Source organism: Microcaecilia unicolor, chromosome 1 (assembly GCF_901765095.1).
Source record: "Microcaecilia unicolor chromosome 1, aMicUni1.1, whole genome shotgun sequence".
NCBI lineage: Eukaryota > Metazoa > Chordata > Amphibia > Gymnophiona > Siphonopidae > Microcaecilia > Microcaecilia unicolor.
This window is the reverse complement of record NC_044031.1, coordinates 755,279,034-755,423,212: the sequence shown is the minus strand read 5'-3', so window position 1 is coordinate 755,423,212 and position 144,179 is coordinate 755,279,034. Positions and strand designations below refer to the sequence as shown.

Genomic DNA, 144,179 nt, shown 5'->3' with positions numbered 1-144,179 from the left:
GGCAGGGCTTTGAAATGACGCGGCCGCTGGGACGGAGGTTAATTAAAAAAGATTTAAACCATCCAAGGTGGCAAAAAGGAAAAGGGGGATGTTGGGAGGAGAAGAGGGCGGGCAGGTGGCCATAAATGGGAAGGGGATGGGGGCGAAGGAGAATTGCTGGACAGGGTCAGGGTGGGAGAAGAGAGAAAGGAGATGGTAGGGGTGGGGGGGGGGGCGCCAACTGATAGTCTGCAGGGGGGCGCCAGAGACCCTAGGACCGGGCCTGCTCATAAATATTGTGTTAGTGGAGCCATGAAGACCATAGTTACTTTTTTATTCCAATTGCTTAATCTGATTTTCAAAGGAGGATTGCCCACAGCCTCAGATTACGTTTCAGATTTATTAATTCCTTATATACCTGCACACTCTCTACACTCAGCAAAACAGGCGTTGCTTTCCCTACCCCCCCCACCATCTGCGCTCTGGTCGTCATTCCACACGTGAACTGTCCTCTGTTACTCTGGCCCACATCTTTGGAACTCATTCCCTCCGGAAATAAGAATAGAATTATGCTACCCTAAATTTAAATAGTCTGCCAAAACCTGGTTATTTAAACAAAAACCTGTAGAGCCATCTTTGTTACTCCCATCCTACCACTGCCACTGCTTGCTCTCCAATTCATACTCTCTTCTTTCCCCTTCCTGTCCCTTTTCCCTCTTACCCTTCATTTTAATTTTGTAAACCACCTAGTAGCACATACACTGTGCGATCAGTGATATAGCAAATAAATAAATAACAGTTGCATTGGAGACCCAGGATTGACTCCAGTTATAATGAAGTGTACTTCTAGCCTTATCCTACTCTGTATTGCTCACTAGAAGCTGTAGCCCCATCCCCGGAGACTTATCAGCCTCATTGGGATTACTTCTCTCTATAGGCTACTATATATTCGTCCCAGAGTTGTATTCTCTTTTCCGGAACCTTATCAGCTTCCTTGCACCTACTGCTACTCTATTTTCCACTCTGTATATATTCCCGGAGTTGGTACTCTCCTCTCCGGAACCTGTAAGCCACATTGAGCCTACTGCTATGCGGGAAAATGTGGGATACAAATGTAATAAATAAATAAATATTCCCTGTAGACAGCAATAATAGAAACAGGAGAACATGGAGAAAACAGAAGGAAGCGTGATAATGATCTAGAAGAGTGACAGTATGAGGCTCGGGGGTGGGGGTGGGGGGGGGGGTTGACTCATAAACAACATCTAAAAATATTTCTTCATGGAAAGGGTGCTAGATGTGTGGAGCGGACTCCCAGAGGAGAAGATGGAGACAAAATAGAGATAATGGAGAACATAATGCCCTCCCGCGGGAGGTGGTGGAAATGAAAACGGTAACGGAATTCAAACATGCGTGGGATAAGCATAAAGGAATCCTGTGCCGAAGGAATGGATCCTCAGGAGCTTAGCCGAGATTGGATGGCAGAGCCAGTGGCGGGAGGCGGGGATGGTGCTGGGCAGACTTACACGGTCTGTGCCAGAGCCAGTGGTTGGGAGGCGGGGCTGGTGGTTGGGAGGCGGGGATAGAGCTGGGCAGACTTATACGGTCTGTGCCAGAGCCAGTGGTGGGAGGCGGGGCTGGTGGTTGGGAGGCGGGGATAGAGCTGGGCAGACTTATACGGTTTGTGCCAGAGCCAGTGGTGGGAGGCGGGGCTGGTGGTTGGGAGGCGGGGATAGAGCTGGGCAGACTTATACGGTTTGTGCCAGAGCCAGTGGTTGGGAGGCGGGGCTGGTGGTTGGGAGGCGGGGCTGGTGGTTGGGAGGCGGGGATAGTGCTGGGCAGACTTATACGGTCTGTGCCAGAGCCAGTGGTTGGGAGGCGGGGCTGGTGGTTGGGAGGCGGGGATAGAGCTGGGCAGACTTATACGGTCTGTGCCAGAGCCAGTGGTTGGGAGGCGGGGCTGGTGGTTGGGAGGCGGGGATGGTGCTGGGCAGACTTATACAGTCTGTGCCAGAGCCGGTGGTGGGAGGCGGGGCTGGTGGTTGGGAGGCGGGGATAGAGCTGGGCAGACTTATACAGTCTGTGCCAGAGCCGGTGGTGGGAGGCGGGGCTGGTGGTTGGGAGGCGGGGATAGAGCTGGGCAGACTTATACGGTCTGTGCCAGAGCCAGTGGTTGGGAGGCGGGGCTGGTGGTTGGGAGGCGGGGATGGTGCTGGGCAGACTTATACAGTCTGTGCCAGAGCCGGTGGTGGGAGGCGGGGCTGGTGGTTGGGAGGCGGGGATAGAGCTGGGCAGACTTACACGGTCTGTGCCAGAGCCAGTGGTTGGGAGGCGGTGCTGGTGGTTGGGAGGCGGGGATAGTGCTGGGCAGACTTATACAGTCTGTGCCAGAGCCAGTGGTTGGGAGGCGGGGCTGGTGGTTGGGAGGCGGGGATAGAGCTGGGCAGACTTATACGGTCTGTGCCAGAGCCAGTGGTGGGAGGCGGGGCTGGTGGTTGGGAGGCGGGGATAGAGCTGGGCAGACTTATACGGTTTGTGCCAGAGCCAGTGGTGGGAGGCGGGGCTGGTGGTTGGGAGGCGGGGATAGAGCTGGGCAGACTTATACGGTCTGTGCCAGAGCCAGTGGTTGGGAGGCGGGGCTGGTGGTTGGGAGGCGGGGATAGTGCTGGGCAGACTTATACGGTCTGTGCCAGAGCCAGTGGTTGGGAGGCGGGGCTGGTGGTTGGGAGGCGGGGATAGAGCTGGGCAGACTTATACGGTCTGTGCCAGAGCCAGTGGTTGGGAGGCGGGGCTGGTGGTTGGGAGGCGGGGATGGTGCTGGGCAGACTTATACAGTCTGTGCCAGAGCCGGTGGTGGGAGGCGGGGCTGGTGGTTGGGAGGCTGGGATAGAGCTGGGCAGACTTATACAGTCTGTGCCAGAGCCGGTGGTGGGAGGCGGGGCTGGTGGTTGGGAGGCGGGGATAGAGCTGGGCAGACTTATACGGTCTGTGCCAGAGCCAGTGGTTGGGAGGCGGGGCTGGTGGTTGGGAGGCGGGGATGGTGCTGGGCAGACTTATACAGTCTGTGCCAGAGCCGGTGGTGGGAGGCGGGGCTGGTGGTTGGGAGGCGGGGATAGAGCTGGGCAGACTTACACGGTCTGTGCCAGAGCCAGTGGTTGGGAGGCGGGGCTGGTGGTTGGGAGGCGGGGATAGTGCTGGGCAGACTTATACGGTCTGTGCCAGAGCCAGTGGTTGGGAGGCGGGGCTGGTGGTTGGGAGGCGGGGATAGAGCTGGGCAGACTTATACGGTCTGTGCCAGAGCCAGTGGTTGGGAGGCGGGGCTGGTGGTTGGGAGGCGGGGATGGTGCTGGGCAGACTTATACAGTCTGTGCCAGAGCCGGTGGTGGGAGGCGGGGCTGGTGGTTGGGAGGCGGGGATAGAGCTGGGCAGACTTATACAGTCTGTGCCAGAGCCGGTGGTGGGAGGCGGGGCTGGTGGTTGGGAGGCGGGGATAGTGCTGGGCAGACTTATACGGTTTGTGCCAGTGCCGGTGGTTGGGAGGCGGGGCTGGTGGTTGGGAGGCGGGGATAGTGCTGGGCAGAGTTAGACGGTCTGTGCCCTGAAGAGCACAGGTACAAATCAAAGTAGGGTATACACAAAAAGTAGCACATATGAGTTATCTTGTTGGGCAGACTGGATGGACCGTGCAGGTCTTTTTCTGCCGTCATCTACTATGTTACTATGTAAAAGCCTGGGATAAGCATAGAGGATGGTAATGGAGCATTACTGTAACCTGCAGGGTATAGCAATTACAACCCATAAGAGCAGGGACATGACTGCACTGTACTTGAAGGAAAGAATTGGGGAAGTTGTTACAACTGTAAACAGCAGCCACTGGGGTAACCTACATGGAGCGGTGGTTACAGCCCTTAGCATCATAGTACAACAGCATTGGGTTTCCAATGGGAAGTTGGGGGGACCTGCATGGAGGGACCAAGATTAAATCCCAAACTTCAATGAATATGGGATGTGGGGCAGATTTTTCCACAAAAGCCTCACTAGTCTTGATGGCTGAGGGACAACTTTTTTTTTTTTTAATCTTTTAATTTATTACATTCACAATAACCATCATAAATGTACAGAAATGGAAATTTCGAAAAAAAAAAAAAAGCAATAAATTTTACCCCCACATATAAGATTTTGAAATAATTGACCTCAAACATGGGGATCCAAGAAAGAAAATAACTAAAAAAAGAAAAATCACATGAATAGAACTAACTATTCTTTCAGAGGGAGGAGGGTCAATCAGAAGTTACAGCCGGTAGCTGTTGAAGAGGCTTCTTCATTTGTTCTCTTAATTCCAAAAATTCTTGTAATTTCTTGGGTTCAAGAAAAAGGTAATTATTTGAATCTAAAGAAATAAAACATTTGCAGGGGAAACGGACCGAAAAGGTCCCACCAAGGGCTACCACTCTCGGTTTAAAAGCCAAGAGCTCACGGTGCCTGGCTTGTGTTTCCCTTGAAATGTCAGGAAAAATTTTTTATCCTAGAACCCAAGAAATTATCTGACATATGGCGAAAATACAATTTCAAAATATTGTTCCTGTCTAAGTCAAAAGCGAAAGTCACTATAAGAGTGGCCCTCTCTGCTATCTCTGACTTCTCCAAAATATCAGTCAGATTCATATCCACATTTTCAGTCATAGAAGTCTTTTTAGAAATATAAATCACTTTTGATACCAACGGGTGGTTATCAGCAGGAATTTGACTTCAGCTGCAGATATATATGGTGTTTTTGGAAAATTAATCAATTGTAAGTTATTTTTTTTCATTTGGTTCTCCAAAAATTCCAATTTTTTTGAGGAAACAAAATTATCCTTGATTACTAAATTTACTGATTTTTTCAGAGAAACCATATCTGTGTTTAATGTTTCAAAGTTTTCCCCCTGGGCTTCCACCTTCGTAGACAGGCTTTGATAAAGATTTTTAAGCTCACTTGTTTGTTCCTGGAAAGTTTTAGACATCTGAAGAAGTGAGTTGTTCACGCTCTGCAAAGCCTCCCATAAGGCATCCATTGTAACGATTGTAGGCTTCACCAACCTCAACTCCTCGACGGAAACCGCTCCAGGAGTCTTCGGGGAGGGGAGCTCACTCTCCAAGCCGATAGTTGATATTTCAACCGGAGTCGATGTTACACCGAGCCCTCCCTGCATTCCGCGGATTCTTTGACCCACTTCCGGCGAATCTCGCGGTGTCAGCAACGGCGAAACATGATCGTTTCCGGGTCTTGGAGGGGTGGTGCCGGCAGGAGGACTGAGCGTTACTCCTTCTCCGCTAGTATCCGGCGAAAACGCCTTGCTGTTCCCCGAAGTAGCTGCTGATGTCGCCGACGTTGTGACCCCGTAATGTTCCAAGGTAGGCTGGGACGTGGTGGGATTTCCAGCAGTGCTCAGGGAGGGATAAGCAACTGTTTTTCCTTTCCTCTTGCCCATATTCCACGGACAGCGCACCAATAGTCACAGGAAACTTGGAGACAGCACGAGCCAAACTAACGTGTGTCCTCCCTCATCACCATCTTGGATCCCCCTGCTAAGGGACAACTTATACAACTTGGTAATAAGTCATAGAAGGGTACTTGGGTGTTGGCTTAATTATTGATTTTGTAACGATCAAAGTTGAAGATGGCCAAGCCTGAAATGATCTACCAAGGTGGCGAAGGTCATCATTCTAAAGTCCTAATGACTCACTGATGAGGTTAACACAGCAACACAGTAGATGATGGCAGATAAAGACCCGCATAGTCCATTCAATCTGCCCGACAAGGTGGCCAGAGTGGCACCTGCCATTCTGTATAGGTTACACTCTTTCATGATCAGTGCGAGCATCACAAACCAGGCAGTTGGCAAGTCACCACTTATCAACCCCATATAGCCAGTTATATTTGATGCAGCCTCGGTAGGGTAGTTTTATAATTTTGGCTGCAGTATAGCCACATTCATTGTCAACACTTGATTAAACCCAGCCCAACAATGTTGCTGACAGCATTTTACTCGGTATCAAACTTATAAATGATGTAGAAACTCCATTCTCACCTGGTCCTTCTGCAGACATTTTAATTGCTTAGGAGGGGCTAAAATGAGCAGCCTCCTGGACATCTCCTGGCTGAAGGAAACTCATACAGCTAAGACTTGTGCTGGTTAAATCCCTGGTTATCCCTATCCGTTGGCTGTGTTTTCTCTGGGCATCTTTTCCTTCTTTCCTTGTCTATCATTGTCACTGCATTTCTATCTTTCCTAAAAAAAAAAAAAAAGGAAAAAAAAAGGAAAAAAAAACCCTCTTGGCTCTGAAAATAGTGTGATCTGACTTTCATTCTGCTCTGCTGTTTCATTCTACTCTTCCTATAGTGTGCTCTGTTTAATCTGCTCTGCCTGTTGTGATTTGATTGTTGTTGTTTCTAATTGGTTTATTGGTATCTGTAAATCTGAAAAGGAGATTTCAGATTTCAAAACTGCTAGCAAGTATTAGAACTTTTTTCCTTTCCTGGAGATAGATTTTAAAACAAACAGATTCCACAGGTTTTAAACTTTAAGCCCCCCCTCCACCCTGCCCCTCAACCCACCCACCCCAAGACTGACACTTCCTAAATAAATTTCCTAACTATTCTACTTATTGCAAATTAACTCCACCCAAATTACAACTGCCTCTGGTGGCCTATGTAGGGCTGAGGACTAAGTAAAGTTAATCTTACACAGTATTAACCCCATACCTGTTCATTCCCATTCCAACAAACAGGATGACTTTTATTCTCTGTAATAATTGTGGTGTTTCAGTTTCTAGGCCAATTATCTGGAGACTTAAGGCTTGTCCTGTCTGTCATCAGCTTGCAGGTTTAAAACAGGAGCTCAGTAAGGTAAAACAGGAATTAGATGCACTTAAAGCAGCTTCTAAGACTACACAAAACCATGCAGCACAGAATCAAGCCAAATTCACACCACTGCCTCCAAGGATAAAACCACCTAGGAATAGATGGTTCACAGTAGGCTCAGGAAGACTTCGCTATGTGCACCAGAGGCATCCGCCCTCACAAGTGTTGCCCCTACAGAATTCTTTTGCTCCATTACAGCATGGTGATGATCCTGAAAATAGAACTGAGGCAGAAGAGAAAGAAATGAAGTTGGAACAAAAGGATATGAAGGTACCCAAAGAGAAAAGACAACCCCAAATCACAAATGTTGAAGCATATACCAGGAAATGTACATGGAAAGCAATGGCCACAAATGCTCGCAGTCTAAGCAATAAAGTTCATGACCTTCAAGCCCTGATGTTGGAGGCAGACTTAGACATTGTTGCAATTACGGAGACGTGGCTAAATGGTTCGCATGAATGGGATGCAAACATACCGGGCTATAATCTGTTTAGGAAGGATAGAGAGAGTCGTAAAGGTGGAGGAGTAGCTCTATATGTGAGAAATGATATCACGGCGACCAAAATGACAGGGACCTGGGGAAAGGAAGAAGCGATATGGATCACCTTAAAAAGAGAGGATAGAACCTCTATACACGTGGGTGTTGTCTACAGACCTCCGAAACAATTGGAGGAACTAGATAAAGACCTGATCACAGATATTCAAAAGTTGGGAAACAAGAGAGAGGTGCTGTTGCTGGGAGATTTCAATCTGCCGGATGTAGATTGGAAGGTTCCGTCTGCGGAATCGGAAAGAAGTAGAGAGATTGTGGATGCTTTACAAAGCGGTTTGCTCAGACAAATGGTGACGGAACCCACGAGGGAGGGAGCGATGCTGGATCTGGTGCTCACAAATGGGGATAGTGTGTCAAATATCCGAGTGGGTGCCCATCTGGGCAGCAGTGACCATCAAACGGTTTGGTTTGATATTACAGCTAAAGTGGAGAGCGGCCACTCAAAACTCAAAGTTCTGGATTTCAAGCGTGCTGACTTTAGTAAAATGGGGGAATACCTGAGGAAGGAGATGATGGGCTGGGAGGAAATACAAGAAGTGGAAGGACAGTGGTCCAGGCTGAAAGAAGCTATAAATAAGGCCACAAACCTTTATGTAAGGAAAGTAAATAAAAGCAAGAGAAAATGGAAACTGATATGGTTCTCCAAGCAAGTGGCTGAGAAAATAAAGGCTAAAGAGTTGGCGTTCCAGAAATACACAAAAACTAAAGAAAAGGAACACGAGGAGGAATACAGGATGAAACTGAAAGAAGCCAAGAGAGAGATACGTCTGGCGAAAGCGCAAGCGGAAGAACAAATGGCTAGAAATGTAAGGAGGGGTGACAAAAATTTCTTCAGGTATATAAGTGAAAGGAGAATGACTAAAAAGGGAATTGTGAGACTAAAAGATACTGCGAACCGCTATGTAGATAGTGATGAAGAAAAAGCAAATTTGCTAAATAGATACTTTTGTTCTGTTTTCACAGAAGAAAATCCTGGAGAAGGACCGCGATGGACTGCAAAAAGTATAAATGAGATTGAAGTGGATAGAGCACCGTTCACGGAAGAGAGTGTGTATGAACAGCTTGAAAAGCTAAAGGTGGATAAAGCCATGGGACCGGATGGGATCCACCCCAGGATATTGAGGGAGCTCAGAGAGGTTCTGGCGGGTCCTCTTAAAGATTTGTTTAACATATCCTTGCAGACGGGAGAGGTTCCGAAGGATTGGAGAACGGCGGAGGTGGTCCCTCTTCACAAGAGTGGTGATAGGAAAGAAGCTGGAAACTACAGGTCGGTAAGTCTCACTTCGATTATTGGAAAAATAATGGAAGCGATGCTGAAGGAAAGAATAGTGAATTTCCTGGAAGCCAATAAGTTGCAAGATCCGAGACAACATGGTTTTACCAAAGGGAAATCGTGGTAAACGAATCTCATTGAGTTCTTTGATTGGGTGACAGGAGAATTTAATCAAGGACGAGCTATGGACGTAATCTACTTAGATTTCAGCAAAGCTTTTGACACAGTTCCCCACAGGAGGCTCTTAAATAAACTGGAAGGGCTGAAGATAGGACCCGAAGTGGTGAACTGGATTAGGAACTGGTTGACGGACAGAAGCCAGAGGGTGGTGGTGAATGGAATTTGCTCGGAGGAGGGAAAGGTGAGTAGTGGTGTGCCTCAGGGATCGGTGCTGGGACCGATTCTGTTCAATATATTTGTGAGTGACATTGCCGAAGGGTTAGAAGGTAAAGTTTGCCTATTTGCGGATGATACTAAGATCTGCAACAGAGTGGACACCCGGGAGGGAGTGGAAAACATGAAAATGGATCTGAGGAAGCTAGAAGAATGGTCTAAGTTTTGGCAATTAAAATTCAATGCGAAGAAATGCAAAGTGATGCACTTAGGGAATAGAAACCCTCAGGAGATGTATATGTTAGGCGGGGAGAGTCTGTTAGGTACGGACGGGGAGAGGGATCTTGGGGTGATAGTATCTGAGGATCTGAAGGCGACGAAACAGTGTGACAAGGTGGTGGCCGTAGCTAGAAGGTTGTTAGGCTGTATAGAGAGAGGTGTGACCAGCAGAAGAAAGGAGGTGTTGATGCTCCTGTATAAGTTGTTGGTGAGGCCCCACCTAGAGTATTGTGTTCAGTTTTGGAGGCCGTACCTTGCGAAGGATGTAAAAAGAATTGAAGCGGTGCAAAGAAAAGCTACGAGAATGGTAAGGGATTTGCGTTACAAGACGTATGAGGAGAGACTTGATGACCTGAACATGTATACTCTGGAAGAAAGGAGAAACAGGGGTGATATGATACAGACATTCAAATATTTGAAAAGTATTAATCCGCAAACGAACCTTTTCCGGAGGTGCGAAGGCAGTAGAACGAGAGGACATGAAATGAGATTGAAGGGGGGCAGACTCAAGAAAAATGTCAGGAAGTATTTTTTCACGGAGAGAGTAGTGGATGCTTGGAATGCCCTCCCGCGGGAGGTGGTGGAAATGAAAACGGTAACAGAATTCAAACACGCGTGGGATAAACATAAAGGAATCCTATTCAGAAGGAATGGATCCTAAGTAGCTTAGCCAAGATTGGGTGGCAGAGCCAGCCGGTGGTGGGAGGCGAGGATAGTACTGGGCAGACTTATACGGTCTGTGCCAGAGCCAGTGGTGGGAGGCAGGGCTGGTGGTTGGGAGGCGGGGATAGTGCTGGACAGACTTATACGGTCTGTGCCCTGAAGAGGACAGGTACAAATCAAAGTAGGGTATACACAAAAAGTAGCACATATGAGTTTGTCTTGTTGGGCAGACTGGATGGACCGTGCAGGTCTTTTTCTGCCGTAATTTACTATGTTACTATGTTAAATGGGAGTAACTAGTGAGGTAATTAAATTCGCAGATGACACAAAGTTATTCAGGGTCGTCAAGTCGCAGGAGGAGTGTGAAAGATTACAGGAGGACCTCACAAGACTGGGGGATTAGGCGTGCAAGTGGCAGATGAAGTTCAATGTTGACAAGTGCAAAGTGATGCATGTGGGTAAGAGGAACCCGAATTACAGCTATGTCATGCAAGGTTCCGCGTTAGGAGTCACAGACCTAGAAAGGGATCTGGGAGTTACCGTGGATAAGACGTTTAAAACTTCTGCTCAGTGTGCTGCGGCGGTTAAGAAAGCGCACAGAATGTTGAGTATTATTAGGAAAGGGATGGAAAACAAACACAAGGACGTTATAATGCCATTGTATCGCTCCATGGTGCAACCGCACCTAGAATATTGTGTCCAATTCTGGTTGCCGCATCTGAAAAAAGATGTAAAAGAATTGGAGAAGGTGCAGAGAAGGGCGACGAAAATGATAAGAGGGATGGAACGACTTCCCTATGAGGAAAGGCTAAGACGGTTAGGGCTCTTCAGCTTGGAGAAAAGGCGGCTGAGGGGTGATATGATAGAAGTCTACAAAATAATGAGTGGAATAGAGCGGACAGATGTGAAGCGTTTGTTTACACTTTCAAACAACAATAGAACCAGGGGACACAAGATGAAGCTAGAATATGGTAGATTTAAAACAAATAGGAGAAAGCTTTTCTTTACTCAGCGTGTAATTGGACTCTGGAACTCGTTACCAGAGACTGTAATGACAGCAGCTGGCCTTACGGAGTTTAAGGGGGGTTTGGACAGATTCCTGAAGGAAAAGTCCATTGAACATTATTAAATATATATATATATATTTTTTTTTTTTTGGGGGGGGGGGGTTGCCGGGTTCTTGAAGCCTGGATTGGCCGCTGTCTGAGATAGGTTGCTGGGCTTGATGGACCCTTGGTCTTTTCCCAGTATGGTGGTGCTTATGATGTCTTGCCCTCTTCCTCTAAGGTACAGTTATAGCATAAATTTCTGGGGAATTTATAAACAGAAATAGACAATGAGTCAAAATAATGTGGAAAGGAGGAAGAGTGCCAGAACAAGGTCATCAGAGGCAAGAGGAAGCAGGGAGGTTTGCATACACCCACTTCCTGATAATCATTTGACCTTTCAGAGAGGAAAGAAGATTAATCAATGCATGTCTGAAATTTTTATGCAACAGCTGTTCAATGCAGATTTCCTGCCCCCCTCCCCTCCCAAATTACCACCTCTGAAACTGGCAAGATGTTGTCCTCCAGTCTATTCCCGCACCATACTGGTCTGCACTGCATCCAGGACATGGTGGCATCAGGGGATGGGCAGGGGACTGCAGAAAAAAAAATAATAAGTCATTTAATATTCTGTGCTTTGTGTAGAAACATAGAAACATGATGGCAGATAAAGGCCAAATGGCCCCTCCAGTCTGCCCATCCTCCGTAACCACTAACTCTTCCTTTTCCTAAAGGATCCTATCTGCTTGTCCCACGCTTTCTTAAATTCTGACGCAGTCCTCGTCACCACTAACTCCACCAGGAAGCCATTCCAAGCTTCCACCATCCTTTCTGTGAACAAATACTTTCTTAGATTCCCCCTAAGCCTATTCCCTCGTAACATTTTGTATAATAGACCACAAGCAGTCATGGCATGTAGTAATACTCATCTTTCATCAATAGCAAATTATACACCTAAGTAATTCTTTCTAATATTACGGACTTCTTTGAGTGTGACCGATACAGAGCAGGTCTGATGAGCAGCAATGTATGTATTTAGACAGTTGACAAGGAAGACTGAATCAAGCACACAGGTGGGATCACATCATTCAACGGTGCTGGGTACAGAACAACTCTTCCAGAGCTCAGAACTTTAGTGCAAAACAATTGTGCTCATTGGCAACAATTAGAATTTACGGGTGCATCTTCCTAGTTGGGATTCTATACAGATGCATGCACAAACTTTTCAGGATGGATCTGAAAAGAGGGCGTGGCCAAGGGAGGGACACAGCACTCCTAGAATTTGCATGCAGTGTCATAGAATATGGTAGATCTGTGCCTAATTTAGGCACATGGATATACATCAGGTTTCGGCTGGTGTAAATCCTTATGCCCAAAATTGGGTGCAAATCCTGCTTGTAAGTGTACCTCACAGCATAGGCGCCGACTCTGTGGGTGCTCGAGCACCCCCAATATGTCACCCACCGGAAGTTCGTTCCCTCCCTTCCGCCTCCCTTCGAGTTCTAGGCCCCCTCTTTCCGAATTTTAAAAGTCATCTATTTTACCTCGTCGGGGTTAGGGCGGCAGCAGCGGTAAAAAGCATGCAGGCTCGGCTCAGTGCTTAGTTCAGTTTTCCCTTCTCTCTCTCTCAGCTCTGGCCCCGCCCTTGCAGAAGCAGGAAATAAGGGCGGGACCAGAGCTGAGAGAGAGAGAAGGGAAAACAACTAAGCACCGAGCCGAGCCTGCATGCTTTTTACCACTGCTGCCGCCCTAACTCCGACGACGTAAGATAGATGACTTTTAAAATTCAGAGGGAGGGGGCCTGGAACTCGAAGGGAAGGCGGGAGGGGGACCCTGGAACTCAGAGGGTGGGGGACCCTGGAACTTGGAGGGAGGGGGGCCTGGAATTCAGAGGGAGGTGGAGGAGGGACGGGGGGAGGGGGAAGGGGAGGGGGAATGCACCACCTGTAAAAAAAAGAAAAAATTCAGCATCCCCAATCATTTTGAAAAGTTGGCTCCTATGCCTCAGAGTACCGTTTATAGAATAGCGTTTAGTGCTCATTTGTTTCAGTGCCCGAATTTGGGCGCCTTTTACAGAATCTAATCCTGTATGTGCATGCTCAAGGACCAACAGTTTCACATATGTCAAAATTCAGTCTCTTTATGCTTGGATATGAACTATAAAGTCTAACCATCTCCATGATTTAATAAAATCCAGCTATACTATTACTTATCATTTCTATAGTGCTACTAGACATATGCAGCGCTTAAGAGACTGTCCCTGCTTGACAAAGCTTACAATCTATTCAGGACAGACAAGCAGGACAAATAAGGGATAAGAACAAAGAGTAGCAAGATTCCGGAACCCCAAAGAGAAGAAAGATTCCATGCAGAATCCCAAAGAGTAGCAAGATTCCGGAACCCCAAAGAGAAGAAAGATTCCATGCAGAATCCCAAAGAGTAGCAAGATTCTGGAACCCCAAAGACTACTACTATTACTACTTATTTCTATAACGCCACTAGATGTACGCAATGCTGTAAGAGACAGTCCCTGCTCGATAAAGCTTACAATCTAATCAGGACAGACAAACAGGACAAATAAGGGATAAAGACAAAGAGTAGCAAGATTCCAGAATCCCAAAGACTACTACTACTTATCATTTCTATAGCGCTACTAGACGTACGCAGCGGTGTATACCAAACATGTAAGAGACAGTCCCAGCTCAACAGAGCTTACAATCTAATCAAGACAGAAACAGGACAAATAAGGGATAAGGGAATCATTTATGATGGGAATCATAAAACAGATATAGATATTGAACAAGTGAATAGGGATTAGGAGTTAAAAGCAGCCTCAAAAAGTTGGGCTTTTAGCCTAGATTTGAAGATGGTCAGAGATGGAGCTTGACATACTGACTCAGGAAGTCTACTACTACTTATGACATCTATAGCGCTACAAGGCATACGCAGCACTGTACACCATACATGAAAAGACAGTCCATGCTCAAAGAGCTCCCAATCTAAATAGGACAGGCAAACGAGGTGGTGATAAAAGGGTACAGGGCAAGTGAGTAGTGGTTAGGAGTCAAAAGCAGCGTTAAAGAGGTGGGCTTTTAGCCTGGATTTCAAAACGGCCAAAGACGGGGCTAGACGTACAGGCTCGGGAAGTCTATTCCAGGCGTGAGGTGCAGCGAGACGAAAGGAACGGAGTCTGGAGTTTGCAGTGGAGGAGAAGGGGGACAGACAAGAAAGATTTACCTGGTAAATGGAACTCCAGTGGAGAAGTGTAGGAAGAGATAAGAGTGGAGAGATATCACACTCTTCAGCAATCTTGAAAGCAGCAGTGTGGAAAGCCAAAAAGCACATATGTTTCTAATACTCACCCTGCAAGGAAACTTGATTGATGGACCATATTGAAAAGAAAGTATTTAGGGTTACCATATGGCTCCAGAAAAAGGAGGACAGATTGAGCCAGTCTGGGTTTTACTTCCATTGCTTTCAGTGGAAGCAAAACCCAGACTGGATCAATGTGCCCTCCTTTTTCTGGAGCCATATGGTAACCCTATGAATCAGGGGGCTACGCTGTCCACAAGAACAGCTGCTAACTAGCTCTAACTGCATGCAAGTCTTCACACTGGATCTCTCTGTACAAGTTCAGGAGCAGTTAGCATCCACACTAGCAGAAGCTGATGCATGAGAACATAAGAGTAGCCATACTGGGTCAGGCCAATGGTCCATCTAGCCCAGTATCCTGTTTCCAACAGTGGCCAAGCCAGGTCACAAGTACCTGGCAGAAACCTAAATCGTGGCAACACTCCACACTACAAATCCCAGGGCAAGCAGTTGCTTCCCATATCTGTCTCAATAGCAGACTATGGACTTTTCCTCCAGGAACTTGTCCAAACCTTTTTTTTAAACCCAGATAAGCTAACTGCTGCTACCACATCCTCTGGCAAAGAGTTCCAGAGCTTAACTATTGGTTGAGTGAAAAAATATTTCCTCCTATTTGTTATAAAAGTATTTCCATGTAACTTCCTTGAATGTTCCCTAGTGTTTGTACTTTTGGAATGAGTAAAAAATTAATTTACTTCTACTTGTTCTACACCACTCAGGATTTAATAGACCTCAATCAAATCTCCCTTCATCCATCTCTTTTCCAAGCTGAAGAGCCCTAACCTCTTTAGCCTTTCCTCATGCGGGAGGAGTTCCATCCCCTTTATCTTGCCTGAGAGCTGGGCAGCACTTTTGGGGCTTTGAGTTCCATGTGAGCCGATGCGGAAGATGGCTCAGCTACCCGTGGGCACAGCAGCGAGCGAGTGCAACACTGCCAATGGTAGCGTGGTCGGCACAGATGGAGCCCACGGGAGCTGAGCCTGGGAGAGCATGGTTGCAGTGCCGCGGTGAACAGAGAGAGCAGTGCACATTGAGTGCCGCTGTGGAGGCTGGTTCTGGTCAGGAGATTGTGGCGACACAGTGGAGAAGATAACAGTTGAAGCAGAAGCAGACAACAAGCCCGCATGACATCCGCAGGGTGATCGCAGGCAGGCAGCGAGCCCACAACCCCACAGCAAGATCCGGATTAGACCAGTGGTGGTCTGTCAGCAATGCCTCTTGTGCGGATCGCCATGGACGTAGTTCTGGGTGAGACGGGAGTAACCAGGCCTGCCAGCTGCTGATCTTCAACACCTCAGAGATGGGCGGCTCTGCTTCCAGAGCCAGCGAAGCGTTGTTGACCTCTGGAGGCAGAAAGGCTCTCCACAAGCCACCCGAGGACAAAGTCTATTAAATTTGCTGAAGTCCTGGCTCCTCTCCCCTGGGATCGTTTGGGAGGAATGCAGAGTGCCGTAATGTCCTCCCCATTTGGCAGCCCCTGGCCCGAACAGGCCATGAATCTCTGGATCAGATGTTCAACTCCCACTCCCTGAGAGGTCTGGGAGGTGCTACCTGCTGCTTTTAAGACCCTTCCCTTTCTGCATCTGAACCAAAAGCAGTCTGCATATCTCCTCTCTGGGACAAGGCCACTGTAGTAACTGGAGGATTCTTGTTGCATCAGAGCGCAAGACGTCTAGAACACGTCGGATCCTTTGCCTGCCATACTCCACCTTCAGATCCAAATCGGAAGTAGACACAATGCACACCATAAAACTCCTTCTAGGACTATTCATCCTAACTCTAACTATGACAACAGGAGCTCTAACACAAGATGACTACAACATTATACCTATACTATGCAACCTAAACCACCCAACCAGAGACACCACCTTCCATCAAACAAAGGAGAGTTTCATGTATGAATCAAAACACAGCAGATGTGAAAGAAAAGGACCAAACCAACCCAACAAGCCAAACAAGCAGCAATTAGTGAAAATTCTCAAAATGTCAACAACAGGAGAAAACTACTTACCAGTTCCAGTGGGATACATAAACGCTAGATCATCAGTAAACAAAACGGAAACTATAAAGGACTGGAAAATGGAGGAAGACTTTGGACTAGTTTTCCTCAACGAAACATGGATCCACAATAAAGCAGATCGTATAATCTCGGACCTCTGCCCTCCAGGCTATAAAATTCTACACTGGACCAGAAAGGGGTAAAAGGGAGGGGGCATCACATTAATTTACAGATCCTTCTTCACAACAGAAACCATTGCTGAATCCATTCTCGGTGTTACAATCGACCGGAACCTATCACTAGAGAACCAAGCAAAATCTACAATAAAGAAAATGTTTCACTCAATGTGGAAACAAACGAGTGAAACCATTCTTCCCGAGGGAAACATTCCGCAACCTGATACAATCAATGGTACTAAGCCAGGCAGACTACTGCAACGGAATTTATGCGGGATGCAAAGAACAAATCATAAAGAAACTTCAGACCGCTCAAAACACAGCAGCCAGACTTATATTTGGAAAAAAGCATTTTGACAACACCAAACCCCTCCGAGAAACACTGCACTGGCTCCCAATCAAAGAACGTATTGCTTTCAAAATCTGCACCATGGTTCATAAAATTATTTACGGAGAAGCCCTGGGATACATGACAGACCTCATAGACCTACCAACCAGAAACACAACAGGCTCAGCACAAACATACCTAAACCTCTACTACCCAAGCTGCAAAGGCTTCAAATACAAATCAACGTATGTATCCAGCTTTTCCTATCTAAACGCACAACTATGGAACGCACTGCCAAAAGCAGTAAAAACTACATTTGACCACTTAAACTTCCAGAAAGCACTAAAGACAGATCTGTTCAAAAAGGCATACCCCACCGACCCAACATAAAGACTGAATACCTGCAACACAACGAAACCAAAGCACGTAATGGACATACTTAACTCTTCCTCTCTAAGATCCCCAATGTGTATATCATACACGAACCTTATTCTACCATAATATCAACTTGTATTTGTTTATACCGGAACTGGCGAATGCCGATACGGTACCATGTAAGCCACATTGAGCCTGCAAATAGTGTGGGATACAAATGTAACAAATAAATAAATAACACCACAACTTGAAATTGCCTCAATCAGAATAAAGGACAAATCTCTGCTTAACCACCTATGTTGCACCATATTCTATAGACCCCCAGGAAACTGGGGAGCAGCCCAGACAAACCTTATGGATTTTATCTCAAACACATGTGCAGTAAACCCAAACGAGATATTAATAGGAGACATTAACCTACATCTAGAAGATCAATATACAGACTCCACAAGAGAATACAACAAATTTATTCAAATATGGGAATTCCACTACAAAGAAAATGTTACGTAAGTACATAAGACCATAAGTATTGCCATACTGGGAAAGACCAAAGGTCCATTGAGCCCAGCATCCTGTTTCCAACAGACTGTGACCAATCCAGGTCACAGATACCTGTCAAGATCCCAAAAATGTACAACCATTTTATACTGCTTATCCCAGAAATAGTGAATTTTCCCCAAGTCCATTTAATAACGGTCTATGGACTTTTCCTTTAGGAAGCCGTCCAAACCTTTTTTAAACTCCACTAAGCTAACCGCCTTTACCACATTCTCTGGCAATGAATTCCAGAGTTTAATTACACATTGAGTGAAGAAAAATTTTGTCCAATTATTTTTAAATTTACTACATTGTAGCTTCATCGCATGCCCCCTAGTCCTAGTATTTTTGGAAAGCGTGAACAGACACTTCACATCTACCAGTTCAACTCCACTCGTTATTTTATAGACCTCTATCATATCTCCCCTCAGTCGCCTTTTCTCCAAGCTGAAGAGCCCTAGCTGCTTTAGCCTTTCCTCATAGGGAAGTCGTCCCATCCCCTTTATCATTTTTGTCTTTTTTGAGATGTGGCGACCAGAATTGTCCACAATATTCGAGGTGCGGTCGCACCATGGAGCAATACAAAGGCATTATAACATCCTCATTTTTGTTTTCCATTCCTTTCCTAATAATACCTAACATTCTATTTGCTTTCTTAGCCATAGCAGCACACTGAACAGAAGGTTTCAACGTATCATTAACAACGACACCTACATCCCTTTCTTGGTCCATCACTCCTAACGTGGAACCTTGCATGACATAGCTATAATTCGGGTTCCTCTTTCCCACAGGCATCACTTTGCACTTGCTCACATTAAACGTCATCTGCCATTTAGACGCCCAGTCTCCCAGTCTCGTAAGGTCCTCTTGTAATTGTTCACAATCCTCCCGCGATTTAACGACTTTGAATAACTGTGTCATCAGCAAATTTAATTACCTCACTAGTTACTCCCATCTCTAGGTCATTTATAAATATGTTAAAAAGCAGCGGTCCCAGCACAGAGCCCTGGGGAACCCCACTAACTACCCTTCTCCATTGAGAATCCTGACCACTTAACCCTACTGTCTGTTTTCTATCTTTTAACCAGTTTTTAATCCACAATAGAATGCTACCTCCTATTCCCATGACTTTCCAATTTCTGAAAATCCAGATACACAATATGAACCGGCTCCCCTTTCCACACAATGTGGAAACTTAAATGTATAACACAATACTTTCCAAGAGATGTATTCCGCAACATGATCCAAACCATGGTTGCTCTTCTGCCCAGCTGAGCGGCTGCTTTTCCTCTCGGAGTTCATGCTGGGTTTTGAAACCGAGCGTGCCCTGAGAGGAAAAGCATCAGCAGGGGCAGGCAATCGACAAAAGAGCAGCGCTGGAGGAAGACGTCTTCTGCTGGCAGGGCCTTGGGATCTTGGCCAGCCAACAAGGTATTTCGGCAGCGATCTGGGGGGGTGGCGGCGATCTGGGGGGGGGGACAGCGGCGACGATTGTGGAGGGTGGGCAGCGGCGGCCCTGCCCTGGGCCCAGTACAGTCTTTTGGCAGCCCTGGCAAGGTCTGCTTTAGGATAGGGCAGGCAGGACCATCACCTGACGCATCGTGCAACAAAACGAGTGCCACCGGGAGTCCTGAGCATGCACAAAAATCAGGCATGCCAAATCACACCCTGCCAACCCAATCGGCCTCCTCTATCCTGACTTTGCACAATCCGCAAGTGCTGCAGAGCTCCTAAGCAACCGAACCTGCCCCATCTGACTAGAGAAGAGCATGATCAGTGGGACCACCCCCTCTTCTAGGGGGAGTGCAGCCAGAAGGGGTCACCCCCTACACAGGGTGCCATCTACCACAGAGCTGGCATGCATATGGTTTCCTCCCCCAACCCAACCACATTGACAGGCATGCCTCTTTTTCCTGCACGCTGTGGCATCACACGTACCTTTAGCCAAATCATTTTACCTGAATTGAAATTTACCCTCATTATAATGGTGTACAACTAAGTTCGTCACATGCCATCACTTTTCTATTCAGAGGGCAGGCTGAGGAGAGGAAAATGTTATCTATAGCTTGAGTGACTGTAGAACATGTTGGCATTACGTCATCAAATATCTCCATCGATTTGAAGTGTTTTATTGAACGGCATAGTGCGTTGAAATCAGTTCATCTTTGCAGATAAAGGATGTGGACACATTGCTAATTGCAAAAGCACGATGGGACTTAAAAAACAACCCGTGTCAACTCCATGGAGTAAAAGCAGAGTTGACATCAGTTAACTGGGCAATTAGTGCGCTGGTTGTGAAGTTAATTCTGTGACAGGAGCTGTCAGGAGTTTCTTAGCGATTAATTTCTGTCAAATATGTAGGTCAGTATCTGGCCGCCTTCCATTTCTTCATTCTGTGGTCAACAGCTTAAAAACAGCTCGGGGAAATAATGCATTTAAAGACCAGTGTGTTATATAACTGAGAAGACAGTGGAACAAAATTAGTTCTCAATGAGGACTATTATTAAAGGAGCATAAATAAGAGGAAAGTCTCCTCTCTGGTCACCGGATGTGACTCTGAAACTGAGCCTAAGATTCAGTGAAACAAGAGGAGAGAGAGCTCAGATTCACCAAAATCAAGTAAAGTGCTTACAGTCACAGGAATCAACTGTTACAGCAACCTCTCAAGGGAGTGCCTTAGCAAAAAAATGTTGCCTTCCTGGTATGTACCAGTGGCGTAGCGATGGGTGGGCCAGGGCCCACCCTATTTGGACTCTGGCCCACCCAAAATTGTGCACTCTTGCTATGGCTTGCAGAGGTCCTCAAACCCCATCAGCTGAAGATTTCCTCCTTCTCAGGCAGCACTTGTCTCGAGCTGAAACCAACACCAGCCCCTCTTCACATGCTTAGTTTTCACGCATGCACAGCCTGCTGGCAGTGGCATCAGCTCAAGGAAAGTGCTGCTGGCTTGTTTGGAAGAGTGCTGACTGTCTGAGCAGGAGGAAATCTTCAGCTGGCGGGGGGGGGGGGGGGGGGGGGGGTTGTAGATCCCCTCCTGCTCAGGTGTTTAATATTGTAGGCTTGCAGGTGGAGGGAGGGATGAACAGCAAAGTAGAGGGGGGCTAGGGACAGGGGGGAGGGCATGAATTCTATGCCCACCCACCTTGGACTCAGGCCCACCCAAAATTGACTGTCTGGCTACGCCCCTGTGTCAGCCTGATCTAAGGAGCCTAGCAGACCAACTCGGAATGAGCCACAGTCCCAGGCAGCAAGTCAGAAAGTTGGAGGCGAGAATTATTATATAAGATATGTTTCCTGTATAATCTTTGTACACAGCTTTGAACTTTCTGTGTCTGGGATAGACATATAAACAACTAGAACTCATCCCTTCCTTCTTGTTTGCTTTCTTTCCAGCCCATAGCTGAGCAATATCCTCGCCAGCTGCTAATATGCAGTCTCTCACCAGTTACTAACATGCCAATAGGCAACCCTGGTGATACCCTCCAACTCTCCTCCGCTCTGAAGTGACAGCCAAGCTACTCATGGCTACCAGTCAGGCCCCCAGACATCACCGTAGCCATTATGATGTCAACTTCAGAACTCGGGAGGTGGGGGGGGGGGGGAGGGGGAGAACCATGCCTCACAGCTGATCCATATCCACAGGAGGGTTGCTGGACATGGGTTGCTGGCGGGGGGGGGGGGCATGGGAGAGAGGAGGGTCGCTGGACATGGTTGGCTGGAGGGGGGGCAGGGGGAGAGGAGGGTCACTGGACATGGGTGGATGCAGGGGGGCAGGGGGTCATTGGACATGCGTGGCTGGAGGAGGTGCAGGGGAGAGAGGAGGGTCGCTGGACATGGTTGGCTGGAGGGGGGGCAGGGGAGAGAGGAGGGTCACTGGACATGGGTGGCTGCAGGGGGGGCAGGGGGTCATTGGACATGCGTGGCTGGAGGAGGTGCAGGGGAGAGAGGAGGGTCGCTGGACATGGTTGGCTGGAGGGGGGGCAGGGGAGAGAGGAGGGTCACTGGACATGGGTGGCTGCAGGGGGGGCAGGGGGTCATTGGACATGGGTGGCTGGAGGAGGTGCAGGGGAGAGAGGAGGGTCGCTGGACATGGGTGGCTGCAGGGGGGGCAGGGGAGAGAGGAGGTTCGCTGGACATGGGTGGCTGCAGTGGGCACAGGGGGAGAGGAGGGTCGCTGGACATGGGTGGATGCAGGGGGGGCAGGGGGTCATTGGACATGGGTGGCTGGAGGAGGTGCAGGGGAGAGAGGAGGGTCGCTGGACATGGTTGGCTGGAGGGGGGGCAGGGGAGAGAGGAGGGTCACTGGACATGGGTGGCTGCAGGGGGGGCAGGGGGTCATTGGACATGGGTGGCTGGAGGAGGTGCAGGGGAGAGAGGAGGGTCGCTGGACATGGGTGGCTGCAGGGGGGGCAGGGGAGAGAGGAGGTTGGTTGGACATGGGTGGCTGCAGTGGGTGCAGGGGAGAGAGGAGGGTCGCTGGACATGGGTGGCTGCAGGGGGGGCAGGGGAGAGAGGAGGTTGGTTGGACATGGGTGGCTGCAGTGGGCGCAGGGGGAGAGGAGGGTCGCTGGACATGGGTGGATGCAGGGGAGCCGAGGAAAACCTTGCTAGCCCCCGTTTCATTTGTGTCAGAAACAGGCCTGTTTTACTAGTGATATCATAAAAGCAAATTTAAGAAAACAACTATTTTAATAAATAAATAAAACACACTTTTAGTGATAGGCTTGCCAGCTGGCACCTTGTTCCATAGGACAGAATGCCAATTGGCAACTCTTGATCTAGGAAACTGAACTAGCCAAACACATTCCTGAATGAAGTGAACAAAAGATTCACCTGGAAAAAGGTATTTGCAGCAGATCATGCACTGGAAGAGCACAAATCAATAAAGAAAAGATCAGAAGTAAGCTGAAAACTTCCCTCAGGCAATGCAAAGACGGTCTACAGGACCATGTGAGGCAGGCAGTGCAGTCCTGACAAATAAAGAAATTCACTTAGTAAAGATGCCTCCTGAAAGGTCAGCCATAAGTGATTTCTATTAAATGTTATCCCCATCATCATTTCCTTAACCTACACCATAATTTGATTTCATTCGATTGGACTCAAAGCAGGTTTTTTCCCCTCATAAACATTGTTGATCTGCTTTGTACTCTGTAAAGCGGCTGGATACATTCCTTAGAGCAACAGCCTGACGAGGCCATATTGCCAAAAAATACTTCATCTCTTGCCTACCAGTGCCACCAAAAATATACTAGAAAGCTGCACTCGGGTTTAGCTTGGAATGAAAAGGACTCTAATTATTATTTGGGTTTAAAACCATCAGGTTGTCCGCTTACATAGTACAGGCAGGAATGAGTTACCCTTGGCCTTTGGGCTGGCCTGGTAGAAAGCCTCAGACCCCTGGTGGAGGGTGGGCAATAAATCATCACCCAGCTTTCAGGGTAAGCCAAAGTCGCTATCACCTCTCGTCTTGATTATTGTAACCTGCTTCTCACCGGCCTCCCTCTTAGCCATCTCTCTCCTCTCCAATCAGTCCAAAACTCTGCTGCGTGACTCATTTTCCGCCAAAGTTGCTATGCTCACATTAGCCCTCTCCTTAAGTCACTTCACTGGCTCCCTATCCGTTTCCATATTCAGTTCAATGTTCTCTTATTGACCTTTAAGTGTATTCACTCTGCCGCTCCCCAGTACCACTCCACTCTCGTCTCTCCCTACACCCCAATCGGGTACTCCATTCTGTAGATAAATCTCTCTTATCCGTCCCCTTCTCCTCTACTGCTAATTCTAGACTCCGTTCCTTTTGTCTTGCTGCACTTCACACCTGGAATAGACTTCCTGAGCCTGTGCGTCTAGCCCCATCTTTGGCCGTTTTCAAGTCCAAACTTAAAGCCCACCTCTTTACCACTGCTTTTGACTCCTAACCACTACTCACTTGCCCTGTCCTTTTTCCTTACTTATCCCCTTACCCTTAATTGTTCTGTCTGTCTTATCTAGATTGTAAGCTCTTTGAGCAGGGACTGTCTTTTGTGTATGGTGTACAGCACTGCGTATGCCTTGTAGCGCTATAGAAATGATACATAGTAGTAGTAGTAAGCAAAAAAGGAAGGCCTCTGAGAGGAGTCCTTGTGTCTTTTCGTGGTCTCTTTTCTGCCATTCAGCAGAAAGGAGTCCCAAGGCTTGTCAAGGAAGGGCCCTCAGCACCACCCAGCTCTCCTGACAAAAGAAGAGGAGATATCCCTGCACCAGAGGAGGGTGTAAATCCCAGATCCCTGCCCAGAAGCAGCCTGAGGTTTGACTAGGAAAGTGAGCTTCAGAGCCTGTGGTGGAATACCCCACAGGGGGATGGGGCAGGGAACTATGGGTCTGCTCGGAGGAGATTCCAGAAGAAGAGAAATGGGTTCAAGGGAAGAGTGGCCATTCTTCCGGAGGTTAAGAGGAGAAGCTACCCTGAGACAAAAAAAAAATATTAAATGAAGCTTGAATGGAAAGAAGTACTTAACTGTACTCTCCTGCTATAACTCTTGCGTTAAGCATTGCACGGCAGTCACTACTGTTTCACAACGTCCCAAATTTTCAAAGCTTTCAAACCCTGACAAGGGGCCCTTCTTGTTTCGCCGAAGCTGCATCAGGAGGAGAGAAACATCTCAACATACTTAAAATCAGTTAAGTGCTACGTTCCATTCAAGCTCCTAGTCCTAGTACAGTTGCATCGTAGGCATGATTTTTGCAGGATTTAAGCAAATCTTTTACAAAGATAAAAGGCCTCGATGATACAATATTATTCACACTTCTGAGTCACATGCTGATGTCAGTCCCTTCTTGGTTTTCTGACCGAGACATATATAATAATGTAGAGGAGTTAACAGCCTTGTAAATCTATCTCATGCATATTCATTGTGGGTATCATCAGGGCCAGTCTTAGCAAGTGCGGGGCCCTGTGCAGACCAATTTGAAGGGGGCCCATCCTAGCCCCGCCCCCACCCTAGCTCCAGGGCTGGCCACCCCTCCCTCCGAGCTCCAGGACCATCCCCCTCCCTCCAAGCTCCAGGGCTCCTCCCTCCCAGCTCCAGGGCTCCTCCCTCCCAGCTCCAAGGCCCACCTCCCTCCCACTCTCCCAGCTCCAAGGCCCCCTCCCTCCCAGCTCCAGGGCCCGGCCCCCCCTCAGAGCTCCAGGGCTCCTCCCTCCTTCCCAGCTCCAAGGCCCCCCCCTTCCTCCCAGCTCCAAGGCCTCCCTCCCAGCTTCAAGGCTCCCCTCCTTCCGAGGCCTCCCTCCCAGCTCCAGTCCCCCTCCCTCTGAATTTTAAAAGTTACTTCGTTGGGTTACAGGCAGCGGCAGGAGTGAAAAGTGTGCGAGCTGCTCAGCACTTCAGGAGCCTTCCCTTCCCTCTCTCAGCTCTGGTCCCGCCCTCATGGAAACAGGAAATGAGGGTGGGACCAGAGCTGAGAGAGGTAAAGGAAGGCTCCTGAAGCGCCGAGCAGCTCGCACGCTTTTCACTCCTGCCGCTGCCTGTAACCCGACGAGGTAACTTTTAAAATTCAGAGGTAGGGGGACTTGAACTCAGGCGGTCGGGGGCAGGGCGGAGGCGCATCGCGGGGGGGGGGGCCCTTGAGCGTGAGGCCCTATGCGGTCGCCTCTGTCACCTCGCCCTAAGACCGGCCCTGGGTATCGTGAAACCCTGACTGGCTAGGTCTGTCCCATGGATTGAGCCAGGGGAAGTGGGGGGGGGGGGGGGGGTGGGGGAGAGGAAAGAAGTTTGAACTACAGATACTCTGATGAGTATCTAAACAACACTGGATGGAGCACCGCCAGTGAGCAACGAATACCATCACCCCATGACCTGCTCGGCCAGAGGAGCAGAAAAGAGGGCATCCTGAACAAGGGCTGTGGTGATGACAGGAACACCAAGTCCAACCTTAAATGGGAATTCAGCAGTTTGGGGACATATATTTATTTGTGGGCTGGCACTTGGCCCATGAGATACCACAGAACCATCCATCATCACATGGGGCATCCCCATTCCCACTGGTAAAAAGCTAGATGCGAGGAAACCGGACATAGTGGTACAAGAGAAAAAACCCAGAAAGACATTAATTATAGAGGTGTCAGTCACGCGCTATATAACTCTGTGAATTGCATGGAGAAAGAATAAGATCCTGAAATATAAAGAAATGCAGTCTGGCACCGATAAAATGTGATAGAAAGATACAGAAATAGATCTCATTGTTTTGGGTGCCCAACACGCCTGAACAGGACATCTGATGTACTCCAGACGGAAGTTCTCTGTGGCATGATGGAACTTCTATAGTGAGCTTTAGCAGTAATAAAGTAACATAGTAAATGACGGCAGGTAAATACCTGAACGGTCCATTCAGTCTACCCAACAAGATATAAAGTATTACATAAAATTGGAGACCCTGGCTTAGGAGTGAGGCTCATTACTGTTACGGTGGATTGGAGGGCGTCCGATGTAACGCCGATTTTTTTAAAAGGTTCCAGAGGTGAACTGGGAAATTATAGACCGGTGAGCCTGACGTCGGTGCCGGGCAAAATGGTACAGAACAAAATTACAGAGCATATTCAAAAGTGTGGATTAATGAGACAAAGCCAACATGGATTTAATGAAGGGAAATCTTGCATCACCAATCTACTACATTTATTTGAAGGGGTGAACAAACATGTGGATAAAGGTGAGCCGGGCGATATTGTGTATCTGAATTTTCAAAAGGCATTTGACAAAGTACCTCATGAAAGACTCCACAGGAAACTGGAGAGTCATGAGATAGGAGGTAGTGTCCTATTGTGGATTGAAAACTGGTTAAAAGATAGAAAACAGAGTAGGGTTAAATGGTCAGTATTCTCAATGGAGAAGGGATAGATAGTGGGGTTCCCCAGGAGTCTGTGCTGGAACCGCTGCTTTTTAACATATTTATAAATGATCTAGAGATGGGAGTAACTAGTGAGGTAATTAAATTTGCAGACGACACAAAGTTATTCAAAGTTGTTAAATCGCAAGAGGATTGTGAAAAATTACAAGAGGACCTTACGAGACTGGGCGTATAATAATTTCCCTTCCACTGCATTAGTGCTATCTCCGCATTTTCTTTGATAGCACTGCAAAGTTCTCACATATAATATCTGACTATGCAATAGCTGAAATAATTTTCCTCTGGCACATATTCAGAAGGATTGTTCTGCCCTTTGCTACACCACCCAGTAGCTATTTCAGTCTTAAAGCGTCTTCTTCCTGCTGAAGTGTCACCTATCTACAGGCTTATTCCAGTTCAGCTACCAAAATAGGCATCTAATTCGGGATGTGGGGAGAGTTTACCAGTCTAAGAACTGAAGAGCTGCTCTGATCAGCATCGGGGTTGTTGTTACATGCTGTTGAGTTAGTGTTAATTCAAGCCCCCCCCCCCCCCCCTATTGATAGCTGTCCCGAACTTGTGTTTGGTCTTCGGTCAAGTGGTTAACTGTTGATAAAGGAGTATCTATAGCCAGTATTATATCAGTCCAAGGCATTGCGGTGCCCCCTATGAATTGGTTTCCCTTTTATTCTGTTGGATACAAATAGTAACACAGCAGCGTAATAGACAGCAACACAAAGACTGTCCATTCTGGTTAGTTATTCCTCTCCACACTGCAGGGATATATCCCAGGTACCAACCAGAGAGTGATCACCTATAGGATGGTCCAGGGCTGCTGAGAAGGGGGAGGGGGGCAGGAAGGAGTGAGGTTCTTCAGGCCCGGGCTCCAAGGGGGGTCCGGTGCTGGGGTCTCTCTCTCTCTCCTATGTGTCGGGACCTGGGTCATTGCGTTAATGTGATAACCCAGGTCCCGGCACACAGGAGCTGAAGAGTGACAGACACCGGAAGGTAAGGGGGTAGGGGGCGAGAAAGGCCCAAGTGGGGCAGGGAGCAGTGGTGGCCTGAGTGGGGCAGGGGGCAGTGGGGGGCGGGGACGGCCAGGTTGGGTCTTGTTTTCATTAAAGTTGACATTTGGATCAACTCTTACTATGCTTGTCCTTCCTTGGATCATTTCTGCTGTTTGGTTGTCTATTCTACTTCTGCAGTAGACTGTCCAGTGGTGTAGCAAGGGCGGGGCGATGGGGGCAGTCTGCCCCGGTTGCACGCCGCTGGGGGGGGGGGGGGGGGTGTCAGCTCTGCTGGTTCTCTGCTCCCTCTGCCCCGGAACAGGTTATTTCCGAGGGGCTCTTTGATACACCGAGGGGGGGTGTCATGCTGCACCTGGGGGGGGTGTGCAGCGGCGAACCACCCCAGGTGGCAGCCGCCCTCGCTACGCCACTGAGACTGTCTCCTGTTTGTTTCTGCCTAAATTTCAGCACCGTTTATAGAATTTACCCTAACAGATTGCAGACACCTGATCCTCTGCACCGGTCTGTCCCCTTATTCCACGATACTTTGAGCAGGAGAAGTTGAATATAGTTTTTGGTGAGAGGCCTCACCAATTTGCTACATTTCTTTGAAGGTGTGAATATTCATTTGTATAAAGCAGAACTGATTGATGTAGTCTACCTCGATTTTCTGAAAGCTTATGATTAAGTCTTTCATGAGAGACTCCTGAGAAAATGAACAAGTCATGAAATATAGGAGGCAGTGTTCTGTTGCGGGCTGGGAACTGGTTTAAAAGATTTTTAAAAATCCAGGCAAATAGTGGAGTAACACAGGGATCTGTACTGAGACCAGAGCTTTGTAACCTGTTTGTAAATGATCTGGAAATGGGAACAATGAATGAAGCGATTCAATTTGTAGATGACACAAAACTATTCAAGGTTGTTAAATCACATGCAGATCGTGAGAAATTGCAGATGAGAAACTGAAGGAGGACTTTAGGAAATTGGAAGAGCAGGCATCCAAATTTAATATGGAAAAATGCAAAATGATGCACTCACACTGGGAACAAAAATCCAAATCCTAGTTACTTGATGCTAGATTCCACATTAGGAGTCACCACCCATGAAAAAGATCAAAGTGCCTTCATGGACAATACATTGAAATCTGCTCAGTGTGCAGTCCTGGCCAAAAAAGCAATCAGAACTTTAGGAATTATTAGGAAAAGAATAGAAAATAAGACAAAAAAAAAACATTATAATGCCTCTGTATTGCTCCGTGGTGCCACCTTACCTTGACTATTGTGTGCAGTCCTGGACGCTGTATCTAGAAAGATATAGCAGAATTAGAAAAGGTTCAAAGAAGGGCAACCAAAATGATAAAGGAGATGGAACTTTTCTCATATGAAGAAAGGCTAAAGAGGTTAGGTTGGAAAAGAGAGGAGGAAATGATAGAAGTCTACAAAATCCTGAGTAGGGTAGAACAGGCGCAGAAACAAAAGGGGTTCGAAGTTTCCACAAAAATTCAACAAAAGAAAAAAGTGGAAAAACACAACTTCAAGAGATCAATCCGAGACAAGGGGTGAGATGCTCCAGGAAAGCTTTATTAGGACTCTACACGGTCCATGTTTCGCTTTTAAAAAAGCCTTCATCAGGGGTCGATCAGTGGATGCACAAAATATATACTGATTGACAATGGAGCACATGAAATGTTGTCTCCAATCTAAATAGCGCTGTAATAATAATGTCCCAAAAGAAAGCAAAAATCACAGAAAGGCCATATAATCCGGGCATATATTGAGAGCCTGAATAAAATAAAGTGTACTGCCTCATACCAACAGGGTCCTAATAAAGCTTTCCTGGAGCATCTCACCCCTTGTCTCGGATTGATCTCTTGAAGTTGTGTTTTTCCACTTTTTTCTTTTGTTTTTTTTTAGGGTAGAACAGGTACATAACCACATAAGCACCGCCATACTGGGAGAAGACCAAGGGTCCATGTAGCCCAGCATCCTGTCTCCGACAGTGGTCAATCCAGGTCTCAAGAACCTGGCAAAAACCCAAAAACAAAACAAAAATTTTAATTAATAATGTTCAATGGACCTCTCCTTCAGGAATCTGTCCAAACCCCCTTTAAACTCAGCAATGCCAACTGCTGTCACTACGTTTTCCGGCAACGAGTTCCAGAGTCTAACTACACGCTGAGTACAGAAAAGCTTTCTCCTGTTTGTTTTAAATTCTAGCTTCATCTTATGTCCCCTGGTTCTATTATTGTTAGAAAGTGTAAACAAACACTTCACAAATGTCAATCAAGTGTTTACTCTTTTTTAAAAGTACAAACACGAGGGGACACTTCATGAGGTTACGTGGTAAGACTTTTAAAGCAAATAGGAGAAAACATTTTTTCACTCAACAGTTAAGCTCTTGAACTTGTTGCCAGAGTTAACAGCAGATAACATATCTGTTTGTTTTTTTAAGGTTTGGACAAGTTCCCGAAGGAAAAATCCATAATCTGCTATTTAGACTTGGGGAAAGCCACTGCTTATCCCTGGAGTCAGTAGCATGGAATCTTGTTAATATTTGGGTTTCTGCCAGCTACTTGTGACCTGGACTGGCCACTGTTGGACGCAGGATACTGGGCTAGATGGACCATTGGTCTGACCCAGTATGGCCATTCTTCCATTCTTAAGCTACTCTCAAGCCCCCAAGCTCTCTAATTACTGATCCTGTTTTGGGCAAATTATTGTCTGGGCCGTGTCCCCAGTGGCCCATCCCATTCCGTTTTTATTATATGAACAAATGGTTAGTAGGTTATGTATAGTTTATCCCCCTGGATCCGTTGCAGGTGAAAAAGACATGGGAACATGAAAAAACTCACAGAATGGACAGAGGGTTGTTATGCTCTTTAGACCTAGAGTTATTAACCTATGCTCCGGTATTAGTGGGGCTTTCAAATGGATGTCTTAAGGGGTTTCTAATGTGATGTCCTCCTGAATACCAGCTTGTATACAGTTTTGTATTTATACTTCATATGTATACCTGGTCTTGATTTGTTCTTGCCATTTTCAGGGAACAGACCGTAGAAGTCTGCTCAGCACTGTCCTAAAATTTCTGAAGTTAATGTCAAAGCCCCTAAAGAGCTCCACTCCATCCCATCCAAATCGATTCAGCCACATCAGGACACAGACCTTCGAAGTCTGCCCAGCGGTGGCCTTGTTCTCCAACTTCTGAATCTGAACCTGCCTAACCACGATCAGAGCTGCCTGTAGAAGTCTGCCCAGTACTGGCTTTGCTTCCCAATTACCGGTTTTGCTTCCTGATCTCTAAAATTTGTTGTTTCTTAATTACTTCTTGTCAATATTGGGTCCTCGTTTTGGTAGACTTGGGCAATGTTTTTTTTTTTTTAATTACTTCTAGAGGTCGATTGTACCTTATTAACTTTTCTTTTCAGCTTTTCTGTACAAGCGTTCACTTAGTTGGCTATATATTTGAGAATTCATTAAAACTTTTTTTAAAGTAATGGTTATGCACAGAATATATATTTGATGTTTCAGATAAGCACTTTTAATACACATAACCCAGCTGTACTGTATTTGCATGCAACATTCCTCTTAGGCCCAGATGCATCAACCATACGTAAAAAAATCTAAAACGTAAAAGCCATTACCGAATTTGAAAAAACGAAGAATGCACCAAAAAAAACAAGTCGCACATGTTCGGTGCAGTATTGTAAAGTACAATGCATTACAGATTCGTTAAACTGTTGTAATCCCCATTGGTAATTGGCCCCTAAAGCATGCGCAGAGCAGCCAAGCGTTATGCTGGCTGCTCTGCGCATGCCACAAATGTCAAAACAACAACCACCAAAAAAACCCCCACAAACACGTGGCTCCCCGCTTCCCCCTGCTTAAAATATAAAAATCAAATCAAAAATAAAAAAAGGATCGGGAGGGGGCAAAGGCGCTCATCAGGAGCGTCCCCCCCCCCCGAGGTCGCCGCTGCTCCCCGCTTCCTCCTGTATAAACAAAAATCAAAAGTTCAGCAGCCCCGGCCCCTCTCCCTTCCTGTCTCACTCTTTCGCCTTCTCCCACAGCTCCGCCTCCCGCCATCCTCCGCCCCGTGCCCTGCCCCCTGAGGTCGTTGCCACCGCTCCCCCCCCTCCACCGGACCCCCCCTCCGCTTTACCGGGCCCGCGCAGCGCCTCTCACCACTTACGTCAGAAGGGGGCAGGCCCAGGTCAGGAAAGGAGAGACGTCCTGAAGACTCACAGCCATCAGTTGATCTTCTTGCCCGTGCAGCGCCTTCACACAGAGGTGAGAGGCACTATGTGGGCCCGGTAAGGCGGAGGGGGGGGGGGTCTTGTGGAGGGGGAAGCGGTGGCGATGACCTCAGGGGGCGGGGCATGGGGGCGGAGGATGGCGGGAGGCGGAGCTGTGGGAGAAGGCGAAAGAGAGACAGAAAGGGAGGGGGGCCGGGACTGCTAAACTTTTGATTTTTGTTAATAGAGGGGGAAGCGGGGAGCAGCGGCAACCTCGGGGGGGGGGGGGGGGGGAAGGTCATCCATACAGGACGCTCCTGATGAGCGCCTTTGCCCCCTCCCGATCCTTTTTTTATTTTGATTTTATATTTTAAGCAGGGGGAAGCGGGGAGCCACGTGTTTGTGTGGGTTATTTATATTTTCAAACGTGCCAGCTTGGATTTTTATGCTGCAGGGAGAAGCGGGCAGCAGTGTCTGTATGACAGCTCAGGCCTTAACGACAGGTCTGACTTCACGTTAAATATATCGCAGTAACTGATTCGGTGCAATCGTCGGTATGGTTAGTGCATTCCGAATTGTCCACATTACAATTGGAAGTGACTCGTTTGCATTCCGTTTTCGTTAGCTGCTAGCGTCGTCGGAAAATGGCCTTTAATGCATGCTACGGTTGAAAATTTCTTCGTTAAAGGGTCGTTAAAGTTTAGTGCATCTGGGCCTTAGTCCCAGTAGAATTTCTGTGCAAAATATTAGTTCTGCAGCTAATGCATGACGGATGCACTAGAAAATATGCATGTTTGCATGGCAATAGCTGTGCTCTCTGATGAACAGGGCCACAGAGGGACAGAGCCAGGCCCGGGGCGTGGCTGCCCTCCCCCCACTCCGGGCCACCGTCGCTCCCCCTGCCCCCTTACCTTCCTGCATCTGCTTCTCCCTGGGTCTGTCACTCTCCGGCTGCTGTGTGCCAGGATCCAGGTTATCAGTTAACGCAATCACACAGGTCTCAACCCACAGGAGCAGGAGACAGACCAAGGGAGCAGAACTTTCTGGTGCCAGTCCTCCCTTTGAAGCCGGGCCTGGGGGAATCTTGCCCCCCTTCCCCGGCGGCCCTGCTTTTGCACATTGTTTTGTATGCGATTTGTTTACTGTAGTGTGGGTAAAAAGTTTTAAGCATATGTTAAGTGACCATCAGGGCACAGCTCCAACACATGGCTTATTACATCAACCCCTCCGTGTTTCTACAGAACTGTCTACACTTCTTTTCTAAAGGAAATGGTTAAGAGCAGGCAAGGCGATATTAATGAACAGATCATCGTATCAGACATGAGAGGGGACATCGTAGGCTATCTGTCCTGTAGATTAGAGCAGACAAAGTGATGATAAATGCACCCAATTGACTGTTTAATTGTGAAAGATTTGTCTGTGCAAGCAGGGCAAGTTTTTCTTCAGTCTGTAAAGTACTTCCAAGAAAGGGATTTCGACTACTGCTTTTCAACATTTCTCTGAAGTGTACATTTCACAGGCCTTTCTAGCAAATATGGACTGCAGCTTCATATTGATTAACATGCTACCCAAGATCCTTTCGCTATTATTAAATGTATATTTTCTTACATATTATTTCTTATTATGTTTGCTTGTTAAAACACTATCATGTTCCATCATTATCATGTTACCCAAAATCCTTCTGTTAAGTGGAGGAGTGGCCTAGTGGTTAGGGTGGTGGACTTTGGTCCTGAGGAACTGAGTTCGATTCCCACTTCAGGCACAGGCAGCTCCTTGTGACTCTGGGCAAGTCACTTAACCCTCCATTGCTCCATGTAAGCCACATTGAGCCTGCCATGAGTGGGAAACAGGGTACAAATGTAACAAAAATAAAATAGATACCATTGGAGATTCTACATGGAATGTTGCTACTATTGGAGATTATGTTGCTACTGTTTGAGATTCTACATGGAATGTTGCTACTATTGGAGATTCTACATGGAATGTTGCTATTCCACTAGCAACATTCCATGTAGAAGGCTGCGCAGGCTTCTGTTTCTGTGAGTCTGACGTCCTGCACGTACGTGCAGGACGTCAGACTCACAGAAGCAGAAGCCTGCGCAGCCACATTGGTGATCTGCAAGGGCTGACTTCTACATGGAATGTTGCTAGTGGAATAGCAACATTCCATGTAGTATCTCAAATAGTAGCAACAGTGGAGGAGTGGCCTAGTGATTAGGGTGGTGGACTTTGGTCCTGGGGAACTGAGTTCGATTCCCACTTCAGGCACAGGCAGCTCCTTGTGACTCTGGGCAAGTCACTTAACCCTCCATTGCCCCATGTAAGCCGCATTGAGCCTGCCATGAGTGGGAAAGCTCGGGGTACAAATGTAACAAAAATAAAATAGATACTATTGGAGATTCTACATGGAATGTTGCTACTATTGGAGATTCTACATGGAATGTTGCTATTCCACTAGCAACATTCCATGTAGAAGCCTGCGCGGCCACATTGGTGATCTGCAAGGGCCAACTTCTACATGGAATGTTGCTAGTGGAATAGCAACATACCATGTAGTATCTCAAATAGTAGCAACAGTGGAGGAGTGGCCTAGTGATTAGGGTGGTGGACTTTGGTTCTGGGGAACTGAGTTTGATTCCCACTTCTACTACTACTACTACTATTTAGCATTTCTATAGCGCTACAAGGCATACGCAGCGCTGCACAAACATAGAAGAAAGACAGTCCCTGCTCAAAGAGCTTACAATCTAATAGACAAAAAATAAATAAAGTAAGCAAATCAAATCAATTAATGTGAACGGGAAGGAAGAGAGGAGGGTAGGTGGAGGCGAGTGGTTACGAGTCAAAAGCAATGTTAAAGAGGTGGGCTTTCAGTCTAGATTTAAAGGTGGCCACTTCAGGCACAGGCAGCGCCTTGTGACTCTGGGCAAGTCACTTAACCCTCTATTGCCCCATGTAAGCTGCATTGAACCTGCCATGAGTGGGAAAGCGTGGGATACAAATGTAACAAAAAAAATGTATACTCTCTCATGTATTTCCACTACTCATGATGTATTGTAAGCCACATTGAGCCTGCAAAGAGGTGGGAAAATGTGGGATGTAACAAATAAATATTGTGTTCCATTCTGGTCACCACATCTCAAAAAAGATATAGTGGAATTGGAAAACTTTTCTCCGATTCGTATTAAATTTACTACTTTGTAGCTTCATCGCATGCCCCCTAGTCCTAGTATTTTTGGAAAGAGTAAACAAATGATTCACATCTACCCGTTCCACTCCACTCATTATTTTATAGACCTCTATCATATCTCCCCTCAGCCGTAGCAGGACTTGCTTATCCACTCCTACTCTAGCAGAAATCATATCCCAGCAGCTTCTCTGACCCAAAGTGTAACTTTTTCTTGCCATCCTTATTTTCTATCCTTGTTTACATGTTCCACCTCCACTTACATTCTAGTCTACGCTATTAAAATGTTTTAATGTATATTGTGTTGACATTGTAAGTAGTATACTTTGCCATAATGTGTACTGTCTGAATATTTTTTTTACTGCAGTCTATTCCTGATGTCCAAATTATTTTTGCTGACCACCACCTTGGGTGAATTACTTTGAAAAGGAATTAAGGGACCCTTTTACAAAGTGGAGGAGTGGCCTAGTGGTTAGGGTGGTGGACTTTGGTCCTGGGGAACTGAGTTTGATTCCCGGCACAGGCAGCTCCTTGTGACTCTGGGCAAGTCACTTAACCCTCCATTGACCCATGTAAGCCACATTGAGCCTGCCATGAGTGGGAAAGCGCAGGGTACAAATGTAACAAAAATAAAATAGATTCTACTGGAGATTTTATATGGAATGTTGCTATTCCATGTTGCGCAGGCTTCTGTTTCTGTGAGTCTGACGTCCTGCACGTACGTGCAGGACGTCAGACTCACAGAAGCAGAAGCCTGCGCGGCCACATTGGTGATCTGCAAGGGCCGACTTCTAGTGGAATAGCAACATTCCATGTAGAATCTCAAATAGTAGCAACAGTGGAGGAGTGGCCTAGTGGTTAGGGTGGTGGACTTTGGTCCTGGGGAACTGAGTTCGATTCCCGGCACAGGCAGCTCCTTGTGACTCTGGGCAAGTCACTTAACCCTCCATTGCCCGCCGCACAGAGCCTGCCATGAGTGGGAAAGCGCGGGGTACAAATGTAACAAAAATAAAATAAAGCCGCAGAATTGCGCACAAAATCAGCACTACCATCGGGGTAGCGCATGCACCCAGCGGTAATACTGCGGTAGAAAATATTTTCCTATTGTCTATTGCGAGGGGCAGTGGCGTAGCTACGGGTGGGCACATGCCCACCCACTCTTTGCTCAGGCCCACCTTGTCTCAGGCCCACCTTGTCTGGCCTCCAAAATAGTTCAGCGGTGGCTGCCTCACTCCCCTCTCTCCCTCTCCTCCGCCCCCAGATCTGGCATTTGCTTCCCGCTTGCAACTCCACAGCATCTGCCTTCTCTGTTCTACCTCAGCAGCAACCGCGATGTACGTCTCTGTCATATTTAGATGCTTTCTTTTGCCCTGCCCTCACTTCCTACCTGGCAGGAAGCGGCAGAGGGAAGCCTGCGGGGCTGGCCAGGCAGTGGATGTACATTGCTGTTGTCGAAAGTACTGAGGTATGAGGGTAGGTTCAGAGAGGGGGAGATGCTGGGCCTTGGGGAGGGGGGAATGCAGGATCTGGGAGTGGAGGAGAGGGAGGAAGATGCAGGACAATGGAGGGGGGGATTTTGGAAGGCCCACCCATCCAAAGTCTGGGCCCATGCAAAATGAAAGGTCTGGCTACGCCCCTGACGGGAGTGTTCCTGGTGGTAATCGGCAGTGTGGCCATGTTGGTGCATGCTGCATGGTTACCATGGGGGTAGCGCAGGAGCTCTTACTGCTAGGTCAGTGGCTGGCTGCAAGGGCTCAGGCCATAAATAGATGCGTACTAGTTTTAATTTTTGCACACCCCCATTTCCCAGCCCATTAAAAATGGCCTATTTCCCAGCTGCGGTAGAAAGTGGGTCTTTTATACCTGTGGTGCTGAATAAAGATTACTGCATTTTATTATTGGCTGAGAAGATTTTCTTTGGTCCACCTTTACTCCTTGGTCTCCTTCTGGAATATACATAGAGGTTTTATCCTTTACCTTTGGGTTTGGTTTTTGCGATCAAAAGTGGGCCAGCGCGCACCCAAACGGCACACCCACATTACCGCCGGCCACTTTTTACCACAGCTTTGTAAAAGGACCTCTAAGTAAATAAGGCACATCCTCACCCAGAAAGGCCAATATAAAACCCTTTGTTATTCCTCTGTGAGATACTGATGAGTAACGTTTCAAATTTAGGATAATGTAGATACCATATCTCTGAGTCTTCCTATTTTATTTACTAGTCTCCTTTCTGGCTTCTGAATGGGCAAATCATCCACATGGTGTCTCAATTCAGATTTCCCAATCAAACAACTTAAAAAGTAAATAAAAAAAGCCCCAGTCCCCACCCAAGCAGAAATAGTTGCCTACACGATGGCATCATTTGTGTTGATAACCAATGTAAAAAAAAAAAAAAAAAAAGTGTACCCAAGTTTATGTATCTGCAAGAATAGATGCCAAAATATGCCAACCTTATCCTTGTGCGTTTCTGTTTTGCCTTTCTAAACTCTGCCTGCTCTTTCACAAAAGGGAGAGGGAGGGGAAAGCTTTTAGTCTTGCTTTGAAACTGCATTTTTAAACCTGATTCTGATATGGGATTATTTACCTGTGCACTGTTTCCCAACTGTTAAGCCTCTTGATAATCGAGTGATTAGTACTAATCCTGGTAGAAATCAGGTATTATCTGTACTTATACCTGCTTAATTTTGTCCCTGAAGTATTTGCATTGCTCTTTGCCTTCCCCTCCCCCTTTCTGTACCCATGGCTGAATCACCCAATTTCTTGTAGGCAGGATTGTAAGGGGCAGGTGTTGTATTAAAACACTGTAGATTAGTATCACAGCTAGTGTTACCCACTGTTATATATTTGAGCCCTGTGTGGAAGGAACCCAGCATACAGAGCAGCACGAGTCCATCACACACTGGAGGATGTCCTGATTCGTGGAGTCGAGGTGCAGCCACAGAAGGTGGAGGAACCCTCAATCCCTACGTACGATAGTGCAGCAAAAAAAAAAAAAAAAAGTAGGACGATCTGGCACCTTCAATAACCCAGGGAGACATCTCCCTGGGTTCTTGAAGGTGCCAGATCGTCCTACTTTTTTTTGGCTGATTCGTGGAGTCCCAGTGTGGGGTGAAGTTGAGCATTGCTATTTGAGGGCAGTGCTATGTACACTTGTCCTTGGTTGCTTGTATCTAAGAAGTCCATAACTCCCAACAAGTGACCCGTAGGAGCTAAAGAGGGGTACCTGCTAAGAAACCTTGAGAGATGAGCAGGATTTAAGCTTTGCTGTTAATTGCTTGAGATGTATCGAGAAGCCAACCTGGGGGCTGGAGATTAGGGAGTCCCGCTGCAACCTGGGCTTAAGGGTAGGACGCTGTCTGCCCGCAGCTGGCGATTCCTTTCAGGGTGAAACGCTGAAAGGCTTGGAAAATAAATGCTGGATCCAGTTCTCCATTGCTGGTGACTTATACCTTGGAGAAATTGATTGTGGAGTACCAGCTGGTTGCAGGTCGGGCGAAAGGGGTTGTGCACAAGTGAATAGCCCAATAAGGAAAGACTTAAGTGCTCTCGTGACTTTATAAAATCAAAGATTAGTACCATCAGAGTCGTATGCTGTGGATCCCAATTACCTTTGTTAAAGAATTCTTCTTGTTCAATCAAGTTCTGTTGTTTTCTTTGCTTCTCCTGACTACTGTGTGGTTTCTGCGTGTGAACTAGAGGGACCCTGGTTTGAATAGTACACACCCCATCTCCCGAACCCAAAGCTTCTCTCACGGAATCCAACTCCTGAGAACGAAACCGCTTCTGGGTAAGAGGAGTGGGTTACACTAGCATAGTCCACAGCTCTTGGTTTCATAGGCCCACCCACCCGGGTGACACTTCCTATATAGCCTTCCAAATCCATTGCCCATCCCCTTCAAAAACTCTCTCAATTACAGCCAATTTTGACACAATTTTTCCCTGCATTTACTTGAGCTGTCTGTTCTCTAGCAGGCGATTTATATCTGATTTGATATAAACAGGGGTTTTCTTCATTTTGTAGTACAAAATTACATACTATATATAAACTACAATCTCTCCCCCCACAAAGTCCCTGGAATCCTCTAATTAAGGTTCTGTTTCACCAACTGGTGATAGACCAGGGGTGGAGGTGTTGAGGTCAGATTGTTAAATAATATAGATTAATATATATTATTGGTGGTCCTGGTTAACACATCTGAAGATCCTTGGGAAAGGGAGTGATTATAGATTATACTATATATAAAGCCAGATTTACTGTTCCTTTCTTATATACACCTAAGAGGAGGGTGTTAGTTTACCTTCACTTTTCATTTAAGAAAATACGTTTGCTCTAGGCTTCACTTTTACCCTCACTTTAATAAAAGATCAAGTAATACTCTTGTTATTAGGGTTACAACCAAACACAACACATTAAGAAAAATAAACCCTTGAAAGGTTAAATCATGGTTTATCCCAATAATAGGCAATGAACTATAACCACAGGGCAAATTTGAACAGGTTCACAGATTTCATAACAGAACTACCAGCTTCCTGTAACTTACAGAACAGGTGAAGCAAAAAATAGGGTTGGGACGTTGTCATACAAGTTTGAATGCATAAATGGCAGATATAACTTTAAATGACAAGTTATTCATTTAAAGTAGGGCTGCATATTTTCTCCTCTACAGTGCAAAATATTGACAGAAGTCTCAGAACTTACATGTTTCAATTATTAACTAAACTGAAAATATTTTTTTTCTTACTTTTGTCTGGTGATTTTATTTTTCTAGTCATCTTGCTTCCTGTCTCTGGTTCTACTTTCCTCTGAGCTCTTGTTTCCAGGGCCTCCTGTCAATTCACTGTTTCTCTCATCCTTTCTTCCATTTTTATGCCTCCTCCTCAAGTCTATCTAGTTTCCAGCTCTTCCCTTTTCCTCCATCCATGGGTGGCACTCCTCCCTTCTGTTTGGTTCCCTGCTATGTGCATTTCCCCTCTCCTCCCTTCTGTTTGGTTCCCTGCTATGTGCATTTCCCCTCTCTTCCCTTCTGTTTGGATCCACCATCTCCCTTCTTTTTTTCTTCCATCTCAAATTTCCATCAGCTGTCCCTCTCTTCCCCTGCCATCCAGCATCAACCCTTTTCTCTCTTCCCCAACCACATCAACCATTGACAAATCTCTTCCCTCACCATCCAGCATCACTCCCGTCTCTCTCCCCCAACCATCCAGTATCACACATCTCTTCCCTCTTATACCACCACCATCCAGCATTGCCCTACCTCTTGATCCCATCCCCCATCTAGCATCAGTCTCTTCTCCCCACCACCACAAAAAGAAAACCATCACTCATTGCCCCATCTCCCCCCCCCCACAAATTCTGCATTACTCGTCTGTCCCTAACCCCCATATTCTGCATTGCAACATCTTTTTCCCATCATATTGCTGTCTTTCCCCACCCCCATTATTCTACACTGCTCCATTTTCCCCTCCCCATAGTCTGCACTGCTCTCTCCCCCCTCTCTATTATTCTACATTTCCCTTGTCTCCATGAAGCTCCTGCGCTGGTCTGCCGCTTGTCTTCACCGTGACTGTGGCAGCAGCAGCAAGGAAAAGGCAGGAGCGGAGACATTCCCCTCTGCATGCTGCTGCTGGCTCTGCCAAACCCAGAAATAGGAAATTACATCACGCTCTGATGTAACTTCCTGTTTCTGGGTTTGGCAGTCAGCGGCAGCATGCAGAGGGGAAGTCCCTACACCTGCCTTCTACTTGAGTTGCCTGCCACAGCCATGGTGATGAAGCAGGAGCTCTAGACTATCTAAAATGAGTAAGCCAGCATGAAAAGAAGTAAACAGATGGGGCAAAATTGGATACAGAGGAGGGGGCAGACAAATGAGTTGTGTTAAAATTAACACAAGTTAAACATGCAGCCCTAACAAAGTTATGTGTATACTATATTCAATCAACTAAATTAGGAGTTTATTCAAGCTGACTGAAAACACGAATAATTTATCTTTTTAAAGCCTGTCCTGCTGAAGATCTTACCTCTTCATGTATTTAGTAATGACACACCATTAGCTAATTCCTCTTTTGGTATCTAGAGATTTTGGAAAGAGTTATTAGCCCACAATTCAAATCTTGTCCCATAATATCACAGAAGACTTGTAAACTAACAAAAGATATGCAAATACTTGCCTTTTCTACTTTAGATGTAATATTTTAAATCTTGTTTCAAAAGGAAAGTCATAGGGTAATAATTCAAAACCCAACTCAAAATGCTCACAATTTTATTTTTAATTAGTGAATTTAAACCAAACCCATAGGGTTCAACAGTATAAAATACATTTTTTTAAATATATACAGGAAACTTTTGCTTTGCACACAGACAGTATATTATATATACAGGAAAATTTTGCTTTGCACAGACAATATATTTTAATATCATGCTCTTTCCCGGTTATCAAAACACTGCATACAGTTTTATCGTGCACATGTTACATATTCAACAGATTCTTCTACGATTACTTTGTATGCCTTTTCACAAAAACACCAGGCCACGTTTCAGTTATCTTTCTGATGCAAAGTAAGGCCACAATTTATCAGTAAATGATAAATGACAATACAAAAACTGAAACCATAGTGGCTGTTTCTCAGACATATTCTGGGTTCTTTATCTTAACCGGAGAATAGCTATTGGTCAATCTTCCATTAACTTTAAATAATGCTCATAATTAGCTTGCAGCTGAACATTCATCAAAGTATGACTATGCCAATATCACATGGAAAGTTCTGTCTTTCAGCTGTTTGTTTACTTTTGAGGCACAAAATACAAATTCTGCATTGATTACACATGTATCAGCCATTTAAAGAAAGCTCAAAAAGACTGTCCCTGGTTCTGCTTCTATCTTTGTTTACCACATATTAAGTTGTTTATGCTCCTGTTACCCAAAGACAATAATCGTGGTTTGGAACTTCAAATTTTTTTCACCTATCTGGCTGCCACATTCACATGCGTCTATCACTGGGTGTCATCTGAACAAACCTCTTCTGCCTTTTGGCCACCTTTGCTCTTTGGTTTGTCCTTCACTATCTGGAATCTTTCCAGGCTCATGGCCATGACGTGGATGCTTTTACTTCAATATCCCAAGGGTACTAGTACTACAGAAAAGGTGTCCAAGGTGTAGCCCTATTATCTCTCACACACTGAAGTGTGGCACATAACTAATAAACCAAAATGCACAATATTTTAGACAGATTGCTCTCATTAGTGGGTAGTCTCCAACTTCCCCTGTAACTCTCTATAGATGTGTAATGATAAAAAAAAGCCCCTTTGGTTACACATTGTAAACTATGGGGGGGGGGGGGGGGGGTCACCTTTTCTGATTTATGATACTAAATAATAGATCAAGTGCAACATAATCAATAGGATGGGATCATTTGTTCTTGTTGGGAAACCACTCCCCGAATTCTATATATGACACTGGGTCGCGTACACAACTTAATAACGAAGCAACTAGTCTTGACAATGGAGTTAATTATCAGTGCAAACTGGCATTAAAATTTATGCATTTATTTTATGTGCCCAGATCTGCACGTAAATTTTACACGCAGGCCTAAAAAGGGTGCAAGCCCATGGGCGATCGGGACATTCCGTTAATTTACATGCATCATGGAATAAGAGGGATCCATACCTAATTTAGGCATGGGGATTTACACCAAGGTTTTTTTGATGTAAATGGTCTCACCTAAATGTAGTCACGGTTCCTGGTGCTAAGTGTTATTCTATAAAAAGCACTTAACTTTAAGCTAGGGGTGTAGCCAGACTTCAGCAGGAGGGGGGTCCAGAACCTGAGGTGAGGGGGCACATTTTAGCTCCCCTCGGCGCCGCCAACAACTTTGACCCCCCCCCCTCCTGCCGCCAACCCTCCCCCGCAATCGCCTACCTTTGATGGTGGGGGACCCCAACCCCCACCACCCGAGGTCCTCTTCTTCCGGCGCAAGGCTTCATTCTGTTTCTGTGAGTCTGACGTCCTGCACGTACGGGACGTCACTCACAGAAACAGAACGAAGCCTAGCGCCGGAAGAGGACCTCGGCTGGCGGGGGTTGGGGTCCCCTGCCAGCAGAGGTAGCGGACGGCAATGGCGGGTTGACAGGGTCGTCGGCAGGGAGGTCCAGGGCCAAATCTACGGGGGCCCAAGCCCCCACGTAGCTATGCCACCGCTTTAAGCACCGCTTAAAGACTAGTGCTAAGAACTATTTTTTTCAGTGCCTCTTTATCATGGCTTAAAAACAGGTATCAAGGTGAAGAGTTTTGAATGAAGTAAACAGTTTCCACCCAATGGAAATGAAGTGAGATAAGTAACCAAACATAACGCTATTATCATTAACCCTTCAAGTGTCCTTTTGAGTAGTGCCATGCAGGCTGTTCAGACCGAGTATAGATGATGGATCCATGATGCAGAGTGTGCTCAAAACTCAGAGGGTCTTTTACTAAGGCAAAGCTCACTAGTAAATCAATATTCGGAATGATGTAAACATTAAGCACAGAAAATTAATGACAATTTTTTTTTTTTGAAAAATAAAAAGGAAGTTGACTTTTATATTGAATAAGCAGCATAGCATTTTGCCGGAGATGAATTATATATGATGGTTTTTATATGCTCATATAAAAAGGGGTGCAAATAAGACAAGGTTTTGCACATTAGTCTACCGACAGTGTTCAAAGCTCTCGTTTTTGGTTTTCTACTTATTCACGCTATAGAGATGTACCTTTGGTACATGACTGGGTTATGGCTGCTTAGCCAAATCTGGAAGAGGCGTTACTCAAAAGTTATGAAAAGGCCTTTATCAGAGTACAAGAGAACTTTAAAACTTTGGCAAAAGCCATACTATTTGTACTCCATTTAGCTGTTTGGCTTTGAGCAAATACTTAAATTTGAGTGAAGTGGTAATAGCAGCTAGGGCATCCTTGATTAGTTTATGGAATTGAGATTCAGGGTGGAGTTAGAAGATAACCGAGAGTATTCTGAATCAGCACTACAATCTATACATAACTACAAGAATTCACGTATAAAGTCTTATAAAGAACACAGGGGAGAGGAAATGGCCTGTTATAGTCATGGGTTAAGAACCACAAGCCAGGATTCAAATCCTGCTTCTCCACTGACCCTCTTGTAACCTTGGGCAACGCATGTTATCACCCACTGCCTCAGGCACTCACTTAGATTATAAGCTTTTCAGGAAGGGACATACCACCACTGTGTATATCTTATAGCACTATAAAAAATATGTATTTGTGAACATATTTGTATCCATTATTTGAACGATTTTGTTAACTCCTGCTCACTGTGCTGGGGATGTTTTGGCATATGAGGCGCTTACATACTACTACTACTTGACATTTCTAAAGCGCTACTAGGGTTACGCAGCACTGTACAATCCGTATGTGATAACGTTGTGAACTAATTCAGACATTTTGGAATGGTTTCTCAGCTCATTAAACATTACTGAAGGCTTCTCAGCTCTGCTTGTTAGGACTCTGGAGCACATGGGACAAACTGGTGATCTATTACCTTCTCCATGCTACAAGATTAGCTACTGCATACTACTGGAAAACTGTGCCCCAGCCCAAGTTTAGTTCAAAACACTAGCTGATCTAGCTGTTCTTATGCCTTTAAAAATATGACATACTAGTACTTGGTTTGGGAAAAAAAAATAGTCATTTTATTCTGTAGATTGGTGGTGGTGGTGGGGGGATGAAATCCCATGCAACAAAAGAGGCTTGCCGCATGCCAATCTGGAACTACTGTCAAGCTACCACAGCAGCCCGGTCCTAATTCTGCCCTCAATGTGCACCATTTCCAGTGCTACAGAAATTTCAGTATCTTTTCTGCTGGGTTAGCATGTGAGCTCTTAACATTGCAGTTCACCCAAATATCAAGGGGGGAATGTTGTAGGTGTGTTCTGGCGGGACTAGGGAAGGCCAAAAAAGTAGGACATCAGACGGGGATTTTCAAATGGGAAGAAAGTGTCCATGTCTAAAAATGACTTTTTTTGTATCTAGACCTGTTTCAGTCATGTTCAAGTTACAAAACATTGCTGTAATTGAGCAGCTGACCACTGGAGGGATTAAAGCATGACCCCTCTGTAATCCCCCAATAGTTGCTGACCCTCTCCTTCTCCCCTGAAAGTGTCAGCTGCAGGTATTGTAGTCATTCTGAACAAAGCACCAACCAGGTAAGAGTAGTCTAGTGTTTAGTGCAGTGGACTGTGAACCAAGGGTCCCGGGTTCAAGTTGCACCTCATCTTTTTTTTTTTTTTTAAATATTTCTGAGCCTTCCAGAAACAGAAAAATACCTACTATATCTAAATATGAGACACCTGGAAGCCTGAAGACTACTGAAGTGTACATTCAGGTACAGTAGGTATTTTTCAGGCCCTGGAGGGAATCACATTTACAAAAAACAAATAAAAAAAAACAAAAACAAGGAAGAAAAAGTTGAAGTGTCCAACCGCCACTTGAAACTGAACATGGCCAAGACCGAGCTTATTGTCTTCCCTCCCAAACCCACTTCTCCTCTCCCTCCACTCTCTATCTCTGTTGATAACACCCTCATCGTCCCCGTCTCATCTGCCCGTAACCTCGGGGTCATCTTTGACTCCTCCCTCTCCTTCTCTGCGCATATCCAGCAAATAGCCAAGACCTGTCGCTTCTTCCTCTATAACATCAGCAAAATTCGCCCCTTCCTGTCTGAGCACATCACCCGAACTCTCATCCACTCTCTCATTACCTCTCGCCTTGACTACTGCAACCTACTCCTCAATGGCCTCCCACTTTGCCATCTATCCCCCCTTCAGTCCATTCAGAACTCGGCTGCACGTCTTATCTTCCGCCTGGACCGATACACTCATATCACCCCTCTCCTCAAGTCACTTCACTGGCTTCCGATCAGGTACCGCATACAGTTTAAGCTTCTCCTATTAACCTACAAATGCACTCGATCTGCAGCCCCTCCTTACCTCTCTACCCTCATCTCCCCTTACATTCCTACCCGTAACCTCCGCTCTCAAGACAAATCCCTCCTTTCAGTACCCTTCTCCACCACCGCCAACTCCAGGCTCTGCCCGTTCTGCCTCGCCTCACCCCATGCTTGGAATAAACTCCCTGAGCCCATACGCCAGGCCCCCTCCCTGCCCATCTTCAAAGCCTTTCTCAAAGCCCACCTCTTCAATGTCGCCTTCGGCACCTAACCACCATACCTCTATTCAGGAAATCTGGACTGCCCCTACTTGACATTTTGCCCATTAGATTGTAAGCTCCTTGGAGCAGGGACTGTCCTTTTTTGTTAATCTGTACAGCGCTGCGTAACCCTAGTAGCGCTCTAGAAATGTTAAGTAGTAGTAGTAAGTGGGGTTTCAACCTGTGTCCCTTTGTTTACAGTCCATTGCACTAATCATTAGGCTACTCCTTTGTTCTGAAGGGACATCTGTGTGGGCATACTTTTGAAAGCGATTCCACAATGTTCATGTCCCTGTTTTTTTGTCATTCAAAAGTTGGACATTTCACTTTGGAAAATGGCTATTCATTTTGCAAAAGCGTCCCATCTCACAGCTGTAACTGAACAGGAAACCTAGACACTTTCCTGTTTGATTATGGCTGTGAGCTGGACTTCTTTTTGGATTTAAGATTTTTTTTTTTTAAATGCCCCTCTCAAGTTTTCAGCTGAAAACTGATCCCAATTTACGCATTTTAAAGTTATGCTTTTAACTTTAGACCCATCAGTCATTTGCAGACTGCCCCTACATTTGTCCTTTAGATTGTAAGCTCCTTTGAGCAGGGACTGTCCTTCTATGTTAAATTGTACAGCGCTGTGTAACCCTAGTAGCGCTTTAGAAATGTCAAGTAGTAGTAGTAGTAGCTCTCAACTTTTTTCCTTCACCCTATATCCACCCCTGTTGCTATCCAGGTTTTAGGCTCCCAAAGTGAAATTTTGAGTATAAAATTTAGGCACCCAGTGGCCCTATTCCTAAGCCACGTAGGCGCCTACGCACACCCAATGCGCGTAAATTTTGAGTTACCATCTGGCTACCGCGTGGCTCTTGCAGTAATTTCATTTTTGATGAGTGTCTGCTATGCGCACGTGGGCAGTAATCGGCATTTTACATGCCTAGACCATTACCGCGTGAGACCTTACCGGTATGTCAATGGCTGGCAGTAAGGTCTCAGACCGAAAATGGATGCGCAGCAATTTTCATTTAGCCGCACGTCCATTTTCGGCAAAAATTTTTAAAAGATATTTTTTTTACAGGTGCGCTGAAAAATGATTCTGCGCTTGCCCAAAACATGCATTTTTCAGCGCGCCTTTGTAAAAGGGCTCCTGAGTCCTATTAAATTTTCAGCGAGGCAAATTTAGAGGTATAACCCCTTTGAATACTGGGCACTATGTATTAGTTTATTCAACTATTTACTTTATTTTGATACTTGCCTGGTGACCCAACTGCATCAGGTTTTTCTGTTTGAAAATTGATGCTCAGTTATGCTATACCTTTCATAAGTGTATGCTTTGGTGAAAAGAGGCCCCTGTTTTTTTTAATATGTATTGTTCTCTGTAATACAGCAACTGTTTAATTATAACTTAAATTATATTTGCTTTATTTTCAGGTAGAGCTACACAAACTGATGGCGCTGCTCCCCTTCCCAAGCCTACAAGCCTTGTTTGTAGCAGATGGCCTCTCTCTGCCTGTAAGTCTGTGTTTCATCTTTCAAACTGCCTCTGTATCATCTTCCTACATTCTTAACACTTTCTCCCACCCTTGCAATTCCCATTAGCTACAGCTCATCTCATCTTTCTTTGTAAACTGGTTACCTCTTTTTGCACCTATGTACGTACACCCACAACTGCCCCTCCTTTAGCTTTCACTGTATGCTCTCTGCTCAGAGAGCAGATCTATGCCACCGGCTTGGAAGACGGGCAGCAGAGAGGATTCTGAAGGCTGAAAAAAATCTCTTCTCTGGGCTTCTGCACTGGCAGAATAGTTTCTGCAAGCTGTACAAGTACATTCTGCATCAATCACAGGTGCTGCTTCTTTCTAAGCAGCTGACGTGGCTCTGCTTGCCAATAGGCACTTTGCCTTTTCCACTTTTGAAGAGCACTAGCCCAAGGCATGGCAGGCCAGTCATCCTTTTACTAACAATGGACAAGAAAGTGAAAGAGAGAGAAAGCTAGGGCACTAATAAACTGCAATGTTATAAATATATCAGTAGGTAAATATAGTTCCAATATCTCTACCTTCTTTTAAATAAATTACAGTAAAACAAACAAAAAAAACCCTCCACCATTAGCATCTATAATATGATTTCTTTCTGTGCTATTTTCACTTTGTGAATGCTCCTGATGGAACTAATCTCAATAAGTGATGACCTCCCTGTTGCCACAGACTACAAATAGTGGTGCCAGCCCAAAATGGTCCCTGTTTCAGTTGTGCTCATTTACTGCTCTGAAAATGCCCTGGACTTTCACTAACAGAAGATGGGGTTTTCTTCACCTTCACATATGAACAAAGTGGAGAAAAAAGACTTCAGAAATTCTAACGAGTGCTCTTCATGTGGAAAACCACCTTTCAAATTTCTAGCACTCTAGTTCTTCAATCACCAGTCTTCACAAAAAAACTCCACTCTTCTAATTCATATAATATTTCAGAATATGACAGAATATTTCAGTTAAGTTGAAATTTTTTTTCACCGTTTGTTCACTATGATTTGAGCCTTTAACATCGAGTATTGTGAAAAGGTGTGTAGGCATGCATTATATGAATTAGAAGAGTGGAGTTTTTTTGTGAAGACTGGTGATTGAAGAACTAGAGTGCTAGAAATTTGAAAGGTGGTTTTCCACATGAAGAGCACTCGTTAGAATTTCTGAAGTCTTTTTTCTCCACTTTTTTCATATGTGTTGGCAGTAGTACACCTCCAATACTCGTGTATACTATAGTAGAATTATTTAGAGTGAATTTTTGATTATTATTCTACTATCCCTTTGGGTATTATCAGAGTTTTCTTCACCTTCCCATTTTCACTAAAAAGGGCACCTTTCTACACCTAGCAAAGGCCCACACTTGATCGTACCGCCGTCAACCCTTCTTCACAGATGCTGCAACTAACCTTTGTGTTCATCAAGACTGATGTTTAGCAGCTTTTAAGACTTGTTCTATGGAGAACTAGTGAGTTCCACTTTTGGGCAATGAGCTTTTTGTTGCTAAGACAAATAACTAGAAAAAGAATGAACTACAACCACATTTTGTTTATAGCTGAATAAAGGAAAATATTAACACAAAATTCTATGAACTCTGCTAAACATTTTTGTTTTCACCGATGAATTTGTCAAAATGTTTCAATATAAGAACACAAAAAAGATTAGTTATTTCAGAAGACAGAATTCCTGTCACTTGTAGTCCCAATAAAAGCACTATTCACACAACGCTTCGACTGAATTCATACTGAAATGTTTGCTTATTCCTTGCCGAAACAATCCTTGATAACAGATGTACAGCGGTTCAGAATGGGCAGTAACTCTGTGTAAACAGATAACATTTAAAAGGCTGCTATTTGTAATTTTGCTTTCACAGCAGTTGTCATCCGTCTCTGACTGCTGTAACCAGCTGGCACCTAGTGAATGGTAAGGGGCTCTTGTCCCCTTCAATCTGCTCAGTTACCCATCACCAAAGACCCTGTGTTCAGTTTCCAGTTCTTTCCCCTTTCTGTATCTGACCCATATATGCTTGGATTATGTTTCCTAATTGTCACCACCTCTGATCAGAAACTACTACAGGTTTCAACTACTCATTCAGAAAAGATGTATCATTTTACGTATCCCCACAAAAGTGAGAAAATATAGCTTGTGAAGAAGTTAATCAATATCTGGAAATAACCTACCAGCAAGGTAGCAATAAGCAAGAGTGACAGAAACCAAACACATTTGGGACAGATACAGAAGGCAGAGATAAAGCCAAAGGAGGAAAAAGACCAGAGGAGTAAGGAATGTTACCTTTGATAACATAACATCTGCTAGTTCCTCCCTAAGTCCTGGCTGGCTGCAGTAGAGATCAATATTTTACTTCTAAGACAAAGGCAAGACAGCACCCGATTCTTATCTGAGGCAGTAACAAAACATTTTTCTTTTTTTATGTCCTGAGAAATAGGAAAACTGTGGAAAATATTGCACAGACACCATAATTTCAGTTAAGAAACCTGTGAAGGCAAAGGAACAGAAATGGATAACTATAGTAAGCACAAAGGTTTATGGAACAATTTTGTGCTTACCGGAGAGTTTAATTCTGGATTGATATAGAATAAAGTGCATATACAGCATTGCTTTCTTATCTGGGTGACAACGAAAAAAAAAGACATGAGATTTTTTCCTAAGGAATCATATCTAATTTTAACCTTAAAATATTCAAAATTCCACCTGAGGTACACCACAAAGGCTTCAGATTTAACTAATTCTCCTTTGTTAACAAGCCTGCACCCATGGTAAGTGGTTTTAGGCATCTTTTACTAAGGCGTGCTCACGTTTTTAGCGTGTGCTAAACGCTAGAAATGCCCTTAGGAATGCATGGGCGTCTCTAACATTTAGCGCGCCCACAATTTTAGTACGCGCCAAAAACATAAGCATGCCTTAAGACCCTCTTGTTACAGTAAAAAAAAGTGGCTTACTAGCACACAGATTACAATCTCTTATCAAATATGCTTTTTTTCTTACAAAGTAGGGTTGTACATATTTGCCAAGTCCAATGGTTTCACCTTAATAAAAGTGTATAAACGGGTCTGTGGGATAAAATCACCCCGATTGTTTGAGACCAGATGTAAGATGGAACTAGAAACCAATTTGGATTTTAGCTCTCTTCCTCCCTAAGCAGTAAGCATAGTACCAAGTCACTGAAATGTTGAATTATGTTGCTCTTTATCCCCACTGTAAAGATAAAAATAAATAAATCACAGTACGGTTCTTCAAATGAAGTTTGTTCTAAGGTTTAGAATGCACATATTCTCATTGTTGTTTGGAGATATCCTTGTAGCTTTGGTTATTTTTTTTTTTTTTCCATAACTTACGTTTCTTTGGTATAAAACTTCAACCCTGCTGTCATGTATGTTTCTCCATGTTGGGCCTTTCCAGTTCTTTATACAGCGTAATTCAAAAAAAGGACCTATTTCTCAAACACCTAGGATGCTTTAATTTCCGCTCCATTAGCTCCCACATTTTCTTGCTTCAGACTTGCTTACACTATGGGTGAACCAAGACCGCTTCTCTCTTATGCCACTAAGAAACTGGAGCAACCAAACACTCCAGCAACCAGTGTGCTGATTGCACAGTGCTCTGCTGTCATTTCCAGCCTTTTCAGACTATGAGTGAAACGGTACGCCTCTCTCCTGTAGGGCTCGGGTGTGGATCAACCTGCAGTTATGGAAACAAATCAAATCAAATCTGTTTTCCCCCAGTAAAGAGAATCTTTATGAGACTTTTAGACCTAGGTTTTAATGCATAAGTGTTTTGTAAACAAGACTGCCAGTTACATTTAACATCTTACCTCTGAATATAAAGGTGGAGGCTGAAACCGAAATTCCTGGATGACAGCAAACATGGGATAATGTAATCCTTCAACAGAATCATGAGGCTGTGGGTAAGGAGGAACATGCCTAGAAAATTCTTCCTCAGATACTACATCTGCATAATTTGGTGGAGCTAAAACAGAAGAACATTCCCCATCAATAAAAATGTACCACCTGCACAAAAATCAACCAAAATGAAAAATCATGCTGCAGTGCAGCCTATTACTGAATTCAAAAGTTGTGATCCTGTTGCATTTTGGTGCCCAGTACAAGCATCAGTTGTACTTGGTTAAGCCACCACCCACTGCATTTTTCCCCCAACAACAAGCCACATCTCTCAGATTGCTACACCTGTCTTAGGGCTAGATGCACTAATCAATCGTTAGAGCCCTTCCCTTAGTGAATCGGTAAGGGACGGGCATGCATCAAGGAATAGGAATGCAAATGAGCTGCTCGTTGTAGCTCACTTGCATTCTCTATTCCGTTGTTAAACAGTCGGATAGTCAGCCGGTCGAGCATGCGCAGAGAAGCCAAGCGTTATGCTGTCTGCTCTGTGCATGCCAAGGACGTCCTTTATGGACGTCCTTCACTATAAAAAAAAAACTCCCTCTAAAAAGACATTCTCTTTACAGGCTACAAGAGGCAAGAGAATAAAACTAACCTGACGATACGGAGGAGCCTTCCAGCCCAGAAAATCGGGACGTGAGAGGACACAAAGCAAAACTTTTTGGATGTCCCTCCCTCCAGTCTCTCTCAGCCAATCACAGCGTGCTTAGCTGATACTGGTAACAGCTAAACACGCTGGGATTGGCTGAGAGAGAGACCTGGAGCTGATCAGTTATGCTATTACTTACTTGTTCTGGAGTGCTGTATTTTGTTTTGCTGTTTTGATAAGTGTTCAATAAAGACTTCATACAACTTAAAAAAGTGGAAAAAAAATCCAGTGCTCGTCCTTTTTTTTTAAACAAAACTATTAGTGGGATTTGAACCCACCACCTCTGGATTACAAGACCCCTGCTCTAACCACTCGGCCACAACTGTATTTACTTGGATGTCCCTCCCTTACTTCCAGGTCTCTCAGCTGAGTGAAGCACGGCCAAAAAGGATGTTTTTATTATTGCCGGGGGGGGGGGGGGGGGGGGGGGGGGTGGGGGGGGGGGAAGAGGCCGCCCAAAATGGACGTTTTTATTTTTGAAGCAAAGCTTTGGGCAGACTGGATGGACCGTGCAGTTACTATGTTAAAAACAAACAAAAAAATCAAACAGGCTCCGATGCTGCAGGCTCTTTTTTGGACATTCAACCCCGCAATAATAAAAATGTCCTTTTTGGCCGTGCTTCACTCAGCTGAGAGACCTGGAAGTCTCTAAGCCAATCACTCAGCTGAGTGAAGCACGGCCAAAAAGGACGCTTTTATTATTCCGGGGTTGAATGATGTCCAAAAAAGAGCCTGCAGCATCGGAGCCCGTTTGATTTTTTTTTTTTTTTTTTTTAATAAAGCTTTGCTTCAAAAAAAACAAAACAAAAAAAAAAACATCCATTTTGGGCGTCCTCCCCCCTCCACGCAATAATAAAAACGTCCTTTTTGGCCATGCTTCACTCAGCTGAGAGACCTGAAAGTAAGGGAGGGACATCCAAGTAAGTACAGTTGTGGCCGAGTGGTTAGAGCAGGGGTCTTGTAATCCAGAGGTGGTGGGTTCAAATCCCATTAACAGTTTTGTTTATTTAAAAAAAAAAAAAAAAAAAGGACAAGCACTTGGATTTTTTTTCCACTTTTTTAAGTTGTATGAAGTCTTTATTGAACATTTATCAATAAAGTGACGAGCACTTGGCCGTTTTATCCCAATTTTTTTTTTTTTACATTTTAATAATTTTTCCAATCCCGCGCAGCCCCAACGAGAGGTATAGACCTCTCGTTAGATTTTCCAGCGTTTAGGCAATCGGAAAAGGTTAGTGCATCTCATTACAATAGGGTTTCTACACGATTTGCTCATCTGCATTCCGTTTGCATTAGCTGCTACTATCATCGGAAAAAAGTGTTTTGTGCATGCCAGGGTTTACTACTTGCTCATTAATGGCTTGTTAAGGGCTCGTTAAGTTAGTGGCATCTGGCCCTTAGTGTTTCTGTATAAACTGTAGTCCTGAAAAGCTCCAAACCAGTCAGGTTTTCAGGATATGCCTAATGAACATTCATAAGAGATCTGCAAGCACTACTTCCACTGGATATAAATCTCTCATATGCATATTAAAAGATCAGCCTGGAAGCCTAACCAGTTTGCAGCCTTCCAAGACTGCAGCTTAACATACACACACTTTAACCAACTATATCTTTATCAGATTGAAAAGATTAATGCTGTGAATACCCAAGGAAATAGTTAAGGTGTAACTATGCAAAGTTAAACTGGACAATGGTATTCAAGTTAGGACATTCCTTCTGCATGACCAAGTTCTCTGTGCCCCCAGAATACTCAACAGCACTATTTCTTAAACAGATCAATTCTGTCCCACAAACAAGCACACCGGGAAAAATGTATCCAGTTAATGAGAGGAAACTTAAAACCAAAGATCCTCTCGGGGAAACACATGAAGCTACCCAGACAGATCTGTATATCATCAGCCTCTGTGACCTATAAATATTTCTAAACTAGAATTTGACTAAATATTAGCAGAATTTGGATTTAGCTCATGCATTTTGTTTTTCAGTTGTAGCTCAAAGTGTGCTACATTCAGAGCTACATTCAGGTACAACAGGTATTTTCCTTTCTCCAGAGGCTTACAATCTATGAGCCTCTTTTACTAAGGCCCACTAGAGTTTTTAGCACGCGCTAATATTTAGGGCTTGCTAAATGTTAGACATTATTCCTATGGACATCTCTAACTTTAGCGTGCCCTAAATATTAGCACACACTAAAAAACGCTAGCGCACCTTAGTAAAGAGGCCCTATGTTTACACCCAAGGGAATGGAGGGTTAAGTGACTTGCCCAAGATCACAAGGAGCAGCAGTGGATTTAACTTTGATTCCTCAATTGTCAACCCATACTTTTTAACTATTAGGTTACTCCTCCATGAAGGGAAACAATCGCTTGATTACAAACGGGTATATTAAAACCCTTTAGTGTCCAATGTTTCCTGTAATAAGCCATATGGGAACAGACTGATGGGAACACTGGACACTAAAGGGTTAATTCCTTAGACAATGTTACAGTAGTCCAGATAAGTGATGAGTTAAGATAATACTTTGAACACCTCTATTTTCCATTTTTAAATTTTCAGCTGCCATAGACTAAAGTCAAATAAATCTGCATAAATTTTATGCACTTATGTATGATCAAGGAATCACAGTGGGATTTGAATCAGTCATCCTGGGTTTTTAGCCCACAGCTCTATTAGGCTACTCCTCCGCTCTGCATTCATTTATTTTAATACACATTTTTTCAGAAGCCTTTGATACTAAGAACAAATGAAACTGCAGAACAAAAATAGACAAAACCACCAATAGTTTAAATCAAATAAAAATAATGCAAAACATATCTACAAATTCTTGAACCCAACTACAAACTCATCTCACTTCAGGGTGTTCTGGCAGTGCAAGAGCCAACCAACTCATGTCCAGACTAAACTGGCTGGCAACACTGCAGTTCCTGCTCGCAAATCCGTTATATGGAATTGTGCCGATTACCAAAGGCAACTCAATCATCAGCTTGTTAGCACCAGGAATGTGGATGTATACCTGAATACCAAAGTGACAACAAAAGTATAGGATGAGACTGTGAAAAACAGTAGAATGCTCCTTTTAGACTTTCTTTTTGTTTTCTTTCCATAACTATATTGACATGTGCTATTCTGGAAGAGCTGTGCCTATCATAGGATACTTTTACCCAGGGAGTCCAGTTAAATCCTAAAGGTCTATCATCAAGTAATTCCTCTAGTACTAGTGTTAGCAGATGTATGCAGTGCTGCGCACGTACATGTAAAGCAAAGACACTTACCTGTAGCTGTGTTCTCCAAGGACACAGGCCAATAATTCTCACAACTGGGTTATGTCATCTGATGGAGCCCGGTGCGGATGCTGACTAGGTAGAAAATTCAAGCAGCATCCCACTGCACATGTGCTGGTGTATTCCCGCCCGATGCACGAGTGTGGGTCCTCCAGTCAGGTGAAAAAGCAAAAAGACTACAACTAAGTGGGGAGGTGGTAGGGTATGTGCAAATAATCATCCTGCTGTACTAGAATAGCAGCTATAGGTAAGTACCTTTGCTTTCTCGGAGATGTAGCCTGGAACAGAATAAAACAGGGCCTAGGAGGGTGGAGTTGGATTCTAGACACTGAACAAGTTCTGCAGAACTGCCTGTCCCAACCAGCTGTTGCATCGGGTATCCAGATCCAAACAGTAGTGGGAGGTGAATGTGTGGACTGAAGACAATGTCGCAGCCTTGCAAATCTCCTCTATGGAGGCTGATCTCAAGTGGCTACCAATGCAGCCATGGCTCTAACATTGTGAGCCATGACATGTCCCTCAAGAGTCAACCCTGCCTGGGCATAAGCAAAGGAGATGCAATCTGCTATCCAATTTGAAAGGAGTCATTAGATCTTACCTGCTAATTTGCTTTCCTTGAGTCCCTCTGGACCAGCCTAGGATTGGACTGATGGATTATGAACTCCTTCCAGCAGGTGGAGACTGAGAACTTCGACTCTAGATAGTCAATAAGAGCCCTGGCCATGTGACCCTAGATTTAGTATTTAACTAACAAAGCAGGAAAGAGAGAAAGAACTACCTTCTGTGCCACCGGGAATCTGAGCAGCCATTAAAGTGCTCCGATTAATGTGCTGAAAAGACACAGTAATCCCGTGTCCCACATACTCAAACACAACCCGTTCTGGAGAAGTTGTTTGGCATTCAGGTTTCACTCTAGAATTTTTTTTGAACTGTAAAGGCTCAGAACAGCTCCGCCCTGAAACTCTTATACAAAACGAATGACAAACATAAGCAGCATGAACTACTCCCTGGGACTATACACAAAGAACTACTCTTCAATAAATATGGGAGGGACCTGGGCAGGTCCAGAGGGACTAAAGGAAAGCAAATTAGCAGGTGAGATCAAATTTTCTCCTTCATCAGCATCCCTCTGGACCGGCCTAGGATTGGACAGATGGGAAGTAACAAAGCAATACTCTTAAGGGAGGGTCCCAGCAATCCAGCCATGAGGATCTTGTTGTAAGGACCACTTCCTGACGACATTGTACGTCCAGCCTGTAATGCTTAGAAAAGGAATGCAAAGGAGCCCAAGTTGCCGCCTTTCAAATGCCTGCCAGGTAGCATAAAAAAACGCTCTGCCCATGAAGCTGAATGTCCCCTAGTGGAGTGTGCCTTGACCCTTTCAGAACTGATCTTCCAGCAAGGAGGTAGGCGGAAGCTACCATCTCCTTAAGCCACCTAGAAATAGTGGGCTTAGAAGCTGCCAGACCCTTGCGTGAACTGCCAATGAGCACAAACAGGTGATCCAAATGACAGAAATCCTCAGCAGCCTTAAGATAGTGCTTAAGAACTCTAATATCCAAAGTGCACAATTTCCTCTGGTCTTCCGAACCCAAGATCCCAGGACTGGCAGGACCACTGACTGGGAAAGAAGAAAACGTGAAACTACCTTAGGCAGGAACAAAGGAACCTGACGCAACACTACACACGCCTTAGAAAACTCCAAAAAGGGAGACCTGTAGGAGGCGGTTTGTAACTCTGATACTCGCCTAACGGAAGGAATGGCTACCAAAAATACCATCTTGAGAGTTAAATCCTTAAAGGAACAGGAAGACAATGTTTCAAAGGGAGGCCCCGTAAGAGCGGACAGCACCAAGTTGAGAACCCAAATCGTAAAGATAGCTCTAGCTGGAGGACGATGGAGACAGACTCCCTTCAAAAACTAGACACATCCAGATGACCAGCCAACAATTTACCTTGCACGCGACCCCGGAAGCAGGACAGTGCTGCAACCTGCACTTTAAGGGACGTGAGAACCAAGCCTTTACCAAACCGAGATGTAGAAAGTCTAATGTGGGGTATAAATAAATAAACAAAACAAACATCTCCGCCAAGGAAGCTCGGAGCAGAGAAATATTGCAGTACACAAACCAATTCTCAAAATCTGCCAAGTTCTAATAAAATTCAGCGACGTAGACAGACAACTCGACTGTAGCATGGTAGAAAACACAGCAGAAGAGTAACCACTCATTAACTGAGCACGTTCAAGAGCCAAGCCATAAGACAAAATAGAGCCGGGTCTGGGTGAGGAATTGGACCCTGTACCAGAAGATGAAGAGGGGGCACAGACAGAAGAGACACTGGAGGTCTGCGTAACCACGGCCGGTGAGGCCAATCCGGAGTGACAAGAATCGCTGGACTCCCGTGTGCCTCAATCCTTTGAATGAGTCGCCCCAAGAGGAACCACGGAGGAAATGCATACAGGAGACCGGGAGGCCACTGCTGCAGGAGAATATCTATCCCCTCCGCCTTGGGATCTCTTCGGCAACTGAAAAAGCATGAGACTTCGCGTTGTGGCGAGAAAGGTCCATCAGAGGGGGATCCCCATTGGTCTGCTATCAATCGAAACGCCCGTAGACTCAGAGACCATTCTCCTGGACCGAGGGTGTGACGGCTGAGAAAATCTGCTTGGATGTTCTCCACCCGCGCCACAATGAGAGGCCGACATGGCGGTCAGGTGACACTCCACCCAGGCCATCAGCTTCACATTTTCCAGTTGCAATAGGTAACTACTCATTCCACCTTGGCTGTTGATATGAGCCACTGCCGTAGCATTATCAGACAGAACTCGAAACGTTCTGCCTGCCAGCAGGGGACAAAACGCCTCCAAAGCCAGCCGAATTGCCCTGGTCTCCAACAAGTTGATCGACAGGGACGCCTCCAGGGGTGACCAAAGGCCCTGAGCAAGTTTTCAACACCTAAATAGTCCTGAGATGTGCTCTTGACCAGCCAATCATCTTGATAGAGAAACACATACATCTCCAGTCTGCATAGATATTTTGCGACCACTTGGTGAAAACTCTGGGTGCAGATGCCAGATCAAAATGCAGAACGCAGATACTCATAGTGGCATTTCCCCACTCGAAATATGTGATACTTCCTGTGACTTAGAAGTATCAAAATGTGGGTATAGGACATCCTTCAAGTCCAGAGGGCATAGTCAGTCGTTTTTCTGAAGTAAAGGAAGAAGGGTGCCCAGGGAAGAATCCTGAACTTTTCCTCGACTAGAATTTGTTCAGGGCCCTTAGGTCTAGGATGGACCAGTATCCTCCCAGTCCTTTTAGTCACAAGGAAGTATCTGGAATAGAATCCCTACTCTTCTTCTCCTGGCTGTATGGGTTCGACTGCTCATGTCTGCAGAAGGGTGGAGATTTCCTCTGGAAGTACCTGCTTGTGCCGACAGCTTGATGAAAGACGCTCTTGGTGGGCAATCTGGAGGTCTCCAATGCCAATTTAGTGCACACCTGAGACTATTTGAAGAACCAACAGGTCGGAGGTTACAAGGAGTCATCTGTGCTGGTTAAAAAAAAAAAAAGTGAGCTTCCCTCCGACCAGCGACCAACAGGTTGTCTGGGATAGATACTTTTTGAGCAGCCATGCTCTGCTCGACCCAGTCAAAAGCCTGTGCCCTGCTTTGACTGGAGAAGCTGGCTGGGACTTCTGAGGACAGGGCTGGTGAGGCCTGGGACACTGGGCCTGAGTCAAGTAGTAGGCACGTCGCCTAGACCCAGTTGAAAATCTTCTTGTTTTAGATGTAGATGGAGGATGTTGGGAGAGAGTGTAGATAGTATCCATATGTTTCTTAATGAGGTCTGTGAGCTCTTCCACTTTCTCTCAAAGACAAGTTGTCCCCTCAGCATGGCATGGCCAACAACCTTTCTTGAAACTGCTGGTTCCTGGTCAGAGATACCAAGCCACGACATCTTTGTGCATCCCCACACCCACGCCCAGTGAGTCTGGATGCAACATCAAAAGTATCATAGGTGCCCCTGGCCACGATGCCTACATCTGCAGGCTCTGCAGCCTACTCTAAAGAGAAAGAGTCTGCCAGAATCAGTGTACTGTTCAAAGACTCCAAAGGCTCGTGTAGAGCTGTAGATTTGGATGTGGGCAACAACCATCGCGGCCTGAAACTTCTTCCTCCCCAATGAACCCAAAGTTCTGGCCCCTCGTCCCAAGGGCGCCGAGGCACAAGACCGAGAACTTTGGGCTTGTTTAAGTGTGGATTTGGCCACCATGGAGTTGTGTGCAATTGTGCCTTCTCAAATCTCGGAGCCTTCTGGAGAAGATACTGCATACCCACTCTTCTTGGGTGTGACCTGCACTTTGAGGGGAGATTCCCAGTTCAACAGTGTGCTCTTAAGGATAGGGCACAATGGCACAGTGGCCCCTTCTTTAGAAGACATAACAGAAAACAGATATCTCGGCTCTGGGCTTCTTCCCCATCTCCAACTTAAATGGGACTGCAGCAGCCATCTCCCTCACAAAACTAGCGAAAAAGCGCCTCAGGTGAAGATCTCTGTTTCTCCTAAGAAGGTGAGGGATCACTACTACTACTACTACTATTATTATTAAACATTTCTATAGTGCTACTAGACTTACGCAGCGCTGTACAAATTAACATGAAAGACAGTCCTGCTCAACAGAGCTTACAATCTAAATTGGACAGACGAACAGACAGCTAGGGGTGGGGAAATTGCAGTGGTAGGGGTGGATAAGTGAGGGTGTTGAGTAAGAGAGTCATGGTTAGGAGTCGAAAGCAGTAGCAAAGAGGTGGGCTTTAAGCCTAGACTTGAAGACAGCCAGAGACTGAGCCTGACGTACTGGCTCAGGGAGTCTATTCCAGGAATAGGGAGCAGCGAGATAGAAGGAACGGAGCCGGGGAGTTAGCAGTGGGGGAGAAGGGGGACGACAGGAGACATCAGATGGAATTCTATACGACTCCTCCCCTGAGAAGTAATGTGTACCCTCATCTGACTACCATGAGTGGTCCCAATCGGACTCCTCCCCAACTTGAGTAACAGGTGAATGAGTCTGTACTGACCTTGGCCTGGTAGAGCAATATCCCCCTCTGAGGAGCCCTACCCTCAGACTCCGGAGAAGCTTCCGCCCCCCCCCCCCCGAATGTAGAAGGTCGATAACTGCCTGCTTAGATATGTATGTTGGCACCTTGCGAGGCACTGAGATCTGGGCATCAGCACCAATGCAGCCTCTGAGAGGACCTGGGCTGTTCCACTGGTGGCACAAACTCCCTCGATGCCAAAGCCGGAGCCCCCTGCAGCAACTGTGAGCATGCTACAGAACCACTTATCAAAGGTGGGCATCAGCAAATGCATGGGCGCTGGGGCAGAGGCAGTCTCAGAAGATGTCTGTGCTGAACCAGTGGTGGGGGCCTGGGTCACTTGGTGATTTGCACATTGGCACTTTTTCTAAGAAGGGGGAACACGCCTCCCAGTGCTTTCTCGGGTACTGGAGGATCAGATGTCCTGATGCTCCTCGGCACCGTGAGTCAAGGAAGACCGATGTTTATGCTTCTTGGGCTTCCCCCGATGCACAGCGCCTCGATCCCCCCCGTGCTGATGAGGATGCTGCAGAATCCGTATGTGTATTCAGGTCCGATGCTGACTTGTCCCTGGACCTACCAGTGCCTGATGAGCAAGGCAGGTGGAGACCCATTCGATGCCAGTGCAATCCCATTGGATCTTAAGTTAGAGCTGCCATGGAGGTGGATTCCACCAGTGCCAAAGTTGATGTGCCAGCCTTCAAGGAGCCAAAAAGATACTGCATTTGAGCCGTTCGTACCCACTGAGTTCTCACCTGCATTATTAAACAGAGATCACAATCAGAGGGGTCATGATCTGGCCCAAAGCAACAATTGTGTGGGTCTGTAGCAGAAATCACCCGTCTAAACTGGGCACACCTCTCAAAGCCACTGGAGGTCTTTGGTGATATCAATAAAGAATCTTGGCCAAAATTAAACTCATCAATCTTGATATATGAAAAAAGGGGCAGCGTTCAAATTGAAGTGCGGGGCTGCAGCTTAAACAGGGTAGCCCACCCGAAAATAAAGGAAACTTCAAAAGACAGTCTAAAAAAATAGAGGGGATGGGAACCCCCCCCCCCCCCCCCCCCCCAAAAAAAAAAAAAATCAAGCAAAACAAAACTGAGAAAGAACATAAGGAAAGGCGCTTGGAAAAGTGTTAAGCACAGCATGAATAAAAGGACATCTGACTACCATGGACCTCCTCTTGGTTCTGTGGAAAAACAGATGATTGGAGGACCCATACTCGTGCGCTGGGCAGGAAGGCATCAGCGCATGAGTAGTGGGACGCTGCTAGAATTTTCTACTCTACTAGATAGTCAGTACCTGCACTAGGCTCTGTCGGATGCCATCACCCAGATGTGAGAATAAGGCGGCCTGCTGAAAATCAAAGAAGAGAAGATCTTAGAACAAGTAAAAAAAAAAAAAAAAAAATAGGGAGAAGTCCAGGATACAAATTAGAATTATGACACTTCAAATTTCAGAGAGTCATCATATTTTGGCTAACCACATGCTTCAGGGGTACATCATAGCACCGCTAACATACAACAAAAACAATGTTCATCTTGATGAAGACCCTTCACTACAAAAATGCCTACATGCTTTATTTTAAAAGGACTCTATGGTGAGTAAGATCTTCCACATAAACAAAAAGTATTAAAGGAAAGGCATCAGCATCTCCATCTTGCTCCCTGCAGTTGAACACTGTTTCGGTGTGTGTTAGGGTTGTTATGACATACCCCCTGAAGCAGGTTGTTAGAACTAACATTTCCACTATGAAGTTTGAAATGTAATAAATTCTAATTTGAATCCTGGACTGTATTTTTTATGGACTCGCTGCTCTTTTTTGGTGACCTGAGCTTCTGCAGTGGGGCATCTCTATTTGTATCTGTTACATCCTTAGCATACATCAGAAAAACTAGACAGACTATGCTTACAGAAGAGTGAAGTGCATCAAACAATCCTGTTATATAGTGATCTCCACCTATGTTATATGTTGATTTCCTTTGGGGAAAGAAAAAGATTTTAAAATATGTTTAAAAAGTATTGAATAACATTAGCCCCAGAAAATACAGTGCAGTTTATTATGAAAAATGTTTTGAGTGTAAACTGTGATCTGTTCCATTTAGGATGACAGATTCTACTGGCTCTCAGGCCTGTGATGCCTTAATATTCAAGCGCAGGCAACTGAGACCACTCACCGCTAGAGAGTACTCCACTTTGATGATACTGCAGTCCAGAATAGAAGGAATAACTGGGGGGATTTTCAAAGTTTTTCCATTCCAGGTGTCTGCACTTCCAGAGGCAATGTGATTTCCACGAACATTGGCAAGCATCTGACGGCAGGTGCGGGTCTTTCCATGGCACAGAAATGTCTGTGTTTGGAAAATGGCTGCTTTTGGTACAATCAGGCGAGAGGAACAGTTCTCAATTTCTGCATAGATCGGTATGACTTCTCCTAAAGTACAAAAAAAAAAAGAAAACAATTCTGCAGAAAGTTTTTGGTATCTATATTTATTATTAAAAACTGGAAATGCTATGAGTTTTTCCCTACAATTTTTTTCCTTAGTATACAGCATTATTTGAAGTAATAGGCCCCCTAAAACTGACATTTAGAATCAGATGATGACTAGCTATGACAAATAAAAAAATTGAAAGGACTACTGCAATCAAAGAGCGGTGTTTGAAGATCACTTTTCTTCCTAACACTGTTTATGATTTCACTTTCTGTTGTCATGGTATCCAGCAGTCAATGGTTCATGACGACATTTGAAATCTATTGCAACTTCACACTATAGCTGATGGAGTTTGCAGCTTCCTGTCTAAATAAGGACTTTTAAAAGTTCCAAATAAGTGAAGTTACTTACCTGTAGCATGTGTTCTGAGGACAGGATATGTATTCTCACATATAGGGGATGTTATGCAACGAAGCCCAGTGCGGTCACTGGCCAGCATCACATCTTTTTAAAGGGTCTTTGGCAGCATCCCACCACACGTGTGGGTGGCCTTTCCGCAAAACAAAATGCATGCGCGCAGGACCAGCAATACAATACTATAGCTGACGGAATACAAATCCAAGGGGAGGTGGGAATACATGTCCTGCTGTCCTCGGTGAACACCTGCTACAGGTAACTTTGCTTTCTCTGAGGACAAGCAGGATGTTGTTTCTCACATATGGGAATCCCAAGCTACCAGGCTCACCAAAACATTAGGCCAAGAGAAACTTGCACGATGCGTTCATGGACAAACACATAACCCGGAACTATAAGAATATAATAGCCTACTGGGTCAGACCAATGGACCATCTAGCTGAGTATCCTGCTTCCAACAGTGGCCAATACAGGTTCCAAGTACCTGGCAGAAACCCAAAATAGTAGCAACATTCTATGCTACAATTACAGGGCAAGCAGTGGCTTCCCCCATGTCTCTCTCAATAGCAGACTATGGACTTTTGCTCTAGGAAATCATCCAAACCTTTAAATCCAGACACGCTAACCACTGTTACCACATCCTCCAGCAATGAGTTCCAGATCTTAACTATTCTTTAAGTGAAAAAAATTATTCCCATGTAATTTCATTGAGTGTACCCCTTTGTAGTTGAGAGAAAATAGATTCACTTTTACTCTTTCTACACCACTCAGGATCTTGAACAGCTCAATCGTATCCACTGCCCCCCCCCCCCCTCTTTTCCAAGCTGAAGAGCCCTAACCTCTTCAGCCTTTCCTCATATGGGAGGGAGTTCCATCCCCTTTATCATTCTGGTCACTCTTCTTTGAACCTTTCTTCTGCTATATCTTTTTTGAGATACGGCAGAAAGAATTGAACACAATGCTCAAGGTGAGGTCACACCATGGAGCGAAACAGAGGCATTATATGGTCTTATTTACCATTCCTTTCTTAATAATCACTAGCACCATTTGCTTTTTTGGCCACTACCGCAACACTAGGCAGAAGATGCTATGATTTGTATTATATTCCTGATGTCCATCACTTTGCGTTTGTACACATTAAATTTCCTGCAATTATTCACAGTCTGCACGTGTTTTGACAACTTTGAATAGTTTTGGGTCATCTGCAAAATTTACTCACCTCATTCATCATTTCGATTTCCAGATCATTTATAAATATGTTAAATAGCACTGGTCTCAGTACAGATGCCTGTGGAACTCCACTATTACTCTCTCCTCCATTGAGAAAAATGGCCATTTAATCCTATCCTCTATTTTCTGTCTAACAACCAATTCCTAATCCACACCAGAACATTGCTTCCTATCCCATGACTAATTCTCAGGAATCTCTCATGAGGAACTCTGTCAAAAGCTTTCTGAAAATCCATCTCACCTTTATCCACATGTTCATTCATGCCTTCAAAGAAATGAAGCAAACTGGTGAAGCAAGACTTCCCTTGGCTGAACCTGTGTTGACGCTGTCCCATTACACCATGTTTATCTATGTGTTCTGTAACTTTATTCTTTATACTAGTTTCTACAATTTTGCCAGGCACTGAAGTCAGGCTTACTGGTCTGTAATTTCCTGGATCACCACTGGAAACCTTTAAAAAAGAAATAAGAAAATCGCCATTACATTGGCCACCCTTCAAACTTCAGGTACTATGGATAATGGCAGGTCACAGATCACCAACAGCAAAAGCAATTTCATGTTTGAGTCTTTCAGTACCATGGGGTGTATACCATCTGGTCCAAGTGATTTATCACTTGTCCATTTGACTCAGTATGTCTTCTAGGTTCACAGAGATTTTTCAGTTCCTCCACATCGTCACCCTTGAAAACCATTTCTGGTACAGGTAGCTCTCATATCTTCTTCTGTAAACACTGAAGTAAAACATTTGTTCTCTCTCTCTGCTATGGTTTTGTCCTCAGAGTGCCTCTTTAGCTCCTTCTTGATCTAATGGTCCCACGGATCCCCTTAACAGGCTTTCTGCTTCTCATGCACCTGAAGAGGTTGTTACTATGTATCACAAAATACTTAGCCACCCGCCTGGGGTTACCCCACAGCCACTTAGAGTCTATCCGCAGGAGAGCTCAGGTCCGCCTGCACCTGCAGCTTATGCTCTACATTAGAGCCCTCCTTCCACCGACTGGGTCACAACTGCCTCTGAGTGAGTCTCCCACTCCCAAATTATCCCCAGTGATTTCTAGGTTACTGGAGCCACACTCCCAGTGATCCCACAGTTCCCAGAAAGCACTTACAGACCCAACACAAACCACCAGGCCTCTTTATCAGTCCAGACAGGCAAACAAAAAAAGCATGTTTCTTCTCACACTGGAACAACGAACAAAAAAATGTGCAACTGGCAACAGGAACAGGTAACTGAAAAATGGATCAGTTATAACACTAAATATCTATATACTGTCTGAACAGTACCTGAGAAGGTCAGGATATATAACTGCTCAGGGACTCAGCAAAAGAGAGCTGTCTCTCTTTCCTTCCGGGCTGAAACTGAGCAACAGTAAGCACCACTGGGTAATTTTTCCAAATCCAGGCCAATCAGAGCCCAGTCAACAAGTTTAAGCGTATACTGGTACTTGCTTCCTGCTTGGTGTTAAAGAAAAGGAACACTCAGTTCCCTATAACAGCTTTAAGGATAAACACACACCATCTGCTGGCCAAATAGGAGAAATACACTTCAGACATAACAGGGAAATATCCAATACTTTTTTTTTTTTTTAACAGGCTTAACACACTTTCACACTGAGTTTCTGTCTCTGCAGCAAGTTTTTATTTATTCTCTTAGCCCTCTTTGTCAGTGCTTTACATCTAGCTTGTCTGTGCTTATGTTGCTTCATTTGTATCTTTTTTCCATTCTTTGAAGGATGTTCTTTTAGCTCTAATAGCCTCCTTCACTTCAGCTTTTAACCATGCTGGCTGTTAGCTCTTCTTTCCACCTTTGTTACGTGGAATACATCTGGTCTGGGCTTCCCACGATGGTTACATGGAGTACACCTGGTCTGGGCTTCCACGATGGTATTTTTAAACATCCACACTTGTTTTAAGGTCATAACCTTTGTGGTCAATCCATTTGGCTTCTCCTTAGCCATTTTCCTCATTTTATTGTAATCACACTTTCGAAAATAAAATGCTGCTACTGTAGATTTCATTAGTGACTTCACTCCAGATATCAGCTCAAATCTGATCATGTTAAGACCACTGTTTCCCAGCGGGCTCAACACCATTACCTCTAATACTATGCCCTGCATTCCACTAAGGACTAGATCTAAAATAGCGCCCCCTCTTGTCGGTTCTTATACTGGTTGCTTCAAGAAGCAGTTCATTTATTGCATCTAGGAATTTTACCTCCCTAGTGCTCCCTGATGTAACATTATCCAGGCAATACTGGGATAATTGAAGACACCCATTATTATACTACTGCCAAATTTGCCAGCTTTCCTAATTTCTGTAACAATTTCTTCACTGTCTGTTTATTCTGTACTGGCGGGCAGTAATACAGCCCTACTCCTTCCATTCACACAAGGCATTTTTATCTGTTTCAAGTAGAATGTTTCTTTTCATTGACTCAATTCCCTCTTTAACATATAGCGCATCCTCCCTCCAATTTGATCCACTATCACTGTAATAAAAGTTGTACCCTGATAACAGTCTGTACAGTTCATAATAAAATTACCCCAAATCCCATTTGAATCTGTCAGCATCAACTGGAATTTTTTAAAGAGCTGTACTAGATATGATTTTGGGAAGGCTTTTCTTACACAAGAAAGGATCAAGTTGAGAAGGTTGGGCCTTTTGGTATTAATACTATACATACTAGCATTGAAGCTGCCTGGAACAGAAGAAAATGGACCTAGGAGGGTGAAGGTGGATTCTACACACCAAACAATTCTGCAAAACTGTCTGAACCTGCTGCCCTTAAGAAAAATATCTTCTGACGAAAGATTCCAAATTCACTATCTCAGATCAAAGAAGCATCACTGGCTTAGGGTAACTGAATTGAACGATTCCCAGAAGGGACAGACATAGATGAAACATCTCCTGCCAAACCCTCAGATCCAGTCACTCTAGAGGAAATGGTATTTAAACAGGGAGTACCAGACATAGGAAGAAGGCTCCTATCGTGGGAACTGAGAGATGCTTGTTCTAATCAGACAGCCTACATTATCATGCCCCACCTGTGAATAAGATGGCAAATGTTTGTTGATAACAATGAACCTGTCTGGGCCTTCCCTGAACCAAAGTCCTGAAGCCTGAAGCTGTCCGCTAAGTCTAAAAAGCATAGCCTCTGTGTGACCCTGAGGCTCATACACTCTTATGACAGGCGAGCTGACATGCTTTGCAGAAACAGGAACATGATGCAATTTTCCATGGAAGATGTTTACTGAAGAATGTGGTTAGCTTTTTGCAGTTTTTGATGTCTGGTATGATAAGATAAAAGGTTGCTGGCGAAATGGACTCTGGTGAAGCATGTGGAAATTCTAATCAGTATGATGTTTTTTGTAGATCTCCCTAATAATCTTGATCAGCTGTCGAAACCAATGCTTAGCAATACTGAGGGCGAGTCTAATGCTAGCAAACTGTTAGACGTATATGATAGAAAAAGTATATAAACCTGAGAGTCAGCTGAACTTAGTTGGAGAAGTACACAGAGATTGCATCTGTGAGCACCCTATGTAACTCCCTATGAGAAAAGCCTTGTATTCTGTACCTTTAGCTTGGTAAGTTACCAAAAATAAAATACCTGTTATTTTCTCATATCTGTGTGGCTTCCACTCTGTCTCTCCCTAACTACAAGGATGTGTGGAACATTCTATGGGGTTGGGGAGGGCAGGTGAAATTTATAAACATTGTCCATAGCACCTTGCTGAGGAGTACTAGGTCTGCAAAACCTTGCTTGTACATTTCCACTTCCCCATACTAAACCAAAGAAATTACAACTCATAATTAGATGAATCTTGAATTGCAAATCACTCCTTTGGTGCTCCAAGGGGCCTGGCATGCCCCTGTGGGCACACCCACACTTTTGAATGTCTCTGATGCCTAGTAGATAATGTCAGCAACTTGCACCTCCCAGGCTCTCTTGGCAGCAGTCTCCTGCCACTCTGATCTCCAAAAAGTCTGCAGGATCACAACTTACGCCTTCCTTGTGGCAAGAAGAGGTCAGATGGTATATTACAGGACTTTTGCACTGAAAAATACTGCGAGTCCCAGGAAAGGTCTAAATCAGACTCTGCGAAATACAAGCGCGTTTGCCTGCCAGCTATGCGTCAGGTACAGGTATGCCTTCAGACCCTGAAGAAATATTTCCCCTGATATTCAGGGTTGCATAGACACAGACATGCAACATGCATAGACGCAGACATGTCAAAAAAAAGCAAGTCCCCAGCCTCATTCTTTAATGGACATGACAAGAGACCAACCCTAGGCAGAAGCGTCATTTGGCCTATCCTGAACTTCCCTGCAATCTGACAGTGAGATGAACGGATAAGCTTTGAAAGTCAGAGCCAGATATTGCAATCACTATTAGCAACTGGAACTCTAAAAATGCCTGGGACTGTTCTGTGGCTAGCACAAGTGGCCTCAATGCCTAAGCACTCAATGGTGTCTGGGACCCTCGCCCTTAACAGTCTTCCTTGGGCACCTGGGCTGTAACAAGCGCCCTTGATGCCTAAGCATTCTGCTCAGTGTGCTGGGGCGGCTAAGAAAGCAAATAGAATGTTAGGTATTTTTAGGAAAGGAATGGAAAACAAAATAAGGACGGTATAATGCCTTTGTATTGGTCCATGATGCAACCGCACCTCGAATACTGTGTTCAATTCTGGTCGCCGCATCTCAAAAAAGATATAGTGGAATTAGAAAAGGGTCAGAGAAGGGCGACGAAAATGATAAAGGGGGTGGGATAACTTCCCTATGAGGAAAGGCTGAAGTGGCTAGGGCTCTTCAGCTTGGAAGAAAAGAGGTCTTACAAAAATGATGAGTGGAGTGGAATGGGTAGACATGAATCGTTTGTTTATTCTTTCCAAAAATACTAGGACTAGGGGGCATGCGATGAAGCTACAAAGTAGTAAATTTAAAACTAATTGGAGAAAATGTTTCTTCACTCAACGTGTATTAAACGCTTGAATTCGCTGCCAGAGAATGGGTAAAGGAGTTTAAAAAAGGTTGGACGGCATCCTACTACTACTAAAACATTTCTAGAGTGCTACTAGGGTTACGCAGCGCTGTATAGTTTAACAAAGAAGGGACAGTCCCTGCTCAAAGGAGCTTACAATCTAAAGGACGAAATGTCAAGTTGGTGCAGTCAAGATTTCCTGAATAGAGGTAAAGTGGTTAGGTGCCGAAGGCGACATTGAAGAGGTGGGCTTTGAGCAAGGATTTTAAGATGGGCAGGGGGTGGCCTGGCGTATGGGCTCAGGGAGGTTTATTCCAAGCATGGGGTGAGGCGAGGCAGAAAGGGCAGAGCCTGGAGTTGGCGGTAGTGGAGAAGGGTACTGAGAGGAGGGAGTTGTCTTGAGAGCGGAGGTTACAGGTAGGAACGTAAGGGGAGATGAGGGTAGAGAGGTAAGGAGGGGCTGGAGACCGAATTGCATTTGTAGGTTAGTAGGAGAAGCTTGAACTGTACGCGGTACCTGATCGGAAGCCAGTGAAGTGACTTGAGGAGAGGGGTGATATGAGTATATCGGTCCAGGCGGAAGATAAGACGTGCAGCCGAGTTCTGAATGGACTGAAGGGGGGATAAATGGCTACGTGGGAGGCCAGTGAGGAGTAGGTTGCAGTAGTCAAGGCGAGAGGTAATGAGAGAGTGGATGAGAGTTCGGGTGATATGCTCAGAGAGGAAAGGGCGAATTTTCTAATGTTATAGAGGAAAAGTCCATAGACTGTTATTAAAATGACTTGGGGAAAATCCACTGCTTAATTCTGGGATAAGCAGCATAAAATGTATTGAACTTTTATGGGATCTTGCCAGGTATTTGTAACCTGGATTGGCCACTGTTGAAACAGGACGCTGGGCGTGATGGACCGTTGGCAATACTTATGTACTTCAGCACTGTGCATCTGCAGAAGCCCCCAACTGCTCCTTCAGCATGCTGACCTGGATCTTCTTCATGAAAGGCAGGCATGAGCAAGACCAGGGAGCCTGCAGATCAGTTGGCACCGAAGGGGCTGGGTCACGGCTCAAGGGCACTGAGCAGGCTGGCACCATCACCAAGGAAGGATTGTGATCCTTGGCGCCAACACTATGTCTATGATTCTTTGCTATTGCACAGTGCCGGTCCTCGCATATGTACGGTATTGAACAGGATATGCAATGTACACGCCTCCGCGGTGTTGAGCTTGATGCCAGCTGGTCTCAGGGTACTGGTTCAGCAGTCAATGTCAATGCCGGTGCCTGCTGACCTTGCGTCTGGAGTACACTGATCTATGGGCCTGATGCCGAAGTCAAAGGATTGGGCAGATTACAGATAAGATTTTCACACAGAGCTTCCTATGCTCTTTTGGATCCCACTTCTGCATATACTGACAGAAAACACAATTAAGAACCCTGTGGTCCCAAGAACTAGACACACCGTTAATGGGGATCAGCGCATGAAATAACCCTAATGCACAAATTGATGCAACCTAGCCCAACAAGGCCTTGAAGCCGAATTAAAAAAAAAAATCAAAATGCAAAAAAACTCGCTAGGGCACACACTGAATAGATAAAGAGAGAAAAAAAAAGAAGATGTAAAGATGTGGAGGAGTGCAAAAACACGCAAGGGAAAGCACCACAAAAAACCCAAATATCTGATGTGCTGAGGAGAGCTCACAAATGCGACCTCTCTGTTTCGTGGAAAAAGAAAAGACTGCTGGTCCCATGCTTATGTGGGGAAGACACCCGTGGTGGGATACTAAAGGTCCTCTTAAAGAGATATTATGCTGGGCAGCATCCATACCAGGCTTTGGATAACATCACTCATATATGACAAAATGGTTTACTAAAGATTTTAACAAACACGATCCCACAATACTTTTTAATGCTGAAATCTAAATTACCATAACCAAAATGTAGTATATTTGAAATGAGTATCCAACCTTCATAGTACACATTTTATTAAAATTCTTCTAGACCACTAATACAAGAACAGAAACAGGAGATATACAGTTAGTAAAATATGCAAAGCTGTTTAAAAATCTAAAGCTTACATTCATTAAATGTCTTCTACTATTTTAGGCCCAAAAAATAAATCCATACTGCATATTGCATGAACAGCTGTTGGATATGTGGCAACAGATGTACCAATGTACATTGATTTGACTTGTATTCCAAGAAGTAAATTATAGCAAATCCCTTACCAAAACAGTCAAACTAACAAAATGGCATTCTAAAATATTAAACATGTTTGGCTGAGCTACATAATTCCAGCCAACAAAATAGGGAAGTGGCATCGGTCAAGCAGAAAACAAGTGGGACTCCAGAGATCAAAATCTTCAAAACCTAGAGGGTAAATGTACACAATCAAAATCTTTATTTTCAAAGAGAACAGATATAACGGGCTTGACACAGTCCCGTGTTTCAGTAACAAATTGCCTGCTTCAGGAACCTAAGTATCTCGACAGAATTCTGAACGTTCAGTCACCAAAAAATTATGCAAAAATCCAGCTGTTGCAATAGTTTATTTATTTTTTGTTACATTTGTACCCCACGCTTTCCCACTCATGGCAGGCTCAATGTGGCTTACGTGGGGCAAAGGAGGGTTAAAGTGACTTGCCCAGAGTCACAAGCCTGAAGTGGGAATTGAACTCAGTTCCTCAGTTCCCCAGGACCAAAGTCCACTACCCTAACCACTAGGCCAGTCCTCCACAAGAAAACATAAGTCACTACAAATGGGCGGGAGATAACAATCAACTATTGCAGCAGCTGGTTTTATGCTCTGTTTGGCGACTAAATGATCAGACATTTATATATATTTTCAAAGCACTTAGCCTTCCAAAGTTCCATAGGTTTCTATGGAACTTTGGAAGGCTAAGTGCTTTGAAAATATGCCTGATTGTCAGATACTTAGACTCCTGAAGCAGGCAATTTGCTACCGAAACACGGGATCATGTTGTCCATTTTATCTGGTCTCTTAGGAAATAAAGACTGACTGTGTATTATATTTGCCCTCAGGGCTGCAAGTCTGATTGATCTCTGGAGTCCCACTGTTTTCTGGTTGACCTACGTCCCTCTCCTACTTTGTTGGCTGGCATTTTTTTTTCCTGTATGGAATTCCTTGTTTTTCAGGTGCTGAGCTACATAATGAACATTTTCATAATTTTTAAAAAATATTTGTAGTCAAGGCAAGGGCCATTACAGGTAATGGGAGCTTCCCTCATGGTTTAAGCCAAGAGCTCAGTCATTTTCAAACCAACTCCCATGGCCCTTGTTCCTCCAGCATGGGTCAGTCTCAAAACCGGCCGATGAATTTATGGTGTTCTATAGATAAACCACGAAGCGCCACAAAAGTTCAAACAGCTGATCTGAAACTGAACTCAGTTGAAAGGGGGAAGTCCAATACAGAAGGTTTAAAAACTGCTGGGTCTTGCAATTTTCACTGGGGGTGGGGGGAAACACATCTGGAATTTTCTGATTCATGTTTCTCCAGAAAACTGTACCTTACTGTAAAGAAAAGTAAGTCTACTGCAAACATTCTTGTAAAGCAGAACACAGACTGACACTTATGCTAAAGTGACAAACATCAGCAATTTCCAGGAGTATCCAAAGCCTGAGAGAGCCAGTTTTGACCCCAAATATTCTTGCTCATTGCAGCAGACTCGAATATAAGGCTCACTTTACTGATCCACCAGCTTTTCCTCCTGATGCAGTTTCTGGTTTTCAGCTCTTTTTTTCACCTCCCATTTGAATTTTGTTTTTGTGTTGTATAAAGGAAATCAATCAGGCCATGGAAGTCAAAATTTAAGAACTGAACATTGAGTTGTACACTCTCCCTGGCTGGGTCATAAACCATGACGTGATGTATGCACTTACCATTGCAGTTACCCTTTCCTCTCAATTTTGGCGCTCAGAGAAATTGGACCAGAGGTAAAAAAACAACAACCAATCATCTTCTCCTGGGACCTTAAAACAGGAGTCTATAAAACAAATTTAGAGACAAGTTTGAAGACATTATCCCAAACTACAAGCAGATAGTCCCTCATTTATGAACTTTGAAAAGGACAAAAACCACAGCAGGAAAACTAGGATTAAAAAAAAAAAAAAAAACAATATATAGCTGGTGATACAAATTGATAACTGGAGAATGTAGCAATTACAGCACTGGTTATAGAAATAGGGCCAACAGTGGGCAACATTGCTGATAAGCTCAAAAAAAGCAGTCCCCAGCCTCATTCTTTAATGGACATGACAAGAGACCAACCCTAGGCAGAAGCGTCATTTGGCCTATCCTGAACTTTCCCTGCAATCTGACAGTGAGATGAACGGATAAGCTTGAAAGTCAGAGCCAGATATTGCAATCACTATTAGCAACTGGAACTCTAAAAATAACACAGCATAGATCACCACCCAGATTAAAAGAATTCAATGAAGGCTTGCGACTCAATCATCTTGATATTCTAGTGAATGCTGCCCAACTTTCCCACACCCATGAATTCAGCGCCACACATTAAGTGTCCAAGGGCTTGATTTACTACCAATGGCAAAAAACCACAATTTTAGTCGAGAAAACAAAAGCAAATACTCTTGATGTATAATACAGTTAATGTTTTTCTCTGTAGGGGACATTGTCAAAAAGATAAAATAGCTCATACTACAAGCACAGACTACATATTTCATGACCAGCATGTGAACATCCTTAATCTATCTTCATTATTTCCATAGAACACTACACTGGAGCAAGTTCAGAAAATGAAGTATCCTAGAGGATGTTGTCTTCAAATACTGTCCGTAAAGTATTAAATATAAACAAGTTGTCAACGGATTTCTTTCACCAAACTTAGTTGCAAGTATAAATTGTAGGTAAGAGCAAAAGGTATCTCTGTTACAAGAAAAAAAAACCCCACAAAAACAATTAAACCTAAAACTCTGTTATGGGAACAGTCAGCCTCCGCCACCTAAACAATTTCTAAGCAAACTCGTATTGTGATGGAAGGCTTAAATTATCCTGGTATTCCCTATGATGATATCATTCATATTTAAATGAGGCCCTATTAGGCCTTGGTAGCTGTCATCAAAGTGCAAGGTATAATTGTATACTATTTTGATAATATGGGTACAGATAAAAGAATTAAACTCATTAACTACCCATCTTGCCCGCTTTGTTATTACTTATGCTCTGATCTTTCTTGCCACTCTGCACCATTTCTGGTGATTATCAGAGTTCAATGCTTTAATGTGACCAAATCTGCCATTAGAAAATATCTGAAAGGATTTCTGGAGCAGCTGCATGCACTTACTTAGCGTTCGAAAAGGACATGAAAAATGGAAGGATACATGCCACATAATGGCCAGAGCTCAGATAAGAGGCTTGGAATGATTATACCGGGACTGGTATAATTATGGATCCTACAGCTGTTATTATTCATGTTTAGGACACTAAGGCCTTATGAATGAAAAAGCTAACACAACTGTAACTATTTGATGCTTATGGACTATTATTGTACACTATTAACATAGTTAATATGTTTAACTTTTTCATAAAAAGCAAAGCTGTAAAGCTGGGATATAATCAATGTTAAAAAAAAAAACCCTGGATTAGAGAATGCCAGTTACAGCAAGCTGATTAGCCTGGTTATTCAACGTCTAGAACATATGGACTGCGATACAGAACATTACCTCAAGCAGCATTTGATGTTATAACAGGCACATAATTGTTGAAAGAAAAGGACAACCCCCCCCCCCCCCCCACTGAAAGCACACTTTTTTTGTTCTTAATTAGTCCCCTGTTTAAAATCTTACTTCAGAAAAAGAAAATCTATTTTCAAAACAGTTTTTCCAACTGCTCTTTTCATCACTGTGTTTCAAGCAGTCAGTAAAACATAGCTAACAAAATGCCAGTTAAGGATGACCTGAACAATCTTTTAGTAAAAGGCCCCCCTAAAATCTTAACACGGGCTATCTGGAGCAGAGTCCACAGGATAAAATGGGTACTGTGGCAGATAAAGCAAAGATAACTTACCTGTAGCTGTGTTCTCAGAGGACAGCAAGCTGTTTATTTTTGCATGTGGGTGACGTCATCCGACAGAGACCCGGAGCGGACGCTGATGTGCTAGGAATAGAGAAAATTCTAGCAGCGTCCCACCAAACATGCGCTGGTGCCTTCCCACCCGATGCTTGAGCGTAGGACCCCCGCCCCCAGTCAGATGAAAAGCATAAAGAATATAACCAAAAACAACTTCTAGGGGAGATGGGAGGATATCTGAGAATAAGCAGCCTTCTGTCCTCGGAGAACACCAGCTACAGGTAAGCATCTTTGCTTTCTCTGAGGACAAGCAGGCCGCGCTATTCCCACATGTGGGAATCCCTACTTAACAGGCTCAGCAAAAACAAGAAAGATAGGATAATGGAGTCTCGACACAGAGACTAAAATCTCAAATCAACCTGAAAACAATATACATACTAGGTGTAGTTGCAGCCTGAAATAGAATAAAACAGGGCCTAGGAGGATGGAGCTGGATTCTAGACACTGAACAAATTCTGCAGAACTGCCTGTCCAGACTGACTGTTGCATCGGGGTGTCCTGATTTTAAAAATAATAGTGGGATGTGAATATGTGGACTGCAGACCACATGCAGCCTTGCAATCTCCTCTATGGAGGCTAATCTCAGGTGGGCAACCGACACAACCGTGGCTCTACATTGAGCCGTGACATGCCCCTCAAGAGTCAGCCCTGCCTGGGCATAAGCAAAGAAGAAGCAATCTGCTATCCAATTTGAAAGTGTGCATTTGCCGATGGCTACACCCAACCTGTTGGGGGTCAAAAGAAACGAAAGCTGGGTGAATTGTCTATGGGCTTTAGTCCTCTCCAGATAGAAGGCTAAGGCTTGCTTGCAGACTAAAGTATGTAGTACACTTTTGCCAGGATGGGCATCAGGTCTGGGGGAAAATGTTGGAATAATTGGCTAAGAAGGAACTTGGGGTGCATGCGGAGCACTACTCTCTTGTGATGAAATTTAATACATGGTGGGTGAGCTACTAGGGCTTGGAGCTCACAGACTCTGAGCTGATGTGACAGCCATCAGTGGAGGAGTGGCCTAGTGGTTAGGGTGGTGGACTTTGGTCCTGGGGAACTGAGGAACTCAGTTTGATTCCCACTTCAGGCACAGGCAGCTCCTTGTGACTCTGGGCAAGTCACTTAACCCTCCATTGCCCCATGTAAGCCGCATTGAGCCTGCCATGAGTGGGGAAAGTACAAATGTAATTAAAAAAAAAAAAAAACCCTCACCTCCTACATGCTGATAAGTACCAATTGTACTAAGATGAAACCTTACAGAGCTGGTTTTAAAACCAGACTCAGAGAGGTGCAGGAGGTACTCAAGCAGTTTTTTTTTGTAGGGCAAGAGAAGGGATCTAAGGCCTAGCCCTCACACCAGACAGCAAACCTTTTCTACTTAAAAGAGTAACACCTCTTAGTGGAGTCTTTCCTGAAAGTCCGCAAGATACGGAAGACACCCTCAGGCAATCCGAGGGATTCGAGTTCTACGCTCTCAACACCCAAGCCATGAGGGCCAGAGATTGGGATGCAGAAAAGAACCATCATTCTGCGTGATGAGGGTTGGAGCACAGTCCAATCTCCAATCTTCTGACGACAACTCCAGAAGAAGAGGGAACCATATCTGCCGTAGCCAATGAGGAGCAATCAGCATCATGGTGCCTAGGTCTTATCTGAGTTTCAGCAAGGTCTGCTGATAGAGAAGACCTTACTGACAGAGGTATAGGAGGATATGCATTCAGAAGTCCTCTTCTACAATGTAGGAGAAAGGCATTTGACACTAGTCTGCCGCGAGATCTAAGCCTGCAGCAGAACTGAGGGACCTTGTTGTTGAGATGAGTGGCAAAAAGATCCGAGGGGGTGCACCACCGTCTGAAGATCTTTTGGGCTACACCCATGTTGAGAGACCATTCGTGCAATTGCAATATCCTGGCTGAGTCTGTCCGCCAGGCAGTTCTTGCCGGGAAGTTAAACAGCACGGCGGTACATCCTGTGGAGAGCCCACTGCTACTTATCTACCGCTTCCTAACACAAGGGGTAGAATCCCATACCCCCCACTCCCCTCCTTGTGATATAAAACATCACTACCTGGTTGTCTGTCTGAGTTTGGATAATATGGTTTTGGAGTCTCTGTCTGAAAGCCTTTAGAGAGTTCCAAATGGCCTGTAGCTTGAGACTGATTTGAAATTTTGCCCCATGAGAAGACCACTGACCTCGAGTGTGAAGCCCATCCACATGAGCTCCCCAACCTAGGTTGGATGCATCTGTTAACACTTTTTGACGCAGTTGAATTTGGAATGGAAGTCCCAGAGTCCAATTGGACCCGTTCGTCCACCAGAGAAAGGTTTGAGCCAACTCCAATGGAACACAAATAACATCCATTAGATTCCCTGTGGCTTGAGACCACTGGGAGGCTAAGATCCACTGGGCTGCTCTCAAATGGAGCCATGCCATGGGAGTGACATACACTGTGGAGGAAATGTGGCCAGTCTCCACATTTGCTGAGCTGAATCCTGCTGGATGCTGCAGACCTGCGAGGCCAGGAGCTACCAAGGTATCTGCTCTTGCTAGAGGAAGGAAGGCCCAAGCCTGCGCTGTGTCTATCAGGACTCCTATATACTCCAATTGTCGCACTGGATGCAGATGGGACTTGGGATAATTTATGACAAACCTCAGTAACTCTAGCGCCTGAATAGTCAACCACAATGACTCGATTGCCCCCTTGTGGGATGTTCTTGACCAGCCAATTGTGCAGGTAAGGAAACACACACACACACACACACCTAGTTTGCGTAGATATACTAAAACTACCGCCAGGAACTTGCTGAAAACTCTGGGGACAGACAATAGGTCAAAGGCAGAACGCGATACTGGAAGTGGCGTTTCCCCACTCAATATCAGGGATACCTCCTGTGACTGGGAAGGAAGTAAGAAGAAAGTGAATGAGAGGAAGTAGGGTACCTAGGGAAATCATCCTGAACTTTTCTTTCACCACAAATTTATTCAGGGCCCTTAAGTCTAGGATGGGCCAAAATCCCCCCTCCCCGTTTCTGGAACAGAATCCCTGCCCCATCTCCCTGGTGGTAGGGGTTTGACCGCTCAGGCCTGAAGAACAGCAGAGATTTCCTGTACAAGTACTTGCTTATGCTGAGAGCTGATTTAAGACGCTTTTGGTGGGCAATTTGGAAGTTGCTGACAACAATTTACATAAGTACTTAAGTATTGCCATACTGGGATAGACTGAAGGTCCATCAAGCCCAGCATCCTGTTTCCAACAGTGGCCAATCCAGGTTACAAGTACCTGGCAAGATCCCCAAACAGTACAATATATTTTATGTTGCTTATTCTATAAATAAAAGTAGTGGATGTTCCCCAAGTCCATTTTAATAATGGCTTATGGACCTTTCTTTTAGGAAGCTAGCCAACCTTTTTTTAAACCCTGCTAAACTGTTTTTACTACATTCTCTAGCAAACAATTTCAGAGTTTAATTACACATTGAGTGAAGAAATATTTTCTCAGATTTGTTTTTAATTTACTTTGTAGCTTCATTGCGTGCCCCCTAGTCCTAATATTTTTGGAAAGAGTAAACAAGCAGTTCACGATTTACCCGTTCCACTCCACTCATTATTTTATAGACCTCTATCATATCTCCCCTCAGCCATCTTTTCACCAAGCCAAAGAGCCCTAGCCACTTTAGCCTTTCTTCATAGGGAAGTCATCCCATCTATCATTTTCGCCACCCTTCTTTTTTCAGATGTGGTGACCAGAATTGCACACAAAATTCAAGATGCGGTCGCACCATGGAGCGATACAAAGGCATTATAACGTCCTCGTTTTTGTTTTCCATTCCTTTCTTAATAACATCTAACATTATTTGCTTTCTTAGCCACCATTGCACACTGAGCAGAGGGTTTCAACGTATCAACAGTGACACCTAGATCCCTTTCCTGGTTGCCGACTCCTAATGTGGAACCTTGCATCACGCAGCTATAGTTCGGGTTCCTCTTTCCCACATGCATCACTTTGCACTTGCTCACATTAAATGTCATTAGATGGTCAGTCTCTTAAGATCGTCCTGTATTTTTTCACAATCCTCTCACAATTTAACAATTTGAATAACTTGAGGGGCATAATCGAAAGGGACGCCCAAGTTTTGTTGAGGACGTCCTCGCAAGAAGTCCCGATGAAGGGGCGGGGAAACCCGCATTATCGAAACAAGATGGACATCCATCTTTCGTTTCGGGGGATGCCCAAATCTTGAAATTTAGGTCGTCCTTAGAGATGGTCGCCTCTAGACTTGGTCTTTTCTGATTTTCGGCGATAATGAAAACCAAGGACGCCCATTTCAGAAACGACCAAATGTAAGCCCTTTGGCTGTGGGAGGAGCCAGCATTTGTAGTGCACTGGTCCCCGACATGCCAGGACACCAACTGGGCACTGCAGTGGATTTCATAAAATGCTCCCAGGAACATAGCTCCCTTACTTTGTGTGCTGAGCACCCACCCCCTCCCTAAAACCCACTACTGTACACCACTACCATAGCCCTTACAGGTTAAGGGGGGCACCTTGATGTGGGTACAAGTGGGTTTCTGGTGGGTTTTGGAGGGCTTGCTGTTTCCTCCACAAATTTAACAGGTAGGAGGGGGCCTGGGTCCGCCTACCTGAAGTGCACTGCACCCACTAAAATTGCTCCAGGGACCTGCATACTGCTGTGATGGAGCTGAGTATGGCATCTGAGGCTGGCACGACATTTTTAAAGATGTTTTTTTGAGGGTGGGAGGGGGTTAGTGACCACTGGGTGAGTAAGGGGAGCCATCATTCTCTCCGGTGGTCATCTGGTCATTTCGGCCACTTTTTTGTGCCTTGGTCGTAAGAAAAACAGGACCAGGTAAAGTTGTCCAAGTGCTCGTCAGGGACGCCTTTTTTTTTCATTATGGGTCGAGGACGTCCATGTGTTAGGCACGCTCAAGTCCCGCCTTCGCTACGCCTCCGATACACCCCCTTGAACTTTGGCTGTCCCTGCGACGGAAAGCAGTTGGGGACGTCCAAAATCGGCTTTCGATTATACCGATTTGGACGACCCTGTGAGAACGTCCATCTTCCGATTTGTGTCGAAAGATGGGCGTCCCTCTTTCAAAAATGAGCCTGCATATGTTAACCTCACTAGTTACTCCCATCTCTAGATCATTTATAAAATACGTTAAAAAGCAGCGGTCCCAGGATTCCCCACTATCTACCCTTCTCCATTGAAAATACTGACCATTTACCCTATGTTTTCTATCTTTTAGCCAATGTTTAATCCACAATAAACCACTACCTCCTATTCCATGACTCTCCAATTTCCTCTGGAGTCTTTCATGAGCTACTTTGTCAAATGCCTTTTGAAAAATCAACCAGCTCACCTTTATCCAATGTTTGTTCACCCCTTGAAAGATTGGTGAGGCAAGATTTTCTTTCACTAAATCCATGTTGGCTTTGTCTTATGCTTTGTAATTTTGTTCTTATAAAATAGTCTCTACCAAACGTCTTTTGAAAATCCAGATACACAATATTGACCAGCTCACCTTTATCCACATGTAGTAGATAAGATTTTCCTTCACTAAATCCAAGCTTTTGAATATGTTCTGTAATTTTGTTCTTTATTAATAGCCTGTACCATTTTGCCCGACACACACATCAGGCTCAACGGTCTATAAAGGCATTACATTGGCCACCCTCCAATCTTCATGCTTGATTTTAAAGATAAATTACATATTACCAACAATATTTCTGCAAGTTCATTTTTCAATTCTAATAACCTGGCGACAGTTGGCGCACTGTTTGAAACCACTGGGAGCCTTATGGGACGTTGAAAAAAGAACTTTGGCTTAACTCCTCAATCTTGAACAATTAAAAAAGGGGAAGCACTCAAATTGAGGTCAGGGCTGTGGCTTAACCGCACAGCTACTTGCAAAAAAAATAAAGGAAACAAACAAAAAAGCCGAGAAACTAGACAAAAACACAAGGAAGAAGAGAAAGGCACAAATGATAGCAAAAAAAAAGTTTTGAAGAGCACAGTGTGAGGAGACTACGTGAATGCATCCTCTCAGCTCTGCGTAAAAAAAAAAAAAAAAAAAAAAAAGGCCGATGAAGAAGAAAGGCACCAGAACATACTTGGTGGGACACTTTTAGAACTTTCTCCAGTATTAGCGAATCAGTGTCCACACTGGAAGTCTCGGCAGCAAGAGGGTCAACACCAGCAGCAGCCAGGAAAGACTGGGATCTTTCCTGCCCTGAAGCATCCCCTAGACCACCAGTGTGGCTTCAGTTCAGGAATGTGCCGGGACCATGAGGGTCAGGGGAGGAGAGGCAAACAGATCGCGGCATTTAACAACTAGCTCGCAAAATGTTGAAAAATTCAGAACAACCAACTCTTGGCTCCAGCACACCACTGGATCGGACCATAAATCATCATTATATCACTCAATGATTTTTACACTGTTTGACAGAGAGCACGTCACCCTTGTTGTTTCAATGGATCGCACAGCTGCATTCGGTCTCATTGATGATATTCTGCTGACCAGGTTTTTCAGATACTGGACTATCAGGAAACATTTTTAACCAGTTCTCCTCCTTTTTCTCCAGCCGTACTTTCTCAATTTCTATTTTCTCTATCTTCCCCATAATCATTTCCTTGTGGAGTTCCTCAAGGCTCCATTTTGGCACCATTCTTGTTCAATATTTTCTTTACCCCTCTTGCTACTCTTACACAGAACATTCTATGTGCATCTACTATTACGCAGACGATATCTTACCAGGATCCAGAAGCCCCTGATCTTTCCTAGTTGCAGCATTGTCTTATTTATTTTTTATTTATATCATTTATACCCCACAGTTTCCCACCGCTGGCAGGCTCAATGTGGCTTACAACATTTAGTAAACAAACAGTAAAGTACAATAAATTGAAAGTGATATGGGTGGCGTAAAGGTACAGGGTTACGAGGAAGTAGTTAAGTTCACAAGGTCTTTATAGGAGTTAGAGTCCAGGAATCACAGAGGCAGGATGAGATCTCTAGGGTAAGCTTGGCCAAACAAGTAGGTCTTGAGAGACTTCCTGAAAGTCAGATGATCTTGAACTGTTTTTACAGATTTATTTATTTATTTTTTTTTTTTGTTACATTTGTACCCCGCGCTTTCCCACTCATGGCAGGCTCAATGCGGCTTACATATTGTATACAGGTACTTATTTGTACCTGGGGCAATGGAGGGTTAAGTGACTTGCCCAAAGTCACAAGGAGCTGCCTGTGCCTGAAGTGGGAATCGAACTCAGTTCCTCAGGACCAAAGTCCACCATCCTAACCACTAGGCCACTCCTCCACTCCATTCCACAAATGACTGCTGATATAGGAAAAGGTGGAAGCGTATGTGGTTTTATACTTGAGACTAGAACACGCAGGGTAACGGAGGTTTAAGTATGAACGAGAAGATCTAAACGAATTCCTTGGTGGCAAGTTGACTAGGGCATCCATTTATACTGGAGCTGCTCCGTGGATCTTATGGACTAGGGTGCAAATTTTAAAAGTTATTCGCTCCTGTACAGGAAGCCAGTGTAATTTCTCACGAAGTGGTCTGGAACTTTTGAATTTTGATGCAAAGATTAGTCTTAATGCTACTACCAACTGGTTACACGCCAATCGACTTATATTCAACTCTCAGAAAAGTCACCTGTTGGGTAACAGGTCATCCCTCCAGATCCTCAATTTTTCCTACAATCCATGGTACCCAATTAATTAGTTGACTCTTTCGCTATTTAGGCATGCACTTGGACTATCAACTGTCACTTGAACTGCATATCAGTCATATCAAGTCTTACTTTCATGCACTGTGTCGTTCACTGTCTGTTCATACTTTGATGACCCTGCCTGTGTATCTCTCCTTTATGTCTGTCAGTTCCAGATTAGATCATTGTAAATTTATCTATTCTGAAATATCCTCAGTTTCTTTAAAAAGAATTCACACAATTCTAAATACCTCCATCTGTTTGTCCTCAGCAGCATGTTTTGATGGACACCATTTTTAATTTATCATTCCTGGCTCCCTATGCCTCACCATATTAAATTTAAGATTCCGACTCTAGTGCATAAGGCCCTTCACACTGGCCAGTCCCTCAGATCTAGTGTTGAGCATGGTTTGCTTGTTCCATCAGTCTACCATACTCAATATGCATTTATTGATCAGACTTCTTTTTCTATCTAGCCCCTTATTTATGGAATTCCTTACTACTAACCCTTAGGGTGGAAATGTCCTTCCCAAAATTCAAGGTCAGGTTGATTTCCTCATCCAAGCATTCCCAGAAGAGGTAGCCTCATGAGGTGGCCAGTGGCGGTGACAGAAGCCTGGTTCTGATCTCTCTCTTTTTTTCTTGTTTTCTCTTCAACTGTACTATTAGATTCTGTATTTCCTTTCCTTCTCCAGTTTAACAATGTAAACTGCTTTGGTGGTTATTCTGTAAGATGGTATAGTAAATGACTCAAACATGCCTAAGTAATTTTGTTCTTTAAAATAGTCTACATTTTGCCCTGTGCCAATGTCAAGGCTTGCCAGTCTATACATTTCCTGGTTTACCTCTAACCTTTTTAAAAATTATGCTGGCCACCTAAAAGTTAATGGATAGCATACACTTACCACAGTTTAAAGTGGCTTACCGGTGCTCTGGCATCCTATGGAAAGTTTGAGATCTGTGTGTGCAATCTGCGTGCTAAAATTTTTAAAAGTTGTCTCCATAGAGGGGGTGTTTCTGCATTGATCAGTTAGTGCGGCTACATTGTGCACTTTGTAGCACAGGATTAGCATGCAAGCCCCCTTACCGCCTATAAAACAGGTGAGTAGGTGCTCACACACTGATCTTTGTTAATGGCTGTATGCTGTTTGAAGCTGTGTCAGCTCAATTTTCAATCCACACATTTTCCACATAAAGGTCTTTTTAAAGACCACACTGTTCCATTTTCTGACATCTATGGTCATTGACCATTTGATGTTGTTGCATTTTACTAAAGACTCCTGATGCAGGCTACCAGTCGAGAACACAGTACTGTGTCGAGTCTCTACCAATAAACTGTCCACTATCAACTGAAGTTTCCTTGTTTGTCACTGGTTAGCCTGGTTTATTTCCCACTTCTTTGTGTTTGCTGTACGCTAATGGTGACATTAGCACATGGCCATTAATTGAGAAAATCGAACATTGGCCAATTTCCAGCTACAGTAAAAATGGGTCTTGTGCATGGGAAGGAAAAATATATGTCTTACCTGATAAAGGAAAGAAAATTATTCACAGATGAATCTAGGAACAAGTCGACTGTGTCTGTCTACCAGCAGATGGAGATACTGAATTCAACACAGTGTTATAGCATGGCTAGCTCCTCAGAAAGCCAGTATGTCATCATCTACCAAGGCAGCCCACAGAGACAGGCTCCAAGGTCCCCACATCCACCGGGATGGCCTGTTCAAACCTCGAGCTATGCTGCACTCCTCTGTTCCAGCCACCACAAACAAAATGCCTGGCCCAAAGCTTAACAGAGAGACAACCCTCTAATTCTGAATCAATAAGTGGATTTGTATCCATGTCCTAAGACAACCTCTCATCTCGCATACTAACATAGTAGATGACGGCAGATAAAGACCTGTACAGTCCATCCAGTCTTCCTAAGATAAACTCATTATGTATGGTATGTGATACTCGTATAACTGGTCTTGATTTATTCATTATCAACAAGACACTTCCAAAAAGCCAAGGAGACGGAAAGTAGAAAATTTGACGACACAGCGATTTCTCATTTGGCATTCACTCACCTTACATCAATCCAGAGCATTCTGTCCATGCAATCGCATCCTGTCTTTTTAAAGACTTGAATTGGTTTCACCTTCAAGAGATCATTGCATACAGACTCCTTAGGCGGGCATTGTTTGTTGAAACATGGTGCTGTGTCGCGTCTTATCTACCATTAAAGAACAATTTTCTACTTTCCGTCTCCTTGGTTTTTTGGAAGTGTCTTGTTGATCACGGTACTTCCCTGTTGCTGCATTTCCCCTCTCGTAGTAGATCTAGTTTCTCCACTTTGTCTTGATTTATTCTTGCCATTTTCAGGGAATAGACCGTAGAAGTCTGCCCAGCACTGTCCTTGTTCTAAAATTTCTGAAGTTGTCCTCCCAGCCCCTCCAAGTCTATTCAGCCACATCAGGACAGAGACTTTAGAAGTCTGCCCAGCATTGGCCTTGTTCTCCAACTTCTGAAGCTAAATCTGTCTAACCACAATCAGAGCACAGACCACAGAAGTCTGCCCAGCACTGCATTTGATTCCCACCAGTTTTACTTCCTGATCTGTGCCAAGCTTCTTTGGATCCATTCCTTCTAAACAGGACTCCTTTGTTTATCCCATGCTTTTTTAAATTCAGTTACCGTTTTCATCTCCACCACCTCCCGCGGGAGGGCATTCCAGATATCTACCACTCTCTCTATGAAAAAAATACTTCCCGACATTATTCCCAAGTCTGCTCCCTTTCAACTTCAATTCATGTCTTCTCGTTCTAGCGCCTTCCTGTCTCTGGAAAAGGTTTGTTTGCGGATTAATACCTTTCAAATATTTAAACGTCTGTATCTCACCCCAGTTTTTCCTTTCCTCCAGGGTATACACGTGTTCAGGTCAGTAAGTCTCTCCTCGTACGTCCTACAACGCAAATTCCATACCATTTTCGTCATTTTTCTCTGAACTCCAAGTCTTTTTATGTCCGGCTAGTGCCAGTTTTTAAAGAACACTCTGTTTGGAGAAGTACACCGCCACTATCAATACCTGAATTCAACATAAATCGCTGTAGAATTGGAAGACATTTTAGAGTTTAGCAAGCAGGGAGGGCAGTCCTATGATGGCTAATGAGTGTTTGATTCATTTCTGAGGGTTTACCTTAAGTATATGGCATGGTGTCACTGATATACTGAACACCAAAAACGAAAAGATTTAAAAGATTTATATATTTGATTTTTACAATATATAAATACTAGTAAAAAAAAGGCCCGTTTCTGAAAAAAAATGAAACGGGTGCTAGCAAAGCTATTCCCCTCCATTCACCCATGTGGAGCAACCCTCCTGTCCCTTCCATGCAGCCATGGCGAGCAACCCTTCTGTGCCCTCCATGCAGCCATGTGCAGCAAGCGTCGTCACCCCTGCATCCAGCAATATGGAGCAGCTGAGCTGTCCCCTGGCTCCCCCTGCATCCAGCCCTGTGCAGCAAGTGTCCTGTGCTGCACCCCGCGATGTGCACACCCCGTGTCTCCCTCTGCGCCTGGGAGAGCAACTCGTGACCCGTGCTGTCCCGTCCAGTTGAACGCCCCCGTCCCTTGCGGAAAGCAGAGCGCCTGTCACCTGGGTGAAAGCGGTGCAGGCAGAAGAACATTTCCGTTGGATCTCCTTCCCTGCCTGTGTGCCGGTGTTGCGCGACATGCCGTAATGTGACGTCGGGGAGGGCGGGACATAGGGAGGGAAGGCGATCGGAAGGGAAGCAATGTTGGGGGATGGAGTGTCGGAGGGTGGTGGAACTCGCTATTCGGTGGCCTGGGAAGGGGGGGTGTAGTGTCGGAGCGGGGTGGAAGGGGTGATTCGCATATCCCCGCCGTCGACAGGTGCGGCCTGGGGGGGGGGGGGGGGGGGGGCGGAGCGTCGGAGTGCGGTGGAACTGGCGATTTGTTGAGTGTCATAGCCCCGCCCTCAACGTCCTCACGTTGTGACGCGAGGGCGGGGCAGACACTCATGGGGAGAAATTCCGATCTATGCCACCTAAAAACGGAAGTGGCAGCTTCATTAGAACGTTGGGGTTGCGAATTATGTGCGGAAGGGGCGTGGCTGAGGGCGGGTCTATGAGTGAGAGTGAGTGGTGCATGAGTGACAGTGAGTGTTGCTGACAGCCTAAGTGCAGGGCTTCAGTGTTTCCCCGAGCTTCAGAATGCTGAGCTTCAGAATGTTTGAGGTGAGACTTATTTATATAGATTAGGGTTTTTTATATAATTAAAATAAAAATTTATTAAACTAAGTTGATAACTCAATATTAAAACATTGTGATTAAATTTTAACTGCCAGACCCTTGACCATTCTTCTAACGTTTCGAGATCCCTTCTCATGGTTTCTACTCTCTCCAGGGTATCTACTGCAAAAAGGCAGACTTTTCATTCTAACTGTTCAGCAATGTCCCTCAAAAATATAACAAACAGAATCAGCCCCAGCAGCAACCCCTGAGGCACTCTACTACTACTTTTCCTCCGAGCGGATTCCATTTACCATCACCCTCTGCCGCCTGTCGGTCAACCAGTTTCCAATCCAGTTCACCACTTTGTGTCCTAAGGCTCAGTCCTCTCAGCTTATTCATGAGTCTTCTGTGAGGGACCATATCAAATGCTTTGTGAATTCCAAGTAGATTACATCTAAAGCACGTCTTTCATCCAATTCTTTGGTCACCCAAAGTCAATAAAATTCAATTGGCAAGATTTTCGTTTGGTAAAGTCATGTTGCCTCTGATCCTGTAACTATCCTAGAAAAATACGTGAAACTTTTTTTTTTCTTCTGTTCCAAGTTCAAAAGTGGTGTTGTCATGTGCCCAACAGTAGACTAACCAAGGAAAACAAGCAAAGAAAAAACACAGCCAATAGGGAGGGATGCTGGATTAATCTGCTGTGATATAAGGAAAGAAAATAATCATGTAAGACACTTTTTCCTTCCTTAGCATCAGCAGCAGATGAATCCAGAAACAAATGGGACCAAAGTAGTCCCGAAAGAAGGAGGGGGGAGTGAATCAGTCGACCCCGCGGAAAGCATTGTTGCTCCAAAACAAGCTGCACCCAAACAATGCTTAGAGAAAAAAAAATGCAGACAGGAAGTAGCTATCCGACAAAAGTCCTCCAAAGAAAAAAGCCGCTACTCAGCCTAGGATGACGCAGCCCAAGTGGAATGCGTCCACAAACCCCTCTGGGCCTGCCGACCTGCAAGCACATAAGCTGACATGATCGCCTCCTGGATCCACCGCATCACGGTGGGCTTATAGGCAGCCAGACCCTTCCAAGGTCCCACCATCAGCACAAACAAATGGTCCAACCCAGATTCCAAAGACCAGAGGAAAGGATCCCAAGACAGAGCTTGCAACTCTGACATTCAGAGGCCATGCCCATGAGAAAAACTGCCTTAAGAGTTAAATTCTTTAGAGATGCTTTCCTCAAAGGCTCGAAAGGAGACTGTTGCAACTGTCACAGAGAACCAAATTAAGGTGCCAGTCCAGACGAGGCAGGCGGCGGGGGGGGGGGGGGGGGGGGGGGGGGGGAAGGGGACAACTTGAGACTGCTAACCACCCTCACAAAAAGCACCACATCTGGGTGAGAAGCCAGGGAGGAACACCCTACCTGATCCCGGAAACAAGTCAGGGCCACCACCTGAACCCTGAGCGAGCTACACACCAGCCCTTGTTTCAGCCCCTCCTGTAAAAACTCCAAAATGTGTGTCAAGGAGGCCGTCTTTGGGAACACATCCTGCCTGGAGCACCAAGCCTTGAAAGTGCACCAAACCCTTGCTTAAGCAGTAGTCAAGTGCTTACATGATTGCAGCAGAGTGGTGATCACTCTGTCCGCATATTCTTTCTTCCCCAAACAAGACCGCTCAAGAGCCAGGTCTTAAGACCAAAGCGGGAGGGCTCCTCCATGGGCACTGGGCCTTGACAAAGGAGATCCAGAACTGCTGGCAGGTGGAAGGGGTCATCCACCAGCAGTCGAAGGGGTCATCCACCAGCAGCCAGACAAGATCGGCCCTCCTGGGCCAATCTGGAGCCACTAGAATTACCAGGCCCCGATGACTCTGAATCCAGTGAAGAACTTGACCTATGAGGGGCAATAGTAGGAAGACGTATAGCAGGTCCTCTGCTGGCCAGGGCTGCATAAGCACGTCCAGTCCTTTGGATCTGAGCTCTCAATCACGGCTTGGCATAGGCCCTGGGTCACCATGAGGTCTATGGATGGCACTCTCCACAGTTCCGTGATGCAGTGGAACACTGCCAGGGAACGTTCCCATTCCAGTGGGTCCAGTGATATCCTGCTGAGGAAGTCTGCCTGCACGTTGAGATTGCAGCCCACATTGCGAGCTGTGCTCCACCCACGTACAAAAGCGAGTGTACCTCTGCAGCTAGAGCTGTGCGTGACCACCAGGCAATTGATGTACTTGACCACCATCATGTTGCTGGAGAGCACCCTGACAGGCCAGCCCTGAAGCAGACCCAGAAATGCCTCCAATGCTCTGGCCACCACCCAGAGCTCCAAATGATTGATGGGCCACTGCGCCCCCCCCCCCCCCCCAGCCCAACAGGCTGGTGGCTGTTACCACCAGAATCCACTGCGGAGACACCAAAAGCACCCCCCTTCCATAAATTGGTTTCCTGAAGCCACCACTGCATGCTTAGGTCCACTGGAGCCACATCTGATAGTCCGCTAAGACTGGCGACCAATGATTCAGGCAGGGGTGTTGCAATGGGTGCACGTGCGCCCTCAACCAGGGAACCACATACATGGTCACCATCATGGACTCCAGCACTTTTACGTATGCAAGTAGTCCCACATCTGGGGACACTACATCCCATACAGAGCACGAATCTGACCCTGCAGCTTGGTCACCCGAGAGAATACCATGCCCTGGGCTGTACTGAATCGCACTCCCAGATACTTCAGAGTCTGGGAGGAACAGAGATGGCTCTTAGCCATACCGATGACCCAACCGAACAAGTACAGCAAGTCACCACCCAATTGCTTACTGGCTTTTGTGCTCCAAACACACCTGGATCAGCCAGCTGTCTACCACCCAATTGCTTACTGGCTTTTGTGCTCCAAACACACCTGGATCAGCCAGTTGTCTAAGTATGGGTAGACCGAATCCCATCCTTCTGGAGGAAGGTCTCCATCACCATGACCTTGGAAACAGTTCTGGGTGCCATCGCCAGGCCGAATGGAAGAGCCTGGAACTGAAAGTGATGACCCAACAAAGCAAACCGAAGTAACTGTTGGTGCAGAGGCTAAATAGGAATATGCAAGTACGCCTCCTTGAGATCCAGAGCTGAGAGAAATTTTCCCGGCTGCCAGTACAGACTACAGCATTTCCATGCTAAAATGTTGGACTTAAAAGCGGTTCATGTGCTTGAGGTCCAACAAGGAGGGGGGGGGGGGGGGGGAAGAGAGGGGAGTCCTTCCTTCTTGGGAACCACTGGGGTGGGAACCTTCCTTCCTGGGCAAAACAAAATAGATTGAATAGCAACTTCCTGAGCCGGTACGCCAAGACTCGTCTCTGGACATCTTCAAATCTAGGCTAAAAGCCCACCTCTTCGATGCTGCTTTTAACACCTAAACCTTCAACTGTCCCCTATCCCTGATATGTCCTGTCTGTCCTAACCCTTATCCCTTACTTGTCCTGTCTGTCATAATTAGATTGTAAGCTCTACTGAGCAGGGACTGTCTCTCCATGTTCAAGTGTGAAGCGCTGCGTACGTCCGGTAGCACTATAGAAATGATAAGTAGTAGTAGTAACCCTGGCCCTGTTCCCCCGATGGGATGGGCACAACTGCCCCGAGATCCCGCAAAGTCACCCTAGCCACTTCAGCTGTGCTGCACTCACCCAGAATGCCAGCTTCTGGCAATCCTCCAGCAAGTGCTGCATCTTAGAATCCCCCAGGTCCTTGACCAGTTTCTCCAGGTCCTCCCCAAACAGATGCCCCTGAAAGGAGAGCTTGGTAAGCCTCTGCTTAAGACACTGTGAGCCGCCCAATGTCGAAACCACAAGAGCCGCCGGGCCTTCATGGCCAATGCACCCGATAAGATAGGATGGACTCCAGGGAGGGAAAATCTTTCCGACGAGAGGACAGTCACCTGCTGTTCTGTGTGGCAAGAGTTCATCTCTCCTAGGGAGTTGCAGATAGAGGCCTGGAGCAAAAGGGCTACGACCTCGAAGACCTGCTTCAAGGACACCTCCAGCTTCCCAACTTGTACATCCTTCAAGGCAATACTCCCACTCCCCTTCCACATGTAGGGTAGTCCTCTTGGTGACTGCTGTAACCAGCGTGTCCACCGTGGGAACTGCAACTTCTCCAAGTAAGCCTGGGGAACTGGATACAGTTGTACCATGGCCCTTGCCACCAGGAGCAGACTTCACAATTAGCTCCTCGATAGTCTCATGAAACAGGAAGGATGGGCTGGATGTCTGGTGCTCGCCATGGCAGGTGCTAGGGAGTCATCTAATGAAATACTGAGAGCCCAAAGTGCATGCGCGATCAAACAGGGCGACTCCTCCTTATGAAAAAACCTGATGGTCAGGTTCCAAAGGGAGAAGTTCCAACTCCTCCAAGTCCTCCCCCAGGGGAGATTGACCGGACACCCACTTAGGGCCAGATCTGACCCAATGGGAGAGGGAGGGGAAAGATGGGCTAGCGACCCTATTTCAGACACAGCTGAGCCCGGCTACCACCCTTCAGCAGGGGATCCAGAGCCACGGGCTGCGTAGGAACTGCAAGGGTGTACAGCCCGGCAACTCTAGTCTGTTGCTGAGCTTTCTTCATCAGGCCTGATGAAGCAAAAGAATAAGGTCTGGGGAGAGTGGAGCCTCTACCCTGGCAACTCCCAAGGACCCACCCCTGTCAACAAAGAGGGGCTGGGAACAGCAGGGTCCAAAGCCCCTGCCTCTGGAGGGCAAACGTCCTGAAGGAGACAGCTGCTCCGCAGCCAAAGTGGCCACAGGTGAAATCATACACTGCAGGGAAGAAGAGCATGTAAGATGTCATATTCTGCCACCACCACAGTTTCTACCATGGTGGACTCTCAGCAACTGCCCATTGTTTTTATTTCCCCTCTGCTAGACCTCTATCTGACTCCTTCACACGGGGGACTAATAGTACCTATTTCATATATCAGGTTCTGTATAGTTTCTCTAACCTCCATTGTCACCCAATCATAAGGGGGTCTGTTCTGGGGTGGCATTAGGAGCCGTAATTGAAAACTAATTCCCATAACTACTGCTTTCTGTTTTTCTAGATCTAGGTATATTCTGGACCATTTATGTTCCCACATAAATCTTATTAAACATCTGTCTAAGTTTCTGTAAAGGATGAGTGTCACTTGTATGTGATCTACCTTGTAGGCTAAATGTTAGGTAAAGAGAAGACAGAATCTATAAAAATAGAGACAGAGATAGGTTTAGATAGATAGGTACATTTTATTTCTTACCCAAAGACAAGTCTTCAAATTGGTACAAATACAGACATCAGATTCTGGTTTCAACCGCACAGGGCTTCGCCGTCTGACTGAAGCTTTGGAGAAGAGACTCTCAAACTGAGCCAAACTCTCCCCTCTTTTATACTCTATCTTCTCCATAGAAGTGAATGGTGAGATACCTAGCTCCTAATATGTCTCAACTTCCGGAGATCATACTTTCCCATGTGATCTGCTATCTGATGTGCCCACCTCCTTCCGTTCTCAGCTACTGCTAATTATCAACATGTTTTGGGAAGCGTTGAGATAACAGTTTCACATCTTCCGGCTGCAATACTTTTCATACCTTTCTCATGAACTCTGTATTACCTCTGTATCATTGTATACCAAAACTAATAAGCTCCATTTTATTCATCTGATCTTTCATTACAGGTGCTATATTTGAATTAAAAATTGTACCAATTTGTGGCAGAACTCATTGTTCAGACCTGCTTTTTGCAGATTCTTCAAATATTACATCATTTACTTGTTGTTTGGCCTGGTCAGTACTTTTTCAGTTGTTTTTAGGCTGCATAGCTCTGGCCAGCAATATTCCAGTGGTAGCCTTAAAGCTAGGCCATATATTAACACCATGCAGAGACCAGACGCTGCCTGCCGAGCAAGCAGTGCTTCACAGTCTCTGCTGTCATGTCGACACAACTGTGATGTGCAGTGCGAAAGAAAAATGGAGAACACTCACCAAGCAGCTGCATCCCAAATAGAGAGCTGCACGGCTTCCGTCCCCGCGGGAGGCAGTTCCTGCGGGGTTCCCGCGGGGATGGAAGCAGTTCTGCGGGGTTCCCGCAGGACCGTGGGGATGGAACCAGTTCTGTGGGCTTCCCGTGGAAGTGTAAGCTGCACCTGCACCAGCCTCTCATCTACCGAATTCCAATTTATTTGAGTGCTGTCTCCTCCTCCTCCTCCTCTTCTTCCTTGCTTTAACAGCATAAATGTGGAAAGTCTTCCATTAAGGAGGTGGTAGAGTCACAAATGATGACGGAATTCAAAAAGGCATGGGATGAACACAGAGGATCCCTAATTAGAAAATGGAAGTTATATAAAAGCTAACCTTAAATGGCTGCATGTGTGTGGATATGTCAAGTGACACTTAGATGGTGACTCTGGCTGTGATGAATTAGAGCTGATACCTGGCAGACTTGTATGTTCTGTGTCTCATACATGGCAATCTGGTGTAGGATGGGCTGGAAAGGGCTTAGACAGCAACTTCAGTGGCTGGAACATGAGGACAGTGCTGGACAGACTTTTACGGTCTGCGTCCCACAAATGAGAACATGAATAGGCTGGAGTGGGCTTCGATGGCAACTCCAGCAGTTGGAACATAAGGATGGGGCCAGATAGACTTCTGTGGTCTTTGTTCCAGAAACACGAAAGAAAGACCATAATCAAGTATATAATATCACACTCGTTGATTTAATGATGAATTGATCATGAGTGTGAATATTGGCAGAGTGGATGGACCGTTCAGGTCTATTTGCTGTCACTTACTATGTTACTATTAATCCTCTTTGCTCCCAGGCTGGTGCACAGACCTCAGCTCTGACACAGGCACAAGAATCAGATGTCACCTGACCTACTGGCGCGTGCATGTGGCGGCCTCTCAGCACACACTGCCAGTGAATCAGAGACAAATCTTACATGTGTGCACCAGAGTGTTCCAAGTTCCAGCTTCAATTCCTTCCTTGCCTACAGTGCTGTGGCTCAAATCCAGAAAGAGACTGAGGGAGCTGACTGGAACTTTCTTTTATGTACTATTAAATTCTTACGGGGATGGGTGGGGATGGGTTAAATTCTTACGGGGACGGGTGGGGACGGGTTGGGATGGTTTAAATTTTTGCGGGGATGGGTGGGGATGGGTAAGATTCCAGTGGGGATGGGTGGGGACGGGTAAGATTCCAGCAGGGACGGGCGGGGATGGGTTGGATTTCTGTCCCCGTGCAACTCTCTAATCCCAAAGGACAGCCTTAGAAACCGAAGCTCTGCACAGAACCGGTCCTCCACTCTCCTCTTGTCAAGTCCAGCCCAGTGCAAGACACACTGCTGCTTCTCTGTTTTACTCTCTCTTGTTTGTTTTTAAATCGTGTTTTTTTTTTTTTAAAAAGCAGTACACTGCTGGCAGACAATTCAGATAGTCCACAAACAGGGATCAAACCCACTCAGTCCTATTGTCCTGTAGTCTGAAAAACAATTTTTTTTTTTTAAATAGGAGCTGCAAAGTGGCACCGAGCAGAGAAGAGGGCAAGCTGACTGGACAGTGGCAAGGGGACACCCGGGGTGGGGAAGGGACCTGGGGTGACCAGGTATACCTTCATATAGCTGGTGCCATTAAAGGCTAGACCACCCCCATTCTCAACTGCCCAGGAGAACTGGGCCAGGAGCACCCCTAACAGAGAAATCCAGGAGCTAGTGGAGATCTGTCCATCCACCTGCCGGAGATAAGAGATATACTGGCTTTTTCCTCAAGTGAGTCACAGGTAAATGCTTCCAGACATGTTGAATTAAATTTTTTTTTAAAAGTTATATATCTTATGTATCTCTATCTATATAGCCAAACAACATTAACACACAATCTTTAATATCAACATAAACCTTATCGTTGTTTAATTTACAGGTCACTGTTCTACAAAAGAAAAAAAAACAAATTTTTTCAGGTGATCATATGGAATGCTTTTACCTATGAAATCTTACAAATATATACATACAGACATCCATCTACATACTTGAATAAACAGGCTATGAAAGTCAAAGTTTACTTACTAATAGAGCTGGTGAATTGACATCAATATGGCTGACAACTTTAAATTCTCTTCTTACACTAAATGGAGGTGCTGAGGGTTGCTCTACGACAGCAATCAAGCAGTACCGAATGTGACCATACTTGCCAGTAAAAGATGTGACCAAAGGCCTAAAAAACAAGGGCAGAAAACCATTTAAGTGTTTGTTGCTGTGTATTCTCACTTTGCACTTCAATCATGAGCTCTGCATACTGCTAGAACAGTCCAGTTGGAGAAGGTGCAGAAGATATTCCTTTTCAGCTGTTTACCAGAACTTAAAAAGCAGTGTCTCCTACTTATCATTTCTATAGCGCTACAAGGCATACGCAGCGCTGTACACCATACACAAAAAAGACAGTCCCTGCTCAAAGAGCCTACAATCTAAGGCTGTTCTCATGTTGGAAGGGAATCACATATAAATTAACGGCATTACTGTAAAGAAAAAATATTAATGAGAAATAAAATATATTATTGTCTTTCCTTTTTATTTTTTTGCTGTCTGCCAGCCAGGGTAACTGACAATATCTCGCACACAGCAAAAGGCATATGGGACAGATAGGTGCAAATAATCATTTCCCCTACAATGTATTTTAAGTTAGATGAAAAGCTTAGGGTGTTATACTAAGATCAGTTTTAGTGCACCCCAAAGGGAAAAACTGGTTAAAATGCACTGCTGCTTTAAATACAGACCATGACTGGTCTCAAAGTTAAAATTCAAATGGATATCTACAGCTAGCTACAAACACCAAAGTTGTTTACCTGTAACTGGTGTTTTCCCATGGATAGCAGTTTAAGAGAATCAAATATGAAGATGTCCTCACTTATGTTCCTCTGAAACTGAACATGATCAGCTTTTGTGCTCATGACTGACAGACACCATATAAGCAGAGGCCCTGCAGTAATTAACATAACTTAAGGGAATTTTGAACTCTGAGGTGAGGTGAGAGGAGAGGAGAGGAGAGGGTATGTCACCCACTCTTCTCCATGGACAAGCAGGCTAAGTCAGTACTATTTATGATCACTCCCAAGCTAAGAGTTCTCTTATAAGTAGTTAAAAAAAATCCTGTAGGTGCATGATGAAGAGAGAGCTTGAAAATGATCTATTTAAAATGTAACACACTTTAATATCATCTGCCAAAACTTACAATCCAGGCGACAGTAAGAAGTAACTATAAGTAACAAACACCATCTGCCAAAATCTACAATCCAGGCAATAGTAAGAAGTAAATATATGCAACAAACACCATGTAGGAGTTTACACCAAACATTCAGAGATCCAATTTACAACTGAGATTTTTTTTTCAATCACCCGTTCAGGTCTATTACAGTCAGAAGAGATAATGAGTTGGGTGAATTTTTCAAGTTCCTTTGTTGCATCTATGTACAAAGAAAGCACTCTTATTTAAACAGAGGTGTGAAGAATCACTCTGCTTTATTGGAATGAAGCCTGCAAAAGTTAGGACTATAAAGTCTGAGACCACTATGTGTATACAACTAATATTCTGTAAAAGAACTATGTATGGTAACTACATGCTTGAAACATCTTTTGTTCAATATGCTATTCCTCTCAGAATTAAAAAATAAAATGCAATGGGGTGGGGATTGGCCTAGAACACAACAACACATCGCTCTTTGGGAAGCTAAGTTGTAGTAGAGGTTGACTACCATAAGGCATTGCTTCTCGGACCTCTCATGTAGATACACCTAGCCAGTCAGACTTTCAGGGTTACCAGAATGAATATGCACAAGATTTTTACACAATGGATCTCCTATGTGCGTATACCATGAAGAATATGTACACAGCTGGCAAGGTGTGCCTCCAAGAGAGGATTGAGAAGCATGGCCAAAAGGAATATTGAGATATTCAAAAGATTTGTCCAGACATCTTTGGGATTTACTCAAATCTCTGACCTAAAAAAGCCCTGTTCCACATACTGATTAAATTTTATTAACTCCTGAGGCATGGCTTTAGTTTGAGCAAAATAGAAAGGTTCTTCTCATCCGCACCAGAAATAGATGCAAAACAAAGCGGGTCCCAGAAAGGTTTCAAAATATCTTTACTGAAAGGTCACCTGATGTGGTCCACATTTTGCTCAATCACAAGCTGGATCAGGAGCTTACAAAACTAAAATAAATAAATCATTAAAAAAAAAACCCATCAACATAAAATACTAATAAACATCAATAAAATAAAATCATACTTAAATGACAAAACGTAACATGCACAGCCTTATTTATTTTTTATTTTTGTTACATTTGTATCCCGCGCTTTCCTACTCATGGCAGGCTCAATGCGGCTTACATGGGGCAATGGAGGGTTAAGTGACTTGCCCAGAGTCACAAGGAGCTGCCTGTGCCTGAAGTGGGAATCGAACTCAGTTCCTCAGTTCCCCAGGACCAAAGTCCACCACCCTAACCACTAGGCCACTCCTCCACTGGGTCCAGATCAAATAATTTGCATTCACCACAAATTATACATACATATTCTCCAATGATGTATCCAGCCCAACTGCTCAGGTGCAACAATTGCCTCGAATACACAAAGAAGAGGTAGATTAGGAAGCTATATGGATGCCATAGATGTGCTCTGCATTGACGTCAACGTACTGGGCAAAGATGTGCTCCTACCAAGCCCATCTTGAAGTGATGGATTAGTCTAATGGATAGTGCAGTCGACCGAGATCCTAGAGATGTGTTCAATTCCCACTGCAGGCTCCTTATGACTGTGGGCATCACTTTACCTTCCACAGCTCAACGAAGAAAACTTTATGAGCTCACTAAGGTCAGAGAAAGTACCTGCATATAAACGTGTACAGTGCTCCAGAAATAAGTAGTAGTAGTTGAAGTACCAATGCCAAAGTTTGGTGCTCAGCATCAAACAAACAAATATTCTCAGTCTTGTAACCGACCCAGTTTCTTTCTATGAAGAAGCTAAAAGTGACTATCCTTGATTATATAATTATCTCAATTCAAATTTGACTCCAAAGAAGAGACGGCCTCCAATGTCTAAGGTTTTGATGCTGAATCTGAGATGGGCAGACAGAGAACTCTGGTAGATCTAAGGCCTCAACCTTAATTTAATGACCCTATGACAATGGTTCCCAAACCTGGTCCTGGAGGCACCCCAGCCTGTCAGGTTTTCAGGATATCCATAATGAATATGCACAAGAGATTTGCATGTCTTGGAGGTAGCGCATGCAAATATCTCTCATGAATATTCAAGTGTGGATATTCTGAAAATCTGACTGACTGGGGTGCCTCCAGGACCAGGTTTGGGAACCACTGTCCTATGAGACAGTACGAGTGTAAATATTTTGAAACATAAATGCCTAAAACAGCAAATATGCTCTCTGGGATGATCAGTAAAATACATTTTTCTATTACGAACAGAGCACCATTTGAACCCAATGCCTTTTTACCAGCCAGTATGGGGAAAATGGAACTTGCCAAATCAAAATAAAATGTCTAAACCTCCAAACTGAGGAAAGGAACCTCTAAAAAAATTTCTAGAAACTCCCCGCCACAAAACAAAAACTGCTGGTTCAAAACCATAAAAACTAAACTGAGGTAAGAGTACCATGGGATGGGTGAAGAGAAACTGAGAAGAGGTCCTTGTAATCTGTGAGTCAGGCTCAGTATAGGCATGCACAAGTACAAAAGCCTTCTAGGTTTCATTGTAAAATTTGGGCTCATTTTGTATCCCAGGGAATCCTAATACTGCCCATACTGAGAGAAGAGGACATTTCTCTGGTAAGGGAACACTATTTTGTGGTTTACATAAGTACATAAGTAATGCCATACTGGGAAAAGACCAAGGGTCCATCGAGCCCAGCATCCTGTCCACGACAGCGGCCAATCCAGGGCAAGGGCATCTGGCAAGCTTCCCAAACGTACAAACATTCTATACATGTTATTCCTGGAATTTTGGAGTTTTCCAAGTCCGTTTAGTAGCGGGTTGTGCTTTGGGAACGTAAAGATTGGGGTTTAAAGGAGGAATTGTAAGTTAGTGATAGCAAATTTTATCAACTAATCCCCATAGTCTTTTCCCCTTAGTTTTAAAACTTGAACTTTGTACCACAGCATTAACAGATAGCCTCTAGCAGGCACTGAAGGATCTAGTGTAGTCTTCCCGCCCTCCCTCCCCAACACCCACCCATCACTGTACAGGAGGAAACTGTGAGGGGGACCCTTTATGCGATCAACCGAGCAATCAAACTTTTCAATCGCGATTAATCATGGGGTTGAAACTTTAAATCGGTTAACAGCCAAAGTTTTTTTTAAAACTATATGTTACTACAGTTTTTAAACAGTCACTTGAGCTCCATGAAATTGATTTTCTCACCCAAATCTAGTTTCTGAAGAGAGAAAAGCTAATTCTAATAAAACTATAATTAATACTTTGCCACAATAGAAGCTATCAGATTTTTTTTTTTTGGGGGGGGGGGGGGGCAGATGCCAACATGAAGAGCCCTTTAAAAGAACATGAACAAAACATTTTAGAGAAGAACAGCACATTACACTTTCCCTACTTACCCTTGGGGAAGTTGTAAACAGAATGGGAATTCATGTTTTCCAGCTGGTAAGGTGAGAAAACTTTCACCTGCAAAACAGAACATTTTACACCAGATTTACAAACAGGAAAAACATTATTATAAACAAACAAATGAGCTCTTAAATACAAATGGGGTCAATGTTTAGCCAGCAGAGTCAATGTATTGATTTAAGCACCGATACTGGCACTTAAATTATCTGTATAGCTGGTGGTACTGAATGTACATGTGTCCCGTGACTATTTAGACTTGCTGATTGGCAGGCCTGAACTAAATGGATAATTTATCTTTTAGTGGTTGAATATGATTTTTTTTTAAATAGTAGAGCCGTCTCGGCCCTGTCCATCACTATATGGCGATCCGACCGATCAGCAATATAAAAAAGGCTCAATATCATCTATATATTTTTCAAAATACACAAATAGGGTGTCACCTGGTAATTTTCTTTCCATTAATCGCAACAGATGAGCAAGTCCCTGAAGAGTAGGTTATATCTCTCTACCAGCAGGTGGAGGTAGAGGATAAAGACTGAACATTTTACATATAGGACAGTCCTTGCCTCAGCCAGCCAGTATTGCACTAATGAGGCAGCCAGACAGACACAGAATATCATACTTCTTCCTCACAACAGTCTGGAAAACAGGCAATTCATCCCCCGAACAGAAATCTGCATAACAAGCCTAAAACAAGAAAAACCAAACCAGGGTGGGAAAACTGGACTCATCTGTGCGATTAATGGAAAGAAAATTACATCTTTCCATTACATCTAGCAACAGATGAGTCCCTGAAGAATGGGATGTACCAAAGCAGTCTTGAAGAAGGGTAGGAAACCATGCCCGTGGGGGAAAATTTCAACACCTCAAAGGAAGCATCTGTCCTGGCCATGATATCCAGAAGAGAATGCTTCAAGAAGGTGTGCAACAATGCTCATGTCGCTGATCAAAGATCTCTTCCAGAGAGGAAGGTCGCGACTCTAAACAGGACATAGAAATGGTCCAAGTAGAGTGTGCCCACAGCAACAAAGGCGGAGACTTGCCCACCAATACATAAACCAACGAAATGGCCTCCTTAATACAGCATGCAATAGTAGTCTTACAAGCAGACACCCCCCTGTTCATACCAGAGAACAGAACAAAAAAATGATCAGAATGGCGAAACTCAGTGAGCCCTGATGCACATCCAAAGCATGGACAGATGTTAAGTCCCTGCCACAATGTTCCCCCTGAAAGGAAACACCAGCTGGTTCAGATAAAAGGCGGACACCACCTTAGGTAGAAAGGAGGAAACCATTCTGATGGTCACGTGCACCTCGGTAAAACAGAGAAAGATATCCCTACAAAAAAAGAGCCTGCAACTCCAAAATCCACCGGACCAACACAATGGCGTGTGAGCTTGCAAATCAGACACTCGATGCACCGAGGCTATGGTCACAAGAAAGACTGCCTTAAGAGTCAGATACTTCAGAGATGCTTTCTCCAAAGGCTCGAAGGGACCCTGTTGCAAAGCCAAGAGCACCAAATTAAAGGGGCCAATTTGGATAAGGTGGGAGCAGGTGGGGTTCGAGATGGCTAGCCCCCTTCAGAAAAGCGCACCACATCTGGATGAAAGGCCAGGGAGAAATGCTCTACACTACCCAGGAAACAAGTCAGGTCAACCTCCTGTACCCTAAGTGAGCTACCAGTCCTTTTTTTCAGTCCCTCCTGCAAGAATGCCAAAATGCACAGCAAGGAGGCCAACACAGGTGATGCACCCTGCCCAAAGCACCAGAGATTCGGCACAGAGGGCAGGTGAAAGGGGCCAGCCACAAGCAGCCAGTCGACATCCGCATACCACAGCCATGCTTTTTTTTCTTTCTTTATGCAAGAAATCAGCTGAGAAGTGGCACTGAGCAGGAGAGGGCAAGCTGACCTGACAGTGGAAAGGGGACACCCGGGGTAGGGGAGGGACCTGGGGCGACCAGGAGGGGCATAATCGAACGCGAACGCCCATCTCCATGGGCGTCTAATCTCCGAGAACAGGTACGTGAAGGGGCGGGACAAACCGTATTTTCGAAAAAAATGGGCATCCATCTTTTTTCCGATAATACGGTTTGTGCCAGCCAAATGCATCAGATTTGAGCTTGGCAGTATCGTTTTTCAGCGATAATGGAAACTGAAAGTGCCCAGCTCAAAAACGAACAAATCCAAGGCATTGGGTCGTGGGAGGGGCCAGGATTCGTAGTGCACTGGTCCCCCTCACATGCCAGGACACCAACTGGGCACCCTAGGGGGCACTTGTAACAATTAAAAAAAAAAAAAAAAGTTTACCTCTGAAATCCATAGCTACCTTCCCTTGGGTGTTGAGCCCCCCAAATCCCACTGCCCACAACTCCACATCATTACCACAGCACTTGTGGCTGAAGGGGGCACCTAAATGTGGGTACAGTGGGTTTAGGGGGTGGTTTGGAGGGCTCCCATTTACCACCACAAGTGTAACAGGTGGGGGGGGGATGGGTCTGGGTCCACCTGGCTGAAGTCCACTGCACCCACTAACAACTGCTCCAGGGACCTGCATACTGCTGTGATGGAGCTGGGTATGACATTTGAGGCTGGCATACAGTCAGAGGTGGTTATCCCTGATTCCCTCCGGTGGTCATCTGGTCATTTAGGGCACTTTTTTGGGACTTGTCCGTAAAAAAAAAAGGGTCCAAAAAAAGGGACCGAAATTCACGCTAAAAACGCCTTTTTTCGATTATCATCCGAGGACGCCCATCTCTCCTCAGCCGATACACACCCCAGTCCCGCCTTCACCACGCACGCCCCCGTCAACTTTGGCCGTTTCCGCGACAGATTGCAGTTGAAGACGCCCAATATTGGCTTTCGATTATAACGATTTGGGCGCCCACGAGAGAAAGACGCCCATCTCCCGATTTGGGTCGAAATATGGGCGTCTTTCTCTTTTGAAAATAAGGCGGCAGGTATACCCCCCTAAAGCTGACGCCATATAGCCAGACTACCTCCATGCTCAACTGCCCAGGAGACCTAGGCCAGGAGCACTCCTAACAGAGTAATCCAGAACTAGTGGAGATCCATCCGCCTGCTGGAGATAGAGATACACTGGCTTTCTAAGGAGCTAGTCATGCTATATCACCATGTAGAATTCAGTGATCTCTATCGCCATCTGCTGTACACAGAAACAACTCACTAGTTCCTGGATTCATCTGCTACTGATGCTAAAGAATGTAAAATTATGTTGGCCCCAAAGTGCAGTAAGGTTTTGCGGGCACCACATGCTGTTAAAATTAATGCAGGGAATATACAAAATATCCATGCTAATTATTGGAGGTGTTCCCAGCCTATTTTCTCAATTCGTAGTAAAATAGTAAATGACGGCAGATAAAAGACCTGTACAGTCCATCCAGTCTGCTCAACAAGATAAACTCATTTTACATGGTGTAGTATACTTTATATGTATACCAGAGTTTGATTTGTCCTTGCTATGCTCAGGGCACAGACCATAGAAGTCTGCCCAGTCAATGCAAGGACTTATTTTAATGCAGGTTAACTGCTTGGAAGACAATATAATGCAATTACAGTAACTGTGTGTGGAATAAAATGTTGTGTGTTATATGCCACTAACTGTAAGGTGCAGTCCCCACCCCATTTGTATTAGTTGTTTAATGTGACATGAAGGAGTAGCCTAACAGTTAGTGCAATGGGCCGAGATCCAGGAAAAATCGGGTTCAATTCCAACTGCAGCTCCCTGTGACCCCGGGCAAGTCACTTAACCCTCCACTGCCCCAAGTACAAAGAAAACCCACCCCAGATTAGATTAGATACTGGACAATAGTGACTACAGATTGAAGGGTCCAATGTTGTTGGTTTTATTTATTTTTAAATAGGGCGAACTATTGCAAGTTTCCAAGTTTCAGGAAACTGCCATGATGATAGACTCAGATTGAAAATGGATAGAAGAACAGGGGCCCAGGGAATTGTGATATGTGATACAAGGCAATTGTCTCTTTGCTTCACCTATCAAAAGGCAGCTGACAGCATGCTGTGAGAAGGGAGACTATTGGCCTCTTGTCAGTGATTTGCAGAGGTGCCTTAAGGAACTAATACGTTTGTCCACAGACAAAAACATAGGAAAATAGCCTTAAGTCATGAGGCGATGCTCAGAACTCCCAGAGTAAGCCAACAGTACAGGAACCTAGCTTGCCAATGTTCTAAAGGAAATGGTATTCTAATTATATGCGAACTGTAAAAGTGAAAGAAAGAGGGGGCACATGCACAGAAGAGTTTTTCTGCAAGTTCAGCTCCTGGGCACATGTGGCTGCCAAATCCAAAAGTGAAGCACACATCTGGTCACGAAAAACATATCCACCCGTCTGGGGTTACCCCTCATTTAGAGGGTCTATCCCCAGCACAGTTCAGATCTGCCTGCACCTGCCGCTTGTGCTCTACACTGGCACCCTCCTTCCACTGACTGGGTCCCAATCGCCTCTGGGCGAGTCTCCCACTCTCACATTATCCCCAGTGATTTCTAGGTTACCTGGGCCACGCTCCCAGTGGTCCCACAGTTCCCAGGAATCACTCACAGACCCAACACACAAACCATCAGGATTATCAGTTCAGACAAACAGGGCGAACAATTATGTTTATTCTCTTAAAAATATTGAACAGTGGAACAAAATAGTGCAAATAAAAAAAACAACAGGTAACTGAAATATGGATCAATTATAACACTAAACATTTGTATACTATCTAAACAGCACCTGGGGATATCGGGACATTATTAAAATGAATTTGAGAAACTCCACTGCTTATTTCTAGGAAAAGCGGCATAAAATGTATTGTACTTTTTTGGGATCTTTCCAGGTACTTGTGACCTGGATTGGCCACTGTTGGAAACAGGATGCTGGGCTTGATGGACATCGGGCCGGTCTGTCCCAGTATGGCAATACTTATGTACACAGAGCCTTAGCAAAGAGATCTGTCTCTCTTCTCCTGGGCTGAAGCAATAGCCAGTACTACTAGGTAATTATTCAAACTCCAGGCCAATCAGAGGCCAGTCAACAAGATTTAAAAGTATACTGCTGCTTGCTTCCTGCTTGTGTTAACCTATTAGTGCCCAATATTCCCATAATAAAATCCCATATGGGAACGTTGGGCACTAATGGGTTAAAGGAAAAGAACATTTAGTTCCCTGTAACAGCTTTACAGCAAAGAAACACCACCTGTTGGCCAAATAGGAGAAATACACTTCAGGACATAATTAAAACAGGAAAATATCAAATACATTTTATAGACTTAAAAACACACTGTTTCTTCACAGTCTGTTTTCTGCATCTTTAAATATAAGTATTTCAATTTTTTTTTGTACTTCGAAGGCTTATATTTAAACAGGGGAAACAGGTGCCAAATATGTACTTTCACTTCAGGGTTTTGCTCTGACTCGCACACATTCGTCTCGCACTACCAGCATGGGCTTCCTTCTGCTTCCAGAATATATAAAAACTGGCAGATTTGAAAGATAGGGTGCTTAAAGAGAGCATTTCTCATGATTTTAACACCTACTCCTAGCTGGCACTATTTTTTCAGCAGTAAGGCGGCTTTGTTTTATGCGCTGATCTCTTGAGCACTGGGAGGGAATAGGCAATGACCTCATTGTCATATTGATTGTGTCAGACATTACCAGGTTTCCTATCAGTCCGCTCTTAATGAAGTTCATCAGTCTGGCAGACTCAAGGATTACTGCCTCCCCTGTCTGACCCGGGTAAAATCTGTTTTCCTCCCCCTCCAAGACCATTTGTGAGGGAACCAGCAGGGTTCAACACTTATCAAGTACTCTAGGTTGACTATTTCATCAAGGATACCTATAATGTGGAAGCCTTATGTTCAGATGGGAAAGTTTTTGCCCCCTTTGGTGCATGACTAGGGTAAATACTCACCCCCCCCCCCCCCCTTGTTGCTCATCAGCAGCCCCATATAAATCAGTTATCCTCTACCAGAATTCACTGGTGTTCCATCCCAGAGGGCCGATCCTTAGAACCAAACGCAGGCACTAGAGGCGAATAATGCTGGACTAGAGCCTGCATTCGCAGAATACAACTGCATGTGCCAACGATTAGCGCAAACAGCATGCTAACACAAACAGATGTTAATGAGGTCCTTTCCTAATTCTCAGTGCTCACAACAAGGAGTCTTACTGATGAAAAAATAACTCCTGCTCGGAGCGGACATTAGGGTGTTTGCTCGTGATTCATTCAAATCTGCCAGTTTTTATATAATTTGGAAGCAGAAGGAAGCCCCTAAGCTCCGTGGGAGGTGGTGGAGATGAAAACAGTAATGGAATTCAAACATGCGTGGGATAAACACAAAGGAATCCTGTTTAGAAGGAATGGATCCACGGAATCTTAGCGGAGATTGGGTGGCGATGCCAGTAATTGGGAAGCAAAACCGGTGCTGGGCAGACTTCTACAGTCTACGCCCTGATCGTGACTGGATAGATATGGATGGGCTAGAGAATAAATTTTAAGGGGCTTCGACATTAACTTCAGAACTTGTACAAGAAGAGTGCTGGGTAGACTTCTATGGTCTGTGCCCTGAGAATGGCAAGGACAAATATATACATATAAAGTATCATATACCATGAAAAATTAATTTATCTTGTTGGGCAGACTGGATGGACCGTACAGATCTTTATCTGCTGTCATTTACTATGCTACTGTGGTAGTGAGACGAACGTGTGCAAGTCACAGCAAACCCAAAAGTGAAAGCACACATTAGAGCCCGTTTCCTTCACTTAAATAAGCTTTACAAAAAATAAATAATAATTTTTAAAGCTTATAAAGGCAAAGAAAACAAACGCCAACGTGTACTTCACTTTCAGATTTGCCAGGCACATGCGCACAGGAGCTGAGCCAAGCACGTGCCCCCTTGCTTTTGCTTTTACAGTGTGCATATAATTTGAATACCATTTCCTTTAAGCAATGGCGAGCTAGGTTTCTGCGCTGTTCTAGTGGTATGGTTTCTGTGCAGTTGGCTTACAGAAGGAGTTCTGAGCATCGGTCCACAGATTTGCACGATCCTGAAATACTGATCTCTGCCATACCTGCTACAGTCCCCAATTCATGAAGCTGTCCCTGAAAACAGGGGTTTCCTACAGCTCTCACTTCGGTGAAAAGGATACAAAAACTGTTGAGTTAAACTCAATTCTAATGAATTGTTTGGATTTTGGTTCACACCTTTTACAGTTGTAGCTCAAGGCAAATTTCATTCAGATACAGTACATTATTTCCTAACCCTCAAGGGCTTACAGTCTAGGTTTGTACCTGAGGCAATGGAGGGCTATGAGGCATATTTTCAAAGCACTTCGCCTTCCAAAGTTCCATAGAAACCTATGGAACTTTGGAAGGCTAAGTGCTTTGAAAATATGCCTCTATGTGATTTCCCCAATGTGACAAGGAGCCATAGTAGTAGTATTTGAACTGGACTTCGATGGGTTTTTTTTTTTTAGGGTTATCCTTCAATGCCAACTTAAGGTTGCCATTTCACCCATCTGTAGTGGATCTCCTTTAATTTAGTGCATCCAACCAGCAAAACTAGATATTCTTGAGTGAATAAGAGCTTTCACCTCGAATCTCTAGTGTACCAACACCATAAAAGGTTTTTCTACTGTTGTCTGCTCCTATGACCAATTTGCTTAGGCACAGCAAGTTGCAAATGGCTTCTGGAACAGGAGTCTTCTGATTCCAAGCGGGGGGGGGGGGGGGGGGGGGGGGGGCACAAAGTTTCCAAATCAAAGTCCTTCCTGCCATAGCAAGACACACTCACAACTAACTTTTAAAAAGCATTCACCCTTTTCTTGTAAGCAGGTGGGATGAATACTTCATTAATCCATGCAGAGTGCCAAGATACTCTAGGCCAGTGTTTCTTAAATCTGTCCTGGGGATCATCAGCCGGTTGGGTTTTCAGGATATCCCTCATGAATATGAATGAGAAAGATCTGCACAACTGCCATCTCTGTTATAAGCAAGAACCCTCATGTATATTCATGAGGGATGTCCCCCAGGACAAGGTCAGGTATGCATATAAAGTAGCACATACGAGTTTCTTCTTGGGCAGACTGGATGGACCATACAGGTCTTTTTCTGCCGTCACCTACTATGTTACTACTCTAGACCAGGGGTTCTCAACCGAGTCCTCGGGACACACCTAATGAGACAGGTTTTCGGGATATCCAGAATATGCACGAGATAAGACTGACTACTTCCGCGACAAGGTGCAAAAGATCAACCTTGAGTTCACTACCAAGCCACCTCCTCCCCCTTCACCCTTCAACCCTCCCCCTCAACCAACCAACCCTGGCCTCTTTCTCCTCCTTTCCTGATATCACCGAGGAGGAAACCTCCCGCCTTCTTTCCTCCTCGAAATGCACCACTTGTTCCTCTGATCCCATCCCCACCAACTTACTTAACACCATCTCTCATACTGTCTCCCCCTCCATCTGTCATATCCTCAACCTCTCTCTCTCTCCACTGCAACTGTCCCTGACACCTTCAAGCACACCGTAGTCACACCTCTCCTCAAAAAACCATCACTTGATCCTACCTGTCCCTCCAACTACCGCCCCATCTCCCTCCTACTCTTCCTCTCCAAAATACTTGAGCGCGCCGTTCACAGCCGCTGCCTTGATTTTCTCTCCTCTCAGACCATCCTCGATCCACTTCAATCCGGTTTTTGCCCTCTACACTCAACAGAAACAGCACTCTCTAAAGTCTGCAATGACCTGTTCCTTGCCAAATCCAGAGGCCACTACTCCATCCTCATCCTCCTTGATCTATCCGCCGCTTTTGACACTGTCAATCATGATTTACTTCTTGCCACACTATCCTCATTTGGGTTCCAGGACTCTGTCCTCTCCTGGTTCTCCTCCTATCTCTCCCACCAAACCTTCAGAGTACACTCTCATGGATCTTCCTCCACCCCCATCCCGCTCTCTGTTGGAGTTCCCCAGGGATCTGTCCTTGGACCCCTTCTTTTTTCAATCTACACCTCTTCCCTGGGCTCACTGATCTCATCTCTTGGTTTCCAGTATCATCTTTACGCTGATGACACCCAGCTGTATCTCTCCACACCTGACATCAACGCGGAGACCCAGGCCAAGGTATCGGCCTGCTTATCCGACATTGCTTTTGGTGGCTTTCGGCACCTAACCTTTATACCCTTTCAGGAAATCTAGAATGCCGCAATTTGACGACCCCTACTTGACTGTAAATTTGTCCTTTAGATTGTAAGCTCTCTGAGCAGGGACTGTCCTTCTATGTTAAATTGTGCAGCGCTGCGTAACCCTAGTAGCGCTTTAGAAATGTTAAATAGTAGTAGTAGTAGTAGACAGAATAGAGGTAGTACACACAAATTTATCTCATATATATTTGTTGTGGGTATCCTGAAAACCTGACTGGCTAGGTATGTCCTGAGGACTGGGTTGAGAACCCACGCTCTAGACTGCCTTATACCACAGGCAGTCTCCACTGTTGCCTGTCCTCTATGAGCCACAGATGTTGCACTTCACACCCTGGAATGCATTCTCTCTCCAGACAATCAATTCCTTATTGCTGAACTATCTGCCTCCAGTGTGCCGTTCCAATTCTGGGTCTCCTGCAACTGTTTATTTGACACACCAATCACTTTGGTACTTGGCTAACTTATGCTTCTGAACAAACTAGGCACAATGTGAACACTGCTGCTTAATTAGCAGCCCTTGTTCTGCCACACAGGACTAGGTGTAAGTGCCACGTCAATTTCTTTTTCTTCTTAACATAGCTTATGATTTTGATGATGTCCCGCAGACACATAGCTTATGACCTGTTTGCATACCCTACAGTGATCTTTCATTGTGGTCTTTATCCAATCTGGACAGTACATTCTCCATGCAGCTTCAACCTGCCACAGAACATTTATATGGGCTGTGGCTGTAAAGAGTGGACATACTCTCTTAAACACCTCTTCACTGCCCTCCAATAGTATGTGGCTGAATCATTTTGCTTGACATGGAGAAAATGGGATTACTTATATGAAGCAGGGGTTCTCAAGAGACAGCAGCCACACACATCTCACCCACCTTCCCCGAACACATAGAGAAAATGAGTGGCACAATGGTGGTGGGTGACCTGCATATGCTCAGGAATAGCTCTGAGCCCTGAGAAAGCTAATTTATTCTTGGCACCATCAAATGACATCACTGGTGTTTGGCTGACATCCTACTGTCCACAGAAAATCCCAGTTAGAGATAAGTAACCTCGCTTATTCTAAACAACTAGTGATAAGGGCATAGATCAGAATGTGAATGGTATCCGCATTCAAAAAGGCCTAAACATATGGAATTTCAAATAGCAAGAAAAGCAGGGTTTAAACCCAGAAGCTATATGAAAGTCAAATGGAATACAACATCAAGGTAGAGGCTGACCGAATTTTGGTTTTGGTGTTGAAACTGATGTAGCCCCCCCATCCCCCGACATGAGCAGCTCCTCTCCAGCTCCACCCCCCCAACCCAAACAAGAGCAGCCCCCCTCCTGGATCCTCACCACCACCAATAGGCTCCCCCCTCCCATCTCCAGGGGCCTACCTTACAAGCATGGGTGGTCAAGTGGTGCAGTTTTGGGCTCCCCACTAGTTCCTACTGACTCCATTGTCAAAATGGCTGCCATGACTTCAAGTGGCAGTCTCACGAGACTGCTACCAGAGGTTACAGCAGCTATCTTGATAACTGAGCCAATACAGGTAGGAGCAACTGCCTATTCATGCTGGCCTCAATCTCAAAATGGGTGGGAATTGCTCTGGTGCCAACTACACCACCAACACTGGTTAGGTAGGCCCTGGTGGTGGCTGGTTTTGGTCATCCTCTACACCAACGATTTTTAAGTGTAGTAGAAAACACAATCTATCTTCAAAGTATGAGTGGAAATAGGTTAGATAGATAGATAGATAGATAGATAGATAGATAGATAGATAGATAGATAGATAGATAGATAGGCAGGCAGTTCAATACTGCCTGACATTTTTGAGGATTAAGGAACAATTAACTGGCAGTAAGCCAACTGGCAGGTTAGTGACCCATGTGAAAAATTATGCTGGGGCTTAGTAACTACTGCCTAAATTTGCAAACCCCTTGAAAATAGAAAGTCCTATACATAGGCCTCTTCTTCAGATGCAGATAAGAGTTCACATTTAGGGTATATTTTTATGCCTGAAAATGGAATCTATGTGGCCTCGAAAACTCATTTATATCATAAATAAAACATAATAAAATAGACACAAACATCAAATAATTAGGCTGTAAACATATCCAGCACATTTATGTGTCAAACAACACAGAAGCAGGGAAGAAAACTAGTAGAAGCAGAGATGTTGGCTTGTTCCCACCCCTTAAAAAAAACCAACATGTAAACAACACACCACTCTTTAGAAGAAAATACTATCCTACTCTAAGTATTTTTGAAGGATTGATTTTACACAACTAACTTTCTTTTACATCAAAGGGAGTTCATTTTGTTGTCTTTGAAGGACAATTTCACTTTAATGCCTGCTCAACTTAAAAATAAAAATGAGCTTCCATGAAAGTTCTACCTATGCAAGTAAACAAAATCTGGGGTATGTCTCTGGGATCTTAATCACTGCATGTGGTGCTGCCATTTCTCTCCCACAGGCATATTCAACTCAGATATTAATTGTCTTTGCAAATTTCACTCATGCTGACCTTGGTCCTAGACACTAACACAAACAATATTCATGAGCAAGACCTAACTTTGCTGTAAGAACTGAGTCACTCACAGTTGTTCAATGGAGGTAGGATGGAAAGGCAGCACGAGAACAAGTCTATGAAGAGACACCTATCTCCATAAAAGGAAAGTAGACAACTTCTTTCCTTTACAGAATACTAGCCTACTCGGGTATATGTACACACTATAGATTGTAACTGTGTATTCCATCCATAGCATATGCCCACCTTCAAACTAAGTGCCATTACGTAGGCACCATTTTATTTTAAAAAGTCTATTGTTAACAGTACCAAAAAGGATTAAAAAAAAAAAAAAAAAAAAAAAAGAGGAAGACCAACATAACTGCTATATAAACAAAAATGGCTGGCAATTTAGTCTAAAATTTTATGGGATTTTCAGGTTTAAATTCTTCCTTCAGTATATATTTCATCTCTGTGTTCAAAACGTTTTCTGGGTAGAGATCTGCTAACTATGAGAAATATCCTAAACAGTAATGGGTACACTACCACTGCAACAAGAAGTGAACTGACATGACTGAGAAAAATGCCCATTATCTTAAGTATCTCCAATGCTTCTGTTTCAAACTATAGTCATCTTCAAATGTTACACTAATATAGGGGCCCTTTTACTAAGCTGAACTAAAAAGTGGCCTTCCCATGTGCTGATGCCATTTTTAGCGTTGCAGTACATTTCCCTCATCAATGGCCATGCACTAGTTTTCCAGTTAGCACACGGCCATTAGTGTGAGCCCTAACCACCACCACCTATTTAATAGGTGGTAAGGATTAGCACACAGGGATACAGCTGTGCTGATTAGTGCCAGGCACGCCTACTCTCTTGCCCCTAGTGCTAAACATATTTTCTAATTTTTAGCGCATGGGCAGCGTGCTGAATAATTAGTAAAAGGGCCCCATCAAACATAAATGGCGAGTGACCGTACTCACTCGCAAATGCGCAGTAGAGACTTCTCTCTGCCCACCCCCGCTTCAATATGTGATGATGGGGGCGGGACAGAGAGGGAAGTCTCTACTGGCATGCTGCAGACATCGGAACCGCTCCCCCCTCCCCCGGAGTCGCCGCCACCCCTCCATCTGGCCTGAGCACTGTGAACTTACATCACCACGCAGCAGCAGGCACATCAGCAAAGCTGCCGTCGGGCTTCCTTCTCTGCCTTTGTCCCGCCCTCGCCGACGTTACGTCACACGAGGGCGGGACACAGGCAGAGAAGGAAGCCCGCCCCGACGGCAGCTTTGCTGATGTGCCTGCTGCTGCGTGCTGATGTAAGTTTACAGTGCTGCTCGGGCCGGGTGAAGGGGCAGCGGCGGCGACTCCAGGGGGGGGGGGGGCTCGGAAACCCCCTCATTCCAAAAGTAACCCGTTTTCACGGGCTCAACGGCTAGTATTTTGGATAAGAGAAGGAATGTGAAAACATACCATTTCACCTCATTTTCTCACATCTCTAAAAATGCTGTTAAAGTTGATAACATTAATAAAGCATTTTTGCAAAAAAAGCAAAATTTTACAAGGGCTCTTATATGTGTGTTTGGTCATGCAGTTTTATACAAGCACATGAACTGAGACAATATGGAAAGCAAACATATGTCTGTGTTTAATAAAATACCCATAAACTCACGGAACACACCTTCTTTACAGCAGGTGTAATGTGTGCAAAAGCTTGTGTGCATTACTGGGGGTCACAGTATAAGCCTATTTTTATTTTATAAAAGGCACATAGTCACCTACATTGACTTTATAGTTATTTTTTGACTTTCCACAGAGGCAGTGAGATATAAAATTAGCCATTATATTGTAAGTATGAATTCTGTAGGACACATGAAAAAGACAGGTACAAATCAAGGTAAGGTATACACATAGGAGTTTATCTTGTTGGGCAGACTAGATGGACCGTGCGGGTCTTTTTCTGCCGTCATCTACTATGTTACTATGTTGTGAAAAATGTGCAGAAACTTTACATCTTTACCCAAGATGGCTTACGTACTAAAGGTTTTCTCCCATTCTGAATCTGAGAAAATGGTATAGCAAATGGGGCCTCGAAAGTTAAAAGATTTTTCCCATAGGAGCATCTAGAAATAAAAGGGCAATTAAATCCTATACTGTATGTTTATTATTACTGTAGATTAATATATTTGTGATTGCTGTTAAGAGTTACACTTTTTAAATCAAATCAGCACAAAAGCAGAGAAAGCTAATAACAAATATATTGAGTCCACTAAAGATTTATCAACCCTAGTGGACTAACACACAAAGCAACTTTATTCCCCCAGTCCTTTCTGAAAAATTCTTGAACCTCCAAATCCAAAGCCAACCATGATGGGCTATATTGACGTGGACTAAATACAGGATTTGATTTGAGCTAGCACATGCCTTTCTAAAGAACAGAGGGATACAATGCACCATTTTCAATTTTTAACAAAATTGATATGCCCCTTCTATCCCACAGATACTGAACTTAGACACACTAGTACTGCCAATCAGGATACCTTCGTACATTTGGTAGTGTTTAAGACACAGCTTTTGAATATAACTGATTTAAGATAAACACCAAGGACTTTATGGAAAAATGACTTTTTTGCGTAATCAATAGAAATAAAACAAAATAAAACATAGAAAAGAAAATAAGATACCACCTTTTTATTGGACATAATACATTTCTTGATTAGCTTTTGAAGGTTGCCCTTCTTCGTCAGATCGGAAGTGACAGTCTAACAGGGTGGGGTGGGTAGGAGATATGCATGGGAACATCAAAGCATTTTAGTGATAGTCTAACAAGATGGGGATGGATAGGTGAGAGGAGGGTGACAGAGTAATACAACTTAATGGGCTAGGAAACCTGTTTTTATGGTTTATAATGGGCTAGGAAACCTGTTTTTATGGTTTATAATGGGCTAGAAAACCCTTTTTTTTTGCGGAAATCATTGCTCGTTATTCCTCACATTTGTTACCTATATAACACGAGTGGCACTGAAAAAAGCAGTCATCATAATTGACCCATTATACAAGATGGGACACTTGAACTTCACCCAGTGGCGTGGGGGTAGCAGGATAGACTTAGAAAGGGGGGAGGGCTGAGAACCGGGGAAGGCCAGGTTAATTTTATTTATTTATTGCACTTGTATCCCACATTTTCCCACCTATTTGCAGGCTCAATGTGGCTTACAGAGAACTGTCATGGCATAGCCATGTCAGGTTACATCATACAATTGGAGTTACAAAGAAGTTAAAGAAGGCAAGAGGATTTGTTCAAGCGTTTGTAGGAAAGTACATTCTGAGTAAAGTTGTATATTACAGTTTGATAGGTGTTGTATTATATAGCTAGTTAAGGGTTGAAAGTCCCACCGCCCGTTTCTTTTAAGATCCTAGTTACGTCACTTATCCCTGCCTCAAACAAAATAAAACATAGAAAAGAAAATAAGATGATACCTTTTTTATTGGACATAACTTAATACATTTCTTGATTAGCTTTCGAAGGTTGCCCTTCTTCGTCAGATTGGAAATAAGCAAATGTGGTAGCAGATAGTATATATATATATATATATGGTTTATAATGAGTTATATATATATATATATATATATATATAACTCATTATAAACCATAAAGCTGTATTTCTCTGTTTATTACCCTCCTCTCACTTACCAACACCCATCCTGTTAGAATATCAATGAAATGCTTTGATGTCCCCATGCATACCTCGTACCCACCCCCAACCTCCTACCCTGTCAGACTGTCATAGTAATGCTTTGATGTTTCACTTATATATACTGTCATCTACCAATATTTGCTTATTTCCGATCTGACGAAGAAGGGCAACCTTCGAAAGCTCATCAAGAAATGTATTAAGTTATGTCCAATAAAAAAAGGTATCATCTTATTTTCTTTTCCCATGTTTTATTTTGTTTGATTTCTATTGATAACCTTTGACAGAAACATCAAAGAATTACTTTGACAGTCTGACAGAGTGGGAGGGTGAGGGTATGCATGGGGACATCAAAGCATTTCATTGATATTCTAACAGGATGGGTGTTGGTAGGTGAGAGGAGGGTAATAAACAGAGAAATACAGCTTTATGGTTTATAATGGGCTAGAAAACCCAGATCCTTGTTAAGCCCTGTCTGTTGGGTGTCTGCCTCAGGTCCTAGCCCATTATAAACCATAAAGCTGTATGTCTGTTGATCACCCCACCCCTCACCTATCCACACCCATCCTGTTAGAATATCAATGATATGCTTTGATGTCCCCATGCATACCTCCGACCCACCCCCATCCTCCCACCCTGTCAGACTGTCATAGTAATGCTTGAATGTTTTCACTTATATACACTGTCAGCTAGCACATTTGCTTATTTCCGATCTGAGGAAGAAGGGCAACCTTCGAAAGCTAATCAAGAAATGTATTAAGTTATGTCCAATCAAAAAGGAATCATCATTTTCTTTTCCATTGATTTCTATTGATGCCTCAGGTGGAAACTCGGATGCCTCCCCTCCCCCTCCCCGGAAACAGTGAACTAAGGCTATGACACCGCGACACTCACCTGCCGGCGCTTCCCTCAAGGTGTGCTGCAAGTTCAGGTACTCCGTCTGCTCGGCCGGGGACTGGCTCCCTCCGCAGAACAGCCGGGCGGCCCCCCGAGCCTGCAGCCGCACGGCCCTGACTCGCAGCCCCCCAACCAGGACCAGCAGCACCTGCCCCCTCAGCTCGCGGCCGGCGCTGTAACCGCCGCCGCCGCCCTCCTCGCCGGGCTCGAGCGCGATGCGCAGCGTCTTCACCGCCATGGTCGCGCGCCCAGCAGCCCCGTCAGTAGCGCCTGGGGGGAAGGCCTGGCCCCACCGCCGCCGCCGCCTTCGTACGCTTTTCCCCGCTTCGTGTGGAGGAGCATCGGAGAGGCACAAACACCTCTTCGGCCCGGCTTCGCTTGTCGTCTGTCGCTTCGGTTCCAGTCACGGGTTGGCCCATGAGCGCAAAGCAAACGTAACGCGCCCCCCTCCGCGGCCACAGGAACAACAAAAAAAAAAAGAATGATTATGACAGCGCGGGCGGCGACGAGCACACACGCCGCGCCCGGATTGGCTGAATCGCCGACGGCCGGAGACGACGCCTCTGACGTCACAGTCTTCCTTTTGTTTCCCTATTGGTCAAGCCTGCAAAGCCTACCCCGCCAGTCGCTTCTGCGCGAAACTCCACGCCCGCAGCGCGTGTCAGTTGGGATGATCGCGCGAGCCGGGCCAATCGGCGGACGGTGCTTGCACGTGAACAGCGCTGGCATTGGATGAGGGAAGGCGGCCTGCGGGGGACCTGGCCAATCGGACGGCTCTTGCGGCACGTGGACAGGCGATCGTATATAAACAAAGTGCTTGTGCGTAACTAAAGTGAAGGCTCTTCCGTGTGTGTCAGGTGTTTATGTTTATTTAAAAACTTTGGTGAATGCCCGATCTTGGCCAGGCCCAAATCGAGGCGGTGCACATAGTTAAAATATAAGAACTCCACTAGGTATAGGGTAGACGCAGTCGTTCGAGAGGATAGAATCTCTGCGGAAGTTACCTTAGCAACAGGAGTCGGCAGGTGTTAAGAGGCGCGTGGCCCTTCCACATGGTCTATTTCCAAAAATACTAGGACTAGGGGGCATGCGATGAAACTACAGTGCAGTAAATTTAAAACAAATCGGAGAAAATATTTCTTCACCCAACGCATAGTTGAACTCTGGAATTCGTTGCCGGAGAATGTGGTGAAGGCGGTTAGCTTAGCAGAGTTTAAAAAGGGGTTAGACGGTTTCCTAAACGACAAGTCCATAAACCGCTACTAAATGGACTTGAGAAAAATCCACAATTCCAGGAATAACATGTGGTAGAGTGTTTGTACATTTGGGAAGCTTGTCAGGTGCCCTTGGCCTGGATTGGCCGCTGTCGTGGACAGGATGTTGGGCTCGATGGACCCTTGGTCTTTTCCCAGTGTGGCATTACTTATGTAAATGACGAGAAAAGGGCAATACCTACTAATTAGGGCACCAGGCTGACAACCAGAGAAAACCGCGTTCAAATCTCACTGCTGCGCCTTGTGGTTTGCAGCAAATCACTTTAATCCCCTGCTTTGCCTTAGATTGTAAGCCCTCTGGGGACAGAAATATTTAGAGCACTTGAATGTTAACCTCTGAGTTAGTACTGGAAAAGCTGTCAGCTAAATCCCAAAAATAAACATAGATGGGAAGTTAGTTTGTTATTCTTTTTTTTTATTTATTCTTTTATTCATTTAAACAGTATTTACAAGAAACATCTTGCTTAGGAAAGTATCGTATAAGTAGGAACTATTGTAAAAGGAAAATATTTCTCAAAAACAAGCATATAAATCTATACACTTTCAAATTTATACGACACTCAAGTCCATAATGGGAGATCCAAGATATCAGGTAATCTAAGGGGAGAAATAATATAGGAAAAAAGTTGCCAGGTAAATCATTCTCTGCTAAGAAATTATACATTATTCTTTAAAGCATTCTCCATTTTAACTGAGGCTACTAATGCTGACAGATGTTCAGGTTCAGTAAATACATATTTCTTCCCCCCCAGCCTTATTATGCACTTGCAGGGGTACCTTAAAAAGAAGACACCCCCCAAGTGCAAAATTTCTGGCTTAAGGAGTAAGAATTGTTTCCTCCGTCGACGTGTCTCCTTGGAGACATCAGGAAATAACATAGTTTGTTATTCTTAATTCTTTAAGCAAGCCTACACAAATAACCTGACTTAACTACAAGTCCATGTGTACTACCGGATCACACTATGAAAACAGAACCTGGACTATGCTCCCCTATTTAATCTTTTCTAGTATATCCAGTGGTGTGCTGGAGCAGGCTCTCACAGGCTCGCAAGAGCCGGTTGTTAAGTTTTTAAGAATTTTGGGAGCCGGTTGTTAAAGTAGGGCCCTCCATGGCTACTTTAACAACTGGCTCCCAAAATGTGGGCTTGGGCCCCCTGATGAATTATCTTTTACTTTGCTGGTGGGGATGCTGAGCCCTGCCAGCCAAGTAAATAGACTACTGCTGCTCCCCGCTCCTTGTTTCCAGCTCTGGGCAGCAGGCTGGGACTTCTCCAGCATGTGAGAGAAGTTCCAGCATGCTGCTCAGAGCAAGACGTTGGGAATGGTGGCAGTCCATTTATTGGCTGCTAGCAAAGGTATGCCTAGCATGCCCGCAGGAAGGGAGGGAGGAGAGAGAGGCAAGTGTTGCTCCCCCCCCCCCCCGGCCTTTCCAACTGCAGAGTTGGGTACGTCTGGAGAAAGAGCCTGTTGTTAAAAATTTACCAGCACACCCCTGAGTATATCCCTCTTCTTACCCCTCCCTTACATTTTCCCATACTAAACTACACGTTAATCCCAATACACACCCTCCTCCCATTCCCCTACCTCTTCCATCCCCCTTCCTTGTCCATCTTACCTTCCACGCATAAACGACCACCTCTTTACTTACTATATTACTGCTGCACCCATTCTATATCACTTTGTTAACCTGATTTACTATGTAAGCCGCATTGAACCTGCTAATGAGTGGGAAGTGCGGGGTATAAATGTTACAAATAAATAAGAAATAAATTTCGGCTATGACACTTTGGATAAGGTAGGTAAGTTGGTGTGTGTTTTTAGCCTTGTTATGTGTGTGGTAAGTCTGGCCTTTTATTACATGGAGTTATTTTCCATTTTTTTTTCTATTGTAAACTATGTGGTATATTTTTAAATGTTGTGGTGGATAAACTATAACATCATTTTGTGACCATTTCAATTATTAATAAAGAAAGTAAAATACAGGAGTAAAAAGCCTCTGTACGTCCGTGGTCTAAATCTTAATCTTGCTTATAGACTCACAGAACAGCACTTCTTCATCGGCTTAAAAAACTTCCACTGTATGTTTCTTACTTTCTTTCTTTCTTCACTATTTTTGTAATTTTATATATTTTTAAATTTTTTCTCAAAAACTATTCATAAAGTCACTAACTGCATTTCCATTATTTACAATGTATTGTAAGCCACACTGAACCCGCAAATAGGTGGGAAAATGTGGGATACAAATGCAATAAATAAATAAAATAAATAAAAATTAAATATAGCACTTTTTTCACATCCATTCACAAAACCGCGCACAAAACCATGGGAGCTGGCACTTATCTTTGGCCATCCCTGCGACGGAAAGCAGTTGTGGACCTCTAACATCGGCTTTCGATTATACCGATTTGGATGACCCTGTGAGAAGGACGCTTATCTTCTGGTCTGTGTCGAAAGATGGGTGTCCTCCTCTTTCGAAAATGAGCCCAATAGTGGAATTAGAAAAGGTACAGAGAAGGGTGACGAAAATGATAAAGGGGATGGGACGACTTCCCTATGAGGAAAAGCTAAATCAGCTAGGGCTCTTCAGCCTGGAGAAAGGACGGCTGAGGGGAGATATCATAGAGTTCTATAAAATAATGAGTGGAGTGGAACGGGTAAACGTGAAGCGCTTGTTTACTCTTTGCAAAAATACTAGGACTAGGGGGCACGCAATGAAGCTAGAAAGTATTAAACTTAAAACAAATCAGAGAAAATATTTCTTCACTCAGTGTGGAATTAAAATATGAAATTTGTTGCCAGAGAATGTAGTAAAAGCAGTTAGCTTTTTGGGGTTTAAAGTAAAGGTTTGGATGGCTTCCTAAAGGAGAAGTCTATAGACCTTTATTAAAATGGACTTGGGAAAATCCACTCCTTATTTCTAGAATAAGCAGCATAAAATGTGTTGTACTGTTTGGGGATCTTGCCAGGTACTTGTGACCTGGATTTGCCACTGTCGGAAACAGGATGCTGAGCTTGATGGACGTTTCGATCTGTCCCAGTATGGCAATACTTATGTACTTATGAAAGAATAGCACCTCTTAGCTCATTGTGCGTGATGAGGGTCGGAAAACAATCTCCATGGTTCTTCAGAGCATAACTCCAGAAGAAGAAGGAACCATATCTGCCGTGGCCAGTACAGCGTGATCAGAATAATGGTTCCGCGGTCTTGCTTGAGTTTTAACAAAATTTTTCCCCACTAGAGGTATGGGAGGATATGCATACAGAAGACCTGTCCCCCAGATGAGGAGGAAGGCATCCATTGTCATGGGCCTGAAACCTGGAACAGAACTGAGGGACCTTGTGGTTGCTCTGAGTGGCAAAAAGATCCACTGAGGGGGTGCCCCAAGGCCGGGCTATACCCATAGTGAGAGACCACTCGTGTGGTTGCATTATCCTGCTTAGTCTGTCAGCCAGCATATTGTTTTTGCCTGCCAGATAAGTGGCTCAAAGGAAAATGCCATGGTGGTGAACGCAATGCCACATCCGGACGGCCTCCTGACACAGAGGGCGTGATGCAGTGCCTCCCTGCTTGTTGGTGTAATACATTGCAACCTGATGGTATGTTTGGATGAGAACAATTTGATGAGACAGCCGATCTGTGAAAGCCTTTTGAGCAGTGGTTTCCAAGCTTTTTCAGTTCGCTGTACCCTTAGTGTCTCGTGGCCCTCCCCCTGGCCACACAGGTCTCAAACCCACCCACCCCCCTGTCCACACATTTCTCTACTCCACCCCCACCTTGCCACACATCACGTCCAATATTTCTCCCTCTCTCCCCCATTCACCATCTCTTCCTCCCCTCCATGCTTGTGTCCAACATGTCTCCCTCTTTGGCTTTTCTCCCCTCCCACTGCTAACCCATCACCTTGATTCTGATCTACTGCAGTCCCATCAGACATGTCCTTTACACCTTTCTTCCTTGAACTCCTCTCTTCCTCCTCCCTATCCATTTGATCCATCCTTTCCATTAGGCATCACTGCTCTCCTTTTTTTCCCCCCTATGCACACCTTCCCCTATTGGACTCCTTCTCCTCCCTCTTCCTCCCCTTGGAGATAAGGGCTCTCTCCCCTCTCCCAAGCAGGTGAAGAATAAAATGAAAGCTCATTTATGTTTTTCCTTCTCACCTTCACTTGGAGCAGCCCTGGGGGGGGGGGGGGGAGAGGGGGGTCAGGGAAAGGGAGCAGAGTGTCTTCTCTCTCTTCTCTCTCATCTCCTCTTCTCTCTCCTCTCTCTCTCTCTCTGCAGGGGAGATCCGTATGTGTCCTTCTGTCTGTCCTTCCCTTATCCTTTTTGGTCCTGTCTGTCCTGATTTAGATTGTAAGCTCTTTTGAGCAGGGACTGCCTTCTTCATGTTACTACTACTACTACTTAACATTTCTATAGCGCTGCTAGGGTTACGCAGCGCTGTACAATTTAACCTAAAAGGACAGGCCCTGCTCAAAGAGCTTACAATCTAAAGGACAAGTGAGTAGACAATACGATGGGGGGCAGTCAATTTGGGGCAGTCCAGATATCCTGAGGTAAGAGGTTAGATGCCGAAGGCAGCATTGAGAGGTGGGTTTTAAGACAGAGACTTGAAGATGGGCAGGGAGGGGGCTTGACGTAGGGGCTCAGGAAGGTTGTTCCAGGCTAGGGTGAGGCGAGGCAGAATGGGCGGAGCCTGGAGTTGGCAGTGGTGGAGAAGGGTACTGAGAGGAGGGATTTGTCCTGTGAACGGAGGTTTCGGGTGGGAACATAAGGGGAGATGAGGGTAAGAGGGTAGTGAGGGGCAGCAGATTGAGTACATTTGTAGGTAAGAAGGAGGAGCTTGAACTGAATGCGGTAACTTATTGGAAGCCAGTGAAGTGACCTGAGAAGAGGGGTGATATGAGTATATCGGTTCTGGCGGAATATAAGACGTGCAGCAGAGTTCTGAACAGATTGAAGGGGGGATAGATGGCTAAGTGGGAGTCCGGTGAGGGAGTAAGTTGCAGTAGTCAAGTCGGGAGGTAATGAGAGCGTGGACGAGAGTTCGGGTGGTGTGTTCAGAGGATGAGGGTGTTATCCACTGAGATAGAAAGTGGAGGAAGAGGAGAAGTGGGTTTTGGTGGAAAGACGATGAGCTCAGTCTTGGACATGTTCAGTTTCAGGTGGCGGTTGGACATCCATGTAGCAATGTCAGTTAAGCAGGCCGATACCTTTGCCTGGGTCTCCGCGGTGATGTCTGGTGTGGAGAGATACAGCTGGGTGTCGTCTGCATAGAGATGGTACTGGAAGCCATGAGATGAGATGAGGAAACCCAGGGAAGAGGTGTAGATTGAGAAGAGAAGGGGTCCAAGGACAGATCCCTGGGGAACACCAACAGATAGCGGGATGGGGGTGGAGGAGGATCCATGGGAGTGAACTCTGAAGGTGCGGTGGAAGAGATAGGAGGAGAACCAGGAGAGGACAGAGCCCTGGAACCCGAATGAGGACAGTGTGGCAAGGAGTAGATCACGATTGACAGTGTCAAAAGCGGCGGATAGATCGAGGAGGATGAGGATGGAGTAGTGGCCTCTGGATTTGGCAAGGAACAGGTCATTACAGACTTTAGAGAGTGCTGTTTCTGTCGAGTGTAGAGGGCGAAAACCGGATTGAAGTGGATCAAGGATGGCATGAGAGGAGAGAAAATCAAGGCAGCGGCTGTGAATGGCACGCTCAAGTATTTTGGAGAGGAAGGGTAGGAGGGAAATGGGGCGGTAGTTCAATTGTAAGCGCTGCGTACGACTGGTAGTGCTATAGAAGTGATTTATAGTAGTAGTAGAGGTGGAGAAAGGCTCATGTGCCCCCTCGGTGCCAGGGCATCAGGCACCCATCTTCTCATCAGTACCCTCTCCTTGCCTGTCCTCCTCCATTAAAATACAATATAGTTAAGGCTTATAGGCCGCATATACTATTCAGCGCGGCTTTAAAAAAATAAGGGCGAGCAGACTCACGAATTTACACGGACATGGATAATAAAAAGCTTATAATATTTTACAAATTTTGAAAACAACCAGGCTTTTAGCAATTTATGAAAAATCCTGTAATTAGATTCAAAACAAATAAAAGGTGGTAATAAATTCCACCATTTTGCAACCTGATACATGAATATTATCGAAAATACGGTCTTATAGCGTACTCCCAGAGAGGAAGGAAATTGCAGCAATAATGTTTAGAAGTGCAGGTGTAGTTTTTATCTAACATCTTAATCAGAGGTAACATATATGGAGGGGCAAAACCATATAAAATCAAACATATAAATGGCAAGAGGTGTACTCACTCGCAAATGCGCAGTAGAGACCCTCTCTGTCCCGCCCCCGCGTCAATACGTGATGACGGGGGCGTGACAGAGAGGGCACCTGCGCACCTGCGAGTGAAGGAACCGCCGTCGCCACCGCTCCCCCCCCCCCCCCAGGGTTGCCCCTACCGCTTCCCCCACCCACCTGGAGTCGCCGCCGCCACCCTCCCTCCACCCAGCCCGGGTACCTGGCTTCACTATTCAAACCGCTGGAACGCAGCACACAGCTCACCTGAACTGCCGTTGGCATTCCTTACCTGCCTGTGTCCCGCCCTCGCCGACGTTACATCACACGAGGGCGGAACACACGCAGAGAAGAAGGAAGGCCGACAGCAGCTCAGATGAGCTGTGTGCTGCGTTCCAGCGGTTTGAATAGTGAAGCCAGGTACCCGGCCCGGGTGGAGGGGTGGCGGAGGGGACTTCGGGGGGGAGGGGGGCGGCGGCGACCTATCCCGGGGGGGGGGGGGGGGCTTTCAACCCCCCCTTCCTTTACTAGCCCGTTTTTACGGGCTCAACGGCTAGTTAAAAAAATAAAGCAACACAGTTTTAAAATAGAGCGAGCTTCCATTGGAAGCCAATGTAGCTTATGAAGTAAGGGCCTAGTACTTTCAAATTTGGAAGTTCTGCACATTTATTTCTTTGTTACATTTGTACCCCACATTTTCCCACCTATTTGCAGGCTTAATGTGGCTTACATAGTACCATCAAGGCATTCGCCAGGTCGGTTGATAGCAAATACATGGTTATATAGTGCTTGAATGAGGTAGTTATAGAGGGTCGAAGGTAATGAGGATTGCATATTGTACGGTACGATCATTGGTCATGCTGTGTTGCTGGGCGAAGGGTTTATGTTGAATCATTGGGGTAGGCCTTTTTGAAGAGGGTGGCTTTTAGTGATTTCCTGAAGTTCAGGTGGTTGTGGATTGTTTTCACAGCTTTAGGGAGTCCGATCCATCGTTGTGTGCTTAAGTAGGAGAAGCTGGATGCGTAAGTTGTTTTGTATTTAAGTCCTTTGCAGGTTGGGTAATGTAGGTTTAGGTAGGATCGTGATGATCCGATCCTGTTTCTTAATGGTAGATCTATAAGGTCTGTCATGTATCCTGGGACTACACCATATATAATTTTGTGGACCAAAGTGCAGATTTTGAAGATAATCCTTTCTTTGATCGGGAGCCAATGCAGCTTTTGTCGGAGGGGTTTGGCACTTTTGAATCGGGTTTTACTATATATCAGTCTGGCTGCTGTGTTTTGGGCGGTCTGGAGTTTCTTTGTGAGTTTAATTAATTGAGCAGCCATATTTTGCTGCGTCTGTCATCATCTTTTCCCTCTTAGGCATCCCAAATCGCCCCTTCCTCCCCTTTCCTCCATCAGGCACCTTTCCTTTCTGAAATTGGAGGCTCCTCCCTTATTATGCATCTTCTTCTTTACCCCTTTACCCCTTCTTCACATTCGGGCACTGTCTTCCCAACTCATGAGAGCCCATGTGCCCCTCACCCACCAAGGTTTGTGCCCCCCCCTCCCCGTATTCTAGCATTGGCACTCAATGTAGCTTTTTGCTGCTTTGCAAGCTGCTGGTGCCACTCTTCTTCCTTCCCCACTGTTAATTATCTTCTGTCTGAACTATACGGTACTCTGTAACATAGTAACATATTAGATGACGGCAGAAAAAGACCTGCACGGTCCATCCAGTCTGCCCAACAAGATCAACTCATATGTGCTACTTTTTGTGTATACCCTACACCTATTGTCCTGCAAAGTTCAAAGGACAGCAAACCATGCAGGAGGAGGTATGGTTCCATCAGGTAGAGGAACTGCAGAGAATGCCTAACAATGCTTCTGTGTGGCCAGCAGGGCCAGTTCAACCATTAGACAAAACTAGTAAGTTGCCTAGAGCAGCAGTTTCTAGAGGGGGAACTAAAAACAACTGCAAAGCAATAAATCCTGAGATTACTAGTTTTGTCTAATGGTTGAACTGGCCCTGCTGGCCACACAGAAGCATTGTTAGGCATTCTCTGCAGTTCCTCTACCTGATGGAACCATACCTCCTCCTGCATGGTTTGCTGTCCTTTGAACTTTGCAGGACAATAGGTGTAGGGTATACACAAAAAGTAGCACATATGAGTTGATCTTGTTGGGCAGACTGGATGGACCGTGCAGGTCTTTTTCTGCCGTCATCTAATATGTTACTATGTTACAGAGTACCGTATAGTTCAAACTCAAAGCAACAATGTTTGGTACTTTAACCTGTTGGGAGTGTGGGCAGTTTTTAAACTAACCCATTTACTAAAATTATTAAGAGAGGACTAATGCTGGGGTGCTTATGATTCTTGGGATGGTGGTTTGGGAGTGGGGGGAAGAACATGGATGAAGGTTTGACTAGGGCACCTAATTTGCTTGCAGTGGACTTTTTGGCCAGTCAAATTGAGTGGACAGTACAATGTCCAGTTACTCCTTGCCACCGGACTCTGTATATAAGTACATAAGTAATGCCACACTGGGAAAAGACCAAGGGTCCATCGAGCCCAGCATCCTGTCTACGACAGTGGCCAATCCAAGCTTCCCAAACGTACAAACATTCTATACATGTTATTCCTGGAATTGTGGATTTTTCCCAAGTCCATTTACTAGTGGTTTATGGACTTGTTCTTTAGGAAACCGTCTAACCCCTTTTAAAACTCTGCCAAGCTAACCGCCTTCCCCACGTTCTCCGGCAATGAATTCCAGAGTTTAATTATGCGTTGGGTGAAGAAACATTTTCTCCGATTTGTTTTAAATTTACTACGCTGTAGTTTCATCGCATGCCCCCTAGTCCTAGTATTTTTGGAAAGCGTGAACAGACGCTTCACATCCACCTGTTCCACTCCACTCATTATTTTATATACCTCTATCATGTCTCCCCTCAGCTGTCTCTTCTCCAAGCTGAAAAGCCCTAGCCTCCTTAGTCTTTCTTCATAGGGACATCGTCCCATCCCCGCTATCATTTTAGTCGCCCTTCGCTGCACCTTTTCCAATTCTACTATTTTTTGAGATGTGGCGACCAGAATTGAACACAGTACTCAAGGTGCGGTCGCACCATGGAGCGATACAACGGCATTATACATCCTCACACCTGTTTGTTTATTTATTTATTTATTAGGATTTATTTACCGGCTTTTTGAAGGAATTCACTCAAGGCGGTGTACAGTAAGAATAGATCAAACATGAGCACAGTGGCGTTCCTGGGGGGGGGGGGGGGGGGTTGCGGTGGGTGCGGTCCACCCCGGGTGCACACCGCTGGGGGGGTGCCGCGCGCGCCTGTCCTTCGTTCGTTCCATGCTCCCTCTGCCCCCGGAACAGGTTACTTCCTGTTCCGGGGCAGAGAAGAAGCATGGAACGAACGCAGACAGGCGCGCACGGCACCCCCCCAGCAGCATGCACCCGGGGGGGTGGTGTCCTTTCACCGGGGGGGGGGGGGGTCGCGCTGCATCCGGGGGGCGGGACGCATCGACGATCCGCCCCGGGTGTCAGCCCCCCTAGGAATGCCACTGCAATAGACAATTACAGCAGTAAAAATATTCAAATAACAATACAAAGTATGGCATAGTATGCTACTTACAATGTCAACACAATACGTAACAGAACATTTTAATTGACAGTGAATGGTAAAGCAAAGATGTAACATATAGACAGGAAAGAGAGTACCTTAAAAACTGGGCGGTCTAGTTAAACAGCAGGCAGTTGGCACCATAGGTGTGTCTGTAACACCTTCTGCTCTCCCTTAGCCTTAATCATGTGTGCCGTCTGGTTAAGACATATGCTTACCTGGAACGGGACCTGCGGGTACCCTACACAGCCGGTGTGTGCAATCTGAGTGAACGGCATAAACATTTGCTTTGCATCTTTGTGAACAGAGAGGTCATTATCAACTTGGTACAGTATTTTTGATGGCCTGAGGAGCAGTGTGGAAGCTTTAATGTGACAGTAATGTCAGAACCTTGGGAGTGATTATAATAATGGCACCTATCATTTTTATAGCACTACTGGATATATGAAGTGCTGTCCAGAGGTGATAAGTATTCAAGCACAGCATGTCCCTTCCCTGAAAAGCTTATAAGTACCTGAGGCAATGTGAGATAAAGCGACTTGCTCAAGGTTGCAAGGAGTGTCTGTGAGAAAAGTAGGATCTGAGCCCATTAATCTAGGTTATCCACATCTTCCTCCTTGATTCCTTTCCCACTTAACCTGGTCTTTACACGGCGCATCAAATTTATGTTGTGATGTTAATGTAGCCATTGAAGAAATGTCTCCAGATTACAGTTTAACATTGTCTTGAGCCTGATAAAGTGATTCATGTCACTTCAAGATCAGATTGTTATTAATTTATAGTAACATAGTAGAAGACAGCAGATAAAGACCTGTACGGTCCATCCAGTCTGCCCAACAAGATACCATATGTAATGAGTTTATGATGTGATACTTCATATGTATACCTGATCTTGATTTGTCCTTGCCATTTTCAGGGCATAGACCTTAGAGGCAGTGGCTTTCCTGGCCTGGATGGCACCCGGGGCGGAGCGCCGATGCCCCCCCCCCCCCCGCTAAATGATACCCCCCCCCCTCCAGCGAAATGACACTCCCCCCCCGGGTGCACGCCGCTGGGGGGGGTGGGGGGGTGCCGCGGTGTGTGCCTGCTCCTCCGAGTTCGCTAAATTTTGTTCGTAGTCGCTGCAGCTCCCCTCTGCCCCCGGAACAGGAAGTAACCTGTTCCGGGGCAGAGGGAGCTGCAGCGAACGAGCGAAGTTTAGCGAACTCGGAGGAGCAGGCACGCGCCGCAGCACCCCCCAGCGGCGTGCACCCGGGGTGGACCACCCCACCCCACCCCCCTTGGTACGCCACTGCTTAGAGGTCTGCTGGCACTGTACGTGTTCTAAATTTCTGAAGTTGTCGAAGCCCCTGAAAATTTCCACTCCAGCCCACCCAAATCTATTCAGCCACAATCAGGGCAGAGTTCTTAGAAGTCTTGCCCAGCACTGTCTTTGCTTCCCAATTACTGGTGTTCCTACCAAATCTCCGCTAAGCTTCTTTGGATCTATTCCGTCAGTCAGGATGCCATTGTGTTTATCCCATGCATTTTGAATTCCATTACCATTTCATCTCCATAACCTCCTGTGGGAGGGCATTCCAGGTACCTAGCACGCTCTCAGTGAAGAAGTTGACAGTATTCCTGAGTCAACCCACCTTTCAGCCTCAATTCATGTCCTCTAGTTCTACTGCCCTTCCCATGTCTGGAAAAGGTTAGTCTGAATTTATACCTTTCAAATATTTGAACATCTGTATCGTATCACCCAGTTTCTCCTTTCCTCCAGGGTTTACATGTTCAGGTCAGCAAGTCTCTCTTTGTACGTCATGGTACGTAAACCCCATACCATTTTCGTCGCTGTTTTCTGAACCGCTTCAAGTATTTCTTATGAAAAAGTTTTCATATTCTGCACCTGCTTGACATGCTACCCTTGCCAGTGCCCAGCTTTTATGATCTGTGCACACTTGCTCCCAATTGCAGATCTATATTAGTATTAGTACATAAGTATTGCCATACTGGGACAGACCAAAGGTCCATTAAGCCCAGCATCCTGTTTCCAACAGTGGCCAATCCAGGTCACAAATACCTGGCAAGATCCCAAAAAAGTACTAAATATTTTATACTGCTTATCCCAGAAATAGTGGATTTTCCCGAAGTCCAATTTAATAATGGTCTATGGACTTTTCCTTTAGGAAGCCGTCCAAACCTTTTTAAAACTCTGCTAAGCTAACCGCCTTTACCACATTCTCCGTCAACAAATTCCAGAGGAAAAATTTAGAAATTGCTCTTTCCTATGGCAGAGCATTCCATTGTAATAGTTTTATCCCAGGGCTTGAATAGTCTCTGGTGTGAAGCAGGGAAGCAGGCAGCAGAGGCATCAGTGCAGGAGGAATGTAGTGCCAGGAGGCAGTCTGGAGAAGCCATGGAGCCCGACCACTAGAAGGAAAGGTGAGTCGGGACGCAGGGGCATGGCCATTGCAGTGACAGTGGTTCAATATTGCAAAACAAGAGGAGAAGGCTTATTGAAGATTGAAGGTGGAGGAGTGGCCTAGTGGTTAGAATGGTGGACTTTGGTCTTGGGGAACTGGGTTCAATTCCCACTGCAGGCACAGGCAGCTCCTTGTGACTCTGGGCAAGTCACTTAAACCCTCCATTGCCCCATGTAAGCCGCATTGAGCCTGCCATGTAGTGGGAAAGTGCAGGATACAAATGTAACAAATATAAATAGATACTATTGCAGATTCTACATGGAATGTTGCTACTATTGGAGATTCTACATGGAATGTTGCTATTCCATGTAGAAGCCTGCGCGGCCACATTGGTGATCTGCAAGGGCCGACTTCTACATGGAATGTTGCTAGTAGCAACATTCCATGTAGAATCTCAAACAGTAGCAACAGTGGAGGCGTGGCCTAGTGGTTAGGGTGGTCTAGTGGTTAGGGTGGTGGACTTTGATCCTGGGGAACTGAGTTCAATTCCTACTTCAGCACAGGCAGCTCCTTGTGACTCTGGGCAAGTCACTTAACCCTCCATTGCCCCAGGTACAAATAAGTACCTAAGCCGCATTGAGCCTGCCATGAGTGGGAAAGCGCGGGGTACAAATTAAAAAAAAAAAAAAAAAGGTCCTAGACTTCAAAAGAACTAATTTTGCCAAGATGGGGGGATATCTTAAGGAAGAGTTAGTTGAATAGGAACAGCTGAAGGAAGTAGAACATCAGTGGGCAAAACTGTAAGGAGCTATTTTAAAGGCAGCAAACCTTTATGTTAGAAAAGTACATAAAAGTAAGAGGAAAAGAAGGCCGCTCTGGCTTTCAAACATAGTAGCTGAAAAGGAAAGGGAAAAAAGAGCCTTCGTAAGTTACAAGATGACTTGAAGGAAGGGATCCTTAGGAGCTTAGCCTAGAATGGGTGGCAGAGCAGGTGGTTGGGAGGCGGGGCTAGTGCTGGGCAGACTTATACGGTCTGTGCCGGGGCTGGTGGGTGGGAGGCGGGGCTAGTGCTGGGCAGACCTTATACGGTCTGTGCCGGGCTGGTGGGTGGGAGGGGGGGCTAGTGCTGGGCAGACATACGGTCTGTGCCGGGGCTGGTGGGTGGGAGGCGGGGCTAGTGCTGGGCAAGACTTATACGGTCTGTGCCGGGGCTGGTGGTTGGGAGGCGGGCTAGTGCTGGGCAGACTTATACGGTCTGTGCTGGGGCTGGTGGGTGGGAGGCGGGGCTAGTGCTGGCAGACTTATACGGTCTGTGCGGGGCTGGTGGGTGGGAGGCGGGGCTAGTGCTGGGCAGACTTATATGGTCTGTGCCGGGGCTGGTGGTTGGGAGGCGGGGCTAGTGCTGGGCAGACTTATACGGTCTGTGCTGGGGCTGGTGGTTGGGAGGCGGGACTAGTGCTGGGCAGACTTACACGTCTTGCCGGGGCTGGTGGGTGGGAGGCGGGGCTAGTGCTGGGCAGACTTATACGGTCTGTGCCTGGGCTGGTGGTTGGGAGGCGAGGATAGTACAGGGCGGACTTATACGGTCTGTGCCCTGAAGAGGACAGGTACAAATCAAGGTAAGGTATACACAAAAACTAGCACATATGAGTTTATCTTGTTGGGCAGACGGCATAGACCGTGCAGGTCTTTTTCTGCCATCATCTACTATGTTACTATGACTCAGAAAGAGGAAGAGAGGCAAAAATACCTGAAAAAGCTAAGGGTAGCTGGAAAAACTGTCAGGAAAGCAAAGATGCAAATGGAAGAAAAGATAGCCAATATGGTAAAATTGGGGGGACAAGACATTTTTTAAAGATATGTAAGTGATAGGAGAAAATGCCATAATAGTATAGTGAGGCTCAAGAGTGAGCGGGGAGGAATATGTAGAATCTGTTAAGGATAAAATTTGAACTGCGTAACAATTATTTCTGTTCTGTGTTCACAGATGAAAGGCCGGGGGTAGGACAGCAGAAAACAAATGCTAATAGGGATGGATGTATGGTAGGCCAGGACCGATTCTCAGAAGACTGTGTTCGTGAGGAGCTAGTTAAACTAAAAATAGACAAAGCGATGGGACCTGATGGGATATATCCGAGGGTACTGAAGGAACTCAGAGATGTTCTGGCGACTCCGCTGTCTGACCTCTTCAGTGCTTCTTTAGAGTCTGGAGTGGTCCCAGAGGACCGGAGAAGGGCAAATATGGTCCCTCTGCACAAGAGCAGGATGAGGTTGGGAGTTAAAGACCTATCAGTCTGACCTCAGTGGCGAGTAAAGGAAATGCTTCTATAGCAGAGGACTGTGAGGTTTCTTGAATCAAATGTACTGCAGGGCCCAAGGAAGCATGGTTTCACTAGAGACAGGTCAGGTGATGGTGCCCTTATATAAGCCTCTGGTGAGGCGCCATTTAGAATACTAGGTGCAATTCTGGACACCACACCTACAAACAAATATAAACAGGATGGCGTCAGTCCAGAGGGTGGCTGCATAATTGGTCAGTGGTCTCTGTCATATAGGGACAGGCTTAGGGTTACCATTTGTCCGGATTTCCCTGGACATGTCCTCTTTTTGAGGGCATGTCCGGGGCGTCCGGCGGATTTTGCCTGCACCCACGTTTGTCCGGATTTCTGGACAAACGTGGGCGCGGGTGTGCGGGCAGGCGCGTGCGTGTGGGCGGGCGATCAGTGCCGACGCACCGTGGGTCTGGTCTCCCGTCCCCTCCCCTTCCTTACCATGTTCCCTGGTGGTCTAGTGACGTCTCCTCTTCGGGGCAGGAAAGAGCCCCCTCTTTCCTGCCCGCCCGGAGCGCTGCCTCGCTGTCTATCATCCTCCTCGGTCTGGCTGGGGATTAAAAATGGCCGCCGAGAGTTGAACTCTCGTGAGCCCGCTTCAACTCTCGGTGGCCATTTTGAATCCCCAGCCAGACCGAGGTGGATGCAGCAGGCAAGGGCAGGCAGCGCTCCGGGCAGGAAAGAGGGGGCTCTTTCCTGCCCCGAAGAGAAGACGCGTCGCTACTAGACCACCAGGGCTAGATAGTAAGTGAGGGGGGGGGTATGTGAGAGGGGACAAGGGGACTATGTGACGGGGGGGGGGCGGGGAATAGGGGCGGAACGAGGACCGGAAGGAGGCGTGGCGGGGGGGACGGGGCATGTGGCGGGGGCGGGGTAGGGGTCGTGACATGTGTCCTCTTTTTCAGAGGACACAAATGGTAACCCTAGACAGGCTTATAGATATCAACATGTATACTCTGGAAGAAACCTCCATGGCATTAATGTATAGGAGATGAGCCTTTTTCAAATGAAGGAAAACTCTGGAATGAGAGGGCTTAGGATGAAGTTAAAAGGAAACAGGCTCAGATACCCTTTCACAAAAAAAGGGTGGTGGAAGTATGGCATGGCCTCCCAGTGGAGGTCGTGGAGTCAAGGACTGTGTCTGAATTTAAGAAAGTATGGGGCAGGCATGTGGGATTTCTTAGGGAAAGGAGGTGTTTGTGGTTACTGAGGATGGGCCGATTGGCTGGGCCATTTGGCCGTTATCTGCCATCATGTTTCTGTGTTTCTAGGTGATGAGCAGCAGAATGTGATGCCAGTGATTTTATAATATGCAATATGAATGCGACGGCAAAACATCAAAGATAATTAAAAGAACAAGGTTGGGTTTTGTTTATGGAGGTGGCATTTCCCTTTTCCAAGATACCCCCACACTACCGCCTCCCTTTCCCACACCTCTCTGCCTTTTAGTTGTTTTTAATACTATTTTTTAAATATAGTTCCCCCTCCCTTCTATATGATCAGACTACAACCTACTACTCAACATTTCTAAAGCGCTACCAGACTTACGCAGCACTGTACAGTCAAACATGAAGAAAGAGACAGTCCCTGCTCAAAAGAGCTTACAATCTAAAGGACATAACAACAGAGACAAGCAAATTAGGACAGCATAGTACATCTGATTACACAATAGATCATAGGGACAGACTAATAGATCTAAACAGCTAAGGACAATAAAGGTAATAATACAGACATGGCTCTGTTTTAGGAATTATACACATGGAACCATGTCCCTGTGACTGCCACACATATCTAAATGTACCTGTGCCGTTAGAGTTTGCAAGTCTAGGACAGAGCTTTAGCGAGAAGGAGATAACAAAATGGGGAAAATGATCTTTTATAGGTTTAAAAAGGATTAACTATGAATTTTGTAAATCCAGATTAAAAGCTAATGCTGGCATTGTGGAGAATTCTATTGCAATGTTTAATAAAGATGTACATTTCAGAACTTTTATAGTAATGAAATATTTTTGATAATATAAAAACTTTATCCATTTATTATCCATTGGACATGGACATTTATTTTCTTTCAGAAATGGGAAATAAATGTCTATGGTTTGGGTCCACTCTAGTCCCGCCCAAAACAGGCCCAGACCATACCTGGTTCCTATTGGAAGTTCTTCAGTTCACGATGTCTGTATCCTAGCTTTAGAAAATCAGAACTTAGAGGTCTGTGCGTGATAGATGTATAAGAGCTGATTTATGGACGTCTAAAATATGAATGGCAGTTCTTAAATTACCATGCGAGGGGTGTGGAAAATGCAGGCACCTAGATTACAGAACTGTCCTTTACGTGACCAAAGTTAACCATTTAAAAAGGGGGCATGGCTAAGGAATTATTCAGCTGTTAAACAGATAACTTAGGGACCCTTTTACTAAAGGGTGTTAAGCACTTAACGTGCAGCTGGAGCACGAGAGCAGGATACTGCACAATCGCGTTGACGATTTTTGTGGTGTTTCACCTGTTTGTGCTTATCAATAGAAATCAAACAAAATAAAACATGGAAAAGAAAATAAGATGATACCTTTTTTATTGGGCATAACGTAATACATTTCTTGATTAGCTTTCGAAGGTTGCCCTTCTTCGTCAGATCGGAAGGGCAACATTCATTGTGAGACAGCCAGTTTATCTTGGCTGAATATTAGTGCTTAGGATCTTATGCTATAAAGGTTATGCTCCTAAATTTACACTCTTAAAATTTATGCTTCTAAATTACGAACATACTCTATGCTCCCTTCTTCCCTCTTCCCTTCTTCATCGCTACACATTACTAACTGTATCTGATATCCTGATATGACAATGTCAACAAATCTATGTAAGCCACATTGAGCCTGCAAATAGGTGGGGGAATGTGGGATACAAATGCAATAAAATAAATAAATAAATAAATTATTCTCGTAATTTAGAGTGTAAATTATGCTCATAAATTAGGGGCATAAATTTAGAAGCATAACCTTTATAGAATAAGGCCCTTAGCAGCTAGCCTGGTCACTGGCTATGTCGCGCGACATACCCGATTAGCGCCAATATTCATTGGCTGACCAGCTAAGTTTAGCAGTCATATAGACCCATGTAAATATCAGCACTGTCTTTGGCCGCTATAACTTAGCTGGTCAGCCGATGAATATTGGCTTAACTGGTTATGTACACAACGGCCAAAAACCCTGGAAAATCAATGCCGGTCACCGGATCCAGCCCTGACATTGAATTTCTGGGTTTGCTGTCGACAGCGGGAGTTAGCTGGGCTCCCTCCCACGGTCTCAATATTGGCTCCTTACTGCCTTCTAAATAGGAGACCGTTTTTGCAGGTCTCGCACGCTAATGTTATTATTAGCGCCCAACCTGCAAACAACTAAAAGGTAAACACTCTAAATAAGGAAGTGCTAAATTTGCAGTTATTATGTGGGAAATTCTCACATTAAGCTGCAACAGCTACAAATTTTTGTTCATTTTAGTAAAAGGGCTGCTCTGCCCCCATATTCATGGAGGCAGATTGGTTATTTTGTATATGTTTGTGTTGGACATTGTCAGAGCTGCCAAGGGATCCCAATTTTTGAAAGGGAGATTTTAATACACACTCCAGCCCCGCCCCACTCTGCATTGGCTCCACCCACTCTACATTGCTCTGCCCCCCAGACACATCTCTATCCCACGGCCATTTCAGAAACTATTTTATTTACTAACCTAATACCCTTTTCAATCAGCTTTCAGATTGCCAAAACCTCCTGCCTCAGGACAGTATAATGGTGTTATGGTATCCTCTCCTGACCTGAGGAAGGAAGTGCTGGTCTCTGAAGGCTAATCAAAAATGTTTTAAAATCAGTGAAGGTATCACCTTATTATCTATTTTGTGTTTTATTTGAGTTTATTAACCTTTATTAACACAGCTACCACATTAATTAAAAATAAAATTATTTTCTGTACCTTTGTTGTCTGGCCATTTACTTTTTCTTATTGTGTTGGTCCCAGTCTCTTGACTCTGCTTTCCCTCGTCTTCTCTTAACTCTCTTGCCAGGGTTTCCTGTCCATTTGTCATTTTCTCTCCTTTATCTTTGTTTTCTTCAATTTATTTTTCTGCCTCTCTCTCTGTCCAGAATTTAATTCATTCTTACTATCCATTCTTTAATTTCCCTCATTTTACTTCATCTACCTATGGCTTTTCATCTTTTCCTCACTTTTGTTCTCCCCATGCCCCTTCCTCTTATGCTCCAGTCTTTCACTAACTCTATCCTCTCCCCCCTTTCTGTCCAGCATCTCCCCTCTTTCTCTCCCCATCCTTCCAGTATCTCCACTGGGTTTTGGAGGGCACACTATATAAGGGAGCAACAGTGAGATATATTCCTGGGAGCTTTTAGGTGCCGTCCATTGCAGTGCCCCCTAGGGTGCTCCACTGCTCCGTAGGGATGTCTGTGTGGCCAGTCTACTAAGAATGCTGGATCGTTCTACATCCCAATGGCATGATTTTGTGCGTTTTTCACTTTGACTTGAAAATGGGCCAAAAAGATAAACTCAGAGCACAAAAACATCTAGCAAGTGGCCATTTTCAAAACAAAATGGTAGAGGTTTTGCTGTTGCAAAAATGGCTGTATTTGCTATTTGGGTTCTGGAAGTTTTCAGCAAAATGTCCAAATTCAGACTTAGATGCCATATCGAAAATGCCCCTCTAAATCTGTCACATATAATTTTCCAGAGAAATTAGGATCATAAAGTGTGATAGTGCAGATGGACAGACTGGAGAGGCCATATGGGTTTTTTCTGCTCTCATTTTCTCTGTTATTATTTTATGTAATCCATAGGTTGCTGTTACTACTGGAAAAAGTGTCAGCTAAAAGAAATCCAAATAAATATTAACATGTAAAATGAGGTGAGTCTGCACAAGTTCAAAATGGTTATGTGCTTACAACATCTTCATAAAAAATACATTTTTCATAATATTAATTGGCTTGAGTATCCTATATAATAAAAAGCACCTCCAACGTTCTGAAGCTGACTCCGTAAAACTGAAGCTTTGAAGGGTTCGTGCTCCTGCTGTATCCATCTCCTGAATTGACGTCACGTACTTCCGGGTTCATCACAAACAGCAGTGACCAATCACTGGAAGGGAACGTTGCAGAGTTGCCAGGCAAAGGAACGCGACGTCACACACACGAGGGTGTCATCGTCCTTCCCTTCCTCCCTTCCCGTTCCAGACCCCCTCCCTCCAAATTTTAAAAGTCATCTTCACTTACCAAGTCGGGTTTACGGCGGCCGCCAGTAGCGTTAAAAGGCGTGCAGGCTCGGTCCTTCTCTCTCTCTCAGCTCTGGTCCTGCCCTTGCGGAAACAGGAAATGAGGGCGGAACCAGAGCTGAGAGAGAGAGAAGGGCCGAGCCTGCACGCCTTTTACCGCTGCTGACGGCTGCCGTAACCCCGACTTGGTAAGTGGAGATGATTTCTAAAATTCGGAGGGAGGGGTGCTGGAACAGGAAGGGAGGGACGACAACCCTGGAAATGGGAGGGAGGGATCCTGGAATTGGGAGGGAGGTGGACCCTGAAACTCGGAGAGAGAGAGGGTGACCCTGAAACTCAGAGGGGGGAGGGGGACCCTGAAACTCGGAGGGAGGGGGGATGACCCTGGAACTCGGAGGGAGGGAGGGAGGTAGGGTATGACCCTGGAACTCGGAGGGAGGGAGGGGACAGACGACCCTGGAACTCGGAGGGAGGGAGGGAGGGGGGACGACCCTGGAACTCAGAGAGAGGGGGACCCTGGAACTGGGAGGAAGGAAGGGAGGGGGGGCCCATGGTCGTCGCACCCAGTCTCACTCCCTCTCTGTCACACACACGCAGATTCACTCTCTCTCACACACACTCTCTCAAACATACACACTCCGAGGAAAACCCGTTTCATTTGTGTCAGAAATGGGCCTTTTTTTACTAGTTTTATATATAATGTCCTCTTCCATTCAACATTCCACTGAAAGCATGCAGCAAACTTTTCCCAAATGAAGGAGTAGTTTTGCCCTCTTTTGTGGTAATGATTTTCACTTTCTTAACTTGGTTAAGGATAAAACATGGTCTCTAGCTGGCCTTTTTTTTTTCTCAACAATCTCTCTGGTTTTGTTCCAAGTTCAGACTCTTCAGATTCATTTCTGTTACGAGTGGCAGAGGAATATTGCTAATGGGCCTTAAAAGCACTTCCAGTGCTGCAAGCTGTTTTTAATGTTTAGCACTGAGTTCAATAATATTAGAAACTGAAGTGAATGATGGGTTGGATTGCAGTGTGACTGGTTGAAGCACAGGGTGCTAATTCCAGTTTACAGAAGTCTATTGTGTAAATCAACCTCAAAGACCATTAAATTTCAGATCGATTTAGCAATGATCATTTCAAGATTGAGCATTTTTTTAAAAACATATCTTTCCCTATCCAAGTTGCATCAGTCACCCATGGGTTAGCTCCATTCTTGGTCCTTTTCTTTGGAAAGTGTTTTCAGGATTTAATTCATACAGCCCATTCTGCCTCGTCTCACCCTATGCTTGGAATCAACTTCCTGAGCCCATACGCCAAGCCCCCTCCCTACCCATCTTCAAATCCTTACTCAAAGCCCACCTCTTCAATGTTGCTTTCGGCACCTAACCTTTATACCTTTCAGGAAATCTAGACTGCCCCAGTTTGACGACCCCTACTTGTCTGACTGTACATTTGCCCTTTAGATTGTAAGCTCTTTGAGCAGGGACTGTCTTTCTATGTTAAATTGTACAGCGCTGCGTAACCCTAGTAGCGCTTTAAAATGTTAAGTAGTAGTAGTATTGAGCCACAGCTCAATTAAATTATGTTCATTCCTTTCCTTAAGGAGAAACAGTTGTCGAGTTTTTGGAAACTTAGAAGGAAGGTGAATAGTGGAGTGCCTCAGGGGTTGCTATTATTTAACACACCCACAAGCACTCCAAGCGCATACACCTCAATCAAATAATCCAGCTCTATGTGAAAAACTTAAGCTTGTACTAAAAGAACAAAACAAATGGCCCCACTTAACTTTGACAGACTTGTAAAATGTTTTTTAACATTCAGTCATTACAGACAAGAGTCCCAAAGTGGTGACCACAAATCACTATCGTAAAGATGGCAACCGTTTGATAGTGTCGAAGAGCAGGTAATAGCTGTTTCAAAATCCAATATCAACGGACTCCGTATTTAAATGAACAAACTCCAAACTTAAATGAAGGATCTTGATAAGTGCTGAGTGTTCACATATGTACCATCACCAATGTGATGCTTGATTGCTTGCGTGGCGGCTCTGCGCGGCAAGGAGGAGGCTTCCGAGGAAACCGCAAATGTCAGCTCAACGGCATAACTTTAAATCTTATTTGATTGAGGTGTATGCGCTTGCAGTGCTTGTGGGTGTGTTAGTGTGGAAGGCTTGTGGAAGTGAGTTCCGTAGAAAATTGTGTATGTTTGTTGATAATCTATGTACATGTATTTGCAACAATTAAAGTATTGTTATTTAGCTATTGGAATACTTTTGTGATTCATGTAGTTAAAATGTAATGCCAAGAAATACAGAGTGATGTAAAAATCCAAAGGAGATGTACCAGATAGGAGGAGAAAGTGTGATAGGCAGAAGAAAGAAAATAAATAGAAACTCTGAATGCTGAGCACCTGATTCTCATAACAGGATGTCTGTTTTAGTGGCCCTTTACCAGCAGAAAAAGAAATCTTTGCATGAATATAACACATGATAGGGTGTCCCTATAACCAGCTCCTCCAAATGACACACTGATTACGATTTATAACAAATTACTACTCTATGTATGAAAAGTTATTCCGTTATTATACTTCCTCTGTGTACATCCGTATGCTGCACAAGCTGGCATATTTGAAAATATAAGTGAGATTAAATAGAAATGCTACCAACAATAAAGCATGACAACGTGAATGCAGCAGCTCGTAACAGGGCTCCCTCCCCCTCCTTCCGACCTGACTTACTCACTGCTGCTTACTCACCTACCCTCCTCTTCTCCTTCCTGTACACATTAATTGATTTGATTTGCTTACTTTATTTTTTTGTCTATTAGATTGTAAGCTCTTTGAGCAGGGACTGTCTTTCTTCTATGTTTGTGCAGCGCTGCGTACACCTTGTAGCGCTATAGAAATGCTAAATAGTAGTAGTAGTAGTAGTAGTAGTCTTCTGCTTCCTCCTCTCTGGTGGCGGTTGTGGGTCTCCCTCTCCTAATGATCTCTGACTCAGAGCAGATCAGGAGGTGCTTCGCCACCAGAGCCAACATATTGGGCCTTGCAGTCACCTCTGGCTGAGGGGCGCGGCTGCCGCGGGGTGTGCAGAGAGAGTTTATTATCAGTCTTAGAGTCAAGATGAGAGAGAGAAAAAAAGGCGTGCGTGGGCAGCATTTTAAAGAGGGCCAGATCTCGCCTCCTGTTGGTCCAATTAGGACCAATTGGAAGGCAAGCAGTTAAAGGAGCAGCCAACCTGTGTCCGTGACAATGAAAAATTGCCCAACTCACGACAAAAGTAGCCCAAAAAGCTATGACCCATGGGCATTCAAAAAATTGGGGAGGAGCGGGAAATAGCCCAATTCTACGGTTTTACCACCGAATTGGCAACTTTGGACAGAACCACTGCAGTATAAACCTCCTCTCTGCATTAAGTTGGTGTGGTCCTGAATCCAGGCGCATACAGGGCTAGGGAGGGTCTTGAAAGGATCCTAATATTATATAATATAATACAAAAAATATGCTTAGCTTCAAGTCAAGATGCTGTACTTTAGCTGACTTAAATTTTTTAAACCACTTTAGTTCCCAATTTGGCCATGTAATGTTAAATTAATGCCTGAGAAGTTAGGGAAGTCGAAGGACAGTGGGCTAAACTGAAAGAGGTAATAGATCTGCATGTAAGGAAAGTAAGTAAAACCAAGATGAAAAGGAAGCCTATATAGTTCTCCAAAAATCAAAAATATGGAACATAAATAAAGGAAAAGAACAACAAAAAGATAGCATTCACAAAAAGAAAAACACAAAAAAGTACTGCATAAAACTGAAAGAGATGAGGAAAGAATCAGTAAAAGCACAAGCAGTGGAAGAGTGGCCTAGTGATTAGGGTGGTGGACTTTGGTTCCTGGGGAACTGAGGAACTGAGTTGGATTCCCACTTCAGGCACAGGCAGCTCCTTGTGACTCTGGGCAAGTCACTTAACCCTCCATTGCCCCATGTAAGCCGCATTGAGCCTGCCATGAGTGGGAAAGCGCAGGGTACAAATGTAACAAAAATAAAATAGATACTATTGGAGATTCTACATGGAATGTTGCTACTATTGGAGATTCTACATGGAATGTTGCTATTCCACTAGCAACATTCCATGTAGAACGCTGCGCAGGCTTCTGTTTCTGTGAGTCTGACTCACAGAAGCAGAAGCCTGCGCAGCCACATTGGTGATCTGCAAGGGCCGACTTCTACATGGAATGTTGCTAGTGGAATAGCAACATTCCATGTAGAATCTCAAAGAGTAGCAACAGTGGAGGAGTGGCCTAGTGGTTAGGGTGGTGGACTTTGGTCCTGAGGAACTGAGTTCCAATTCCCACTTCAGGCACAGGCAGCTCCTTGTGACTCTGGGCAAGTCACTTAACCCTCCATTGCCCCATGTAAGCCGCATTGAGCCTGCCATGAGTGGGAAAGCGCAGGGTACAAATGTAACAAAAATAAAATAGATACTATTGGAGATTCTACAGTACATGGAATGTTGCTATTCCACTAGCAACATTCCATGTAGAAGGCTGCGCAAGCTTCTGTTTCTGTGAGTCTGACGACGTCAGACTCACAGAAGCAGAAGCCTGCGCGGCCACATTGGTGATCTGCAAGGGCCGACTTCTACATGGAATGTTGCTAGTGGAATAGCAACATTCCATATAGAATCTCAAATAGTAGCAACAGTGGAGGAGTGGCCTAGTGGTTAGGGTGGTGGACCTTCGTCCTGGGGAACTGAGGAACTGAGTTTGAGTCCCACTTCAGGCACAGGCAGCTCCTTGTGACTCTGGGCAAGTCACTTAACCCTCCATTGCCCCATGTAAGCCGCATTGAGCCTGCCATGAGTGGGAAAGCGCAGGGTACAAATGTAACAAAAATAAAATAGATACTATTGGAGATTCTACATGGAATGTTGCTATTCCACTAGCAACATTCCATGTAGAAGGCTGCGCAAGCTTCTGTTTCTGTGAGTCTGACGACGTCAGACTCACAGAAGCAGAAGCCTGCGCGGCCACATTGGTGATCTGCAAGGGCCGACTTCTACATGGAATGTTGCTAGTGGAATAGCAACATTCCATATAGAATCTCAAATAGTAGCAACAGTGGAGGAGTGGCCTAGTGGTTAGGGTGGTGGACCTTCGTCCTGGGGAACTGAGGAACTGAGTTTGAGTCCCACTTCAGGCACAGGCAGCTCCTTGTGACTCTGGGCAAGTCACTTAACCCTCCATTGCCCCATGTAAGCCGCATTGAGCCTGCCATGAGTGGGAAAGCGCAGGGTACAAATGTAACAAAAATAAAATAGATACTATTGGAGATTCTACATGGAATGTTGCTATTCCACTAGCAACATTCCATGTAGAAGGCTGCGCAAGCTTCTGTTTCTGTGAGTCTGACGACGTCAGACTCACAGAAGCAGAAGCCTGCGCGGCCACATTGGTGATCTGCAAGGGCCGACTTCTACATGGAATGTTGCTAGTGGAATAGCAACATTCCATATAGAATCTCAAATAGTAGCAACAGTGGAGGAGTGGCCTAGTGGTTAGGGTGGTGGACCTTCGTCCTGGGGAACTGAGAAACTGAGTTTGAGTCCCACTTCAGGCACAGGCAGCTCCTTGTGACTCTGGGCAAGTCACTTAACCCTCCATTGCCCCATGTAAGCCGCATTGAGCCTGCCATGAGTGGGAAAGTGCAGGGTACAAATGTAACAAAAAATAAAAATAAACCGCTTCGAATGTAGTTGCAAAAACCTCAGAAAGGCAGTATATCAAGTCCCATTTCCCTTTCCTTATTTGAGATTCTACATGGAATGTTGCTATTCCACTAGCAACATTCCATGTAGAAGCCTGCCCTTGTAGATGAGCAACGCAGCCACGCAGGCTTCTGTTTCTGTGAGTGTGACGTCCTGTACGTGCAGGATGTCAGACTCACAGAAACAGAAGCCTGCGCGGCCGCATTGCTGATCTACAAGGGCAGGCTTCTACATGGAATGTTGCTAGTGGAGGAGTAGCCTAGTGATTACTGCATTGCACTTTGCTCCTGGGGAACTGAGTTCAATTCCCACTGCAGCTCCTTGTGACTCTGGGCAAGTCACTTAACCCTCCATTGCCCCTGGTACAAAATAA

At 45.0% G+C, this 144,179-nt stretch overlaps 1 protein-coding gene across 1 annotated transcript; it reads right to left on the bottom strand.

The window, feature by feature from the left end:
* Positions 1-55,238: 55,238 nt before the first annotated feature.
* ARRDC4 (arrestin domain containing 4) lies at positions 55,239-117,310 on the bottom strand. Its single transcript, XM_030192693.1, has 7 exons — positions 116,857-117,310; positions 100,529-100,595; positions 95,979-96,126; positions 73,746-73,837; positions 66,129-66,142; positions 62,959-63,212; positions 55,239-55,409 (listed from the first exon to the last, which is right to left on the bottom strand). Exons 1-7 carry the CDS (start codon positions 117,095-117,097, stop codon positions 55,239-55,241), a joined length of 987 nt encoding a protein of 328 aa, XP_030048553.1. The 5' UTR covers positions 117,098-117,310.
* Positions 117,311-144,179: the final 26,869 nt, after the last annotated feature.

Coding starts and splice junctions, on each gene's coding strand:
- ARRDC4 (XM_030192693.1), bottom strand. CDS start 117,097: ATGGCGGTGAAGACGCTGCGCATCGCGCTCGAGCCCGGCGAGGAGGGC. Junction 96,127..100,528: donor TGTTTACAACTTCCCCAAGG/GTAAGTAGGGAA, acceptor CTTGTTTTTTAG/GCCTTTGGTCACATCTTTTA. Junction 73,838..95,978: donor TCAATTCACCAGCTCTATTA/GTAAGTAAACTT, acceptor TTTGTTTTATAG/ACTCCTGTTTTAAGGTCCCA.